The sequence below is a fragment of the Anoplopoma fimbria genome, chromosome 24 (assembly GCF_027596085.1).
Source record: "Anoplopoma fimbria isolate UVic2021 breed Golden Eagle Sablefish chromosome 24, Afim_UVic_2022, whole genome shotgun sequence".
NCBI lineage: Eukaryota > Metazoa > Chordata > Actinopteri > Perciformes > Anoplopomatidae > Anoplopoma > Anoplopoma fimbria.
Window position 1 is genome coordinate 11,411,422 of NC_072472.1, and position 144,179 is coordinate 11,555,600.

General features: G+C 40.0%; 4 protein-coding genes and 1 long non-coding RNA gene across 7 annotated transcripts in view; 3 read left to right on the forward strand and 2 right to left on the reverse strand.

Moving 5' to 3' along the window:
• Positions 1-13,876: 13,876 nt before the first annotated feature.
• Positions 13,877-61,644, forward strand: nrg2a (neuregulin 2a). The gene is made up of 10 exons (XM_054625372.1): positions 13,877-14,012; positions 23,447-23,615; positions 24,749-24,867; positions 44,023-44,143; positions 47,429-47,505; positions 53,085-53,187; positions 53,478-53,601; positions 53,743-53,870; positions 54,137-54,358; positions 58,515-61,644. The coding sequence occupies exons 1-10, from the start codon at positions 13,925-13,927 to the stop codon at positions 59,167-59,169; spliced, it is 1,806 nt and encodes a 601-aa protein (XP_054481347.1). The 5' UTR covers positions 13,877-13,924; the 3' UTR covers positions 59,170-61,644.
• Positions 61,645-63,535: 1,891 nt separating this feature from the next.
• On the reverse strand, positions 63,536-68,704 carry slc22a6l (solute carrier family 22 member 6, like). Of its 2 annotated transcripts, none has more exons than XM_054625373.1 (11): positions 68,284-68,704; positions 67,676-68,195; positions 67,487-67,590; positions 67,009-67,163; positions 66,701-66,869; positions 66,432-66,555; positions 66,213-66,328; positions 65,889-66,103; positions 65,696-65,804; positions 64,397-64,600; positions 63,536-64,190 (listed from the first exon to the last, which is right to left on the reverse strand). In XM_054625373.1, the coding sequence occupies exons 2-11, from the start codon at positions 68,078-68,080 to the stop codon at positions 64,103-64,105; spliced, it is 1,689 nt and encodes a 562-aa protein (XP_054481348.1). In that variant the 5' UTR covers positions 68,081-68,195; positions 68,284-68,704; the 3' UTR covers positions 63,536-64,102. The 2 variants fall into 2 exon arrangements, with proteins under 2 accessions (XP_054481348.1, XP_054481349.1); XM_054625374.1 differs by having other exon boundaries at positions 63,542-64,190; positions 67,676-68,158.
• A 2,315-nt stretch (positions 68,705-71,019) lies between these two features.
• Positions 71,020-77,307, forward strand: LOC129113394 (uncharacterized). The gene is made up of 6 exons (XR_008532391.1): positions 71,020-71,230; positions 71,313-71,368; positions 73,873-73,961; positions 75,569-76,230; positions 76,898-76,980; positions 77,219-77,307. It is a non-coding gene; the product is annotated as an uncharacterized LOC129113394 (long non-coding RNA).
• pygma (phosphorylase, glycogen, muscle A) lies at positions 71,776-82,783 on the reverse strand. Of its 2 annotated transcripts, XM_054625653.1 has the most exons (20): positions 82,541-82,783; positions 80,590-80,691; positions 80,401-80,479; positions 80,169-80,272; positions 79,823-79,954; positions 79,607-79,718; positions 79,431-79,513; positions 77,211-77,354; positions 76,915-77,007; positions 76,107-76,253; positions 75,102-75,265; positions 74,799-74,913; positions 74,608-74,709; positions 74,241-74,388; positions 74,055-74,113; positions 73,807-73,948; positions 73,424-73,631; positions 72,840-72,974; positions 72,543-72,609; positions 71,776-72,369 (listed from the first exon to the last, which is right to left on the reverse strand). In XM_054625653.1, exons 1-20 carry the CDS (start codon positions 82,781-82,783, stop codon positions 72,220-72,222), a joined length of 2,529 nt encoding a protein of 842 aa, XP_054481628.1. In that variant the 3' UTR covers positions 71,776-72,219. The 2 variants fall into 2 exon arrangements, with proteins under 2 accessions (XP_054481628.1, XP_054481630.1); XM_054625655.1 differs by lacking the exon at positions 80,590-80,691.
• A 29,372-nt stretch (positions 82,784-112,155) lies between these two features.
• The window catches only part of nrxn2a (neurexin 2a), an 88,279-nt gene continuing 56,255 nt past the window's right edge, over positions 112,156-144,179 (forward strand). The window contains exons 1-12 of the mRNA XM_054625187.1: positions 112,156-112,858; positions 113,680-113,700; positions 118,714-118,743; positions 118,983-118,994; positions 125,155-125,456; positions 129,250-129,411; positions 133,706-134,135; positions 134,790-135,173; positions 136,120-136,323; positions 139,049-139,075; positions 143,081-143,200; positions 143,284-143,665. Of these exons, the coding sequence (XP_054481162.1) occupies positions 112,156-112,858; positions 113,680-113,700; positions 118,714-118,743; positions 118,983-118,994; positions 125,155-125,456; positions 129,250-129,411; positions 133,706-134,135; positions 134,790-135,173; positions 136,120-136,323; positions 139,049-139,075; positions 143,081-143,200; positions 143,284-143,665 (2,777 nt within the window). The remainder of the gene's footprint in view (positions 112,859-113,679; positions 113,701-118,713; positions 118,744-118,982; positions 118,995-125,154; positions 125,457-129,249; positions 129,412-133,705; positions 134,136-134,789; positions 135,174-136,119; positions 136,324-139,048; positions 139,076-143,080; positions 143,201-143,283; positions 143,666-144,179) is intronic.

A 144,179-nucleotide genomic window follows, 5' to 3' on the forward strand; every position in this document is an offset into this window, starting at 1 on the left:
CATGGAGAATAATGGGATTACTCTAAATTCAGCCGGATAAGAACAATGAGAACAAATCCACAATGCTATGTCAGTTGGAGGCGTGTCATTTTAAATCAAATTCCAATCAATCTTTTAAAGAATTTAGAATATTTGTCAGATCTTGGGGACTGGTGAATTAACAGCCTGCAAAGGGTCATGTCAGTGAAAAGGGGGCAGATAGTGTGATTGTTTTTTTGGGGGTAAAAAAAAAAAAATGGCTCAATTTGCATTGTGCATTTTAAAACCTGTTTTATCACCTTACAGTGATCACATTTTGTATTAATAATCAATAATACTATTTGTCTTATCTAGTCAGGTTAGTAATATCAAGTTTTGTTAAATATTAAGGTCATTTTGTAGGTACAATAACTAGAGCAAACAGGGAAATATATTTGATTATGAATGTAGTTGATATTTTCTCAGTTCATCTGCTTGTTCCACTTCACGAGATTCAGACTCTTACTTACTGCTAACTTTTATTAACCAAGGCTGCATGCATTCAAATTACAAGAAAGTTGACAAGTAAGTCATCATTTTCTGTGTTTGATAACTGAAACACTGTTTATTTTTTATATATAACATTATCATTGGTATCGTCTATGGTACTGCTGCAACACTGCAGCTTGCAAACAGCTGGCTGGAATCAGACAGAGGAGCAGGATTGGGTCGGCTGCTGGCGGTGAGAATGCAGATTAGTTTTACAGCTAGTACGTAATGTCACAACCAATAATCTCCATTAATCTCTGGCTAAAATTCATAAAATGGGATGAAAGCTGCTTCTGGAGCAGCAAAACAGATTTCTTTTACTATTTTAAGAGGGGACACACATTTAGTATGTCTTACGGCTTTGGTGATAAAAACTGCATTTGGATTTGTCTAATACTATCAGTTTTATTCCATGAGATCATTTGGTATTTGTGTGTGATTCCAGATCTACATCCACAAGGCCTGAATGAAGTATATACCTTGTATCAAAGTAATGATGGCTTTTTTTATGTAGACTTTGAGGTCACTATAGGAAGATGAAGATAGCTCATGTAAACATCTTAAGCAATTGGTCTACCATGTTTCTAAGATCTTATCTATTTGTGAAAGAAATGTTGTGGTGTTAAAACTTCCAAAAAAGAGGGTTGTTTGGACATCTGATTACTGCTACGAGTATGCCTTTAAATCACAGATGTCACAGATTCAATCATCTGCTAAATAACTTGAGGTTAATATGTTATTTGTAGAATATCTAGAGCATCAAGCTGTATTTACATCTAGCCTTCACTCCCTAAATCTCAACCTTAGATACACTGTTGAACAGGAAACACAGTCCCTTGCATTGAAGTTGCAAGCATAATGAAAAAACACTGTACAAATGCATAGATATTTTGTTAGTTGCAGAACTAAAATTGTAGAAAAAATTCCCAAAAGTTTATATAGTTTAGCTATTTGGACTTTGTCCCTACTTTTACCGCCCAGCAGCAAGCAGCTGTTTGTTCAGTAACAACCAAACCTCCATTTACTTATTATAACTTTAATCTGAGATGACAAAAATAAATGAACACTAAATATCAGACTAAACAGAACAGCAGTCTAACAAAAAACATTACTGTATTTGGCTTTAGCCCCCTTGATCACAGTTTACACACTGTCTCTCTGCTTTTTCAACAATTGGGACTCCATTTTTCAACCCACTGAAGAATGTTGCCTTCACCACAATGAGGCAGTATATGATCAGGATCAGGAAGCAGGAGAAACACCGAAAAGTTGAAAGGGATGAGTCCGTTGGGAATGTCACAGCAGTTGTTAGACTCCCTGCCCTTGCGGCTGGAGCTGTGTCAAAAACACTGAAAAGCCCACAGTCACGGCACGGCCTGTGAGATATGCACAGGATAACAACTGTGAAAGCCTCTGCCATTTGGATTGAATTTTTGTTCACAAAAGGAAGCCATCTTTCTTGTGTTACTGCTGTGCTTTAAATACTGCAGTCGGCTGTAAGCTGGTGTGTTATTTGACTAAACTAACCCTAATGGTGTCCCTCAGGGAGAAGCCATCATCTACAGCGTTGGGCTGAGGTCAAAAAGATGTCCAGTAATAAATCAGAGCTGTTGTGTAGATATAAAATAAATCCTAGGCTGCCTCCAGTGATGGATATTCACCAAAAGACAAAGGATCAGTAACTTTTAAATACAACTGTATTAGATAAGAAGGATACCTTACAAAAATAGTATCCTGAATACAGTTTTCTTTCTTTTTTTAATCACAAATATCATTGAAAAAAATAAGGCAAGTACCACCATTAGAATATCATTGTAAATTAATCACAAAAAACGTAAACTAACGTAAACACAAACCTAATATGGCCTTTTTTCATCTTCCCCACTTGATACAACTGTTTAATGGGTTTATATCGGCCTGCTCTTCATGGCTTGTATCCTTCTCCTTCGTGAAGGCAGTTTAAGTTTACCCTGCCTTTTAAATCATTCAGTAATTTGCAGCTATCTTGGGCTGCAATACTCTTCCTTTACAGGCTGCAGCCAGTGCATGTAATTAAATATTTAAAACTTTTTTTTTCTGTACGCAGCATGAAAAGGTTGTTGACAAAATTAACCCCTTAAAGTCACAAATAGCAAGAGAATTAAACAAGAAATCCGGGACTAAAGTTAGAAATAGGGAAATGTACATTTAGTTGTACAGAAAAAAGGCCTCTTTGTCTTTTACTGTAGTTTAGCCTGACCGTCAATTTGTCGTTTTGCAACCAAAAAAACAAAAACAAATCAATCATCCACCTCCATTTATAAAACTTTATTTTCCCTCTGTTTCACCATGGAGTCTGGAATGTGTTTTATTCAGAAAATAAAGTTTTTTTACTCTTTAAATCTGTACTACACATATGTGACAGACAGATTTACTATTATTTGCTTTAAAACGCTGCCAATCATTTCTTTCAGGGCTATTAACATTTTTTCATATGCATTTGGCTTTGTTTACATCTATTGACTGCTTTATTATTAACCCCGTTCAGTCCGGTTAATCCAGCTCTGGATCCATGCATGTAAATAGCATAACTCTGAAAAAACCCGATCTGAAACCTGATTAAGCCGCTTTGCTCCCTCTCATATTAAACTGGTTACTGTGGCATGTGAAATCGTTCTCTACCCACTGGTGGTGCTTGTTATCTCTGCACATACTCATACTGATGCAGGGTTAGATTCACAGTTGATGGATACTTTTTATGAAGAGCATAATTGCTCATAACACCAGGCTTGTTGTTAGGACTGTCATGATCACACAAATTACTGTTGAGATCAACATTGTTTTGGCATGTTGTGTAAAAGTAACCTGCTATTGCTCCGTCCAAGAAGGGAGGGTGAAGCTGGCGGGCACAAATTTTCATGTTCTTTCTCTTGTAGATATTTTCTAACTGTGGGCGTAGCGCCGCAGAAAACACATTCCATAATATTCCATAAACTGGTTTATAGATGTCAACAGTGCTCCTCAAACGCAGGGTATCAAAGGTTTGTGTAAACAGCTTAGCGTCGTCAATGACAACCTCAGCTTTCGTATATTTATAGTGCAATGTCACACAAAATCTTAAAGAATAAGTGCATTGTCTTGTTGCCAATGTCAATGAAGGACACAAGTTAAAACTTGAGCAATGTTGCATATTTGGTCTGCTATGTGTGTTTGTGCATCGTACTGTGTTTGGTGAGAGTTGCTTTGGTGATTCTGTTTAAAAGTGTATGCAAGTCAGCGCTGTTTAGAACATGGAGCTTGCGGAATTGATTTATATAAGCAGTTTGTGCATGAAACCTGCTCATCAGTTATTCATTTGGGCTTCCTCATTGCAGCGGCTCCTCACCGAGGTGTCAGGTAGATTCACAGGAAGCAGCGTGACACTGAAGGACAGTGCAGGAGATAGCCTTTCACTGCAGACTCATTCTCTGGCATTCATTTACCATAAGCCCCCCAGGCCATCTCTTCACTCTCACCAGGCACCAGCTTCTGTGTCAACTCCTGGTTTTATTTGTATATTTTACAAGGTTATGTTAACGTCATTATAAGATTATCATTAAAGGAAGTCTTTGGGCTATTTTTTTTCGGTGATGTTATGGTTACGGTTGTTCCAATACAGGAAACTGAGAATTTACTGGGACTTGCATGCTACTCTTATTCCCTTACAAAACTATGTTTACCTACATATTCTACCTTTAAAACCTTTTTTAAAACTAAAACTAGTCTCTTCCAATTCTATTTGTCTGCATCAAGTTTAGCTTCAGAGAGTCTCAAAAGGTATGCACATAGTATGAGAACATTTCTTCCCAGGTCTGTGTAGATGCTTGCCAGTGCTTGGGTGTGTTTTTCTTTGGGTAATTGTCTAAATTTGAGTGCATTTGCTATAATTCTGGGTCGGCAAGCATATGCATGTTTTTCCTGCGTCAGTTGTGAGATGGCTAGTTTGTCTGCATTTGCGCAGTGATTCAAACATGATTAACACCATGTAGTCCTGAAAAAAATTGAATACGTGGAAGTGAGTGTTTGTCCAAACGTATAATATAACTGTCTTTTATAAATGTCCAGAGAAAGCTGACAGTGTCCATGAAAGGATCTACGACAAAACCAAAAGGAACAAAAGGACCATGGGAAGGGCAACTGTGTTTGTGTGCAGCGTGCTGAAGTGTTGAAAAGAGGGGCTGCCGGCACTCCTGCTGGGCGCCTCCCGGTGTGTTTAAGGGACGTGTCCGGCCATGTTCACCCCACACACACAGCACATATCCTGAGAGAAGGTTTGTTTCCTCAGGTATGTTGTAGGTGTGGATTGATGTGTGTCTTAACATGAAAAGACTTTAAACAGAATGGAATGGCTTGTTAGCAGTGTTTGGAAGTGGACCAATAGAAAATCATGTATCCCTCAACAGTGTAGGGGTCTCCTGCTTTGAGCCAGAGCTTAGTTTCAGCAGACCTAAGAGAAAACATGCTTTCATAGTGGAGCAGAGATGAATTGCCTAATTCTGTGGTCCGCGATTGAGGGTTACCTTCCTGGACATAACGCAGAGGAGGAGCTGATAAAAGATTATGAATCTGCTGACTCACAGAATAACTTGTAAACAACTTGACGCACACATTCCTGGATATTTACAGTATGTGTGTGGATATTTAGACGCATTTTTGATTCACTGTCATCAAACAGGATGACCAGATACTTGAACCCCACGGCGACCCATGAGTGCTGTCAATGTTCCTAAAAAGCTGTGACGCCATCAAGTTGTTATAACCTGGAAGTCTTCCAGAGTGAATGATTTGGGAATAATCAACAAAAATCCCCACAAAAGTCCCCACAGGGGGATTCATCTGTACTCATAAGAGACATAGTTTAACTTCACAAAGAACACACTTGATGGTTACATTCACATGCAAAGAACAAGGGACACACAGTATTAAGTTCCGATAAATAAAGATAAAAGCATGCGTGTCTGTCCGTGATTACTCCGGCATGTATGTGTGCGGGGGTGTGTGTTTTGCTAGTAGGGCTGTTACTCTATCCTTTACCCTTTCTTTCTTCTGACCTTCCACCAGTGCTTCTGCTCATTATTGTGTTGCTCTAATCTGGAGGGGACAGGACTGGGTGCAGAAGTGTATTTATCTTCCTGCACAAATAGGACCTCTTTCCGTCTGGTCCCTGCTCAGCTTGTTGTTGAAAGATAGTGAGCAGCGTAGAGCGAGCTTCAGTATGTGCGTGTGTTTGTGTGTGGGGGTGCGTGTGAGTGTGTGTGTGTGTGTGTGTGTGTGTGTGTGTGTGTGTGTGTGTGTGTGTGTGTGTGTGTGTGTGTGCGCGCACGGGTGAACTGAGATGTGTCCCAGCTGGCCCACAGACCAGCACACCAACCATCACCTCACTGCAGCAAATGCAGACAAAAGAGGAATATATCTCATTTGCGATATTGATAGCCCTTAACTCCGGGGGTTTTATCCAAAATGAGAAAGCAACATTCCTCACAGAGGTCTGTTGTACTTGTAAAAGACCGTAAGATCCGTGTTACAGAAAGTCCCTGTAGTGTGAGCCCTGTAGCCCCGTTTCCGCTTTGCCTCCATCACATCTGTTGGGATGTGTACTTTTGCTACGCATTGTCTAGGCATGTTCCTTTTCATTCCCTTGTTGTCTCCATGATATTAGGATTGCAAGCAGACAGTTATCATACAGCCAATGGCCGAGGGCCAATAAACCGCTGTAAGCAAGCCAGCATTGCAAAACAACACAAGAAGTAGCATGAAAAAATAATGCAAAAGGTAGTCGCTCCTTTTATCCCGTGAAAAGTCTGTAATGCCATGCTGCTAAAACTATTGGTCAACAGTTTGAGTTCATTTATTTGCGGTCAACAAGTTGAAACTGACCTGCGCTCCCCTCTTTCTACAAATATGGTTTTAGTATTCATTACTGTATGCCATTTGAGCAACAATTAATACTCTATTGGCCAAAACTCAACTATTAGATTTTAGGCTAAAGCTTTTGCACTGCTCCTCCTTCGCTAAGCTGCTCAAACTGGCCGTGGCTTGCCTATTTAGAACAATTAAAGCTTTAGCTAGCTTTGACCTCCTTCTTAGTATCGGGGTTGTCAGTCGCTGGTGCGCTTGGAGATGAATTTGAACTGCTTCTGGATGGGTGGCGAGGGTTTTGTGGGCCGGTGCAGTCATCCTGTCGTTCTGAGATGACCCAACCACGGGTTCTGGCTTCCTGTCAGTCATGCCTGACTTGCCAGAGCACAGTGTGAGGCCATCCTGGCAGCGTCCACCGGGGCCACTCTCTTGCCCACTTATCAAGCTCGCTCAGTTTGAGACCGCCTTGATCTGGGCTTATGCCTCCAAAGCGTGATCTAAGCTCACACATGCGTAGTGGCCTGTTTTCCAGGAAAAAGCCATTGGTGAAAAAACAAACAAAGAGATAAGACAGACTTTTGATAAGTCCAAGCTCAGCCATGAGAGGAAAAAAAAAAAAAAAAAAAAGCAGAAATGCAAATGATTTGACCAAGAAGCTGTTTTCACTCTGTGTGAAACTCCTCGCAGTGTCCCCATCATGACATGTTTGTGCTGCTCTAAAAGCACATTCTGGAGATAAAGGACAAGTGCAGAGCACAAAAGGAATTTGATTTGATGTGAAGAATGCAAAGCAGAGAGAGCGGATGCACGCATGTTTTTGAAGGGGGGGGGGGTTGCTGATAAGGGCACAACCTTCCCTTGTTTTCCCTCGTAGTAATTTACACTTCTGCAGTTTAAAGTGGGTTTTAGACATGTTTGAAAGGTTGGTGGATGATTGAAGTGGCATTCATCATGAACTTATTTCACTCCTCGGGTTAAATGTTTATTTACTATTGTAGCCATGGGCTTGCTCAAACAAATTTGTGAAGGTTGGGGAATCGTTTCGCTGAGATTAAGTCTTTGTATTGTGAATAATACGAAGCATAATAGGAGACAAAAGTGAGCGTGTACAGACAGTAAAAATGATAACATTTATGCCTATACTAAACATTGAAAATTGTATTTTAAGACTCAGTAGCGTCAAGGCTTTTTATTCACGTATTTTTTTTCACACTTGATATGCAATGACGACATGTAAGACGTAGAAAAAGTTTAGTCAGTTGTTAGTTTATTGACAAATGTGTGCGCAATGGAAAAAAACCACACACGTAACAAGCCTGGTGTTATGCCGTGATTCAGATGTGGTGTCTTAAAAAGTCTGTTTTGTAATTGAGATACGGGGGAATGGTTTGTATTAAGCCCATCAGGAGTGGGAAAACAGGTCCATTTCGAACGCATCACCGACCCATGTGCTTCTTTTATTTACACGTGGATGCACCTGTGTGTTTGTATGCGTATGCGTATGTGCGTGTTTGAGGGGGTATGTTTGTGTTTGAGTGTGACAGTGTATACTCTGTCGGCCCGAGGACACTTAGATTGAGTGTGTGTTGTCCTCTCTCCGGTGAGAGCGCACATATGTGTTTGCATGAAGACCTGGTTCTATGTGGGTGTGTGTTTGATAAACTGTGAGAGCATGTGGGAGACTGTTTGTCTATTCATCTGGGTAAGAGCAGGAGAGAAAGAGCAGAATGAGGAGGTGGAAGAGATCTGCTTCCAGCCTCTATCTTCAAGTCAATCTGCAGTCACACAAACCTCTTTATCTCTCCCTTAGACTGAAGGGAGGGGGACATACAGAGAGAGAGAGAGAGAGAGAGAGAGAGAGGAAGAAAATAAATATTTTTTAAAAGAGGAAAAATACAGAGTGGAAAGAGAGATTTGATCAGGCGGCCTTAAGAAGATAGAGCAGATTTTTTTTTGTTTAAGAGGATCATCAAAGCCATGCTCAGACAGCATCTGTCAGTGAAGATCGTTTCGTGCTATTTCGGTATCACACTAAAAAGCTATTATTGTCCAATTGAGAGGCTCTTTGTTATCAACGCAGACAGATATAAATGAGGATGTAGCATGTCAACTTTGATACAAAGTTTTATCACCAATGGTATCAGCAGGCAGAAATAATTTTGCAGAGTTTGCTACCTTAGCCACAGTAGAAGTTGAGTGGCAATTGACATCCTCTACTATCCTACTACCACACACACACACACACACACACACACACACACACACTCTCTCTCTCTCTCTCTCTCACACACACATCATCACTCAACCATGACTGATTCCAAAAAGAGGCGTCAATTTTCAGTTATAAAATCTGAAAAGCACTCAATTGTGTCTCAGCATGGGTGTGTCTGTCCGTCTGCCTGCAGAACAAGAAAGAGCAAAAAAAAATAAATCAACATGAGCTTAATTGCAGGTCTCACACAAATGTATGGCTGTCATTTGTGATGCAGCTCTGGCAGCTGTCCAGATAAGGAAGACGATAGAGTAAGAGTTTGGAGGCACAGAGATGTGTGTGCGTGTGTGCGTGTGTGTGTGTGTGTGTGTGTGTGTGTGTGTGTGTGTGTGTGTGTGTGTGTGTGTGTGTGTGTGTGTGTGTGTGTGTGTGTGTGTGTGTGTGTGAGAGAGAGAGGCTGCTGTGCTGCTGGCCTGTTATTGCAGTATCATGCCCCATTGGCTGATGAGTTGCTATGCTCATCTCTTGTTCCTCTCGGCCCCGATCAAACCTTTCACAATGTGAGTCAGCGTGGCCGTAAGTGGGAAAGATGCCTCTTACCATTACATCAATCAGTTATCTGACACATCAGTCACATTTTTTTTTTTTTTATCCACACATCTGAAGCAGGGAGAGGCTCCGGTGGTGTGATGTGCTCATGAATAGCTGGATAGTGACAGATGATAGGCTGGAATAGAGCTTGGAGAAGTGAAACAAACTGAGAGGCTAAAGAGCTGAAATCTCATTTTGTCAGTGGCCTTGAGAGTGGAGCATGCTCAGTGCTGATGTTTGTCATCTCTCCCTCTCCGAGATGCTACTGCAGTGTTTCCCAGCAGGCTTGGCACAGGCTTACTTGTGGACATCTCTCTTATGGAGCGATACAGTGGCCGGGCTGCAGCTGCTCACTGGATACCTCTCTCTCTCTCTCTCTCTCTCTCTCTCTCTCTCTCTCTCTCTCTGTTGCTTTTGTTTCGCTCTCTGTTTCACGTTCTTTTTTGCTCCGCACCTCCTCATCACCTTCCCGTGTTACCTTTCTTTTGTTTCTGCCACTCCCACTCTTCCTCCCCATTGTATTTCTTACACATTATCTTCTACTTTCTGGCTTGCATCTTTTTCTTGTCTCTCTCTCTCTCTCTCTCTCTCTCTCTCTCTCTCTCTCTCTCCCCCCCTGTCTCTCTCATCCTCACTCCGCCCTTCCACATCTCTCTCAAACACTCTAGTTGCTACCCTTAAGACTGTGGTTACCATGGTGACAGCAATGTGCTGCGGAAACGTCAAAGAGCTGTATCCACCCAGGATCACTTCCTTGTTTAACACTTAAATGCTTTCTTGCTGTTTGTCTCTTTGATTTCTAAACACCAAAACAGCCGTGCCTGATTTGAATTCACCCATCCGTTTGCTATTTTGTAAATGAGACAGTGGATGTGATATTTGGTCTCTTTTTGTGATCCTGATCTCAGCTGTTGCTGAGCAGAGTCATTAGTAACACTCAGATTTGGATTCTCAGTTGACCTTGGCACAGCCGACCTTGAGAATAAAAGCCCCTTCCTCGGGCCTCCAGATGTCACTGACATTGATTTGTGTTCGTGTCTGTCTGTAAGGCATTGCCCAGTGACATAAGTCCTCAGTGTCATTCATACAGAGAGCCGTTTGCACAGACTCTCAAAGTACACACATTTCAACAGAAAGCAGCAAGACATTGGCATTATCAAGCAGATTGTATTTATGTGTTTAACGCAATCTCCTGTCTGTACTGCAACAGATACCGCTGCTGGATGTGCAGGTTTTTATTTCAGTAAATCGGGCAGCCTGCATGTGTTTTCTCAACATCACACCTCAGTGCACTCTGAAGCAGATGCCTTGTTGAAAGGTGAATATTAGCAGGTGGGGCTGTTTTCTGTCATATGATGAAGAGGACATTATTTTCATTCTCAAATCACTTTTTTTTTCACTTTTTGCCCTCTGTTTTGTCCTCCCCTTTCCGTCCCCCCTCTCTCTTTTTTTTTCTTGTCCTCTCCATTTATTTCTCTTAGGGGTTGTGTGTGTGTGTGTGTGTGTGTTTGTCGTCGTCCCCCCCCCCCCCTAACCCCACCTCTGATAGTCAAGACTACAGACGTGTGTTAAAAGCAGGCACTATAAGCTCCTTTAAGCCCCCCCACACCCCCACCCCCACCCCCATATACACTTTGTTGGCAAAAAGGCTGACAGATGTAAACAACAAAAACCTAATGGCTGTTTAGCCATTATGTCTAAAAAGATAAACTCTGGGTGCCTGTGAAAGGGCAGGAGTGCTGTTGAGCGGTATCAATGTGATGATGTGCAGGTATGCTGTTGTTAGGAGGGAGCTGCTCCGCTCCATCATACAGGAGAGCTGTCTCCCCCTTTTCTAGGGGGGCAGCGAGGAGGGATTAGGAGGCAGGCAGAGATGGGGCCTGTGGAGCATTTATGAGTCGGGCACACAAAGGATCCATGTCAGAACTTTTAGGGCTTGGCCTTGTTTTTCTTTCTTTTTTTTGATTTTTTTTTTGGATGTGCTCCTCAGCTGATGCTCCTCCCACACTAGCCCTCTGTGCCCCTCCACCTCCAGACCCTGATCCAAGGACGGCCAACGGCTGTTGAAAAACAGCAGATGCTTTTGAGTAGACTAGAAAAAAAAGAGAAAGAGATTTAGACGCACATGTCCATGACCATATTTGTGTCCGGGTGTGAAAAATGGCGTTCATTTCACACTCGTGTTGTACTCCAAAAGCTCATATATGAAAGCTCAACCTCTTTTAAGGCTCTTCACAAAATCTTGAGGTCGTAAAACAAAAAATGTTACACTATAATTTTCTTATAGTGTGTAGGTTTCTAGGAACTCATTTCCTTCCCATTTCCTTGTGTATGTGCATCCACTTTTTGCATATCCATGTTTTATGTAACTCTTGCCAAGTGGGACACAGCTGTGGCGAGTATAGTGTTCAGAGAACTCACACATTTTCACATCCAACCTGCTACATGATGCAATTTTTTTGAATTTGCTCACAGTTCAGCAGCAGCTCGGGCAAGTTTGCGAAACACTTTGAGACAAGAGCTGCATATTGACGTCCAAAGTAACCCCGAGGTTAACCTGTTCCCAATTCTCCCACAACTATGTGCAGAACACGCTCATAACTCATGTCAGCCGATATTACATTTCACTAATTTGCATCTTGTGTGGCTCTGCTTTTAGACAAACGTGGGCTCTTGAAGGAGCAGGTTGAGAAATGCCGTGAGTGGTGCACAGACGGACTAAATCCACATCCCATCATCCTGAAAGTGCCATTTTCTTTCGTCCTGACGTCACAGATACTCACATTTCTGACACATACATAAACCACACGCCCACCCAGACACGCACACGGGCCCTGGGAACGAGTCTCGTCTTGTTGAATAGTGGAGGAGGAAGTGAGTGTTGAGGTTGGATGGGGGGGGGGATAGGGCAGCTCTCTGACACACCGTAGCCCCTGCCAGCCCTCAGTTACCTCTGCTGACAGATTAGATCATCGAGAACAGCCGTCGGGAGGAGAGGAGAGAGGAAAGAGCTATTTTCTTTCTGGAGTCGGAAATGTCGCCCATAGTGGACCTGATTGACGTGTCCAACCCCTGGCCTCGGTTTGACCCCTCCAGTTTTAGTCGCCCACAGATGAGGCTGATGCCATTGAGTGCGCTGACCTGTTAAGACATGACACTTCTGCTTGCCCCCTTTCCAATCCCCGCTGCCGCCGCCTCCTCCTCCCGAGTATCGGCAAGACTCCTCGGAGGGCTGAACTGAGACAAACCCTGGGAGGGCCCCGCAGATGACTCATCTACAGACTCTTTCACTCTGCTGTCGTTTCGATGCGTTTTTGATTTTGTTGCCACTTAGGACAGCGGAGTTCAGTAAACATAAATTAGAAAACACTTACTCTAATACAGCAGCTTAAAGAATACTGCCATCGTCATGTAGTCACAGTTTGTCAAATGAAGATAAACAGATGTTTGCATCATATATTGTCTTACGCAAACCTGAGTCAAACATCCTCCTGATGTATTACAATCAGGCAGGGAGTCGATCGCCACTCTTAGAAAGTTATGTTCTTAGATTACATTTTTTTTTCTGCAGCCACACATGTGCTTCTGCTCAGTTTTGCCCCTCCTTTATATGTGTCTCCCCTTGCCCCACTTTCCTCTGTGCTTTCAAACTGTCTTTTGACATACATAGAAAATACAGACGGTGATATGCCCACTCACCTTTTCAGAATATTATTTGCAGAAGGCTGGTATTACATGCATAAAGCAGAGTTTTAAAAGATTAAAGCTGGTTTTAATGGTGCTTAATCCTTGCTGCTGCGTGGACATTGATGACACCTGGCTAACAGCGACAGTGAAAGAGCGAGACAAGCTGCAACTCGCCTGTCGTACTGAGAGGGGGGCTGACAGACAAGAGAGGGTGAGGAAGGGGAGCAGAGTAGGGAAGACAGAGATGATTTGTGTACATTTTGCAAGGAGCAGTCTGTCGCAGATTGTGATCTGACATTTGGCACCTCACACACACACCACTCTCTTGCACATATCTGCAGAATCTGTGCTCTGCAAATCTGGACCAGATGTGAAGTGTTTTGGGACCCTCGACATCAACCTGGCAAGGGGCAGGTCTCCGCCTGAATTATCTGGGTGGGGTCAGCAGTGTAGAGGGGACAATTTAAGTGGTCTTGCTGTGGTTTTTTTGCATGGGGGTCATTAGAAAGGAGAAGATGCTCCCGAGGTAGGAACTAGAAACGGAGCTGGCTACAAGCAGTGGGGAGCTTGAATGGGTAGAGTTCAGATTTCTGTGTGGACCGGGTCTCTCTCGGTCCTCAGCTGTGGCTGCAGGGCCTGGAAGAGCCACTGCTTATCTCATAGATCCAATAAGGGAACAGTTGATTGCCTTTAAGCAATGGGAAATGCTTTCCTTGCTCCCTCCCTCTTTTCTCCCCTCCCTCCCTCTGTATTCTCTCCCTTTTTTTTTTCCTTGGAGTTTCTCGAGCACTGCCTCTCTACCTTTCTCTCCCTATTTTTTCTCCCCGCTCCCTCCCTCCCTTCCTCTCCCTCTCTCTCCCTCTCCCTCTGCCCTGCTGTGAGTAGGTGGTTCCTTGCTTTACTTGATTGGTGTGAGTCTATATAGAAGCAGAGACGCTCTTAACAGGCTCAGAGTCTGGTGGTGCCCACTTGCCACACGTTCCTAAAAGGACTACCTGGTTTTTTTTTTTCGGTGTCTTCTCCTGAGAGGATTTACTTTCTTCTGACAGCATGACGGAGAACAAGAGGAAAGATAAGAAAGGGAGAAAGAAGGGGGGTAAGAAAGGACAAAAGGAGAAAGAGGTTGATCCCACAGCAGGTAAAAAATAAATTAAAGGTGGTTTCTGTGTAACATTTTATGGATATACAAATACATATGTGTTTATGTACATTGCATTTATGTGTGTGTGTGAGAGAGAGTGAGTGAGTCTTGGAGAGAAAAGTGAGATAAAGTTTGTGCGTCTGTATCACGGAAGTTTCGGACAGAGTATCACCTTGGCTTGTCAAAGCTTGCTGCTAGGTTGTCACATGGATCGGTCTCCCGATGTGGACAGCGTGTAGAGGCACATCTGGTTTTGGCAGCACTTTGGAATTGTAGAAAAGTGAAATGATATGACTTGTTTACAAAATCAGCTAAAAACTGAAGTTTCAGCTAAACCAGCTCTGGAGCTTTCAGAGCCAACGCACAGTTGTATAATAATCTCTCTGAGGAAAAAAAAAGATTTCTGTTAATTCATGGCATAGTTTTCACAAATTTTCTGCCACATATCACAGGTTTGTCCTTAGAAGTGATATGATTCATATCACACTTTTTGACAGGGTTAACAGTTTCTCGAGTTACTTTGAACTTAATTATGAGTAAGTGGTGAGTCATCCAAAATGAAAGTCTGTTGGTATATTAGCTGGAAGCTACTTTGACATTGGATTGAAGCGCTGCTTGTCTTTCAGTGTCTTGAACGTAGCACTGTGCTTGCTCAGTGGTGGATCCTACAAGCTGAAGCATGTCACTGTAGTTTGACCTCAGGTCACGGGGAAGCCCAACCCCCGTTTCAGTGACACTTTAAGGACAATACCATGATTATCACTGCACCTACTGATACTGCTCATTCTTGGTGTGATCAGATACTGTATCTCAGTAAGCATCTCTTGATGTTGGTAGCCATTTTGTACCTGCTGATGTCACTACTGTCAGCTTCCAACAGATAACCTTCAAGACTAGGTTTAGCGTTTTTAATTAAAAAAAATTCCGCAGGCGTTCTAGATATTTAACTTGTGACGCTTTTCATCTTAAATGTGCTAATGTAGCTGTTTTTGGCATCTGTGGTTAATTTTTGTGTTTTATAACTCGTGAAAAGTTGAGTATAAATAATTGCTGTTCCTGGTTCCAAGTTAGATTATGATCTATAAACATGATCTATAAACAGCTCTCCCAACTACAAGGGACACAGAATGCTTGCAGAAATTTTTTGGCGTCTTTGCTAATCAATGAGCACAGCTGCCATAGACAGAGACGAGAGCCATGTGAAATGAACATAGTCAGGTTTATTTTCTCTTTTCACAAAATCTAAATAAACTGTACTTGTCTATTGTTGAATTTCACCGAAACGCATTTAACATTGTAACTGCTGTTGTTCATCGGTCAGATGACACTTTTCTTGTCAGTTTTAAAAAGCTTTGAGAGCTTTTCTCATTTTTTGTTTTCTCAGAGTAGTTGTATTAACAGTCAGGCCCCAGGGCTTTTTCCAGATATATTTAAAGACAAGACAGGAATAGAGTAACTATGAGCATTGTGAATGGCAACTGTAAAATACCACAATGTCGATCTAAATCAGCTTTCTCCATAAAGAGCTGTCAAATCATTACCAACTGACATCCAATTCATTCCAGATATACTACAAAGGTTATGTGCTGGCTAACAGCAAACCAGAGCTGTACACCTTTTTAGCTAATTGTACTGTAAATTCAAAAGGTATATTGTGGTTTTATGATATGAATATTTTAATTACACTGAACAATTAAAAGGCGACCTATGGACAAGAGTTGAAAATTAGCAATAGCTATAAACTCTCTTTGCAGCACACTTCTTTGTAGAACAATGTTGTATTGCATTGTCCCTATCAAACAAAATACATTCAAATTAAAATATATCCAGAGAATGATAGTCTGATCATGAATCATCTGATCATTTGTCATCATCGTGGGTAATTGGGAAACCTGCGTGAAATTACATGCTTGCTACCGTTTGTAAAATGGAGCTTTCAAAGTAGGCCATGATGACAACATGCTGTTGGGTGATCCCTGTTGTGTCGGCACTGGTGGTTCTTCATGGGTGGAGTGAAACCACATCAGGTGTTCTGGGCGTAATGCTCCCAAAATGGGTCATCCAAAATACAAAGACAGGAACCAAACACCACTTTTAACAAATGGATCCTCTACCAACTACTTCAGTCTGATCTGCATCTTTAATAAATGTTGCCAGCCTGTTATTATCCATACGTGATCTCTGTATTAATTAAAAGAGTTGACATGTATACTGCAGCAGAACAGTATGCCAGCTTCCTGTATACTTTGTTGTCGGCTCTGTTCAAAACATATTCAAAGATCCTTTAGCTAGATAGCTTGCTTCACTGGTGTTCTGACGCAGTGCCCGTTTTGAATGTTGTGTGGTTTTGCATGGACAGTGCGCGCATCCACCAAAATATGGATATATGATAGTTTAGTTTGGACAATTTCCCCATGTGTCACTCAAGAGTGCTACCTGACAGTTGTATTAAAGGATCTGAAGATAAATAAGTGAAAGGACATTTAGAAAGACTTTAAGATCAGATGTTTGTGTTTTTGCTTCCAGACATGAGATAGCTGGTTCTTTCCTGATTAATCATTGCAGTCAAGTTGTTAAACACTCATTCTCCCTTTTTTGTTTTGTAGTTGTGGCTGCTAAAATGATTGTCATATGCTTTTCATTTTTTAATTTGTTAAAACTCTTGACTTGATATTAATCTCAACTACTTCAAGATGTTATTGAAGTACATTATGTTGCATTGTGGAAAATATGGTTTACAACAATTGTGTTAGCGTGCATGTGTACATGTTCTCGTGTGGAGATGTGTCAAAGTATAATTGTAGGTAATCTAGCCCATGAACTCTTCGCTGAGGGTGTCAGGCTGTCAGTCAACCCTCACCGACGTCGCAGGAACAAGACAGTATTGTCTCGTGTACTGTACCATACTTTTCCAGAGAACTTAGTTCCATACCTTTAATAAAGGAGATTACACAGCAGGTAGTTCTCAGCTATAATTGCTCTCTCACTGGATATGAAGTCACCAGGATTTGGACCAGAAAGTATTTCAAAAAGTGTTGATTTATGGAATTCTGCTGCCTCAATCAGGTCTCTCGTTTTTTTTAAAAGCCTGTGTATTGTGGCTGAAAGTTGACACTCTTTAAATAATGTTGAAGGACTTTTCTAATGAAGCAGGCCGAGGGTTGGAAAGGGAAAACTTCTGCAGACCCTAACAAAGACATTTGTGCCAAAAATGTGTGTCCTTATTGGAAAGAAAAGACCCCTGAGGGATGGAAAAAAACTTTGTTATAAATAAGACAAGGAAAGCAAAATGGCATTTCAGCAAATCTCTCATTAATACAATGTAACATTAGAGTATAGCTCTCTTTTATCAAATAGCAGTTAGAAACCCCTGTACAGTCTGCCTGACCTAAATAAACATCCTTGTGTTGGTGATAGTGTCGTAATCCATTCACTTCTACCATCCATCTTATACTCAAGACAAAACTCAACAAGTTCTTTTCAGACTGGGTTTGCGTGCGTAATAAGGTTGGTCATAATTAGTTGTGGAAGTGGAGAGTTGGCTCCTTCATTCTGTGCCAGATCTTTATCATGCACCTACCACACCTTTATTATTGAAATAGAAATGGAAATAGAGCCACTCAAATTATTCAGTAACAAAATGTTTTAAGTCGGGACCATCAATCAGAGGAGGATGTGTGTCCTCAGACAAGCAAAGCTTACGATTCAGGTATGATCTTGCTTTTTATAATTGCTCTTACAACATTAGCTCTTAGTGTGCTGGCACAAAAAACAACTAGAAAACAAATCAGATATCCAGTTTATACAACTCCAACTGGCCTGTTCATTCAGAATTATAGTGCCTATAAAACACCTGGAAATCCGTTCATGGATAATGTTTATCTTAAGTTCGCCGTCATAGTCTCAATATAGCTAATCAAAAACACAAATTGGTAAGAAAATAGAAGTCTCTTGAAGGGTGGTTCTTAAAGAAAATGTCTACAGACAAATGAAAAGGTTTTAATATGAAGCCATATTACAAATTAAACTTTTAAAATTGCTGGTTTACCAAAGAGCTTCCATGTAATATTGTGAGTGCAAGTAATACACATTAGTTTGCAGTTCTGTTAGTGTTGACCATTTTCACTGATTACTTTGCAAGTGGCCTTCACTTCACTTTACCAACAGATAATAAGTTAGTATTCCATCAGTATTCCATCTGGTTTGATCCTCCAACTCACGAGAAACATATCTCTTTGGCTTTCTTCACCAGCCTGTAGTTAACATTGTCTTGTCTAATGCTTATTGAAATTGGCCATATCACTTGAGTAACTTGATCATTTTTATTTACATCACATGCCTGCCACTGAGAGGTAAATGTCAAGGAAGTGATCATTCTTATACAATAAATGCATTCAGCTTTTTACAGCACAGCTAGGACATTCAACAATGACTACAGTGTACAAAAATGCTATGAACATTTCCTGATCATGAAAGTCATTTACTAAGCAGTAAGATCAGGACACAGCAGGAGCTGGTTTAAATATGGTGTTTTATTTTATTCTAGTAATGCGCTGTTCTTCATAATAAGTCACAACAATCATTAGAGCAGAAGAGCATGAAAGATAATGTACACTGAGACCATTAAAGGCTAGGACTTATACATGAGTTTCTACTTAAGTTGTGCAAAAATATTGTTATTTTAGTCTTTTGACAGTTTGCAATGAAAACTCATTTTAGTTTGTGTTGAGCTGAAATAACCTCAGTTTAACAAATGGTATCTTTGGGTTTTCCATGTTGGTGGTTTTAGAACTAGAAGATGTGGTTGTCATAGAGCTGACTGTACGCAATTATGTTCTCCCTTTGTTAATAGGGTAACTTGTTGTCATTTAGTTGTTGCACTCAGGCCTCTCACAATAGCACATTTTGTTGAAAGATATATTGTCTCAGGAATAGTTGGGATAAACAATATAATTGTCATTTTATGATAGTGATATAATGATAATATAATATTTCAAGTAAACCCCTTTAAAGTGCAGTCTACTTTTCATTCCTACATTAGAATTGGAAAGTTAAAACAATATTAAAATAGACAAAATAAATATAACATAAATAGAACTGTTGAAACAGTTCTGTAATTCCTCAGTGTGAAGGCATACCTTTTCTTTGGTAGGGATGGACAGTAACACGGGGATCGTGGTTGATCAGTAAAATGTTTGTTTCAACATGTTCAGGGCACCAAACTGATCAGTTCTGCTGCTTGTAAGCAAATGTAAATTATTTGGCCACTTTTGATTCTAATTCAGCCACATCTGGATCTGGACATAAAAGCAGTCCATGCATAGTGTTAACTAACTACTTTTGTGCCACTGTATGAAGACTTGATGTTTGCACAAACCCTATTTAAACATTGAGCATTGACCAAATCAGAATAGCAGAAATCATTGAAGTGTGACATGCATTGTTGGTATTTTTTCTTGTGTCTTACTGTCACAGAGAAACACAAGGCATATGCTATTCATTTCAGTAAAATAAACCCTGTTAGTTGCATGTCTGCAGAGTTAAGTAGTGAGAGATAAGTAAAGTATTTTGAGTCACATATAAACAATGTAGCAGATCATTATTTGGGGAAAGTGTATTAATTGTAGTGGGAGGCTGTTGAAATGATCTCTTTGAACAGATGTTGTGTTACAGTGACTAGTGTGCAGTGTCTGAAGACCATTCCCACATGCAGAACCCATTTCTCTTGCTGTCTCGCCATGCAATTTGTCTTTTGACATCGTGCAGTGAAGTGACATAACGGCGGAGTAATCAGGGATACTTTGTCTAGAAGGGGAAATACAAAGGCATGCCTCAGATTCCTTTTCTAAGCTCCTGGAAGTAAAACAGAAATGTTAACTCAATAATACGAGCAATCCATTGTTAATTCATCAAGTGACTTTGTTTTTGAACTTCTCTCTGGGCTGAGGTTTCCAACTGTTACCCAAGGCAAGAGCTGTTGACACGCCGGTTAGGCTTCTATTCTCAAATTTGGTTTTTATAGTCCATGTCTGCAGCTGCCCCTCTGCTTCAAAAAGAGAGAATCAGTCTGTTGTTGAGGCGGGGGTTTATCGTTGCTGCCTGACACTTTTTCCACTGGTGTAATGGAAAATGAGATAACCATTTGTCTCAGAGATTTATTCTATTTCCAATGATAATGACTCTTTTTTATGGTGCTGGAAAACGTTAAGTGGAATTTGTTAAATTAAGATGCTTTATCTCGGTGGACTTGATTGTGTTGTACTTAAGTTTTGTCCATCAAAGTATCAACTTTATGATACTCTGTTTTTCACATCTTTCATTCCAAACATGACAAACTACTGTATATCACTGACCAAGCTGTCACAGTACATTATTTTATGATTTTTACAAGTTAATGGACAGTTTGGATGCATTCGTTTTTATTCATTTATTTTGTGTTAGGCAGATTAAGGAGCTGGAAATACTTGGCATGGCCCCGAAGAGTAATCTGGATGCAGTATAATGTTAAACATCTGTATCTGAAAGCTGGAGTGTCTGATGGACTCCCTTGTCTTCATTAGAGCTGCATCCTGTAGATGGAGCAGACCCTCTTACACATCTGGCTCAGTGCGCTGATGAGAAGTGCAGTCCTGTGTTTCTGTAACTATTCCAGACAAAGTTTGTTTAATTTGCTTGGCAAGGACAAAACTGTGTCCAGGCGTAGTATAAAATATTATTCCTTTATGGTGCAAACTCATTCCTGCCGTTCTCTGACTATGACTGACGCAGCGTTGCTCGGGCATTGTGCTGGGTTTAGTCTGGCACAGTTTAGTGTGTATAGAAGTCATGTACAGATTCAGACATGAGAGCATGAACGTCTCATAAATCATTACATACAGCAGTATACAACATTTTTTTAAATAATTAGATTCAAATTACACTTTTTTTGCTAAATTTAATTTTGAAACCTTAGCACAGCTGTTGAAAATGTGTGATGGAACTGCGTATCAAACATCTGTGTCATTACGTACAGTACAACTGATTCGGTTTCCATTCGCCAGCCTAATGTGAAAATTAGGAAGATCAGCAGACCATAGAGCATTTTCCTGTCTGATCTTTATTTAACATCAAGTCCCATATAGTATGTTGCATTTGTTAAATATCAGAAAATGTGTAATGTAGAACATCTGGAGTATTAGGAGTCTCATGTTCAGAACATGTTCTTGCTTGGTAAAACCCTCTCTACGCAGAGTTGATTTGAAATGCCGATACACGGTATGTGTGCTGCCTATATAATGTTATCATATCAACCTCTTATTAAGAATGTTTATTGTCTCAAACCCTTTTGGGACAGTGAAATCTCGAACTAACAGCTGGAGCAATCGCAGCACAAAGATCCATCCTGATAATAAGCTCATTAAGGTTACTAAGTGCCTCGACACAAAAGCACGTCTGTGTTAGAATCTTTGTCTTTATTTTCCAAATGCCATGAATATCATCAGTCACATTTTCCAACAGGAAGCTGCTCACAGATAAAAAAAAATAAACACTGTCTTACCAGCTACAGAATAATTTTAGTAACAAATAGATGCTATTGATCTAAGAATAGTTGTTTTTCTGTTGATCTGAGCTGTTTTTGAGCTATTTTAAATTTGACATCTTTGACTATCTGTGATTCCAGAGGAAATGAGCACAAAGTGTACGTCAGACAGACAGCTCTTTCAGAGTATGTGGTGTTCAGTGTTGTGCATTTGTCATGGAAGATCCAAATGTCAGTAAGCAACAAAAGTCGTCAGCGTTGTCAAGGAACACTCCACGATTAGGCTGTTGTACAAATTAAGCTAATTCCATTTATAGCATATATATTTCTTAAATAAACCAGGCAAACATCTCCTTTTGTTCCGCATCAACTGAGAAGTTGTTCAGTGTCAAAGCTGGAGCTGAGAGCTGTAACCTCTGGCTCTGGAGTTTAAGTGCCAGGCGACCAGAGGTGGCTGGTCTTACAACGCACAGCACTTCATTTCTGTAGACCGAGCTCTTAAATATACACATATGTGCCAGACAAAGCTGTTTGCATGTGATCACTTGTGTAATTGGTTTATACGATGAGCTGAGTTAGGATCAATATTAAACAACAGAATGCAGAATCATGACATTGACTATTTCGCAATAGCTAACGTATTTGCTTTGTTGGCACAGTGCCATGGCAAATGGGAAGTGTGAAAATGCTATTTTAGATCCAGCTGTACCCCCAAAAAATAGCTTTATACTTAAAACCATAAAGAAAAAAAAAAGGCAGCATCATTAATACGTTTTTTCTTTCCGTGCAGACTTGTCGCCATTACCAGGTCAGTGAAGTAGGACAGTCTCTCATACAGGAGGACGACAGGGGATTATTTTAGTGCCCCTCTATTTCAATGTTTAATTGAAGTCATTACCTGTGTAAACTCTTCACTTTGCTTGTCATGCTTTGTTTTTTCGCCATTATCCTTTGGTGATGATGCACAGCAAGCAGCTGGGGTTTGTAGGATTGCGCAGTTTAGCATATGCATGAAATTGTATATGTTATACATAAAGAGAGAGAGAGTGTTTGTGTGTGAGAGAGATGGGGGGGGGGGGGGCATCTTGGCCAGCCCCTGGTTGACCTCTGTTCACCCCTTCTCCCTCGCTCCGCCCTGGATGAGTCGTCTCCTAAACATGTGTGCAGCTGTCAGCTGGCAAGTGTTGGTGTGTTGTTGTGTGTGCATGTATGTGTGCGTTTAGACAAAGATAATTTTCATATTTCAATTTCATATTTTCTTGTTGGGACAAAAATTACGGAAATTACGGAATATACCTTTTTTTTCTTTTTTTTTCTCAAACATTACATATAATAAACAGTACAGTTTAAAATATGACCAAACTCAAGACAATATGAAAGTGGTAAAAGGTGACTGAATCTTCAAACTGTGTGATAGAGCCGGTTTTTCAGTTTTGCAAAGAACTGCAGAAGATGAAAGAGTTGTGATAAAAGATGTTTCTTTTTGATGTTGTCATCACAACAAACTAGTTATTATAGCGTAAATTATTTATTAGCTTTTCATGCTTACCTCTCTTTACTTATTGTGTCAGTTTGTGGTTGCAAATGTTCCTCATGAGCGAGTGGATGTTTGCTAAATATTGCTTCAGGTGTTTTCATAGCAGCAAAGACGGAGGGAAATTCAGCCTGTTTATTAGTCTGAGGCAAAGTTGATAATGTCTCTAGTGACAACATCTGGTGGTCACATGAGAGAGTTGTTGGCTCGGTCCGTAGAGATGATCATTGGCGCCTCTGCTCGATCCTTCTTTGTCTCGCTGTTTCTCCTAAAACACCAACAAACACAAGCCTAAATGAACTGTGCAAACCAAACTATAATCAAGTTTGTGTCTTCAGCGGTTAACAACATTGACTATTCCTCTTTCTCTCCTTTTAGCTGCCGCTCCAAAGTTAAAACCGATGAAGAATCCAATAATAGTGGAAGAGGGAAGCAAGCTCATAGTAAAGTGTGAGACCAACACAGCGAACCCTCCCCCCACCTACAGATGGTTCAAAGATGGCAACGAGCTGAAGAAAAGCAAAAAAATCCGAATACGGAACAGCCTGTGAGTACAAGTCACCCATGTCGTGTAAACCTTACACAAACAGTGTAAGATGAAAAGAGACTGAGGCACTCACAAAGTTGAAACAAGGTTGCTATTTTCAGCTTCAGATACTAAATCAAGCCAATGTATCAGCTCCACTTATGCCCATGGGTCTTTCTCATACAAATAAAAAAGCAACATTTAGAGGAAATAAAGCACATCCATCCTCAATTCAGTTAATTCACAAAGTAGAATAATCACGTTTTGCTAGATGGAGTCAAACCTCTGGCTAATCCTTGCTATCCTCAGCTAGACATTGGCGGGGATATGACTGACCTTACAGGGTTTATATTACATTTTAGCCTGTCGCAGTTAAACATTTCAGTGAATCCCAATAGGAGTAAAACCAGACCAAAACCCACTGTACCGTGCATACATTTTGTTTCCTTTTATGGTCCTGGTCCATGAATGTATTAAAAAACACTGGATACAAGAATCAGATATGGTGATCTCAGCCCATAGACTTTACATCATACAAATAAATGACTTTTCCACTTTATTAATTCATAAAATAAAGAGACATAATTGACCTTGTTTGCAGTTTGAGGTCTTCTGACAAAACTTTTACAGATGTCTCTTTCATGATAGCGGCCCATTTAGAAAAATGCTTTTTGGGCTGCAGAGGATTTATTTTGTTGCAGTTCTACAGTCGACCACTGGGTAAACTTAGCAGCACTGGCAACAACATAGTCAGCTCTCTTAATACATCCATGTGAGAATATATCTGAAAGTTTTTTTAGGAGAAAATACCCAGCAGCAAAAAAAGAGCTGAAGTAGACAGAACTATAGTAAAACCTCCTACTGATGTAAGGCTATTGACTTGGGCTGTAAAACCAAAAGCCCCTTTTATAACACAGAACACTAGATAACACTTGGTGCTATGATTTCTTATTGTAAGCATTTTTTTACCCCCAAATTTGGCCCCAGAGAAAGAGATTATGTGTACCTATCAAATCATCGACTTGTTGCCATGCTGCTGTGTGCCCTGTTGTCTGCCTCTCCGTCCCCCATGTTTCCACTTGTTGCGTTTCCATGCTATTTCCTCCCTGCCCTGATTCCCCTGACTCAGCTGTGCAAGTGTTTGTCTCCCACAGGAAAAACTCCAAAGTCCAGATCAGCAGAGCAAAACTGGAGGATTCTGGGAATTATACGTGTGTGGTGGAGAACGTGCATGGAAAGGACAACTCCACTGGCACTGTCAACGTCCAAAGCAGTGAGTACTGACTCCTAAGCGACACGTAAAGAGGCACAGATGTACATAGTTGATGTTCTTATGTCTGCTCTCTCGCCAAATGAGAGATGTAAAGGAGCCATCGCAAACAGGCATGTAACAATGGTAACATGCATGAAGAACAACTGTCCACACATGTGGCTGTGGCCCATTAATCACTGGAACAGTACATCGTACTTGGAGATGAGTGGAATGTAAATGCAATGTGTGGTTTGATCTCTAGGTTTTTCTTTCACTGCAGTCTGCTGGCAACGTGAAATCCCACATAACTGTACTGCACAGTGCCTTTGACCATCACTAGCACACAACAAAAGCAGTAGACTGTAAAATGTAAAAATATAGCTCGACAGAATATGAAAGTATATGAAAGTTGTAAAAAAAAAAAAAAAAAAAAAAAAAAAAAAGGGTCTCCAGAGTGTGTGATAGAATCTAACAGGCTCGTTCAGCAGTGTGTGTGTGTGTGTGTGTGTGTGTGCATTGCTGAGTTTTGCAAAGTACTGTAACAGATGAGAGAGTTTTGATAACAGCTGCTTCCATTTGGTGGGGTGTTGAGTTTGTGTTTGTTCCAAGCAGTGCGGGTAGTGAGTGTGTTTCTGCTGGGGGTGGCTAGTTGTCTGAGCGGATGGAGCCAGTATGTAAAAAAAATATTTATATTTATATATAAAGAGCAGATTCATGTGGCTTTGCTTCTGCCTGGATCAAGGGAGGTCTTGATGTTATCTGGTTCAGGACTGTCAAATAACTACACGGCAGATTGTCTGGCACGCATGAGTCAGAATGCGGATGTTCACCTGGAAGACCTGAAGAATGCTACGTCATTTCTCAAGACTTTGATGCTGTGCAGACAAAGGGCTGTAATGTTGAGCAGAGTTAGTGCAGATAGCGTGTCTTTTTTTATCATACTGTACGTGCATGACGACATATTGGTGAACCATGTCCAAGTCGATTCATATATCCGCTAAGTACACTGCTTATGGAGAAAATAAAGTGGCACTAGAGAGGAGATGCACAACTTCTCATAGCTGACTTCCTACACTGGCGTGAGAGGTATAGCTGGTAAGGAAAAAAGGATGGTGCTGGAATTTAGCCATCACTCAGTGTCCTTGTATTCACATTCAGGCACAATAATCACCCCCCCCCTTCATCTTTTTTACTTGTCAAGGCCAGCCTTTAGCGTTTTGTTTACGGTTAGCAGACTTAAGCCGAGCTGCATTATCAGAGTAGCAACTCTTTTCAGATAAAGAAAAGGCCCACTGTTTGAAAACACAGAGATTCTCAGCATCCAAGTTTGATTTCCAGCAAACAATAAGAAAAAAAGAAAGAAGTCATCCATCTTGTATTTAAATAGGGCCTCACATCGCCCCTTTTTTTATTTCCCGACATCTAAAAAAGCTTCAGTTGAGCTTTATAGCTGGATAGTGTGACATACAGTATACTGTACGCTTGTTACGACACTTGGCTTCATTCCAGTGCAGTGATATATATTTCTTTTTTCTCATGACCGTGCAATATTCAAAGGGTCAGTGACGCACGATTCAAAGCCATGCCGGCGCTAACATTTATGAAAAATTCAACGGTAATCACTGAGTCATGTTTAAAGGCAATTAAATAAAAATAGGTTAATTGGTGCTGTACATCCTGCAAAGGTCGGGGGAATCCCTGGTGGTAGCACCTGTCTGCCTGAGTGTTTAATGAAGGCTTATGAACATGTGACTGGTGGCCCATGAAACTCTATATGATGATCTTAGCAGGCGAAAGGGCTCGTAATTCAACGATATAAAAGAAAATATAATATTACAAAGCAGTGAACAAGTGGGACGAGGCGTACAGTAGCCACAATGGATAAAACATGACTGAGCAATTATACGGTACACTGGACACCGTTTTCACTTACAGCACACATTCTTTAACACATGATATCCCTAACTTCAGGTGCAATATATTCATTGATGTGAAAACCGTGTGTTATTGTGCCACACATTTTAGTGTGTTGGCATGCATGTTTGTTTGCGTGGCCGTCCATCAGCACTGACATTTCCTTCAGTCACTCCTGGAATATTCAAACAAAGGCATCAGTGTATGTCCTATCATGTGCCGTGATCATCAGATGTCTGTCTCTGAGGAGGTGTTTTTGTTTGTGTATGTGCGAAAGTGCCTGTTCTCTGCTCAATAAAGAAAGAAAGCCACATTGTGTTACAGCAGCACGCCTAGTTCCGTCATGCTTCAGGGAAGAAGGCAAGACGGGGCGAAGCAGGGGTGGTATGTCCATAGGCAGGGGGAGGGCTTCACTGAAACTGCATACAGTACGTCAATAAAAAGAAATGGCTGCAAACTGCATGTTGCTGTGATTGTCATATGCTGATGAAAGGCTGAAATCAGCAGATGTTGAGTAAAAAAAAAAAAAAAAAAAAAAGACATGACGTTTGCAGAGAATGCTTGTAACAATAATGGGCTCTCTCTGCCTATTAAACAGGTTGGATTTGAAAACATCTGTTTGAGCCAAATGTGCTATTTGCTTGATTTCGATGCAGAGGACACATAATTCAATTCCACCAAGAGCTGCTTTTTCATCCTAAGGTCATAAGATGTATGACTATTGTGTGAAAGGTTCTGCAGAGGAGTAAGCTTGCCTGCTGCAGTGTGTTGCCGAAGCAGCATGTAACCGCAGTATTATCTGTGTATGTGTGCCTTTTAGGGAGGGAGACCAAGGGGAGGGGTGCAGATGTAGATGGACAGAGAGAGCAAAAAGAAGAAGAGAGCGTGAATAAAGGCAGGAGGAGGGGGGGGGTACAAAACGAGGGAATGCATGACAGGAAGCAGACAAAGACATTACGGTACAGAACAAGAGGGGGATACAGCAAGAGGAAAGAGAGAGAGAGAGAGAGACAGTGAGGGGACACAGGGAGAAAAGTATGGAGAGGAGGAAGACAAGAGCCCGCTGTGTTGCAGAGGAGACCATCACACCCATTTTAGAATGCAGTTATTGCTTGCTACCTACTGTATCTGCTATGCCTACAGTCAGCTACTAGAGCACAGGCTTTTTTTTTCTACCTGTGTTGTGCAAAGCATGCTAACACGGCTTGAACCGGCTTCATCAGTGTGAAGTCCCTGAGGAAAAATGCAATCATTAGGAATAAAACGGCTTTCCCGCTGACTGGCTTCTCCCGCAAGACAGAAAGTGAAAGCTGTCAATCGTAGATAATAAAGTCAAACAGGAGCGTCATCCTAACCCGCAGACAGTGAGAGGGAACGCAGCACATGGCTGTGGCTGCCTCGCTGTCTGTTCTGGTGAAGGCAGACTTTGGGAAACCATCACTCAGCTCCACCACATGGTGAATACAGGCCACCACAAGCTCAGCGGCTCACACAGACTCCCGCCCCGTACCAGTCACAGTTTGGAGACGTTGATGTGTTTGTGTAAGGTGGAGTGTGAGATTAACTCCTGATTCATATTCAGGGTTAATTTCCCCTTAATTTAGGGGGCAGGGGATATTTCTTCATTTTCTTTTTTTTTCCCATTAAATAGTCGGCTAAATGTCAGCTGTACAAAACACAGGAAAGATATTTTATCAACGAGTTTGAACATAGTCACTTTGAGTCAATATGCAAAGCTTCAATTACGCAAGGAGTGCCAGACAAACCTGACTTGTAGCCCTGAGGTGTGATTAAATAGGAGTTGCCTAAACATACCTTAAATAAAAAAAGAAATAGCTCCACATAGTGCAAAATGTGTCCTGTAGAGGAGTATGTGGAGGGCAAGAATCACTGCCACTTGCCATGAAAAGCAAAAAAACCCCCATATAAACCCTCTATATTGATACTACACATAACAGCTGGTCATTACTCAGCCCGGCCAACAATATTTGCGTAGCAAGACAAATGCGACACCTTTGGAACTCCGAGTCGAGACGTGGAGCATGGGTTTTGCAAATTGCCTTGGGCGGGAAAAATAACTAGAGTGTTCAAGGCTGAACCTAAACTCAAAGTGAACCCCTCATGCATTTTAATGCACGCAGTACATTTTGGCTTCATGCCAACCATGCAGTTTGCCAATAACGTTGAATGATTGGACCTGTTTGGGTATTTTACTCATGTCTTTGTTGCTTGACCAGTGGGAGAGAAACACACTCTGTCAGCTGGGCAGTGCCAGTTACTGTGCAATTATTCAGCCCAGATGGTTGGACGTTCTGCTGAGTTGGACATTTTAAGTTGCTTGTTATCAATGTTTCAGCCTTAAGATCGTTTTAATACTTTATCCTTTTGCTGTGGCTGCACTTTAGCTGCTTCTGCAACTTGATATCAATGAAGTGGAGACATTTTTTACATTCTTTTCTGAATCCACAAGACTTTCCTCCCTAAAATATTGTTTGTTTTTTGCCAACCTCAGGCATTGTGATGGAATGCATACGAGTGTACAGCACGTGTGTGAGTGTTTGGAATATCATATTCCTTTTAAGTAGTTTCTGGAACAATTGCTGCCTTTTCCAGCCTTATACCCAACCCCCAGTGTAGAGGACCAGGGACCATTTGTTGTCCATTTGGTCTGACCTCTACCCTGTAATCAGTCCGGTATGGTAAGACCTGCTGGCCTTCTGCAGAACGGTGTAGTATATCATCGACCGTTTTCTATAAGGCCAGTGTGAAGGAGCAACACGAGTCAAAGTTTGCTTGGCTCCACGTGGCTTCAGATTAAGGCCTCCCATTATCCTACAGGCTGCTGTGTTGTGATAAGCGCTTGTGAGGCAGCCATGTGTCTGCAGGCTGCAGGTCACATCCTTGGGGGGTGCTGTGTGCAGCTCCATTGAGAGAGTGTGTGAGCGTCCAGGAATGTGTTGATGGAAATCACAGCTGAACATATGATTGCTCCAACCTCAGCAGTCATGCTGGGGCCCACCAGCAACAATTTCGTGCATGCACGCACGCAGGCCCACACACACACACACACACACACACACACACACACACACACACACACACACATACATAAACACACACGGACACATGTGCACACACCTTTACATGTATGTTTTCACTCACCATCCTGAAGCCAAACACACACACACACACACACACACACACACACACACACACACACACACACACACACACACACACACACACACACACACACACACACACCCCATCAAAAAACGAATGCTTAACTAACTCAAAATGACTTTTATAACCAAGTGGACAGAACAACACTTCTCAGCAACAACGTGGAATGCTCAATTAGTTGAGACTTCACAAGGTGTTGCATCTTGGTCACACATAGCATGGTTCGAGCTTTGCTTCAAGTGGTTGTTCTCTTCCATCCCATATGCTGAATTTGACTTCAGGCCACTGCGGGAAGCTGAATTTTACATGCACAATGTTTCAGCTACAGAAAGTCTACTTATCACAATTTAGAGTTTTCTCTTGATGCAAACCTTTAAAGAACAAAGCTATGGTGCTGATTGGTGGTGATTTGGCACTACAGTGTCGCACCATCGAGCGTATGTCAGAAAACCAGACCAACAACAAAACATCTGAACATGATAAAGAATCAGTCTTCAAATAAGCAGTAAATTCACCAATTGACCATTATCATAAAATAGTGCTTCACGTACTCTATTTGCCTTCAGAGGACACGGCTACAAAGAGTCTATAACCATAAATTTCAAATTAAGCTCAGTTGTTAGAGCCGGTGTATTACACTCCAGACATCCTTGAAGTAAAAGATGGATTTTGTTGTTAATAATTTGAACCAGTCAGCGTCTACTCTACAATTATTTTTAGTATAGTTTTAATCTTTTAGAGAACTTATTGTCATGACATATTTACCTATAGACAGATAAAATAATATTTATTGGCCTGTGGTCAGGTTCATTCCCCATCCTTGTTGAAGATAGTCAGTGACACAAAGGAGAAAAAGTTTATGCTGATGTGATGACACAACTCATGATTTGTAGAGCATGATTCAGTAAAAGATTAGTCTTGGAATGGAAAGACATTCTTTTTGTAAATTTGTATTTAATGTTACAGAGGACATGATCCAACACAAATAAACACCTGACAAGAAACACCCACAGCCTTTTCTGTTTTCCTCAAGTAATTCGTCATATCAGTTCTACGTAAGTGAAACATTACAGTAAGTGCTACTTTGAACAAGATAAACAACAACTTCCTTCGCTCCTTCTATGTCTCCATTTAGTCTTCGTAGTAAAAACAAAACTCAGTGACTCTTACTACGCAAGGGACAAGATAAACTCATCTCTAATGACGCTAAAGGATGTTAGTTGTGGTTGTGGCTGAATGTGGAGTATCTGTATGCCAATCAATTCTATCGATTGGTGTGGGTAAGCAGTAGCAGCAGCAGCAGCCATGAGAGGAACAGACCTCTCACATCTGCCAAGCGTTCTGTATTTACAGGCCACTGGAGAACAGCTTGTCTCCGTTCTGTGGATCAAGCCGCTGTGCTATTAGTCATGCCCACTTTTTCAAAATTATCTTCAGTCCTGGGGTCTGGACAGGCGTTCCTCCAAGGTGGCCCTCTGATTGCACTAGAATCTCAGGTCTTGACAGTTGGCAGGTTTTACCACAAAATCAGGATCCAATTTATGCTCTGTGGAACAAGTAGGATGTTGAAATCTAAAGACACGCATAGCACTGAAACAAGTTGGAGTTAGCATAGGCATTGAGGTTTTAAAATGCTGCTGAGTGTGCGCTTTTTCAATGAAAAATGATGCAAGTTATTGATCCTGACTTTAGCCTTTGGATGCAAAACAACAAAGTATCTTAACAAGTTGCAGTAACCTTCATTCTTACAGTCTTCAATTCTGTATGGTTTTCATAACAGCCTGCAGGTAAACCTGAAAATATGTAATCCCAGAGATACATATTAAAAAGATGTATCTGAATTTATGTTGCTCTGGTTTGCAAGTGTTGAAAAAATACTGTGGATGTTTACAGCAGCTGACCAAAGAAAAAAACAAGAAAATGAAGAAGTTGAAAATTAACTCAACATAAAGGTCTTAATTGAATATTTGAGCCAATGCAAAACAATAACTACGCAAAACTAACAGTTTAAAATCCAATCAATTAGTTTCACATCCCGATCTAAAATGTCATGAACTGAGATGACACTGTTTGTTATCATCACTTCTTGCCTCACGACAGCTGGAGCGTGTCAGAGTTCAGACCTTGTTTGGATTTTCATCCGCAACGATGTTTAGTTCTCGAGGTGGTCACAAAATCGTCACTTCGCCCACGCTGCCTCTTTGTTTTTGTTTATCGTCAGTGCCTTTCTGTATTAGCGGGCAGCATCCGGTGCAGCGGGAAGATCCAGAGTAGATGAAAGAGTTTATGTCATGAGCGGATGAACACCCACAGCATCGTAAGCACGCATCCTCACTGAGCCATCGGGGCACGAAAGAGGGTTCAGTGTTTAGATACAGCGCAGGACTGAGAATGATTTAATCACTACACCTTAAATATCATCCAAAGGAATGATATATTAATGGGAAATACTAATTCATGATGAATAGAAACCAACTTGATAGGACAAGGTTATTGCATGCTTGTTTTACCTGTAAGAAACAAAACTACTCCTTGTTTTGGCAAGTTTTTTTGGCATCTAGGTATTTTTATTTTTTATTGGGCTCATTTGCTATAAATCCAAAACCATATTTGGTTACATATTGTATATCACATTTCGTGAATCCTTCTCAGCTCAGCTCAGTTTTCAGGCGTATATATGTCAACTCTATCAACCTCAATTTATTGTGGTAGAAGATAAATTATGTTAGGTGGTTGACTCATGCCACATAAATCAGCCCCTAATCTGTCAGTAGGATTTTCAGTTTTTGACAAATGCTATGCATGATATGAGTTATGAGCTTTGTGCAACTATCCCAATATGTTTGAGAAGAGGCAGCTGCTGAATGCTATCATTGTCAGAATCAGAGAAAAATAAAATAGTAAAGTAAAAGATTTTAGATAGAAATTGTTGCTCAAAGCGTCATTACGTTTATCTCTCTCTCTCTCTTAATTCACTTTAATCCCGTCGATCCGTCGCGATAAGTGAGCGCTCCTCAATCAGATCTTTGCAAAAACAAGTAAGTCATTGAAAATCAGAACGCATCTCACTTTGTAGGATATCCAGTAATCTGGCGGTGTTATGTGGGACAGTTAAGCCCTCGGTGTGAATGAGTGAGGATATTGGCTATGTGTGTGTGGAAGGAAGCAGCTGTTACACTTGAAAAGCTGAGTGATGTGAGCAGGAGGTGACATGAGGTATTACTGTGTGCAGGGCTTTGTTAACTCTTCCATGGCCCGGGGACTCAACTTATCTGAGACTTCATTTAATAGCATTATAAAAGATTCCCTTTTAGCCCCCCCCAGCTGTCCTGGTGGTCTTTCCCCGATGCTGACCCCAACTGTTGATGACTGTGCAGGATTCTGTTTCAACTTGCCAAACAACTTATAAGCAACGCTTTGTTTGCTAATACTTTGAAAGGGGCAAAATTATGGCCGAAAACTGATTCAATGCGTCATAAAGGCTTGCTTGTACTGGGGTCGGTGAGTAATAATTAGCGGTTTCTTGGAGATCCAGTAAAGAAAAAGCCAGCTCACTGAGAACTATTGTTCACCAACATCAAACAAAATCCCCACACCTCCTATTACTTTACATTTTTCAGAAGTTAACATGAGCAATCCTGTGTTTTTTTTCAAAGTTTGCTTTGAGCACAGGGGGGAACGTATACTTACCATTCCATTGCTTAAAGCTCACAAGTGTAGTACTGTAGTTTGGTCGCCACAGCTGTCTCTCATCCTAAACCTCCCATTACTCCATCACGCTGCTTCCTTTGTTGGTGATCTTTTTAACTGTACTCGTCACATCACTTCTGTTGAGGTGTGTAAGTCCTTTCCAGTGGATTTTGCATGATGTACGTCAGCAGAGCTCAGAGGCCATTTCCTCCTGAGTGTGTAAGTGTGAACTGTGGATGGAATAGGCCTCACTTTAATCACAGATACACTCACAGTGAAGTCATCCTTTAGTATACAGAGGGCAGCAGCCTGACAAAACAGCTGGGCTACGTTGCCCGTTTTTCGGGACGTATAGCGAGTGTGGGTGGTGTTTGTGTGTATGCGAGTGAAGGAGGGCTGCGGCACACACATACGAGCAGACGGTGTGCTCTCTGGCTTTTTGGGAAATAGCAGGGGGAAAACCTTTAGTCCTAGCAGCTGGCCACAACTGTAGCTGTGAGCACAAGACCCAAATATGGAGCTGTGGTATATGTCTTCTGTATCTGGTACAAGGTTGCAAAGTCTGCCTTTCCTCAGAAATTAGGGCCAGCTGTTGAGGATGAAGGGCAAAGGAGAGCTGTGGATGCTTCAGGTTTTTCTCCTTTAAAAGTGATGAAATATGCAGAATAGTTCAAGGAAACTTATATACTTTTTTTCATTTTAGATAATATATGGTAATTTCTGTAGGTGACTTCTTTGTTCGTCCTGCTCACTAAATCTACTAAAGATTCCTTCTTTCCTTTCTCAACAAGATAGTGTCCTATCTTTTGTTTCCTGTGGACAAATCAGAGTTGTAGGTGGAAGAAGACATCACTGCAGTGGCACCTAATTTATAAACCTGCATATAACGCTGTAATGTTTATGAAGGATCTCGTTTTTTAAGTGCCTTTCCCCAGAAATCCATCCAGGAGTTTCTTTAGCTTTTACTGTTTATACGTAGAAAATATAAACATGAAATGCCAATGAGACAGTGGCGGAAGAAATACTCAGATCTTTTACTTAAGTTAAAGTAGCAATACCACGGTTTGGAAATACTCTGTTAGAATAAAAGTCCTTATTTATAAAGTATTAGCATAAAAATATACTTAATTTACCCAAAGTAAAAGTACTCATTATGTAGAATAATTTCAGAATAATGTACATTATATAATTGGACTATACATTTTAATCCATTATGTGTAAGCATCACTTTAAAGTTGCACCTGGCAATGGTGGGACTTTAAAATAATTGATATACTGTTGGGTAACATAATCCATAATAATACATCCCAATGTATTATTTGGTTATATTATTTAATAATAAGCTTGTCCTGCAAAGTAATTAGTAATCATAGACTGTAGATAAGAAGTCGAACCTATTCAATCATTGGTTTGTGGACTGACGTTTTTGATGCCTCTTATTCGGCCTTTTGGCAGTCGCCATCTTGGCTTTTTCCAACCAGAAGTGACACGAGAGGGGAGAGCTAAGTATTTACAAACGCTAAAATAAGGCATTTTCATGAACTGAAAACATACTATGAAAGGGTTAAAGTTCTAAGACAAAAACACTGAAAACGATGCGGTAGTGACCTGTCAATAACAAAGGAGCCACGCCCAAAAGCATTATGGTCTATTTTTCACATAATTGGATCATTCTTTACAAAATGAACATCACGCTGTATTGGAGAATTAGTTCACAATGTTTACTGATGTAATAAATCAAGTAAGAAGAAGGGTCATTTTCTTATAGACTTTTATACAATCAGACATCTTTTTGCAACCACAGGACGCGCCCCCTGATGGGGGGTGTTTGCTGCATATATGCTGGTGCCTCAAGAGGAGAAAATAAAACTGTGCAATAGGGACCTCTCTTTTCATTTTTACGATTTTCCTAGAATCCTTTGGAGAGCGTGGAAAGACAGGCATGTTTATGAAGGTTTCCAGTCACTTTAGCATTGGCTTCACTTTTCAGAACCACAGGCTGTCTGCAGTAAGTAATGTCACTCAAACATTTTATGGAGTAATAGTATAAAGGAGCATAACATGGAAATACTCAAATAAAGTACAAGAACCTCAAAATTGCACTTAAGTATATGTACTCGGTTACATCCAACACTGCATTTAAATAAAGGATTTGAACGACAAAACTTTAAACTTTTCAGTGAAATTTAGCCCAGTTCACAGTTAAATCAGGCTGGCTCCATGAAAATAAATCACTTTGTCATCTGATCTTAAATCAGTCAAACTAGACTTTAGTCACTTTATGAAATGTGTACATCCCCCATGATAAATCTATATGCCCTAAACATTACATTTACTCCAGATTAAAAAGTGGTAGACATCTCCTGCTTCAGTTTAGCAACATCATGCTACAGTATATATAACTTCAACAGCAGATGCTTGCAGAGTAAAATAGTCTGTTTTCACAGATTATCCTTTTATTCTATTTGTCTATAGTTTATGTATTTTATACAAAAGTCTGCACTAGGTTCAGTTGCTCTATATTGGATGACCATATGTACCGTTAACATGTGGTGATTTCTTTCATTCACCGGAGTGATTCTGTGATTTGAATCTTTGGTAACTGCGTGTTGTTCGTGATTCATTTCGAAGAGTATGCTCCTGCCTGAAGGTGCCATTGAAAGTTTTCTGCAGAGTTGTCATCTTGCTCCTCCTCACCTTGTGCTGCTCATCTGTGACTGCAGTGGCCAGACAAAGACGCAAAGATGCACGCAGTAGGATGCAGTAAAGACTAGTTTCTCAGGTCAGAGTGGGAAAATGAAATCAACAGGCATCCTCAGACTAAAAAACAAGGAAGCGTAATAACACCACGCTGAGCCCGAGCTCAGCTGCTTTTGAAAAGGACAGAGCTTGGAGCAGCCCTGTCTGGAACTGTCTGGAACTGTGCCGCGGAAAACACCATGTGTCACTTTGTTGCCAACTGCACACATCGTGGTGCCCGCCACACCAGCGGCCATACCAGCACCCGTTTGTGCAACCGCACCATACCCTGCCCTTCCTAAGTGCACTTTGCTTCTTTGCAGTGCATGAGCAGCTGTTGTGCAATCACACACTGGGCTGCTCTTTGATTTCACTTCAGTGCTGAGACGATTGAGGCAGGCAAGACCAGGCATATCAGCTATGTGACTGAAAAATGGAAATAGGAGACAAGAATATAAAAGAAGACTCACTGGTTGTGGCGGTGGCAGTCTTGATGAAGAGTGGGTGGTAGATTAATGTTCGTGGCAGGCTCCATTTTGTTCATTTCTAAACATTCCTGTTTCACATTGAAGGTGTTTGAATTGTGGATAATTTTCTATTGAAAAAAAAGCTTTAAGTGCGCTCTTATTCATAATGGGTTCTTTCGTGAGTCCTACCTACAGTAAATAGTAATTTAATTCCTCTTTGGGTATTTGTATGAAATCTCTCTTGCTCATTCTGAACTCTGAACAATATGCTGGAAGACACAGATGCTGGATGTTGCCATTGATTGGGTGTGCCGACAGCACGGTGTATGTGTGGAAGTGGGTGCGTGCGTGTTTTTTGTTGGCTTTGGCAGCTGAAATATTTTCCAACTTAAGATCCTGTCGACAAACCTTCTTTCCAACCCTCCTCTTCCCTTCATTACTCCTGTATCCATCTCATTTCTTTCTGTTTTTTCTTCCATTGCTGCTACATTTGTCTGGACTGTTGCCATTCTAAATCTGGTAATGAAAACATGTTTTGTTTGCCATTTATTATTTAATTATGAACAGTCAAATAAAGTATCAATCTTTCATGAATAGAAACACATTTTTTTTAACTTGCAGCAGACCCTCCATGTAGAACATGCAATGTCTGCAAACAAGGTCCAGGCATTTATGTTCTTTGTTATGGAGCAATTTTCTCCGGCTCCTCTTTCCATAGAACTATAATACCACCATTCAATACCACTGCTCTTAACATATAAATAGCTAAAAAACACTCTCTTTTATTCAAGCATCATCTTAACCCTCACTACACACCCTCTTTTACCACATCAGACCAGCTGTCAACAACTTCATATTGAACAAAAACCACACAGATTCGGTCTTTTGTGCTCATTTATCCATTTATCCATTCCATCCTGGATAAACAGTCTTGTCATATTGGAGACATGACCATAATGCAGTCCAAGTAAGAATGCATGCAATATGAATTAGCCTCAAGAATAGAGATAAAAGATCTTGGTCCCAGCTGTAACAGGAGACATGTCAGACATTCCCTGCCAAGTGTCGGGAGGTGAGGGGAGGGGAGGGGCGCTCCCAACTTTTCTTCTGGTACATAAAACTGACTTGTATCTGTAATGGCTCTGCATGTCTGGGTGGCAGAACCATTACAGATACCGCCCTCTTTATGGGTCTCCTGAAGGGTCTGTACTCAAGTCATTTATCACTTTCCCATCTGACAGATTTTCTATGGCTTGAGTTAAATTTTTCTTCTTGTTTGAATTGTGTTGATGTTCATTATACGATGAAAGAAAGAGTAAAAGGCCCTGTGTGCTTTTGCTGTATGTCCGCCATCTTTCGACACACTACTGCAAAGCTATCACTTTATTTAGTTTATTTATAAAAAAGAAAAACAGTTGGCAAGAACCTAATGTTAGATAAGCATTTTTGTTTTTGGACCTTCGTGTCCCTTAATCTTCCTTGTCTCACTGCAGAAAGGTAGTCCTGCCAGAGACAGACGCTGTCTGCACAGTGTTCTCGCTCACTGACAAAACTCCCAAATAGGCTACATAATTTATATTTTTTATCCTGATAACATTGCTTTTGAGAGTGAAAACACAAAGCCAGATGGAAGCGATCCACCATTGGTGGAATAACTGCCTTGGCTTTCTTCCTGCGCAGAATCAGATTCTGTTTCATGTTTTGGGATGTCTTTCTGTTCAATTGCAGCGCAGAAGTGGAAGAGATTAAGCCAACCAGAGGTGAATTATCAACATTTGTCATAAATTAGGCGGACATGTGTATAACTCTGCACCCAAGACGGGGCAAATGAAAATGTATTTCATTACACTACTCAGCATTTGGGGCTGGGTCGTGAGGTGCAGCGCGGGGATAGGATTCAATGTTTGCTGCATATATGCTGGTGCCTCGAGGAGAAAAAAAAACTGTGCAATAGGGACCTCTCTTTTCATTTTTACGATTTTCCTAGAATCCTTTGGAGAGCGTGGAAAGACAGGCATGTTTATGAAGGTTTCCAGATGGTCCTGCCTGCACCCCCAGCTTTTCTTTTCAGTTCTTGGGCCATGAAGGATTAATCAAAGTCAGTGGCAAGGGCTGATGGCTAAACACTGTGGTTCTCTCTAACCAAGAGGAAACCCCTCTTCTGCTCCAACTCAGATTCAGCCCTTGGGCTATAGGGCCGAGGAAAGTTGAAACCCAAGGTTAACAAAAACCAAGAAAACTTAACTAATCCCTCGCCACATAAGTGCAAATAAACGAACTCTGTTTAGCAGAGCCGCTGATCTCCTCCATGGGTTAAAGGAATTTGTGTCCGACATCCAGCCAGGAAAGCAGAGTCAACTTTGATGGAAATACCTTAAGTCTTGTCCCCTTTGTGATGTAGGGGATTGTGCTGCATGATATTTATGGATTCTCTGTTACATGTAAAGACTTAAATGGAGTTTGATGTCATTCTGGCCATGACTCAAACCCTTTTGCAGGGATTGAATGCATTTGCTCTGCAATGCAAGACCAGTATTAAACACAGCGATTTGCTATGATCAGGCTAAGGTTCTCTCTTTAATCAACCATTTTTAGCCTCACCATTAACGTCTCGCCTCTTGGGGATTGCAGATAAAAGTGCTCTCTGTGGAAAGAGGATGAAACCAGTATATATTACTGATGCATGACGGTGCAATGTACTGTCTTTGTTGGACACATGCAGGAATCACTGCCACATTAACCCGGCTGAACAGCTGCTCTACATGGCAATGATTCACTACACATGTTATTGTACCAACTGTCAACAGGAATTGCTGTGGTCTGTTCACAGCAGCCTCACTATATGACCACAAATGAGTCCAAGGCTGTTCACATACAATAACTTGCTTGGGATAAAACCAAACAACACAGACCACATATAGTCAAACACAGATTGAGATACGACATAAACTGTGAGTCTTTCATAGGTTGAAGTCAGTGATTATGTTATGTATATCTAACCCTCAGAAACAACAAATTTGTCCTACAGTGGTCCAAACAACGCAATATATTTAAAACAAAAAGGCCAGCTATTGTCCGTGATAACAGTTGTTTCAGTACCTAACATTGTTTTAAAATTGCACATATGTTAGATTCAGTTGGAGTTTCATTTATTGAGGAAATGTATTCCCACAAAGTCTTGCCAAAAGTTATATTGTGAGCCACACTGTACAATAACTTAAATTGTATTTTTCTTTCACACCATACACCGCTACATGAGATGCTCCTCTGTTGTTTGTATTTGTATCTCTGAGCCTGATAATAAATTTGTAGGCCTTGTCATTAGTTTTAATCTGGAGTAAACATGTGGTGCAGCCTAAGTAAACACCGTGTTCGCTGAGCCAGATCACCTCAGAAAACATTGATGTTGTTTCATCACTGGGTACAGGGTCTGCATGTACCTCTCCTTGTATGGGTTTTCTAATAAGTGACTACCCGCGATTGATGTGGTGGTTTTGTGATTCTTCTAATGTTCTGGTTTGTCACGTTAAAGTGTAATCAGACTCAAGTCAAGGGAACAAAACAAACTCTTTGGGTCACTACAACTCTTGCTGTTTGTTCATCCTTAGATTGTGGACGGCCTTTTTACGTCAAAATATCAAAGGGGGAAGAGAGAATGAGGCAGAATTTAAAGTTTTTAACTCTACATAAAATGCACAAATTTCAGTATGTTTCCAGTCGGTAGTTGGCCTTCCAATTTATGCACAATAATATTGTTTCCAATAAGGAGTTTGAAACAGAATGTTGTTCTTAGTTGTACCTTCAACTCAGAAACCTAAGATTTGGCATCCTGAGTCCCTAATGTTAAGTTTAGGACAATAAAAACACTTTGGTAACATTTAGGGAAAGCTTCTGAATTTGGTTAAAACAATAAACACGTCACCCGCAGGTCTTTAAATAAAAATGTTCCTTTCTTATTTTTATTTAACCCAGATCACAATTTTTCCCTAACCTTAACCAAAGATTATTAGCTAAACATAACCATTAATGTAATGCTTTAGTTGCTTTGAGTGGATATTGTAGGGGGAAAAAATCCAGTAGTTAATGTTTCCTCATTTTGCTCAATGAAAACATATTCCAGGCAACATAGTGCTTATTTAAAAATATATATGGTGTTGTAAATTATTACTGTAGTATATAATATAATATCTAGGAGACAGGTACATTAGTGACTTAAAAAAACATATTTATCTAATGACGGAAACCAACTGGTTGGTCCTGCTACATCTCATGGAAACACATTTATATGTTTTTTTTAAACTACCTGCTGACACAGATACTTAAGATTCATCTAGACCTTTGGGTTGTTGATGAAAAAAGATTTAAAAAAGTGACAGTAATTGCTATGAAGACATACAGACACTGGCTTCAGTAACAGACTCTCATACAGAAAGCCCATGGCATCTCAGGGTCGTCAACATTTTACTGCTGCTCAGCAGGTTTTTACATACTATTGTTAAGTTTTACAGGTTTATTATAAAACCTGAAGAGGGTGCACCATGTGATTTATCGATGCTCGGTGCATTAGTTCCCTTGCTTTGGCCTCCAGCTGTTTGAATCAAAGGATCCAAACTTTACCCTTTAAACATTACATTATAATCGGAATTGTTTCAGCTCTACTTGTTGATAGTTTCTGTTGCCTTCAAGTTTTCAGTGATTTTATCCTCATAGACGTACTGAAACCAGAACTTTTCCTCACTCCTCTGTGCTACAACAGGGTGTCTGCTATGGGGGAGTAATTAGAGGACACAAAGGAAAGAAGGGAGGATGGCAGAGAAAAGGAGGATAGAAGAAAAAAATGTGGACACTTTTTGTGTTGTGTAAAATATTGGATGTCAGTTGATGACTGCAGGCAAATATATTGTTTTTATTGGGTTACGTGCCAACTAACTTGAATGTTTCGAAACTGAATGTTTCGAAATTGTGGACATCCTTTTCCATTTATGAAGCAGATTGATACCTTTGTCATTTATATGATGTTGTACATTCCAAGGTTATTCTGATATTCTTTTATATATATATTGATTTGCAGACCAACATGTCATCATCCAAATACGACACAAGTCTTTCTTTACAGTGTTGGAGAGTGATAAGATACATTTGCAATATTAAGTTGAGAAAATGTCATCACAAATGCTTTACCAATGTCTTTCTCAGGACACTGAATTATCTGAAAGCATGCTGATTGTTCACAAAATAATAACATGAAATATGTTAAATCTCTCACTGAAAGTATTGTACCTTAATGTGGTTCTGGATCAATATAATCCCTAAATTTCATACATGGGTGGCCCGCTGAATAAAGAGATCAATGCCCAACTGTTGTTTTAAAAGGAATCTTTGACCTTAAAACGGACACAAGTAGGTTGCAGTTAATAAGAATATTTTTGCAGTTTAAAGAACAAAAGCATAAGTCATGTAGCAAAGTAGTCAAAGTATCATTATGAGGTTTTGAAATAAGCTATTTTGGGGCAACAATCACCTAAACTAAAATGCATTCTCAAAAAAGAACCAGATTAAAGAAATTATCTAAATTGACTAAAATGATGAGAACCAGTAAAACAGTGAGTGCAGTGAAACAGATTTGGTGTGACCAGTAGCCAAATAAACTTGTCCAGGGTTCAAACATCAGCCTTGATCCTTTCTGTGTGAAGTTTACATGCTCTCCACCTCCCTGTGTGGGTTTTCTCCGGGTCGTCTGTTTTCCACCCGCAGTCCACCCACATGTAAGCCAGGTGGACTGGAGATGATGTGTGAGCATGATTGTCTACGTGTTCGCCCGCCCCTGCAGAGGACTGATGATCTGTCCAGGACGTTCCCCTCCCTTCCACCGGTGCAATCTGGGACGGGCTGCTGCCCCAGATAGAGATCCACGCAGCTCGTTTCGCTGCCTTTTGTGTTGCATGTTTTACAGTTGAAGACCCCTCAAGGCTTCTATTTTGAGCGTAGGAGGGTTTTTTTTACAATGTTTTCAGGTTCCTTCCTCCCAACAGCTTTGTCTGATCTTTTTTACGAGGCGTTTTACACACCAGCACTCCAAGTGAGAGGTCAGGTGTGACGATGAGGCAGTTCTGATTAACTGGTAGACTTGGAAATGTTTTTGGAAACAAAATTCTTGAGGTGACATTGGATGAGTGCTGTGTTATGTTGAAAACATTAAAACATCTTTGGGGAATTTTAGCACAAGAATAGCATGACAGCTTATGACTTACTTAATTTAACTCCAATAACAAAAAGGTGTCATCTGTTTGCTTTGTTATGCGAGCTAGCATGGGAATTAACCTCTGTTGTTTTAGCTAAACAAGGAGTTGGCTTTTGAGCAAGGCAGAATGCACTTCTCCAACCGGAGGAGAGAGTCAAACCGACTTCTTCAAGCGTGTAACAAATTGTGAAATCTATTCAGAGCCAATGGTCCAGCTGAGTGAAATCCTACTGCAAATTACTTGTCACATTATGCATGACATGAGGATCAAGCTGATGAAACTGCTGAAGCTGCTAAAGCTGATGTAGTTGTAAAGGTGTTACAATGGGATGAAGTCCTACCAACACATCCTGCTAAGGCGCTAATAGCACACACAGTTGCAATCATGTGTCGACATCCGACATACAGAGCACACTCCTCCCTCCTCAAGCCCAATCCTGCCGCTGGGCACCTCTCTCAGCACTCCCGTTCCGTCAGATGTCCCTGCTTTGGTCCCGATAAGCAGACTTCATCCCAAACATATTATATCTATTCAGGCGGGGGGATTAAGCGCAAGATACATGACATTCAGGGCCATTCCAAGGACTTGAGTCAACGTGTAAACAACTCCTACGCCATGTCAGGGAAATATTTATCTTTCCTCATAGAACTTCTTGAGATAGTGTCAACACTTCTTAGAGGCACAATTACATTTGTGGATGGAAAACTAAGAGATCTCGTGGAAATACAAGTGTATAATATGAGTAAAGATGAGATTACTTGTCGAGATGCAAGACTATCATACTGATAAAAATAACAAGCAAGATCATATTAAATGAAAAGTCCTGTGTGTGGTCATCTATTATGATGCTTCCGTTTTTTTTTCTCATAAATCATCATCAAGAGAGTAAAAATGACAAAACAAAGATGAATTCATGTGTTTTTTTCTGTGTTTTTTCTCAGTTACCACAACGCCATCTCCAGGCTCAGGCCACGCCAGAAGATGCAACGACACAGAGAAGGCCTACTGTGTGAATGGCGGCGACTGTTACTTCATACATGGTATAAATCAGCTCTCCTGCAAGTAAGTTACCTCCTTTTATTTTTTGTATTCACATCAATATTTTTAATATTTTTAATATTTCTAATATTTTTTCTTCCTTTGTGTCACAGTCTTAATTACAACTCTTTCCATGACGTTGTTTTACTCTAGTAATATTCCCACCTACACATTCATTTTATCCTGCTGTTTATTTTCCTGATAGCACTTGATTTCCGTTCTTCTTTCTTTTCAGCAGCAGCAGCAACACATCACAGGAAAATGCTGCGAGTCTGCCTAACTACCCACCTGTTGTGTATTTTAACACTAATAATGGAGCGAGGCGGTGGTGTGCTCATCCTTTTAAGTCATGTTTAGTGTACAGGAGGGCTGCACATTAAAAGCCTTTTCAAAATGTCATGAGTCACTGGTTTAGTAGAGAGCAAATATTTATGCCTGTTAGAGGCCCCCAGTGAGGTAAATAGAATCATTGCTTACATTTGAGGTCCTTGTGAGAAGGGATCAAGACCTGTGCGTAAAGTGCACTGAAGCAACCTTGTATCTCTGCTTTCAAGTTGACATTATCGCTTTTTTATCTTCATTTCAGTTTGCATTAGACTCGTGGGGAAGAAACATTATTTGGAACAATCTTCCGGAGGAGTTCAAAATCAACAGTTGTCTTTCTGTTTTTCAGAAAACTGACTGATTTTTAGAGTAAAGTGTGTAGAGATGCGTTGAATAAATCCGTATTCATCTCTCAAATCATCATTTAAGACATTTCAAAATAAAAGCACCAAACGTTGACTGGTTCCGAGTTCTCAAATGTTAATCTTTCCTCAGTCTGCTATCATATTAGACTGAAAACCTTTGGGTTTTGGACTATAGGTCGAACAAAACAATCAAATTGAATATGTCAACGTGTGCTTTTGTTTATTGTGAAGCACATTTTTTGATATTTTCTGACATTTTATAAACCAAAAGATATCAATTAATCCCGACAATAATTGTCAGATGAATTGTAAATGAAAATGATTTACCCTTACCGAGGTAATAGTATACTTATAACATGAAATATGTACATTATCTCTCGTCACGGTTTTCAGAGATTATGTTGCATGTTCTGCTCCACCATATGTCATGATAGCATAAATCCTCTGGCTGGTTTGATATAGAACTGAAACATTGGCGAGGCGTCTGTGCCCAGTTGGCCCAAGGAAGAATGCTCGACAAGCAATGAGGACATGGCTGCAACAGCCGTTCAATTCGCTGTGTACAAATTGGAGGCAGCAATAACTCAATTGCTGCAGCTAATTCACTCACGGCCGGGGCATGGGTCCAGAAAAGTTGGATAATGCAGTGAAGGCCTGCAGGGATTTGTTGCCCCACAGCCATCTCATTCAATATAGGCCAGGCTTCAGTGGGTATTACTCACCGGCTAAACAAGTCCCGCAGACAGCTAGCCCTACTTTAATGCCCTGCTCCTTCACTTTGAAGTATAAATTTTGTTTGAGGGAGATGTAAGGTTAATACATGACCTTAAGTAAGTAACTCACTAACTCTGATGATTTCCTTCCCCTTAATGACTTGTAAAAAAGGAATTTAGCCTCATTTGAACATATCAATCAAAAAAATAAAAGTAATTGTCATTTTCACAAAAAAGCATTAAAATAAGAATGTCTTTTAGTGTGTTAACATTAAGTTGGATCTTTTTTTATCGTATAAATAACATATTATCTATAGGGGTCTGTATGGTGTGATAAAAAATAAGGGGAGTCATTTTTGATTTCAAAGATAAACAAGTTTAGTTTTTTCTAATAAAAGGAATTTGTTCAGAAAAACAGAACGAAAGCATAATTATCAACAAGGTGCATTGGGAACTTTTTAACAAATTACCTCTCTGTGGGACTTGAGAGAGCAACGGGTTGTGTAAATCTGCTGTATATACAGTAGAGTATAGGTATAGGTCCTGCTTCACGTCTCCTAACACATGGAAAAACTTTCAGGTTTTTCCTCCTATATGTTTATTTTCTGATCGAAGAATAATAAATAATGACACTGATTTATTAGCAACCAAAGATAAAAGAGTGCTAATAGAGTTTGCAGCTGCACCACCGCGGACATTTACACGCTCATCTGATTTTTAAATGATGCAGTGACAGTTCATTTCTTTCATCTTTCAGCCAAGCTTCCTTGGTCTAGGTGGTGCTATCCCCACAGTTAAACACCATCACTCAGGATGAGTAATTTAATGCTGAATGTTATGGTGCTCCTGGGAGGCGTTGTGTGAAACCAGTAAATCACAAGCAATGACCTTTGTTGGACCGGTGGTCTAGTTGTGAATGTGAGTGGAATGTCGGTGCCCCTAAAAGACCAACTGCTCATCCTAATGGGATTATAATGAGGAAATATGATTTGGCCCAACACGCTTGATGTTGATGATACAGTAGTCTGTATGTAGTTCCAACAATACATACAAACTACATGTCAGAACATTTTTCTTTAGTCTGATTTATATCTCAAACCAGATTTATGGAGAGTTGTCCAGTCATGTTTTCCCTTTAAAGAGATCTCCATAGGGACATTGCTGTTTTAAAACAGGAAATTCAGGATTTTATTTCTTCTTGATCTGACCACTTTACCTCCCTTTCCTTCGGTATTGTACATTTGTCACATTTCGAGGTTATGAACACATACCAGGCTCTCGACAGGCACCAGCAGAAGAAAGCATATAACCCCCTTTTTCTTTTTCCTAGGATTGACTTATTAATCATAAAGCAGTGTTTTGTTTATGTACAGAAACCTTCAACTTATTTCTTCATATATACTAATGATTGTTTCTCTCATCTCCCCAATTACAGACTGGGCTCTATATATATTACTTTTTATATGATTTAAAACCTGTTTTTGTACACATGCCTATTTTACCTATCATTTTTTCTATTTTTTTTATTATTATATTTTGTAGACTTCCTATGGGTCACTTTGAGTAGCAATTTTGTTTCTATTGTTTTTCTTTTACCTTTTTTTTTTTTTTTAAAAGTGAAAAAGTTAATTGGCTGTAAAGTGTCTTACCTTAGATTCATTAAGTTGCCATCTAAGTCAATTATTGTTGTTAATTATTCATTTATTTCAAATGGAAAAAGGATCGTGTGTCCACATTCATCACCAAAGTTGGACCATCTTTGGAAGTGGCAAAGTTTCTCACTGTAACCATTTGGCTTCACTGTGACCTTCAACAATATGTTTGAAAGGATTTAAACCCATAATATTTACAGTGCACATCACTTCCTGTGTTTTTCCTTTTCATAACACTTGTCTGCTCCTTCCCAGATGTCCGGATGGATACTTCGGCCCACGATGCTTACAGACTGAGCCGCTGCGGTTGTACATGCCCAATCCTTTCAAAAGTATGTCCACTTGATATGAGCAGCTGAGAACAGGGACACAGTTGTCACTGGATTACCTCTGTGGACTCCTGCTGCCTCCCCCCCACACTCCCCCACGGTTCTCTTCCTCTTTCTCCTCCTTTTTTCTCCTTCTCAGGTCAACACGCAATGAGCTGTGCACTACACCATGTACACGGTGGTGTCATCCATGGGATCACTCTGCTTCTGCTGTCTGTAGTGGTGCTGTTGTTCTAACTCTCTCTCTCTCTCTCCCTCCCTCCCTCCCTCCCTTCCCTCCCTTCCCTCTTTACTTTTTCTTACGCAAACTCTCCTTTTCACTCCACCCTTGCCTTCTCTCTCTCTCTCTCTTTCTGTTTTCTTTCTCTTTCTCACTCACCCACCACCCTCCTCCTCCTCCCTCTCTTGTTGTGGCTTTTGTTTCTTTCCATCAGGTGTCCAAATGACTTTACTGGTGATCGCTGTCAAACCTACGTTATGGCCAGTTTCTACCGTATGTCAATTTCCTCTTCTGCCACTCTGTCGGACTGTCTTCGTGTCATGCGTGCATGCTGCGTGTAGAGAGATTGCATTCATTTCCTGTTATTACCTAATAGTGTAGTTGCGTCTGTGCCTCCTCCAATGACTCATTCACAAGTTGGCATCGTTTAGTAGAGTCTGTTATTGTGTTTGGTCTGCATGTGATATTGAGTGCCCTTTAACTCGCAGTGTGTTGCATGCACGTTTTCAGAATACGAGCTGATAGTTAGTTTGATAGCAACAAGTAGGCGGCTGAATTTAGGTGCTTTGAGGAAGTTGATTTACACAAAGTCAGTTGCATGTAACAACACAGTCAAATGGCAAAAACAAATACTAAAACCCTAACTTAAGCTCACTCACTAATGATGCTTGTTCATGCAATCAGCTGCAAACTCAAGCATGTGCAATCCTATTGGAGCTGATAGAGACATAGGTCTGAACAATTAGCATTAAGTAATAGGCATGACAAATGGCCGAATGACTAAAGCTGTGCACTGATAAAGAACTGTTTATTGGGGGCCAACAAGATAAGTCATGTAGGATTCCTTCATAAATATAGTAGTATGAAAATGTGACGCCTTTTAATACGTATCCGTGAGTATGTAGGTCATACATGACCCAGCATGACAGAATTCCAATCATTCTTGACTAATTTGAGTTTATCTTAAACATCAAAGTCAAATTCAGTGGATCACAGTTACTTTCAGTAGAAAATACATGCACACACAGGCACGCAGACATTTTTTGTTCGCTTTCTAATCAGTCGCAAAATGGTGCTCTCACAGCAGATGTCCTCAGCAGAGAGTTCATGTGCTGCACTAGAGTGCCATATCAAAGAGCTTCGGCTGGGGTGTAAGAGAAGCCAACCCTGCACCCATTCGCACGGCAACATCAGAAAACACATCCATCAACTGTAAAATGATACCACGATTAGATGAAGCTTCATGGAGAACTAAGGCTTGATAGGTCTTTCCTTGAATGGTTTCCGTTTTGAAAACCATCCACTGTTACCTGTTGGCTGATTAAGTATTTCAAGTGATATTGAAAGCAGTGACCTGACATGAATGAAAATCAACAGCCGAGATCTCACGTAGCTTGGGCGTCTGAAGGAAGCATATACAGCGCAAGGTTAAAGATAGTGTATAGTAATAATATAAAATGATATACAAAGCCTACAATTCATGTCAGATAATAGCAAATAATCTCCTCTAATCAACCTCACTGCATATTTGTCAGCGTCATGTCTTTGCAAGCCCATGTGGTTGCGATTCAATGTAACATTACAGTTGCATAACTAAGTGCATCTGCTCTTGGAGTTGCCTGATGTTGCTTACGGAGTCTCATCCCTGTAGTCTGACTTGTGGAGCTCAAACATATTGTTTGTTGTATGTTGGCTCAGATTACAATGCGAAAACCCCCTTCTTAACTGCAAGTAATTTCATCTCACATTAAGTCGTATACTGTGCAGAAATTACTTGTTTCTTTGGCAGAGCAGACAGTGGTGTGTGGGAGCTGCACAGTTTTCTGCATTCTGTCTAACTTCAGTGCAGCTGTGCGACGGCATCAAGGACATTTATTTCCAGTTCTCATCCAGCCACATGAACACAGAGTAGGCTTTCATTACTTGGTTTACATGTGTATATGTTCAAATCACTGACATGACTATCCGTAGGCTTAAATGGAATATAATATTAATGAGTATGCTTTTTTTGTTGTGTAGAATCACCTGAAAAAAAACATATCTTTTTTTTTTTGTCACTTTAGAATGAGCACTGTTTCTACGGTAGCCCGGAAGGGACAAACCACTGGCTCTAGATTAGGCCATTTGAGTTTTCATTTCTCTGCATCATAAACTGAATTGAATCAGCCACCGTAGTTCTCCTACACGATTGGCACACGGGACACGTTTCTGTTGGTTGCAATTTGCAAAGTTTTGACCGGTCAAAGTCAAATATCGACGCTTAGTCAGTGGCCCTAAGCTTCAAAATACGACGCTCCACTTTCTTTGGATTTGGATGTGTCAGGGATGGCGTGTCAATATACACTCGTTACATGCGTGGTGTATTTTCTAAATAAACTTCACAGGAAGTTAGGTTTAGTCAACAAAAACGCAAAGTTAGGTTTTAGGAAAAAAGTGTAGTTGATGTTAACGACTCACTTAACAAAATGTCAACTTTTCTATACGTTTTTTACACGAACAGCGATCTCCTGCCGCCAAATTCTACATACTGCTCCTTTAAAAACAAGATTTGACAGAACAGAGTAAAAACAGTCAGATGTAATGTTCTCTGTCCATGAAAAAAACTATAATTTATCAAGAAATGGCATGTTATGTTGTATTTTAGGCATCACCTCTAAAATTAAAGGCTGTAATTTGAAATAGAAAAGCCTCCACTAAGTCCAAGTGTATGATTTAATATCATCCCATAGGTTCAAAAATGCACATCCACATTAGAAATCAGGTTTATGAAAGCCACATTCAGACACGTTAGATGTGATGGATGTCGGCTTTAAAATGAGCTTTACTTTTTGGAAAACTACATTGCAGTCGTTAATGGCCTCTTACATATTTCACATTTTCTACTCAGTTAAGAAGAATAAATCACACGTTCTCTCAAAGAGCAGGCACACATGCACACACATCCATATACATAAAGACCTGCCTCCTGGAGGGGAGCCTCCCATCCCCAGGAGATACCAGAGAGAAGGAGGATGGCTTCTGCTCCTCATGGCTTTACGAGAGCATGTTGTCATAAGAACAGCTGGGACTTACTTCAACTCAAGTAAAGCGAGTGAGCTCCCAGAGATATGGACTCAGCTGGTTGGTGCAGCCTCCCTTCGGCCTCGCTCTGCCATATAATATAAAGTCCAACTATAATTCTTCTTATTCAGGGTGATTATAGCGATACTGTTCAAATACACTCCTTTTTTTAACTTGCCTGTTCATGTGATGGGTGTGTTTGAGAACTGACAGTGTAGCGTTTTTGGAAAGCGGAAAACTAAAATCACAGGTAATCTCAGCAGATATATTTTCCCCATACATAATGATAGCGGCTCTGCTCCTAATATGTCCAATTCCCATTAGGAGATTTAGTTTGTTTATCTGATGAAAAAGCACTTTCTGAAAACCTGAAACCTCTATCAAAAATCACTTGTAAAATAAAGCAACAATACCAAGAGACTGTGTTGAGACATACGGGAACGTACAGAGACAAACTCAAGTAACGTAGTAATCATTTATAATATATTCATAATTTATATTTTGTGTTGTGCAGCCATGTAGTTTTGTGTAGTGTGGTGTGAATTGTGTGTTGCATGCTGTAAGTTTGTTCTCGTCTTTGACGTTACTGACAATAACTGACAAGTGTTTGTTGTCTCAGTTGCCGTAATGCCTATTTTTGTTCACTCGACTCTCTGTAAGAAGGTGCCACTCTCTTAACCTGGTCTTTTGTTTCTTTTTTGTTTTCCTTCCAACTGTCAACCCTCTGCAATGGCAGAGCATCTTGGGATTGAATTTATGGGTATGGAACAATCCATTTTGCCTCTCAGTCCTAGCATAGCTACTAAATAGATGTCGTTCGTTTTGACTTGCTCCCGTTCCGTCTGTGGTGTGAAGTGTTAATCATATCGTCCATCGATTAACCAATCAATCTCTCAGCCGATCATACCATAACTCATTATAATGACAAACCCTCAGCCGATGCAACCGATCCTCATCAGTCATCATTAACATGGATGTCGTCACCTGCACCTTTCATACATGTGCAATGGAAAACTAGAACTATTAACAGAGTTTCCCCTCTCACTCACAGTAGAATACTTTCCGTTTTGGACTGATATTTTAGTTCCTCATCCCGTCTGTAACAAGCATGATGTATCATGTTTGTTGCTACCTCATGTCTTTTCTCAAACCTCATCTCTATCCGATCCTTTTTGTCTCATGCCTAGTAGTCTTTTCCCTTGATATGCCATCTCTTTACTTTTTATTTATGTGTGATTTTGTTTCTTGCATCACCCCGTCGTTAGCATAGTGAAATATAACTTTGAATTGTGAAATATAATACCTATGTTACTGTGATTGAATAATCCTTTAAGGAGTAGATGCTGTGATGTGAGCATGCAAAGCTATATTTAGAACCTAAAGTCATGTTGTCTTCTATCTGCCGCTATTTCCATCCTCCTTCATTGTTAGCTCTTGTTTTCTGCTACCTTTTCCAGAAAAAAGCTTGAGTGGTTGAGAGTTTAGAATGATTGCTAAAGTTGTAGCAATTGTGTTGTCATACCAGCAGTAATAGACAGTAACAATAATGTCAGAAACTTGACAGGAATTGGTATGCCGATGTAAGATGGCTGCTTCAGATGGAAAGAGTTGTACAAATTCAATTCATTTTTATGACAATATCTATCAGGGGACCACACTGCCTCTTGGCTCAATCTTTTTCTGCCTCAACCTCACAAAAGCTGTTCTCTGGTAAAGGAAAAAAGCAGATTTCATATTTAATTATATTTTATGAAAAAAATCACTTAAATTACTATAACATAAGATCTAATTATTGTGCTTACTGAATGCCTGAGCAGATGAAGACTTCTATAAATTAATGAGAATCAAGATAATATCAAACATAGCACATCTCCTTATCGCATGTGCATTGGTGCTATACTGCACAATTTGCAGGGTATACTGGTCATCCATTAGGAGCCCAGAAGTTTTATAGTATCGTATAGAATTTGTAATTAATTCATTTTTTAGAGTATACAGCTGCTTAATAGATCAGTCAAACTCGTACTGAGCCCCTGCCCCCAGCAGGCCGCAACAGTATCTGTTCTATTTCTGGTTATTTGCCAGGAAAGGTTTGACTGTGAAGAGAGTTGTCAGAGAAGGGACGATGAAGCTTCATACTGCTCCGGGTTATTCAAAAAAAAGATGTAGATTTACAGTAATAAAATGCACCTTTAAGAAACTAATTTTTTTCCCCATGTTTTCTCTCACTGTGTGCTTGTGGTGTGTGTGTGTGTGTGTGTGTGTGGATGCGTGTGTGTATTTGTGGGTGTGATGTTGACAGAGGCAGAGGAACTCTACCAGAAAAGAGTCCTGACAATCACGGGTATTTGTGTGGCTCTGTTGGTGGTGGGCATCGTCTGTGTGGTTGCCTACTGTAAAACCAAGTAAGTCCTGCTGATAAATGGGTCAGCTCTTGTCGCATTTCCTTTCAGATTTCTATCATCACCTGCATTTTATTAAGAAAAAACTGTATACTCAAGCTGCTGACACGTTTTGCAGTGCCTGTAATACGTAGCAATACTAGATTACTGTGTTAACTCTTTTAAAATCCATCCTTTTTATACAGTTATATATATTTTTTATAAAGTTTTTGATAGTTAATCTAGTTATTTCATGCTTAAAGCATCTTGACAAAAAAAAGAGCGAGAGAGAATGACCGAGATTTGCTCGACAGGAAACAAAGAAAGAAGATGCACAATCATCTGCGACAAAACATGTGTCCAGAACATCCCAATCGTAACCTTGCTAACGGACCCAATCACCCAGGACCAGGCCCAGAGGATATCCCTATGGTAGATGTGAGTTTCTGAAGAGATTCCTAACGTTATTAAAGTAAACGCACACAGATGTACTCCAAATGGTTTCATGCTCAGTTATATAATCAAAGCCTTTTTTTTCACATTTTTTCACATCTGCTAAATCCATTTTTCCTGACACAGTACATATCAAAGAATGTCCCTGCAACTGAACGAGTCATACGGCATGCAACAGAGGGATCGTTCCCTGGCAGCCATGCCTCTTCCAGATCTCACAACTCTTCCACACGAGCCCATTCATCAACTCACAGGTAAGCTTGAACCATACAGTCCTTGTGTTTGTCCTCATGCCTACCTCACATTCAGCACTATACCTTTATATGGATAAAGAATCTCACACAAAGCCAATGATTGATTCGGTTAGTTAGGTAAATAAATGTGCTGCCTGTGGAAACAGGTATCAAAAGATGTACTTCATTTAGATTTTTTTTTTTTTTTTTTTATGCAAAACAAAAATGATCACACTGGGACACGCTGGGGTGTGGGCGTCTTAACACCTTTTTTTTTTATTTGACAGACACGAGGAACGGACATGGAGCCTGGAACATTCGGACAGCATCCTCTCTGACTCGCCAGGAATGATGTCATCATCCGTGGGGACCAGTAAATGCAGCAGTCCTGCGTGCATGGAGGCACGGGCCCGGCGCGCTGCACACTGTGGCTACTCTGACCCCCATCGGCCGGGCCTGCCGTACAGAGACTCCTTTGACTCGCTGGGAGACTCTCCGCACAGCGACAGGTGGGAAACAGGCCTGTGAGGCCGATATGGCACTAGGTTTGTCGTAAACGTTTTGAGAAGTGTCCTCTCTCTGCTGGTTCTCTCTCGGTCAGGGCAATCTGAGAAAATCAGTGTTAACTGACACACAGCAGGCATGATGATGAAATACGCTATAATAGGCAAGGGTGAAAGACAGTGCTTATTTCAATGGGAACTCTTACAGCTACTATAACATTATCCCATGGCCATTTTCTGATTGGCCGGCGTTCCCTTTAATTTTCCTGAAGTAATAACGTGACATTTTTGGAAATGTACTTATTTTCCATGAGACAATTTTATCTCTGCATCACAGAAAAAGGTCCAGGATGAGTTTAGCCCAGCTTCACACAAAGAGTAGAAGCAGGAAGAAGCAGCTAGTTAGTCTGTCAGAAGAGAGGAAATATGCTTTTCAGCAACTCTATATTTATCCTGCACCCATTTCCATACTGAAGCCACAGAGATATCAATCTTTTCATCTGGGCAAGATCGCAAAAAAAGAGCATTTCCCCAAGAGTTTGGAATGCTCCTTCAACACAAACCAGAACATGGCAGCTTAAACACAATTGATTCACTCCAGATAATGTGCTTTCAGGTCTTCAGGCTCTCTACTTTAGTAGTACCTAATGACACATATGGCCTGAATTTGAACTTGCTTTTTAAGTACATAAGATACACCCCCTGATTTTTGTTATAGCGCCCAATAGGGATCATCCAAATCCCAAAATGCTCTCCCAACTCACTGCTGATGTGTTGAATTCCAACACCTTTCACAGCAAAGCATCCATCACTCAAAAATCCTTCATTAACATTGACCTGGGGGGAAAATTGGGGATATGGGAGCACAATAGGGATCTATACTAAAATGATGGAGTGTACATTTAAGCATCAACACAACACCCATAAAACAGGTATTTTTGCTCAAGGTACACATATTTTTTGAGGGGAGGGGATGATGGTACAGTTAGGTAGAGGAAGTCTGTCTTTGGTGACCCTGTAATTGAAGACCCTGTGATTAAGGTGTGAAAAAACATGCTGACGGTTGCTATACATGAGGCCGCCCTGCCCTTTCATCTCATATAGCTTATACACAGGCCCGCTTTCACCTTTGTTTAAAGTCTTTGGCATGTCTACTACCCTTAATGTCTTCTTAATGGGAACCTCAATTATCTTCATCATCAGCCAATCCATTTCAGATCGGTCACCATTAAAAAAAGTACCTCGCAATGAAGCTGAACAACTAGAAGAACTAGTGGCCACAAAGCAGACATCATTTATGAGATTACCTTTTAACAAACAAAGAAGTGGTCACATTCTCAGACGAGTGGGAAGTCTGAGGTATTTAAACCCTCCCGCAAGTTTGTCATACATAAAAAACAATTGATTGTGCAAATGCAAAAATGTGTCAAAGGTGTGCTGGTTGCAGGTATGAAGCTGCCTTTCCTTCTCACAAACAAAAAGCGGTAATGAAAACAAATCTAGGTCAAAAGCATAAAACGTCATCAAACAGGCCCTATTATGCTATTTTCCAGGTGCATATTTGTATCTCAAGTTACAGTTACAACATGTTTAATGCGTTAATGCTCATAATCCGAAGAGGGAAAAAGTGGAAAAGCATAATAGGGCCACTTTAAGAAAAAGGTGTGCAGTTTAATAGCTTCCACTGGATCAGTGTACATAGTGATCTCAGATCATCTGCAGCAAAGGTGCGACTGGATGAGCCAACTGGCTCCTTAACAAGGTTCCATTAGCTATACAGTTGTAGGTACAAAACATTCAGGCCAGCCAGAATCACACTTGGGACCAGATGTAGACCTCACACACCTAACACATTAACCAATGCTGCAAAATACTTACTTGTTGAATATGCAAATCAGCACAAGACAGATTTCAACCATGCTTTAACCACTGAGCAAAACTGAAAGTAATGGAGCAAGGAGGTCCAAGAAGGTTTAAATACTGACTATATGACTGACAGTGTCCGACAGAAAAAGTGTATATAAGATATAAATAACAGGAACTTGAGAAATAAATAAGACTATGCAGTGCTGGCAAATAAAGCAAATAAATAGTGCATTAAAGAGTGTAAAAAACTAACCAGACAAGATCTTGCAAATTTCCCCGCTGCAGGACTAATAAAGGATTATCTTATCTTATCTTATCTTATCTTGTGTCTTGCCATGTATGTGCTTGAAAGCAACCGTGTATGCACAAATAGAGCCTTGGCCAATGAGTTGTTATGCAGAGCCATATTGCATAACCAACATCCCCTTAGAGTCATTCCAGGTAACAAACTCCTCTTCCATCATGGCAACAGCTTTTGCCTCAGCTGAATCAGCAGTGCTGTGGGGATGTTTCAGGCTTGTGTCTCAACGAACAGTCGATACAAACATTGTCATCCACAGAATCATGAGTTGCTTTTCACATGTATCAACATTCATTTTAAGTTGGTAATGATAAAGATATTAGTACTTTAGGAAACCAAACTATTGACACCTATATGTTTCTGATGTTTTGACAATCCAGACAATCCAAATCTGGGCAATTTGGGTTTAAGACAAGATAAAATAAGATAAGATAAAATAAGATAATCCTTTATTAGCCCCGCAGCGGATAGGGGAGGGATTGAGAAGTTGTAAGCATGACAAATGAGTATGAGTCAGACGCCCTGTCAGTCTAGTAATTAAGTAGTAAATCAATAATTAATTAATATAAATTTATATTTATGTATATATTTATTACATTTAGTTTTATAAGGTTAGGAAACAATGTTTAAGTCAAGCCTGATGTTCCCAGTCACTTCCACACCATGTGGATTCCAGCTTTTTAATAATATACTGTTATCGGATTGGTACTCTGTATCAGCCGGTACGTAAAACCCTAGTAACGGTATCGGGACTAAAAACATTGGATCGGTGCATCTCTAGTTTTTAAAGCTAGAGTCCAAGAGTCATTAGGGGTTCTGCATCTTCAAGAAATTCTACACTGACTTAAGCATTCAGCTATAATGTCCACATGGTCATGGGAATGGTTTGACCAAAGCTTCTTAAGATGACAACCACAGTAACAATGAGTTCATTTCAAAACGATACAGATGATTCAGGAGGATGCCCCATAATATATTTAATAGCTGTCTGCTTATTGTGCAGATTTAAGGAGCTGGTTGAGGTATTGGATTGGATTTGGAATAGTATGGTCTGCATGATAATCAAACGTTACACTAACATGCTAAAAAACACACAGTGGATAAAGTGCTGCTTCAAAGTATGCTTAGTATAAATAAAAGACCAGGGAAGTAAAGTGTAAATCTGTTTTCCAAGTAAAAGCCAGACTTGAAAGGTGTTGTAAGGCAGGACACTGGGTTGGCTTGGCTGTCTTGTTGGGCAGGTTGGTAAAGAGCCTAGGGGTGCCGAGGAAGACAGTTCAGTCACTGTCAGTCTTCAGTATAGACTTAAGGCTGCCGAAACAGTTGCTCCTCAGGCTGGGCTTTGACTTAAACTGATTGAGAGGCTCAGAGATAGACAAGTGATCATTAAAGAGCTGCTGCAAAATGTTGTTTACCATTCAAAACCTTTTATTCATTCATTTAAGATGTGTCTGTTATGTCCAATTCAAGTCTGAATTCTGAATCACTTTTGCAAATCATCACCTTCAACCAGTAGACACCTATGTTTCATAAAACTCAAGGATATTGACAATAGGGGTGGATCCAGAATAGATCCCTGGGGGATATCACATTACGGAGATTTCAGTTCTGCAGACAGGAAGAAATCAATCTTGAGCAGTACTAGCACACCTTTTCCACAGTATTTTTTACCTTTCCGCCTATGAAAGAACTTCTCAAAATAGAATTTTCTATATTATCATTTCAATTGAAAGTATCTGAATGGTTAGGACATATTTTTAAAAGTAGCACAACTATGCCCAGTGTGAAAAGTTCCTTACACCAGTTCAGCTAAAGAGCAAATCCAAGTTAAATCTATTTATGGAAAATCATTTTTTTCCCATTACATATTTTAGTGCACATTTACAGCTTTACTAGTAGCTTGGCACTTAAGGTGCAATGTTCATTCAGTCTTTCTCACGTTTGTTCTTTCCTTTTCTCTGTGTAACTATTTAATCTCCTCTGTATTTACTGCAGATACGTGTCGGCCCTGACGACACCAGCCCGCCTCTCCCCAGTGGATTTCCATTACTCATTGCCCTCGCAGGTGCCTACCTTCCAGATCACATCCCCCAATGCCGGCCATGCCATGTCTCTCCCTCCCGCTGTCCACAACCCTTACCCTCTGGAGGATGACCAGCCTCTGCTGCGCCGCTACCAGGTGCCCCTACACGATGCCCAATGCCAGGAGCCCTACCGGCAGCAGCGTCGCACCTATCTAAATGACAGCAGGGGCAGCCTGCCCTCCAGCCCCTACCGGCTGGCTAAAGAAGAAGACTATGAGACCACCCAGGAGTATCTCTCCTCTCGGGAGCAACCAAAGAGAAGTGGGTCCAGTGGAACTGGTAGCCGGCGCTGGCGGAGATCCAGACTGAATGGCCACGTGGCCCCGCGTGGATATGAGGCATCTCGGGACTATGGGTCTCGAAGCTGCCTAACAGATAGTGAGTCAGAGGAGGACGGTGAGAGCACGCCCTTCCTCAGTATGCAGAACATGAATGCCGAGCCCTCCACCATCTACAGGCCGGTGGACAGTCGGACTTCTCACTCATCGGGGCGGCACAGTGGGCATGGAAACATGCATACGAGACTTACACACTCACGCCCCAAACCAGACAATACACCCCATTAAAGAGTGAAAATGAACCAACAAAAATCAATATAGTATAGACCTGCATCTATAAGAAATATTTTTATTTTATATAACTGACAGATATTCTAAACAAATGAAATATTTATTTTCATTTTAGCAAAAGTTGTCTACTAGTTAACAGCAAAGACTTTTTTATAGGGAAAACTCTATTTATATGTACATTTTGATTTACAGCATAAAAAGATGTGCCAGTTTTTTCACAACGTAAAAAAAAAAATAGAGTAATATTGTGGTGCCTTTTGCTGTATGCCGATGCCAGAGGGCCAGTGGAGGTTTTTGTAGCCTTTCTTATATGGACGCCTCATTTTTTATACACGTTTATGTTTTTTTTCCTCTCTGGTTTCCTGTTTTACTTTCTTTCCAAGTTGCATTCTTTGAGGAGTCTAGCCCCACTGGAACATAACCCCTTCCATGTCACGCAATATAAACCACTTCAACATAAAGTGTATGTTTACATTAATATGATTTTGCCTGTAGGGTTTATGATTTGGGATCTGATAGAACGCCTGATAAATACAATGTAGATCCTTTTTGCCCTCTGATTAATGTCTACAGAGAGAAAGAGAGAGAGAGAGAGAGTGTATGGTTGTGTATGTGTGTTTAAATGCCTGTGTGTGTGTGTGTATGTCAGTTTGCTTGCATGTATTTGTGATCGTTAGTTGAATTTCATTGTTTGTTGTGGTGACATCAAGCGTGTGGGTCTACTGGTTGACAGAAGAGCGTGACAGAAGTTCACTGAATAGTGCTTTATCAGAACAATGGCCCCAGTGTAGGAGGACAGATAAGGCTGCTGTAGGGTTGTGTGTTATGCAGCTCATTGCTGGATGTGTTTACAGCTATTTCGCCCGTTCCCCAGACCAGTTAAGTCCCCCCGTTATTTCCCAGCAGGTTTTTCCTCATGTTAGTCTGTTATGAGGCCAACAAACACTGAGCCGCCTGGCACAGGGTGACCTCTGCCATCAGAGGTGATGGCAAAACAAAAAGATTGCATCTGTTTTCACTCAACTCAGCCCCTAGTCCCATGCCTCATCATCCTACTGTGTCCATTCTGTTTTTGTGGCCTGTGTTGAAGGCCACACAGTGTCTCAGGATTTCCACACGGCCCCCATACACCCCCCTCAACCCCCTCCACCTTAAACCCCGTAACTTAAGGTCAACCCACGACTGAGGTTCTCAGTTAAAAAAGGCCTACATGTTAACGTACAGCCTACCAGTTCCCCGAACACTCCCATGCAGAGAGAAGGAAAGCCAAGCGGAAGCAGCTCAGTGGAGAACAGTGCAGAACATACTAGACAATATAAACGAAATAGCTGTGAAACTTTAGAGGATCATACAATGCAAAAATATGCAAACTTTCTATTTTGCTGTTTGATTACATCATTTTCTAAGAGGTGACTGTAGTGTGTTGTGTGAAAAAAAAACTATGTGATGCCTATAGTGTAGAATGAAATAACATGATATAAATGCATATTTACATTAGTTAGTTTTTAAAGCCATTATGCAGCCATCTTTAAAGTTGTCAGCCTTTCTTGTTCACATACTCACGCCCACTGAATGACTGCGTCCATGAATTGTTTCAGCACTTGGTTTAGACCGCTTCACTTTACACGCACACTTCCAAGTATATCAAATAGAATCCAGATAGTGTCTCCTCCAATAGTACTACGTTGTCTTGTTCACAGATCTAGTCATTTCAAATTTACTCTGTGAACGATAATAATTTGAATTTGAGAAGTAAACATTTAAGTCCCCTGTCCTCCACTGAAGGAAAAGCAAATATTTCAAAGGAAATCAAAGGAATGTCAAAACCATTAGAAGTAAGAGAGAACAGTAGATGCTTCATCACTGTTGTATGTGTCTACCTTGTTAACTATGCTGAATTATCATATTTTCATTGGTTTAAAAACTCTCAAAAAGATAGATCTGCAATTCTAACTGCTATGTGGTAAATGCACAGTGGTATTGTTATAGAAAGGTCTTTGGTCACACCTCACTTGCAGATATTTCATTGAGTTTCTCACCTCTTGGTCTAATTTTGTATGTCTGAAAAATGCAAAAGAAGACAGTGCTCCTCTGGTTTAAATGTGATACTCCCTTCACTTTGCCAGTCCTCTCACCGAAATGAGATGCTACCGGGCACGTCCTGCCAGTCTGTTTAATTTTATGACCCCACCCCCTCACCTGACCCCACCCTCGCTTGAAATGTTTGAACACCTCTCCTCTGCATGTCCTTGTGGTCACGGTTTGATGGGTGCATGGTAAAAAAAAAAAAAAAGCAGCAGACAATTCCTTTTTCCAGTCAGTGAAAGTGTATTTCATTTAACATTCAGCAATAAAAAAGACCCTTTCCCACATGTCATTCCTGAAATATGCTAGAAAAAAAGAAAAAAATGCGAGATTGTCATAGATTGTAAAATAAAATGAAAAATGAATCCACCTGTTCATATGAGAAAATAAATCTTTATTCATATCATTTTACGATGTAGTTATTTCTGTAGAAAGCTTTGCTCTGCATTTTGATCCATCTCTTATATTGACTATATCTTTGACTTTTCTGGTGTAATGCATACGATACACAGTGTGTCTCAGGACTACACTGGTAAAATCTGACATATGTTTCATATAGTGATTAGGAGGTAAGTGATTGATTATGTCAAAACTGTTTCACATGGTCGTCGTGATCTCTAAAGCAGTAACTCATTGAGTGAGCACATACAAAGAGATGAGCATTGTGACTTTGAATAACTTTTTTAAAGATCAGTTTAAATTGTGATTGTTTCTACAGCATTAATGCGCCTCCTCAGATGAATGTAAATATTCAGAACAATCTCTTAACAACCAGTGTTTATTAAAGACCAACGTTTATTTGTAAGCTATGGATATTTGAAAAATTATCTTGGATGACCAATTGACAAATGGCCAACGGATCAAAAAAGAAGCCCCAATATATTGAAACATTTAAGAAAAAGCACATTTATGATGTAAGAACTACAGGCGGAGATTTAATGTTACATATTAGCATTAACATTTATTCAATATAGATTCGTCCTTAATTCTGTGTAATTTCAATTGATTGCGCAGTAGCATAGATTCTCCACTAGATGGTGCCATAACAGCAAGATTTATAACTCACACGCCAGATGACTTGCCGTTTTGCAGGGGTGAGTATTCTTTATTGTCCATTCATATATTCCTTATTTAATAGAAACACACTTTATAGATAATAACAGTGGCTTTTATGGGAATGAGTTGTCAGATCTGGAGGAACATGTACTTCACTTGTGGGTTAGGGTTAGGGTTAGCCCTAACCCTAACCCTATCCCTATCCAATGCCATCTTTTTTATGCCATCTTAGCACTTACCAAAGGAAGAATGAAGTTAAAAACCGAAACTCCTTCCTTGTATTCTTTCATTGAATTTTTCCCACATGTTCTCCTGCAGAGATGATCTTTACTGTCTGTGAGACTCAAAAGTTAATATATAAAGAATTGGCAAAATGTGGTTGTCACGTTGAAGTTTAACCGTAAAGGTTAACTTAGTAGACTTATGATGTCTGTATGATGGTAATACTTTATCCTCTAAATGCTTTCTGTGGAAAAAACATTGATTATTAATTGATTTCTCAGAATCAGGCAGGGAAGCTGTTGTATTTATGTTTGCCATTGGGTGGCGCTGTTTGATCTGTATTTAGGTTTAAGTTGTCAACTTCTTGTTCAGGTCAAGCAGGTTCATCTTTGACTTGCAATAATAATAATAAATCTTGCTGAGTATTTGGGATCAACAACCACAAGAACAGAAAATACAGGCGGGACATAAATAAACCTGTGTTGAACACTCTCAGCAACTAAGCCATTTGTTTTCCAATTTTGGTTGCATGGTTTCATTAGTAATAATTCATGTAGAACTTTAATCATATTTGTACATCTTACTTTTCAGGACAAATTGGGCTATTAAAATATGTACGCTTACATAGTTATACGACCATAAATACAAACATAAAACAACAATGGAAATATGTTTACTCTCTTTTTCAAATCAAACTCAATAGTAAACAAAACTTTTGGCTTATAATCCACAGGTCCTTTGTCCATGCAAGACCCTAACTATTCATTCAAGAAGCCATATCAATGTATTTTTATATTTTCATAAGCTTTATAAGCTCTTTAAAACATTACAAAATAAAAAAAGAAGCCAAATAAAATGTGTGAAAACAGAATAACAACGATATATTAATGTGTGTGTTTATATATATACATATATATATATACATTATAGCTAACGACGGCCAACAATGTATTTGCTTTGAACACAGATACCTGGATAAATAACCGCACAAGACATTCATTGTTGTATTTTTTAGTTTAATTAAAGTCTCTATAAAAATACTGTTGTTGCAGGTTTGATCACAAAGCTCCTTAAAGGGTCACTATGGCAACACAGCCCTTGCCGGAAACATAAAGCTACATTTGTGAAGGTGAGTCACTGAACTTCAGTCTTCCAGAGATATTCTAAAAGGCAGTAACTAAAATATTTTTTAATGTTGCAGAGGACATCATGGAACTCTTCATGAAAATACATTTTCTTTACAAACACAGGCTAAAAATACCAGTGAAGGCATAGCATAGTGTGTGACCTGAAGAAGGCTTTATATATAAACACAGATATTAAAAGTCTGTCCATGTCCAGAATAAAGCCCTCGAAGTTACTGTATAACAAATAAACAAAGGTCTGATTGTTTGCAGCTTTTCATTTCACTGTATTGACCTGTCCAAAAAATAACATTGTAACTACAATTGTCCAGCAGTCAAACCACACAATAAACGTATTATGCTAATCAAATAGCAAAAAGCAGTACCCACTCAACTTTCTTTAACGTGTCAGCAAAAACATCAACAGTACAATACAGATGCCCTCAGGCAGCCTGCTTAAGGAGATTCGCCTCGGTGTCTTGCAGGATTATTGTTTCCTTTGGTGGCATTTTGGAGCCTCTCCCAGATCCCCTGTGTTTAAGATAGAAAAATGCAAATATGGATAAATCAGTTTCTCTCTCTTCAACCATCTGGGCTTTTTCTAGAGTAAACAATTTACTGTGAATGCTTGAGCTAGAGCCGTCCTATGTCCTGTCTGGCAAAGTTATGTTTTGATTTTGGAACATGCAGAGATTTAAGACAATTAACCCATCCTGTCTTCTGTAACTGGATATTACCTGTCCTCCACGTCTTGTATTGTGTCAGGAAGGGGTGAGCCAAGTGTTTCTGGAAGAAATATTGCAGCTACTCCGCTGAGAATCGGAGCTCCCCCGTAGATTAACCCTGGAAGCCAAGGTACGTAGTCGGCCGTCAGAAGCACCATGGGGGCCACCATGGCTCCTATTCGGGCCATCATGGATACCCAGCCCATGCCATTCTGACTGAGAGAGAAAAAAACTTTACGACACTTCCTTTGAATCAGTGTTTGAGGTGCTGCTGATAAAGTAAATATAAAGTCAAAAAATAAAGTAAAGAAAATCCAATGTTCAAGTGCAGCTGCAATTCAATATTAAAGAACTTTCGATAGGGAGACGGGGTTTTAAGTTACTGTTTAATTGAACTGGAAAAGTTACAAGAACCTGCTTTGTTTGTTGGTTTCACATCTCACATTTTAAGTCACCGTTTAACTGAACTGTAAATGATGGATGAACGTGAATTGTTTGTTGCTGTCACTGCCCCAGAAAAAGCTGCCTTCTATAGATGTTCCTGTACTATGGTGCCTGGAGTTTTCAGAGATTAGTATGATGAGCAAAGACACGCCGTCAGCAGCACTTTTGCCAGGACATATTTTCGTCAACAAGAGAAGGCAGCAAATAATGACAGAACACATTTTATCAGGACATGATGAGCCTTTGCTGATAGTAAAGTCAAGATAAATCCAGGAACATGCACCAAAAGCCCTCAAATTTTTCCAATAAAAGTTGAATCCATAGTTTGAAGAATGTTTTGAAGGCAAAATGTATCTACGTGTTACGAATCAAGCATACGTAATGAAGCTGTCATTGAGTTTCTACTGATCCTTCTCTGTTTAACTCTCAGAAGGTAAAAAGTGACTCTGCCCATCTGACCCCGTGACCTTCTATTTGCTCTGCTGTATGCATGAACTGCAGGTCAACAAAATACACACTTTTATTTGGGTGAATTTAACTATTTGCTACAAGTTATTTGTCAATGCATTGATGTATTTGTTGCAGCCTGATTTTTATACTTATTCTATCTTCTGAATAAAACTTACATATGAGTGATCTGCAGACCGCTATAAGTATTGTCCACATTTCTAATTTGTTCGGTTAAAAGCAATTCAGTCAATCCAGTAGAGAAACTCATTTTTAAATAGAGATCTGATTTCCTCAAAAAACTAAATAAACTGAACAAAATTCCTAAGCAAAAAATAGATTAAATTGAATAATAACATAAGATAAATTCCCTTAAAAACATGAACTAATTGACCTGTATCTTTGCCAAATAAGACGTACCGAATGATGGTTGGGTAGAGTTCTCCAGAGTAAAGGTAGCAGCAGTTGAAGGAGGCAGCAAGGCAACCTTTACCCATTACAGCCAGACAGGTGCGTGCCATCTGTTTATCTGCACATGAGTGAAACATGCATGAGATCACTCAGTTGTTTCTGCAGTATAATATTTAACTCCTATGCACGTCTTCAAACACACCATAAGGTACCAGCAAGTTGATCAGAATCATGATTCCAGCAATGATTAGAGCGCCACTTTGTGATGGTCGCCGTCCAATAAAACTCATGGACACAGTTACGACCACTTTAGCAGGGATGTCAACAGCTCCAAAGATTACTTGGATTAAGTAGATGTCCACCCCGAACTTTTGCAGATCCATAGCAAGACCGTAGTAGGCAAAGCTGGTTGATAACCTAAGTTAGTAAAATAACAGAAAAAGAATAAGCATGCACGCTGTAATTGCAATTTTATAGAAGTGTATAGAAGAGTTGAGTTTTTCTTTAACAAGTGCAGGACACTTACCAGACAGCACTGAGGCAGATTGTCATGGACCTCATTGTGGGGGTGCGGAACAGATCCAGAACAGAGTAGGAGCCCTGCACACAGGACATCTCTTTCTTCATGGACTCCTGCAGCATCTATGCATGAAGATGAGGGTTTCTTTCAGTTCAAATACATTTTATTCACAATTAGAAACACAGATATGTTGTGCAGTCACACAAACACACCACGCTTCCTTACCTTGACGGTGATTTTTTCTCCCTCTTCGTGCAGTCCGTTAAATCTTGCCACACTTTTGAGGTTCTTGACGGCTGCTTCGGGCTTATTGCTCAGCGCTAACCATCTTGAAGATTCATGAAACCACCTGTGTTTAGACATTTGTTTAGTTTATACATCATCATGCAATAAATATATCTCAGATCACTACATCTTTAGAACTTTTTAACATTAATCAGTAACTCTGCTTGCAACCTTAGGTATTTCGAGCATGTCAGTACTTGGCCTCTCACCATGCAATGAGGAAGAAGACGTAGAAGGGCAAAGACACAGCCAGGGTTAACCACCTCCAGTCCCGGATGAAGTAGGCTATGAGTGCCAGGAGCAACTGCCCCACTGTGTAACTGTAACCTGTTATTGTCCCCATCACAGTTCGCACTCTAGTCGGAATCCACTCCACAACTTGAAATGAAGAAATCACAGAACAAGAGATATTTTGTAGAACTTAGTACAATTTGTACTCCATCATCAGCGTGCATGTTGCCTGCGTCCAGTTAAGTCATTCTGCACTGATTTTCCTCTATCCAGCTAGGTGTCTTACTGAGCGAGAAGGTGTTGAGCCCCAACCCAGACAGAGCCATGCCACAACCAAAGCGGAACAGGCAGAAGAGGGAGAAGGAGGTAGAGAAAGCAGTACATGTTCCCGCCACTGCCATCAGCAGGTTTGAGATGAGCAGGAGGATGCGTCGACCGTATCTGGGAGTCAGGTGGATTTGCAAAGAGTCAGGTCAGAATATATCACATTATATGACTTGAATAAAATACTTTTTTTAGGCAAATTGTCTTAAGCGGTATTCACAGAATATATCAGATGCTTCATGTCTTCTAATAAACAACATGTCAGTTATCTAAGCAGTGTGTGCTGCAGCCCACTAACACATGTTCTCTAACCGCATTATAAAACATTCTTCAATATTTCAAAGTCATATTTCAAAGTCACATATATGATTGATTGTGCCGAGATTTACTTCCTAATTTCTATAACTGCAAAAAATCAGTGGTGATAAAATGAATGTTACCTGTCTGACAGACTTCCAAAGACTGCAGCTCCCAAAAGCACGCCTCCCATGTAGACTGTTTGTCCCATTTGCTTCAGAGAGCGTTGATCACACACCAAATGCCACTGGCAAAAATGTAACACAATTTAACACGCATGACAAGAAAACATTTAACACATGGGAAAAGAAAGAATAAATATGTAGTCCTACGTCAGATATGATGGTTGATCTCATCACAGTCATGTTATAGGACCATCCGTCTGTGCATCCCTGCAGGTCGACCTCCGAAACATCCTTAGTGTCGCCCTCCTGCCCTGAGCTGGAAGTCCCATTCTTATTCAGAATGTACCACTGTGGAGCAACGTAACGCATGCATCTCTCGGGGTTCCCTTTGTGGTCCAGCGGCACTGTAACCAGCAGTGTTTCCTCTGGGCTCAGCTGGGACTGAGAGAGGTTTTTCTGTGCGCTGCAGAAGTGAGGAGGCACCGCGGCCACAAAGTTCTGCAGCAGGTTGTGACTGGCCATCATCAGGACAGGCATGCAGAGAAGGATCATATGCACGATCTGGAACCGTCCTGTGCCCCCCACCTGCTCTAGGAGGTCACCAAACCCCATATTTGTGCAACCAGAACTCCACAAGGTGACTTGATTTTAATGGCAGTAGATCCCTTTGTTGGTAGTTTTCCTTAAGAACTGGATGTGCAAAAAAAACAGTAACTTGTTCTAGCACCTGTGAAAATATGGAAGAAAACATCAGTAGCCAGTATCTTTTGCATTTAAAGATGTTACATTAATAATACCACATTTCATAGACTTACCTGCAGGGTTAGTCTTCTCTTGTTACATAAAATATCAACTAAATACAATAAAAAATACTGTCTCACAAAGTGTAGGTCTTCATTAAAACAACACAAAATTCAAATAAAAGTTTTCCAGAAAGGAATCCTTTAAAAAAAAAAGATGTTAAAGTGGTCTCATTGCTGCAGTGGGGTAAAGTGGGTAATCGGCTCTCAAATTCCATCAGCTTTTCAGAACTCTGGATTATTAGGAGTGCAATTTAACCTCTTGAGGCATTTGCAGCTCGTTGACTGAACACTGAGGTGGAATGCTGAGTCCTTGCTGTGCCGGAGCAATGACGGAGCAAGTGTTTCAGTGATAGTGAGCTCCAGCATTAAGAGTGGTCACATAACTATGCTGGGTTCTTTTCCCATTTGGCACCGAGACACACTCCTTCCTGTTTATTGGTTACCTAACAAAAAGGACAAGTGATAGAGGTTCTGTCTGTCTATCTGTCTGTCTGTCTGTCTGTGTGTGTGTGTGCACCCTGTGCATACACACAAACTCATTTTCACAAGAGTTCATTTGTGTCAGTCAGTTTATTTGATGTTTTCTGTAATTGTTTGCTTGTTTGAGCAGATTGATTTGTCTGTCGGATTAAATGTAAACAAAAGATGTTAAACCAAATACAAAAAAGGAAAAACAATAAGTAAGTGTTTCACATAAGTTCAAAAGATTCTGATAAATATTCAACTGTTCAAATGTGCTGCAACACCTTGACCTTTTGACACCATCAGTCCCGTCTTGTTATGAAACAGTTTGCAGTCAATAAGTGACAGTTCAGTCAACTATAGTGTAGGTGTTCTGAAAAATAGTCACGTTATGCTGACGTAGTTCTGAAACAGAACCACGATTAAAAAGTAAAAGAACTACAGTAATGCACTCTAATATACACATGTATATATATATATATATATATATTTATATATTTGTATATGTATTGTATTGTGTTCACAGAGTACATGTAGTTTGCATTTTCTGCCTGGTTATGTGTCCCAATGATTAGTGGTGAGGAATGTGCGCTTATGTAATGATCAGCATGAGATGTCAGGCAGAATGAATCTGCAGGTGCACCAAGGCAAAACAATATTTTTTTTGTTTTTTCAGCTGCCAGAGATTTTTCCTTTTTAAATTCTTCCTTCTTCAACGTGTTTTGTTTTTTGAGCCCCAAAAGTATGGGTATTCAACAGAATATATGAAAGACACAAGAAAAATGAAAAAATACTAAGTCACACACAGACTTCCAGGGGCTTTTTTTTTTTTTTTTTTTTTTTTTTTTTTTTTTACAAATTTGGACAACAAAGAAGCAGTGAATTGAGGGTTAGTGTTGAAACCATCAGTCTTATAGGTCTGAGAGTGAAACATTTTAATGTTTTACAAAGAAGGAAAGGACTAGGACAGCACTCTGAAACCAGAAAATATTTGTTCAATCTTGGTTTAATGATAAATAGTAAAATGGCCTAAAGTGGGCCACTGAGCTGCAGAGAAACCGAAGCAGCCACAACATTTCAATTTACAAAGAAGGTCCTGTCACCTCCATCTCTCTCTTCTCTATGGGGCGCCCAACACATTGGGGCCCTGAACCTGGGCCCCTAGAAGCCCGAGTGTTAAGTGGCTGTCAGGAATATTTTAGAGGGGTGAACTTTATTTTCTTGGTATACCGGGGCCCAATTTTAACACCTTCAATCCATCCATCCATTTTCCGTAACCTGTTTATCCAGTTAAGGGTCGCAGGGGTGCTGGAGCCGATCTCAGCTGTCAATGGGCGAAGGCAGGGTACATCCTGGACAGGTCGCCAGCCTATCACAGGGCTGACATATAGAGACAAACAACCACTCACACTCACATCCACACCTACAGGCAATTTAGAGTCTTCAATGCACCTAAGCTGCATGTCTTTGGACTGTGGGAGGAAGCCGGAGAACCCGGAGAGAACCCACGCTGACACGGGGAGAACATGCAAACTCCACACAGAAGGTTGTCTAGCCCGGGAATTGAACCCAGACCCCTCTTGCTGTGAGGTGACAGTGCTAATCACTACACCACCGTGCAGCCCTACCTTCAATCCTTAACATACTAAACATTTTATGATAATGGATGAAAATAGAAGAGAAGAGGGGGATTATTTTCTGCAAGAGTAAATAATCCCTTTTACTGTCTTGCGAATAATCTACAGTGTCGGAATAAAACAATTAGCCTAAAGGCTATGGTTACTTTTACTTCTGCAGTTATCTAAAGCTGTAAATTGTTTGATGGGGGTTTGGACTTTAAACTCATTAAACTCAAACCTTATCTTACAATTTATTACGCCAGTAAATTCTCTCTAGGTAAACACTGCAATCACGTTGACAACAATGACACATTCCGTCCTTATTCTTTGTGCCTCTTCCTCGGTTAATAGTTACAAACCGACACAAGTGAACACAGAACACTTTGACCTTACATCTGCAAAACCAAGTAAAATGTATCAAGGTTTAGGGAGCAGGGCAGGTCTGAGTTAACCACCAACTGTTTTTGTATTTATCCAAATCCTATACATTCAAAAAATATGCTACTGAAAACTTTCAATTGGAATAGTCTGGTTCAAATGGAGTCAAAATAAATCTGTCATTTATTTCTTTGTTCTTGCAATGATTTACTTTGGTAAATGTTATATTTGATGAAGCAGTGTTAGTTCAACCATTGCAGAATAAAATGTAGTCAAAGTCGTAAAGAGTGGGATTGCAGAACAGAGAACCGTCTGTCTCACCAGGTCCAGTTAGTTTTGTTCCGTCCTCTCAACTGCCACCTGGCAGCAACAGCTCTCCCATCAGGCGATTCAGAGATTTATCACTCAAGCAGCTTTTTTTTTTTCTTTCTGCAGCACCAATTGGGGACCTTTTCTAGTGGTTTCAGTCACTTGAGAGATTCAGGATCCCCCGTATGCAGGTTCGTGTTTAAATGTGCACGTCGAATTGCAAACTAATGTGCAAGATCAGCAGCAGCAGTAAATCTTTTTTCACCTTTACAGATCTCCATCATCTGAATGCAGAGTGAACTGCAACCCATACATCAAAACATGTAGAGGTGCGTATTTGCCGTCACTGTTTTTCCTTTAAGTTCTTCGAATAAGACTGGTGGAGGATTGAGTGTATTATAGTATCTAATTACACTTTTGACAAAGTATTTCCCCTTTTGTGTTTTTCCACCCAGTTGTTGGAATATGGACTCACTTGAAAAAAAAAAAAAAAACAAGATTAGAGGTAAAGACTTCAGATTACAGTTACAGTTACGTTAATATATATATTTAATTCAGTAAACGTGGATTTTTTCCCCTGCAGATCATGTGTAGTGTACTTCAAGACAGTATTTATGTGACATAACTAAAGTATCTGTACCTTATGCTTTTTGGTTTTAGAGTAAGGGTGTTTTGCTAGTTTTTCAGCTGATACACTCTTTCTCAAATCGGATTCTAGGATGTGGTACTCTGCAGAGACACAGAACTGAAATACTTGACCCTTAAATAAATTACCAGGAAATATCAGATTTTCCCAGAAATAGAATGGGAACAGCTGAAAGAAGTCACCCAGGCTGTCGTAGCATTTAAGATAGATTTTATTCAGTGTGGAAATACAAGAGTTTGTATTTTTTCAATAAAAAATATCACCAATATATTCACAAAGCCCACCACAAAGCTTTTGTATCTGCTGTAACATGGTTATACTGAATCTGCTGGTGTGAAGAATGTAAACTTAGCCAGAGCCAAGAGATTGTGTAAGACACAATGCAGTAATGCAGGAAGCATTGGATGCTAAATCCCTTTTGGACGCAGGTTTGTGGTGGCTTTTTACCAGACGCACAGGATCCACCATGCTAAGGTGTCCGTGTTGTGATACAAGTGGAGAAAGTTGGGGGTGTGGTGCCGTCATGTAGACAGTTTACAGCTTGTCGTCAGGTGGGGGGAGACTCTCAAGTGTGGGCTCCATGCCCCAGATCTCACGAGCGTACTGGGTGATGGTGCGATCGCTGGAGAACTTGCCACATCCTGCAATGTTGTAGATCACCTTCTTGGTCCATTCCTTGGGGTTCTGATGCGAGGATGAGAATGATTGATTAAGTTATCAATAATTTACTAATTATATGATCAGTAACCCTTCCATGGTTATGCTCATAATATACCCATACTAATTAAAATCCTACTATGAATGCATAACAGAGCTTTAGGAACCGTGTGGCTTATGTAGCTTTTTGAGGAACATACCTTGTAAAGAGCATTGACTTCCTCCTGGCATTTTATATAGTCTTCATAATCAGCAAAGACCTTGAATCTGTGCAGAAACAAAATGCAATTAACTCACATGTACAGTGCAATGTGAATGCATATGGTGTTTATGTGTGTACTGTTACGTCTACTGAACGCTGGTGTGCATGCAAGAGACTGTGAGCCGTTTTCACTCTTTCCTTTTTATTTTCCAGCGTGCAAGTTTATACACGTTCTTATTTGTATGTGTGTACGCGTGTGTGCGCCTCAGGCTGGTAATGTTAGATGTGTCTTTACCTGTCATGATGCATCAGCATGTTGACAATTTCCTTAAACAGGTCAGGCTGCTTTGGGCTAAAGAAGCCTCCAGCAATCTGGTCAATGGCCTGTTTCAATTCAGGCAGGCGGTTGTAGTACTCTTGAGCGTGGTATCTAAGAGGGACCGAAAGTAAACAATACGCACATTCAGAAAAACAGAAGCACCAGCTTGTTGCTGTAGCAAGCGGCTTATTAAATAAGGTGTAATAGTCGGTGACTATACAGAGGTATCAGCAGGTTCCCCAAGGCCAGTTAATGTTGACAATATCAGCTTTGGGTGGAGAAAAAACACTTGAGTCTGGAGAAAGTGAAAACCTCTGTGAGAGAGCCCAAAGCTTGTGAGAGCTCATGAAGCTCACTGCATTGAGGTCTTCACTGTTGAAATACAGGTGAAGACTGATAAGACTTATGAAGACTTAAAAGCACTCAAGCATGAAACATGTGTAGTGGAGATGTAATATCACACTGTGGACTGATTTTATGAGCTACAGAACAAAATATTTTGGAGGTACACGTGGAGAATGTAGATACAAAGTTTGGACTGATGATGGTTCATTCCTTACCCTTTCTTGTCAAGTTCATCAACATCGTCCACCCTCATGCCGAAGATGAAAAGGTTGCCATCACCGGCCTCCTCGGCCATCTCAACATTTGCTCCGTCCATTGTACCAATGGTCAGAGCGCCGTTCAACATGAACTTCATGTTGCCGGTGCCAGAGGCCTCAGTGCCAGCTGTGGATATCTGCTCTGACAGGTCAGATGCAGGGATAACTGAAAGACAGAAGTAGTGAGGTTAATGACTCTAATAAGCATTTTTGGTGTTTTATGCTGCGTATAAAAATTGATTGGGGTAATTTGCGAAGAAAGAGAAGAACAGGATGACAAGTCTGAGAGCAGATAGACAGAGTAAAAAAACATGGGAATAGGGCAGTAGTTTGGGAACTACCTCTCTCTGCCAGTGTGACTCTGTAGTTCTCCAAAAAGATGACTTTGAGACGATCTCCAACCACAGGATCGTTGTTGACCACCTCACCAATAGCTGTGATCAGACGGATGATCATCTTGGCAGTGTGGTATCCAGGAGCGGCCTGCATAAAGAAGGTTAGATGAATTTTACTTTTTCATTTATTTTTTTGAGTTGTGAGGTTATTTCCTTTTTTAAAGCCCAGTTGCATTCTGTTCATTTATACAAACCTTTCCTCCAATCATGACAGTTCTTGGAGTCCACTGCTTGTTAGGCTCCTTCTTTATGCCTGGCGGAGATATAAAGAGATTACAGGACTTGGGTCTGTGTGTTTTTGTCCTAAAAACCATCTCAAAACTCATAGTATTTGAATCAGAGAAAATGTGTCAGGCAGCAGATTTTGAATGTGCACTTACGGTTGTAGTAGGTGATGATGTGCAGACAGTTGAGCAGCTGTCTCTTGTACTCGTGGATTCTCTTGACTTGAAGGTCGAACATGGAGTTGGGGTTGATCTTCACCTTGTAGTGCTCCTCCAAGTGGACAGCAAACTTCAACTTGTTTTCCTACGTTATCCAAACATTGACTTCATTATATAAAGGATGACAAATTCAACATCCTGTATTAAACACACAACAACATTAAAAAAGGAAACTGTGCATGTTATTATTAAAATACAATGATTACCTGATGATTTGTGTAATAAAGCGTGATCATCTATTCACAAGTATCTCCAAACTGACACATAACTGTTACTGCAAACTAAGAATAAAATATTACTTCACCTGCTTCACTTTGGCAACATCACGAATGAAAGCCTCGTCGTTCACGAATTTGAGGAGACCCTTCAGCTGGTCCAGGTCACGAATGAAGTCCTCACCAATTCTCTATTGACCACAAAGGAGAATAAGTAAATCAAAGCTATTTAGCCAACCATGTTGTTTGTGTGACATGTGCACTTTAAAACACAGCTGACCTCGGCGATGACCTCAGCCAGCCCAGGGTTGCACATGACCAGCCAGCGGCGAGGAGTGATGCCGTTGGTCTTGTTTTGGAACTTATCTGGCTCCATTTCATAGAAGTCCTTGAAACTGCATGCAGAGGGAAGCATCACATAAATCAGAACACACACACGATGCAGAAGCCCATGAAAGCACAGAGGCTGGGGATTTATGAAACAGATACTACTACATATACTACACGTATACTGTATGTACTGTATTTTGGTGATTTACCACCTCAGAGTATAAAAGGTAAAATGTTTATTTAGCGGACGCACACAGTAGCTTTGAGGATGTCAGAGTGTATACGGGCCACTCCGTTGACAGCATGGGAGCCCACTATGCACAAATGGGCCATGTTGATCCTCTTCTGTCCGCCTTCCTCGATGAGGGACATGCGGCTCATACGATCATTATCACCGGGGAACTTGGCAGCAACTCTCTGCAAAGTTCAAAAGAACATGAGGCAAAAAAATAACTCATAGGTTGTATTTTTTTTGTTTTTGCATGCTGAATTGTAGATTTATATTGTCATATATGTATATTAAATTAAATCAACATGGCTATTCTAAAATAATACTAATGAGCAGCAACAGGACCATTTTCATCGGTATGTAGTAAATAATTGTTGAGCTGCATCTCATAATGTATTCTTCCATTCTAGAACGTTGGACTTTTGTTCTTTGACCTCCAACATCTAGGTCCTCATGCTGATCTTTAAAGTTGATCATTATCTATTTCACAGTGGCAAGAATAATACGCAGAGAAAACATATAGAGACAAACAACCATTCACACTCACATCCACACCTACGGGCAATTTAGAGTCTTCAATGCACCTAAGCTGCATGTCTTTGGACTGTGGGAGGAAGCCGGAGAACCCGGAGAGAACCCACGCTGACACGGGGAGAACATGCAAACTCCACACAGAAGGTTGAAAACATCTTATAACTGAATTTGAATTAATGTGCTTCTTTTTTTCTGCCTTCCAAATCTCAATTTTTTTTTTAAATTTTACTCTGCAAAAGTCCCCCTTTAAATGTTATCCTCACCCAAATGTTTTGACTGCACCGAGCTTTAACATTATCCCACTTCCTTAACTTGTACCTTGTGTTAAACCACACTGATGAAAGTACAGACATTTTATCATTGCAAGACTTTATAATTATGGCACTTAACCAGAGAGAACACTAACAGAGTGTGAACCCTCTGCTGCCATAAATATATACATGTTATGCAGTGCATTATGGAAATGTTTGACATGTTGCAATGTGCAGTACTCACCTCCAGGTGGCGACGGTTGATCTCATAGACAATTTCCAGGTGGCGAGGCAGCAGATGAGCAAACAGGTCGACAGGCCAGCGCTCCAGAGCTTCAGGAAGGACGGTGTGATTGGTGTAGGCACAGGTGCGCACACAGATGTCCCAAGCCTGAACACCAGCAAGAGGAAACACACAGCCTACATGTCAATATTTTTATTCAGTCATCACACACAATACAATATATACAGCCTATATATAATATAGTATACAATATAACTGAAAAGGCATAGGCAGAAGCATTAAGCTTAGATATGCCTGTCCTACTTTCCCAACAATAAAGCCACTCTCAAGAAAACAAGATATATAAAAAAATAAAATAAAAATATATTTCATTCAGACTTGTAACCCTCAAAAATAGTTTTATAAACAGTCCTTTTGAAAACCAAAAAGTGTTACACATTCTTACATTTATATTAGAATTGTTCGTAACTTTAACCCCAACAATAGAAATTCATTTTCTTTTAATCCCCTTTTTAGCTTTTTGAACGGTAAACTTACAAACATCTCTTAAATCATATTTACACCCTTGTATTGAAAAAACCTTTGTATTTCAGTATTATATACCATTATTTTTTACTAATGGTGGTGGTAATTGTTTCTGAAATTCACCAAAATAGTGATGTCTCAATTAAAAACACTGCAACATGAAGCAGATCAAGAGAAGGGTCATGGTTTTAAACACTAAAATAAGTTCTACATTTGAAAAAATAAAGCTATGAAGCTATTAAACATGAAGCTCTGTTGTTACACAGGTGTTGCTCTTCCTCACCAAGTCCCATTGAAGTTTTTCCTCATCAACCAGAACCCTCATCAGCTCAGGAATAGCCATGGCTGGGTGAGTGTCATTCAGCTGGATGGCGACCTGATAATGCAGAACATTATTAAATGTCAACACAGAATTAGAATATTACATGTAGCTGTTCATTTCAATAAGATACAATTAAACCCACCTACAACCTGTTTAACTCACTGTCAGAGGCAATTTAAGAAAAGCACAGAGAGAACATCAGAGAAGAATCTTTTTCATTTTTGACAGAAAGTAGTTTGTTGAGTTTTTCACCTCACCTTGTCAGGCAGTTTGCTGAAGTCTGTGCGAACGATCTCCCTGGAGCCAAACTTAGAGACCTTGAAACGGCGGATGATGTCTTGCAGGGTGGCAGACACCACAAAGTATTCCTGCTTCAGACGGAGCTCCTTTCCTTCAAAGAACTGAGGACAAAGACACACATTTTTCTGTTTCTGTTCTGTAGGCAAACGTGAATATATTTTTTTATTCATTAAACATAGCATTTTGCATATTCTTGACTGGTATTCATGTATGGACATTTATATCTTTCCATATTGATGAAATACTTACCCAAACCAAAGGTAACAAGAAAGTAGTATCACAGCAGTGGCTCTGTATCTAATATGTATTGTTTTTATCATGCAATTGTAATCACTTTTGCATAACATCAAACACCCATGTTATACGGTTGTATGTGTTTTGTGTAAATGTAGAGCTGCATCCATCATTTGTTTTTAGATATTTGTGAAAGCTGAATTCAGTCATCAGTGTTTGAACCAGTGTCCTTAAAAGTTCATATTTTTCTTTTTCTCATTTTGTTTATTTTCACATTTATCAAGCCACTGAAGAAGAGGTGACCACTGAAGTGTGAAGACAATGTTTATTTTATGTTTTCTTTATGTATTCTTTATCAATAATGAATATATAAGTGATAAGAAAATTAAAAAAACAACTAAACTATCACCTTGCCCCACCTGCTGGCAACAGAAAAAAGTGTGATTATAGTGATGCTGGGATTTACAAATTCATTTATTTCTGGATTAATGCATGACATAAAAACCCTTTGTTGATGTCATTTTCTCATAATTTACAATTAATGGTCAGTGTTCGCATATAGTATAGCCTAGTATGGTTTTAAAGGGGTGTTTAAATTGCGTTTGGCTCGAGAACGATGCCGCTATTTGGGGATAGCCTCACGCTCGCACGCTCACCGATATGTCAAGCCCAGAGTGTTGGAAAACATCAATGCGCATGCACAAAGCCTTAACGTGCGATTATTGTGGACGGCACCGGAAGGCACCATAGAGAAGATAAAGATGGAACAGGCCTGCTGCACTTTGATTGGCTGTTTTCCAAGTAGCCCACTGTTGATGTCATTTTGCTTGTAGTTGGCAGAAGTTTGAAGAAGAAAGTGACTGTGGTTAATATGAACAATGTGGATGAAAAGTCTGCTTCTTGAAGACAAATTTGTGATTAAACTCCTCAGTGACGATCAGCTGAAATACATTGTTGTAAACCAAACCGCTTTTAAATATAATCAGATTAAACGTGGCGTGGTTCCCCAGGAAAATATGGCTAACTGCTTGCTTGGCAGAGAAGAGGCTTTTTTTGCAAGCCGTGTGTTTTATTAAACATGCAGGTAGCGAGAGAGAACGGTTATCACCTGTGTGAAAGTGTGGGAATTGTGAAATAGTGCATTTGTCAAATCGTAAAATTATGTTATTTTCTGGTTTTTAATATATGCAAAGTGGTAACTGCCCCATCATAGTCTCATAATTAATTGAATATATTAGTTATTCTAAAGCATTAATTGGTCTGTTAAAATAAAATGACTAAGCTGTTATGTTGCCAACCCTGATGTGAAGTATTCAATGATATGCATGTGAAATTGGGGAAAGTGGAACCTTTCTGATTTTCAATGAGGGAGATTGTTGTTATTGTTGATGATGTTGAACAGCTGAAAATGTTTCATTTTGATGAACGACTCAGTGAATCCACTAATTGATTCAGGGTTTTATAATACAATGTTAAAATACACAATATGATAGAACAGCAGTGTAACTCTGGCTGGACTGAATTCAATCAAAGCTGTGATATCAGGTCCTCCACTGTTTCTGCTCTTACTTGCACCGACATAAATTACCAGACCTGACATGAGTTGTAGCTGCAGCTAGATGGTTATCTCCCAAATCCTCCTTCATGAGCCTTCAGGGACTCAGCACATGGTGGGCAGCTCTTATGCCTACTATAAAAGACAGCTTCAGAGGAAGCTGAAAAAGCACATGGTGGCTCTAGCTGAAGATAAAGGATACTAGTCGGGGTCCAAATTATGGAAATCCATCTGAGTTAAGATGAGCCATGCAGTCATACAGGAGCCATACGGTCGACAGCTCCTATAACATTTCTCATTTCTTCTTATTTCCTCTAATCCAGGTTTGCATGGCCATCCCTTGTGCAGTTCTGATGGATTAAAAGGTAAAATAGACATATTTTCTTACATTGTCGTTGGGATACAGCACACGGGAGATGTTCTCAGCCAAGTTTCTGTCCAAAACAGCCTGAATGTAGCCACCAACATTGACTGTAAGGGGAAAAAGACATAAACTCCTTTCATTCAAGCTCATTTGAAATCTGTTGCATGACTCAAAACGTTTGATCACTGGCAGACACGTACAGTCTTTAAGGTTAAAGTCGCAAGGAGCCTTCGCTGACCACAGCCTCATGGTGTTGACGACGTTGTTTCTGTATCCAGGGACAGGGGTGTCATATGGCAAAGCCAGCACTACCTGTCGATACCGACACAGGGAAAAGACATGAACAAATAAATCACCTCACCTCAGAAAACTTCCATTACAATTCATGTATATTTTTCTTTAAATTATATTTTCACCTGAGTGTCAACCCATTTGACACCGTCGGGGTGATGCTCGGTCCTGCCATAGAACTGAATAGGACGCATGTACTCAGGGCGTGCTTTCTCCCAGGGGTTGCCATAGCGCAGCCAATCATCAGCCTCCTCAACCTGGATAATGACATTTATATTAAGAGGGAAAAACACTCATTAGTGGCTTTTGAGCTGAGCCAGACAGATAATAATTATAATGAACACAAGGTCATGATAATGACGAAGGAAACAAATCCAGCAGGTGATTTAAGGTGAAAAAGAAAAAGAAGCATCTGTTCTTGCTCACAGCCTCAAACAAGACCACAAAGTCTTACATCCGTTTCTTTTTTACCTGCCAGCCGTTGACAATTTTTTGATTGAAGATACCAAATTCATAGCGAATACCGTAACCATAGGCAGCCAGACCCAGTGAAGCCATGGAGTCCAGGAAACAGGCTGAAAACCAGAGACAGCGCGTGAAAAAAAAATGAATCAACATCTGACTTATGCATTATTTAAATCAGTCGGCAGGGGTAAAACCTTCTTTGAACTCATCAAATATTACGTGTGAAAAAGATGCTCACCAGCCAGACGTCCCAGGCCACCATTTCCTAAACCAGCGTCTTCCTCCATGTCTTCCAGTTCCTCCATGTCCAGACCCAACTATAAGACAACAGACACAACATGGACCAATGAGATGATGCTCCTTTTGCAAGAGTTGTACAAATATAATCTCACAGTTGTAAGGGGAATAGATATAGTGTTATTCTCACCTGGTACATGGCCTCATCACAGGCGTTCTCCAGCGCGAGGTTCACCATGGTGTTTTGGAGGGTGCGGCCCATGTAGAACTCAAGGGAGATGTAGTACACACGCTACAGTTTTGTGAGAAGGGGAGAAATAAACAAACTAAATGATATTTGGGTGTCATTGTATGATTAGGATTACAGAAAGGTCTCCACGGTAGCATGATTGGTTTGAATCTGTGAAATCATCTGCCAAAGATCCCAATAACATCTGCCCCAGACTATGAAAGGAATCTTCAAGTTTAATTATTTAGTTTTAATGGTCGGGAGTGCACGAAATATGCCACCTGAGCCTGTGTTTAGCCTTTGCCATTTAGTTTTTTTTTTTTTCCTCCACTGACATGGAGGGGGCGGGCACTGGCTGAGGAGGGGAGTTAGAGGAGGGGAGAGAGGAGAAGGGACTCGGGGACAGATTGCTCTTGGTGTTACATAACACCAACATTTTGGCCCGGGCAAAAAATAGCTCCTGTAGAGGTCGCTGCAAAGGTCAGGCTGAGCCTGATACTCTTTAATCATGGAGTTCAAGTGAGGAGTGAAGTGGTACAGATAGATGTGCAGAATAATAATGAATACAACTGACAGAGCCATAACACTGAGTAGCTACCTCTATCTCTTGATTTATATATGTATATATATATATATTTGTTACACATTGTATTGGACTTTTGTTGATTAGCTGTTTTTTTAGCCCCAAATATGCATGGATTAGCATTGTGAACAATAAATCCTGTTGCTATAACAGTGACTTTGCAGAACGCAATTTTACATGCAACACAAACCTCACGCCTAAACTTAGATTTCCTCCCTTCTCAAGGTTTCTGTTTAGACCTTTAAGGGATTCACCTTTGTCCTTTCAGTCTAGAGCACCAGAACAAGTGATACAGCTGGGAGGTTGGAGGTTTTTTTTAGTTAGAGGTTGCAGCCAACTAACATCTAATTAGACAGTGTCTGAAAACTAGCTTAATGTGAGAAGCAAATGTCTCCCTGCTGATATCAATACTTAAGGGCTTTTGTACTTAAACTACAGAACAGTCCTCTAAGCCGAGAGGAGTGGGGACATTTTCTCCCCATGTTAAGAAAAGAAAAATCATCCTCTTTATTCACTAGAGTATATTAATGATCTTGCGAAGAACATTTTTTCCCGCTAAGTAAATACAATTTTCACTCTGCCTCTTAAAAACCTCAATTGTGATAACACAGTTTTGTGGTTTGCAATTTTTTTAGCTGCTTTATTCTAGTGATGAAAGCTTTCCATTGTTGTACTAAGGTTCTTTCTGTAGCTGGTCTTTAAAAACACTGCAGTGGCTAGGACATAGCTTCTCTGATAGACTCTCTGTGACGGCTTATATGTGAACTCAAAGGCATGTGCTCATATGACACAAGTAAGGGAGATGTGCTTTATGGTAAGACAGGATGGGAACAGAAGGTCACAGAGAGGTTTAACATTACAACACACTTTAAGAACGATGGCATACCAGCAGAGCGCTAAGAAGTCCTGATGAAGTTTAAATGTCATGACCTTACACTGACTTCAGGCTGCTCGAAGTACAGTGGAAGAATATAAATCCCTGGCTCTTATGAGAATGATTCATGGCCTTTTGTTTAATATGTGGTAAATGGGTAAAAGTTATTTCATGACATGGTATAAGATTCAAGTTGTGGCTCAGAATGAGCTCTGTTTACTGAGCAGGCAATGAGTGCACAATGAAACAGACTTTCTTACATGTCCTGAAGGTGTGAACCAGTTCTTAGATGAGCTATAGTTGACTGTTTCCCCATTTACTGTGTGTGTGTGTGGGGGGGCAAAATGTACTTAATGTGGTATTGTAGTTTTCCTTATCACAAATACAAGATGTGTTTTAGGTAAATTATTAAATTGATATGCTCTATATAAAATCTTGGTGCTGTTATGACTTACTTTGGGATCTTTCTCATAGTAGTGCTGCTGGGTTCTGATCCACCTGCCAATCAAGTGCTCCCGCACAGTGTGGGCAAGAGCAAAGTAGTAATCCCTTCTGGTGGCCACATTTCTGTCCTTGACCAGCGTAAAGTGGAGATGTCTGTTGAAGTCTTGCTTCAATGCTGAGATGTTTTCAACACCGGCGAGGCCACGAACCGAAATCTGTTTCCTTCTATCATGGTCCGACAAGGGTTTAGACATGGTGGCACGAGTTGTAGCAGCTCAGCGGCTCTTGACTCTGGCGGAAGGTAAACAGTAACACAGCAGTCACACGCCACCAGGCCCAGACACAGCAAGAGAGGAGCCACACCACAGGGTCAGGTTCACCATTTTAAAGGCCCAGCTATGAATATTAAGGAGAGGGTGGAGCAGATTGTATATATTTGGTAAAGGGTGGGGCATATGTTGAGGATAGAGGTTGTAACTTTTGAATCATGTGACACATGCTTAACTAAGTGGCCCATCTTGGATAAAAAATATGCACTACATGGCATCTTAAAGAATAATGGCTTTTAAATCTTTTAAAGTACATCTTTATCTTTTCAGCTGTTCTTTTCTGATCAAAGCAGTATAATCAATCTCAATCTTCCTATTTATTATAATTGGTCATCCTTGTATTTCACTATTACTAACTTCATGTGACACAATTCATTTTCATCATTAAAAAAACAACATGACTTCAAATCTGATTATTATCTTTCTCTAGTCATATTTTTTAACATGTAATCACTCCACTGCCCATGTGTGTAAAGCATTGTCTGCTATTGTAGAAAGGCACATGTGCTGGTGACAAAGTTTGGCAGTTACAGTGGCTAACCTATTTTTCTCCCAGTAGTTGGCAGGGGAGCCTTGGTCAGCAGATGGTTACGATACATTAGATGTATTTTGTTGCAACTAAAAAGCAAAGCACTGCAGCAATCAGCTAATTCATATATTGTAGGATGAAGTATATTTATAAGTTTCTGCATGAAAGTGAAGTTAGAGGGCTTATTTTGTTTTAGCAATCCGCACTGGATATGGGCTCACATAGCCTGCTCTGAAACACCAACAGCAGTATTGCAACGTTTAACATTTCCATGCTACTGTATCACTTCATAAGTACTGTAAGTAGCGGTACTAGTTATAAACCAGTGATCCAGAGTCTATGTAGATCACATCTGTTCAAGAGCCTGGAGCAATAACCGACACAAAAGCAGCTGCAGCATAGCTACTAAAACTGGCTCTATTCTCAGTTATCACTCTTGCAAGCCAAACTATCATGATGTCTTGACCTTCTATAAATAGTAACTCTGACCCAGTCCCAAAGGCCATGATATTTGAAAGGCATATCTTGTTAATGTCAGCCAGAGCCGGCAGACAACACTAGTATATTACTATGGGTGGGACCACAGCAGAAGGAGGAAGGCACTATTCGCTGAGTTGTTCTCAGTGGGATGCAGTACACGCTTATCATTATCTTGTTAAAGGGGGGGGTCTGCCTTTGGAATGAAATTGGTTAAAAGCTGGATGAAAGGGTGACTATTACTTTAATGTCCAGATGTACTCGATTGCAATGCATTTTGAATAAATGTTGACAGGAAAAGTACTGGGAGTAACATCAAAACATTTTTCTAGCCATTTGCCACTCTGGTGCATGATTAGAAAAGATGCAAAAAAGAAAGAATAATAAAAGATGCTACTGTCAAACACCACAACAGCTTAATAGAAATCAAATTGCCTGTGGTGGTTGGCAGTGCTTAATGGACCTTTCTGCATCATTTGAAGAATTTTTAGAACTTACGCATTACATAAATGCTGCCTACACCATTTCCTGTTATGTTGCTTTTAATATTCCTGCATGCCAAATGACCCCCAGAACAGAGAAACCATCACACAACAGATGACGGAGATTGAAGCTGGCTTGGCCCCGATTTGTCCATTATGATGAGCAAATTATGTTCTTACATGTCTACTGGCTGTTCTGTCAAATGGTACATCAAGCATTTCTAGACCACACAGAGTGAATGCACTGCCTGATGGAAACTGTGAAAAAAACAACAATATTCTTGATGTGAAGGCAAGTTTTCAACAACAAATGGAGTTGTTAGGACAGCCTAGTCACTGAACCACATCCACGTGCCAGCACAATGTGACCATTTGTTTTTTTTTCTAACCTCTTTATTGTCCATCTACAGTATCTGTCTTTCCAGTTGACAGTTATTCATGATCTATTCATCATGTAATCAGGAAGACGCATGGAAATGTAATTAATTTTGATTTTAAATTTACTCCTTAGAGAATATGAAGTCAATTAACTATGATGTTAATCAATGCTCTGATTGCCCAACAGTAACCACAGTTATTAAGGCGCCTGTGTTGTCAGGCAGACATAAGAAAAGTGTGTAGAGAGCGACTGATTGACAGTGGCTTATCGGAGGGTGGTGCAAACTGGGAAAATTGTCTCACTTTTTCTTGCCCTAAACATGCATGTTGAATTTTGATCACTCTGTTTGTTAACACGGGCTGCACGGTGGTGTAGTGGTTAGCACTGTCGCCTCACAGCAAGAGGGTTCAATTCCCGGGCTAGACAACCTTCTGTGTGGAGTTTGCATGTTCTCCCCGTGTCAGCGTGGGTTCTCTCCGGGTTCTCCGGCTTCCTCCCACAGTCCAAAGACATGCAGCTTAGGTTCATTGAAGACTCTAAATTGCCCGTAGGTGTGGATGTGAGTGTGAATGGCTGTCTGTCTATATATGTCTGCCCTGTGATAGGCTGGCGACCTGTCCAGGGTGAACCCTGCCTTCGCCCACTGACAGCTGAGATCGGCTCCAGCACCCCTGCGACCCTTAACTGGATAAGCAGGTTACGGAAAATGAATGAAAAATGAATGAATGAATGTTTGTTAACACACCATAAATATATGCAGACATTTTACAGGATGTGCAGGCATAGCAGAGAGGAAAATGGGTGACGAAAAAGGAAAAAGCTGTTGCTAACACGACGTTGACATTTTAGATTTGGTGTGGATATATATATAATAATAATAATATATAATCATTTTCACAGCTGGAATCATTTAGCTCTGATTCGCCCCTAACGTCATTGCTAATCTGAGTGTGGTGAACATATTGTTGCTTATAATTACATTCAAAATGTTGCGACCAAACATCCTGTAAAATTATCTGGATCTTTTATTAATATTAGGCATATATGTAGTTTTAAAAACACATTTTAAAATATTTTGGGGTACCTTATCTATTGATCGGGTCTGTTTCAGGCTCTGAACAACAAAGCCTGGGGAGATTTTGTTTTTTTTCAATACTGTTCTCTTCAAAATATGAAGCTGACAGTACAGCAAAAACCTCCCTTCACACAGTCGTAAATGTATCTGAAAGCTGTCACACAGAATAATGTGTTACATTTGCAGGTGCAATCTACGTCTGGCACCTCCATGTCCAACATCATGTTGCACTGTATCCTTTTCATAAGCATTTGATTTTTTTATTGATCCCTTTTTCCTTTCTTTTCTTCTTTTTTTCCCTCAATGTCTTAGTATTTTTGCATTCGGCCAGCTGGTAAATTCAGCTCTTTATAGGTAAAGAAAGGAATACATTTTTCATCACCACAACATCCGGATAGTCATATGGTTGGCTCCAGAGGAACCAAAGCCTAAAAAAATATATATAAGCCCTGTCAGATTGATGTAAAAATAGTAAGTAAAAAGTAAAAATAGGTAGCATAGGGCTTGTGGTTCAGCGTGCCAACACAGTTTGAACAAGGTCAGATAGATATTCAGACTGTGTGCCAGTTAAATGTCCTTTAAATGTTTTTGTTTTAATGTTTTTTCCACATCTCTACATTCAACAAAAACACACTGTCGCTGTCCAAACATACACCGTGCCGCAGCTAAGCAGCCGGATAATTGCATCTCAAGTTGATCTGGCTGTAATTCTCTCTTGCCTCATTCACACATTGACTCCCAGACATGCTCATTGTTACATTCAGCCTGTTGGTGGGAAAGCTGTTTCTTCTTCTCTGCCTGAAGGAAATGAGCATCTTTGTTTACATCTCACCAAAAATTATGGACTTAAGGTTTTACACCTACTACTTGGCACACGTTCATCCCTACACATGGGGCTGCAACAATCTATTGTTACTAGGCCTCCGTGTTTTCTTATTATGATGTATTGCATTTAATTAAGTTACATAGTTAAAAAATAAGTATGTCAAATCAGAAATTGCTCGATTAAATTTCGTGCACTGTGAAATTGTTTATCTGCAGTTTCCCTGCAATGATTTCTAATAGTGACAGACAAGATAAGAAATGTTGTTTTTTATCTCTGATGGTGGGAAAAGTCATTTAATTGCATCCTCACTGAATATTTCTGTTGTATAGAGTTTAAAGGGTGTTGTGTTTGGTGAATACCAATCGCCTGATTTGCATCATATCGCCTGATGGTGATGAATCACAGCTGGTTCACAGGAACGTTGTTAAGTTGCAGTGTTTTACTCAGGTCAAATGCTATATTGTGTCTCTCTGTTAACCTGACAACAAGAGGCCCACACAGGAGGAATACTGTCACCTTGTGGTAAATCTGGCAACGTCACATTGGAAACCAGCAGCTTTGTTGTGTATTAAAGGGATACTACACATGTTTTTTTAAGCTGTTAACTAAACGATATGACTGCAACATATCAATGCTGGTGTTAATATTGACATTTCCTACCAAATTTACAAAACTCTGTATTTCATGGGTGTAAAATGGCTATTTTGTGACTATAAAACAAACATGGAATAAAATATGAATAATTTATGTAATTGATTACTACACCATATTAAAAGATACAAATAGTATAAATTATACTGCTCATTAGTATTACTTAAAATTGATCTGCGACACAAATACGACATTAACATAAATAACTTATCAATATTTCATCCATGAATCAATATTGCCCGCTATTGCAAAGCAATTTCTATAAACACAGATTTACTTTTAGTCAGTCGGGTACTCTGAGACTTACTATGAGACCTTGTTTACTTGCACAGCACTTTTGCTGACTCTATGCTATCTGTTTTTCATGAATTTCAAATATACCTAATTATACCGAGCAAACGGCTTGAACTACTCAACAGAGTGTATCACAAGAACGTCAGAAGCCACAGCAATGTTGTGATCTGGTGGACGGGTTGTTTTTCAGACACATAAAGAATACCTTGCAGTTTGCTGCTGAATCCCAAGAGCATGTTCAACAATATGCATGATTTAATCAAGTCCTGAGGGCTTTCTTATAATACGAAGCTTGCTTAATATCTTAATGCAACTGTGGATATATATTTCTTTGCACAACAGAGGAGCACCTCTATTTCCTCATGTAGGTCGCCGAGCTTCACTCTGCCTTAGACCAGAACAAAAATCAATAACTGCCTCAGACAGGTCACTAAAACACACACATACAACTGTTTGGTAAGGTGTTTTTGGGGCACAAATACCACTGATGTTGACAATAAAAGCATGTATTGGACAATGTATGATTGTGTCCCAACGGGTGGGATCAAAAGATAACATCTGGGTCACTAAACATAATTAAGATTTAGTACATTAAATTAAAACACACTTTTCTGTTCTACTTTTATTCTCTTTTTGATTTGTTGATGCTTTGTGCACAGAAGTTATGCTTTGCAGGTTTTCTTTAAAAATACAACATCACCAATATGCCTGATATGAAACAATAAGAGTAAGGGCTCAATCTTACACCCTGCACACCTGTTCAGCCTGGTATAATGTTCTGATCATCTGAGTTTAGCATTTTAGCATGCTAACATTTGATATTTAGATACAGGGTATAGCTGAAGCTGACAGAAAGGGCACTTGTTTTCCAGCTTTTTAAGTCTAAAACTATTAGTATTCGGCAAACTAAAATGTTTAACTGATGGTAAAAAAAACGAAGAAAGGCTCAAATTCAAAGCAATCCATCCAGCTGTTTAAATATTTCACTCTAAACCAAAAAAGTAATCCTGATGGTGGCACTAAAGGAAAATGAACGTGATCCGTGAAGTCAGTGGGATTCATCCTCTGAGGACTTAGAATGTCTCACAAACTTTCAACCCATCGAATAATTGCTGAGATATTTCAGTCTTGACTAAAGTGGGGGACCAGCCGATCGCCAGACTGTCATACTGATATTTTCATCCATAGAGCTGCTAGCGTGGCTAAAAACGAGGGGACTGAAACTGCCTCACTTTTAAATCAAGAGAAGTTTTATTTAGCCATTACTGTGCATTGTTCTTAATAACAACTTAATATCAGAAAAAAAAAAATCAGAGTCGGTGTGTGTATGATTTATGCAAAGTCACACGTGTTTCTGAAATTCACACACAAGAACACACACATTAACGCAGGATGTCAGCTTTTTGTGTTTAACACAATCTTGATTATGATCTTGTTGCAACAAGTTTTTTGGCAGCTTAACAGGGTTCAGAAGCCTTAGTGTCAGAAGTGTGAAATTGAATTCCCTTTCAGACTTTTAACAATCAGTTGTGAAAAAAACATTCAAAATGGTAACCCAACTCAAACTAACAGTTCATAGAATAAAATGTAGAGTAACTGAATAACATATTTCTGTTAGTCAAACCATGCCAAGTTGTAATACGGCGCCAATAGTCACAGCTGAATCATCATACAGATATTGAAATGCAAGAGAGGCTGCAGGTTTAAGATGACCACTATGAAGACAGGAAATTCATAAGCACTCGACCTCTGCTAAGTAGAAGCAGCAAAACCATCCATGGACATTTAACCTCTAAAATGTATATTGACTTTACTCTTCAGTGGAGGGTTTGAAACAATCAGCCCTCTGATGAGGACATCGTTTGGTTTTCACTCCACCATCTCTGTTATGTGACTGGCAGGCAGATGTGTTGTGAACATGCTTTTAGTCCAGAAAATGGCTTGGGTTGATTAGCTGAATGTCTTTATTTATAGATTTTGTTTTTATGATCGTTAAAATTTCTGTTTTTAACACAACTTATACACTTGCGCCACTGAATATTGTTTAAATATTTCTATATATGCAAAAATTCACACAATGTGCTCTCAAATATACTTTTGGAATGAAAACACAGTACTAAATTTCTACCATTGTTAAATGTAAACTGGTACAGTTGATTTTTTACCAGTGAGGCTTTTGAAATATAGCTGTAAAAGTATTCAACCCCAATTGCTCGCTCCGGGTGAGTCGCTTTGCAGGAAAACACATTTCAGAACATTAATATTTCATACCTCATCCTCAGATTCAAGATGGCTTTGATTTTATCTCTCTCTCTCTCGCAAGGGGGCTTAAACCCTTACCAGTTCACCTTAACAGGCTTTTAGGGGGGGTTGTACTGTATGGGTGAGTCAAGTCAAATATTCTTCACTGACTTCACAGCATATCCAACGCACCAACATCTTTTTATGCTAAGACATTGTGTGGAGGAGTGACTCAAAAGATGCTACGTTTCAGGTCATCTGGTAGACGTCTGTTAACTGTTCTCAGAGTCCAAACTAAACATATAAGGCAGCTCAGATATTGAACTGGGACGGTCATCCAAAACATATATATTTCCCCCATTATGACCTAGATTAAAAGGGTTATGTTCACAAGCATCAGACTTTTATTTGACTTGAGCTTCTGTCCTGAACTCCTTTTTATTTCTGCATTTCCATCAAGCAAATTTATTTAAAAAAAATTGTGTGTATCCTTCCATCAACTCATTTTGACTTGATTTTGTGAATGAAATGTGCAGTAAATAACCTTCTTGCTTCATGAATAATTTAGATTGAAGCATTATTAACAAGACACTACTATTCCAACCATATTTGGTTTTAAAATATTTCCATTTCCCATTTCACAGCTCCGTTAAAGAAACCCCTTTCTGTATAATTTCAGAAATCCAAAACATACATTATACTACTGTTTTAATTGCTACACATCCTAATCACAGCATCCCCTTGCCCCCTCTTCTCTGACATCATTGTGATAGGGGCGACCCCGGGTTGGCAGTAGCACTTCCTGCATTAGTAACTCTATAGGGAAGGTTTCAAATAGCTGACCTCACAATTACATTTTATGTGTACTCTAGCTCTACCAAATACCAACTCACTTACATCACTAGGCTACCTGCTAGGTCTACTGCATGCTGGCAGCTTTCGAATATTTATGTCATTCATTGAATTTTGCAGAATGGTCTTATAAACTCAAAAAAATTAATAAATAATAGTCTCCATGAAAATGATGTGATTTTGTTGAACAGCTCTCCATCATGGAGACACTACTTTGGAGACAGGTTAAAATTAGCCTACAGTTCACTGTACAACGGGGCAGGCAAGGATGAGTCATTGGAGAAAATGGACTTGTCTTTAAATCCGCGGGGAGGTTTTTGGAGAGCCCAGCAGCCGGTGCGCCTTGCTCGAGGGCACTTCGGCAACACGAGGAGAGGGCAGGGCGGGGTTAAGGGACCCGTGTCTCTCTCAGTAGGATCTCCCCATCCTTTAAATAAGATGGCACTCCTATGTTGATAAGCTGTTTTTTCCAATATGATACACCTGCTTTGACAGCCAAAGGTTGCGCTTAAACGCCGGCTCATCCTCCATGGCAACGTGGCTGTTAGTTTGATGGAGAGCAGGATTGGTCAACAGCTGCTGACCGCGCCCTCAACCCATATAAGCTACCTACCAAACTATTACCATCAAGTGTCGGGGGAATGACGGCTCTGCTGCTGCTGCTGCTGCTGCTCTCGGTGCGGCGGAGGAGAGAAAGCATCTTTGTCTGCGCGGAGACGCTCTGGGCTTCCCTCCATCGACACAGCACCATCTAACACAGCAGAAGAGGACTCCTTTCTGGAGACAGAGGTCGCATATTCATCTGCCGCATTCATCTCTGCTCAATTTAGGATTTTCCTTCTCTCCTCCTCCTCCTCCCACCACCACCCCCCCTCAACGTTTTCCTCTTTTGTGCTTGCGTCCGCCTGGCTGGAATAATCAACCCCCCTCGCGCTGCATCCCATGTGTCGGATCGCTGGGTGATGCACAGGTAAATGACACCTCACACCTCCTACACAGAAACGACCTTATGGATATGGTGATTATCTGTGAAGCGTGCTGCAGTGGAAAAAAGATACAAGATAAGCCGTGTGTGTGTGTGTGTGTGTGTGTGTGTGTGTGTGTGTGTGTGTGTGTTTTTTTTTTCTTTTTCAATGTCAGTGGTCCGGGATTGTTTGTATTCCATATTCAGGAGGGGGGGTGATGTTGGAGCTGCTGCTCACCAATTATTGACACTTGTCTCGTGGTGTCTTTAGGAGATTTCACTTCAAGCAGCCAGAGATAATCAGCTTTTTTTTTTTTTTAACCCCCAACCATCTTTGTTATCAGTGTTTACAGTCAGTTGCGGTGGGTGGAGGAGAGAGGCAGGGTTTTCAAATTCAACACGGTTGCGGATGAGGTCGCTTAATTGCGTGCCGGAAAGACATGAGCTGTGGTTGGGCTTTAGATCACCTACAGTGGTGGCTCTGCCTTTTCAATAAAGGCTGCATCATATGGAAACGAGCCACACAACCTATTGTTTGATTTGTGCCAGGTGCCACATGCCCGGTTGGCTATAGGTGTTCCTTTATTGTACATAAAAGTGAAGTTAAGGTGGTGTTTGGGTCACACAGCATGCAGGGCCCTTGTCTCTGCAATGCTTGAGGTAGCCTATTTATTATTGAGAGGGATTTCATGTTCCGTGCCAAAGGATTGTGCAGTTTAAAGATAGGAAGCAGCGAGACAGACACACAGTGAAACAGTAGTTGAGTCAAGCAGCTGCCACATCTTCATCTGCAACAAAGGAGTCTCCCTCGTCTATATGTTATCCTTACAATCAGGGGGGGGGGGGAGTTGTGAGCTGGTAAGAAAAGGTTTCCTACCTGTGTGATAACATAATGTTTCTTAAAACCTGCAGCCCAGAATGCTCGCCCCCGTAGGAAGCTGCTGCCTCCATACAGCAGATTATCTGGCACCGGTTCAGCAGGGTTGACCACTGAGGGGGTGGTGTGGTTCAAATTAAAGCTCCAAAATATAATATGTTTTTAAAAAGACACAAATGTCAGTCAGTTCCACACACTCTTTTATAACACTGCATATTCTAAGTGGATGAATTGGAACGGACAGAGAAAGACAATTTTATCATTCTCTGTTGTTCCCTGTATGCATAACATTGACTTTTCATTTTTATAATATTATTCAAGGATGTTTTATTTTTTCACTATCCCGTTGTCTTGTTGCTTGAAATGGTAATGAGTCTATGGGGGGGAGGTGCCCAAGACTGTGAGCTACACCCCTGCACATCTCACAAACGTACTGCTGCACCTCCAGTAAACCATATTTGCTTTGCAAATTCTACTCCATCAGTAACACGGCGCATTTGGTTGCTGACTTCTCTCAGTGGGGGGGGGGAACGGAAACCACTGTGTTCACAGAACAGGCAAAAGGACTACTAGCTCGGATTTCCGATTCACCAGAATTAGGTGACCACCTCTGCTTGGCTACTGTTACTCGCTATCTTTCAGCCCCTCACTTGTGGCGAGCACGGAAGTGTTATGTCTCAGATCCGTTGCATGTCCTCTCATTACCACTTGCCATTTATCTGCACTCTTAAATCCCTGCTGGTTTAGCTGACGGTCTCATTTAAATGCTGTTGTATTCTTTAGTAAGCGACTTGGTTACCTAAATGAGAAGCACGTTGACAGCTAGGAAGTCCTTCTAAAAACAAGAGCGATATACTTATGCAATTAATTCTGAACATTACTTTTGTGCATATAGTGAGATTGTGGTGATATTTTTCTGGGCAGCGATATAACAGCAGGGTGTGTCACAATCTTGGCTTTTCTGTTGTCTTTTTGCTATACTGCATTTTTATTTCCCCTCGGTCATGCTTCATTTATGTTTGAAGCTTTACGTGTTTATTTTTATTTCTCATCTGCTCTATTTTGACACAGGATACGCCACTGCCAAGATTTTACTCACCGCTCAGTATTTTTGGTGCCTTCAGTGCCATCTTTACCACACTCCTGTTGCTATGGTCTGACTCACAAGACATCTGTCTCCATCACTGCTTCCAATGAGATTTAAGGGTTTGGGTAGAGTTAGCATTTTTTTTTTTTTACAGCTGCTACAACAACAACTAACACAATAGTGATAGTAAAAATATTGCAAATTATTTTATAGCTCTTAATAGAATTAAGCTTGTACATCATTGCACATCATGTTACTTTACGTACAGCTTAGTGATTGAAATTCTTTAAGCCATTATCTCGTAAAGCTGCTCTCGTGTGACTTTTAGCTTGGCAGCTGCTGAGTATGAAAAGGAAATAATGTTTGGAATTAAGATATCTGGTACAAAGCACCAGCCAATATGCAAAGAGAGATGAATGATTGGATGACATAAAGGCTGAGACGTAATGTTTGAAATAATGACAGGGCAGAGTTGACGTGTGTGTATGTGTCACAGCTCAATAGCCTCAGCGTGCATACTGGGGAAGTAGAAGGTTACAGATATTGTGTGGCATTGCGAATCGTTTCGCTTCCTCTCTATCATACCCCATCAAGGTCATATCCACAGACTGAAAGTGGTGGCCCTGGCCTTTTCCACTCCTGGCTCTGGCAGAGGAAGGGGGCCCGCGGACCACTGCTGCTTCTAATCAGGGCCGACGCGTGACTCAGTTGCATGCCAGCTGCACAGCCAAACCGGGATTATGTCCCTGGATGGTGAAGACAAAAAAAAAAAAAAAAAAGGTCACTGTTGAGATCTTTGTCTCTCTACACCTTTGGCGAGTTGGCTTTATTTAATTATTTGTGCAATATTTCGAATGGAAACAAAATACTTAAATCACTGAAATCCTGCACACAATATCAGTCATGTAGCTGGGAGCCTTATAGTCAGCGTTGTGACACCAGCAGCACACTGTTGCTTATGTTTTAATGTGGGTCATTGTGCCATTTTTGTTTAAGAGCAGAAAGAAGGATGTAAAACAGTATTAAAGTCCAGATATGGACACCGAAATTGTTTCATTGATGCAAAGCGGCTCAACTTTAAATATTATTAATGTCATTTCATTGGACCAGGACAGTTCAGGAAGCACAATGAGGAAAAGTCAAACCTGTTTTTAATAGTTATGTGGTCAAGATGTGGCTCACAAATGATAACTCAGGGAGCAGTCTTTCTTTCAGGAACTACTTAAAGTTATTTATCTTGCTGTCAGACAGCCCTTTCTGACAGTGAACTGAAGTTGTTATCAATACTCTTTTCAAAGCCACAAGACCTCTTTGACAAAATCTGTCTTTTTACCTCGCAGAGCAAGGAAGGTGCTGGTCTACCTGCCTAGACTTTGGTGTTTTAAAGGGTTAGTTCGGTTGCACCGAATAAACTAACTAAATGAGGCAGCGGTAGACCAGCTACTTCTGTGTTCTGTACTGTAAGGTAGGTAACACACTGTCTATAGAAAAAAAAAAAACACTTCAAAAAAATCCCTCTAAGTGACAAATGTGATAAAAGCTCCTTAATCAAGTTTTGATTAAGAGGATATTGTAATAGCAAAGAAAAAGGAATAAATGTAAGTGTTCATAATCACATGATTGCACTGTTGTAATTTTACCTACATATCGTACAGAATAATCAGTGTTTATAGATAAAAGCCTCCAAAGGTGAATACGCATTCACTATTAAACCTTAAATATGTGACCCAGCAGTTACAGAAAGCAGGGGTGTCTTTCTGTTCCATACAGGTGTCTTTTGCACATTCAGAAGTGTTGCATTACATTGCAAACGTAAGTATTTCAGCTCATCCATTGTTGTTACTGTGTGACAGCAGGAGGAAAAAGGAAGCTGAAACCGCACTGTTAACCAAAATATGCCCAGGAAGCATAATCAGTGCCCTTAGAGATATAAAACACAATATCACCCTGTCAGGGTATACATTATGCAGTTACAGTGCTCAGAAGATGGCAATGCAACAAGGCCCAAATCTTACTACACAGCACTGATGGGGAAAATCTGTACTACTCTGTATGCTCTAGCTACTGTATCGTTTGGAATCTGCCTTTTTACTTCAACAAGTAGAGCTGGGTGGTGTGATTTGGACTTTATTGACTGGGATTTCAGGTAGTCTCCCAGTAACTTTGTGTGTATTTTCCTCATCCCAAAGGCTAGATTACAGCTAAATGGCCCAAATTGGGGAGCTTAATTGACTGTGAAAGAACCGGTCTTTCTTAAAATACCATCACATTACTGTATATTGATATACTTTGCAACAGTATTAAAGTATTTGACCCAGAATCCTGTGATATTTGGGTTTTTCAAGTTTCATATCCGGTTTTACCATCCCTAAATGAAAATTATGCTTTTGTAATGAATGTCAATGAAAAACAAGTCCAATAACAGACTGGATCAATACTGCAATATTTATGATAGAACAGCCGAAAGCTTCTTCTACGGTGAAACGGTGTCATTTAAAAAAGAAAAGTGTGCACAGGACAATTTTTTTTTTTACTAAAACACCATTAACAACAAGAAGGTCAAACATTCACCTTGACTGACTGTCAGCCTAATAATACCCTTTATCTAAATCACCTCAGCAGCCGCTAACTTGGCCAGTTGAAACGTTTTGATTGAACTTGCATCAGATCTGTTGCCAGGGACTTCTGATGGTTTTGCCAAAGTCTTACACTATCTTAGTTGCAGATCGCTCAATGAATCTTTCTCTTTCATTCCAGACGTTACTCTCACCAGCACAGGCATTCATCTTTTCGGGGTAATATCCACGGGACTCAGTTCACGATGAAAGGTAGCTTCTGTGTGGGGGGAAAAACCTGGTCGGTCGTTGTAAATTGCTGTAATAGTTGAGGTTAAAGGAGCACAGTCCTGCATGCTTTTCCTTTCTCCTTCCTTATCGTGTCACATTAAGGCGGTTGGCAGATTTACGTGGATGCAATTGATCAGTGAGTGGCATATCAGGCTGGGCCCGGATCAAGAGATTTTTAGCAGCTGCCTGGCTGTCCATCCATCACGCTGATCTCTGCTGTGCCTGAACCAGCCCTGTCACACTTAGATGGCCAACTGACTGCAGCATTGGGGGGGGGATGGTGTGGTAAACACACTGGGACAGTCATTTATTTCAATTCACTCTGTGTCTGCAGGCGTCCCTCATGGGGAACAGATTCATGCTAATTCGTTATAGTATGCAACGGAAATCTCATCTAATACTGCATTGCAAAATCAATCTTATCCTTGCCCGAGGCGGCTTCATCTATAAAGGCGTTTGTCTTGTGTGTCCTACCTGTGTGAGGAGGCCCCCATGCCGTATCAATGTCTCATTGGGTCTTAGTTGAGCTCTCTGATCCCGGCAAAGGAGCTGTTACCCAAGATTAACCCAGGCTGTTCTGTTGCATAGCGGCTGAAGCGGGCTGTGTGTGTGTGTGTGTGTGTGTGTGTGTGTGTGTGTGTGTGTGTGTTTGTGTGTGTGGCTTTGTGTATGAAAAGAAGAGAATCAGAGAGTAGGATGCCTGCTTGCTCCCACTCTCCATTTTGTCTGGTGGCATCCTCCTCAGGATGAGATGTGACAGCACTGGATGATCTAATCATGGATGTCATAGCATAGCTGCTTATTAACTGAGATTTCAAGGGCAAACATTTCCATCATGAGTAATATACAGTGTAGTTCGGAGTGATGGCTCTTGGTAATGTCACTGAAGCTCAGGAGGGACTAGTTGTCTCATTGGATTTTTTGCATGTTTAGCAAATTTATAGAAAACGCATTGATACGTAATGTACGAGAGGACGAAATCTCTGCTGCAATTTAAGTATTCTTTGAGAGTTGAAGGGGGGGAGGAAATATCATTCATAGTAAAGATCAGTTGCTTTCATGATGGTCTTGTTTTAGAATATTTGCATATTCAGAGTCCTAAAGAGGCAGTGTGAAAGATGTGCAGATTTATGAAGTGTCACAGTAACAGAGGGACTTCATTGATCTATGATGTGTGTACTGTTAATGTTAACTCCCCTACTGTGTGCGTCCTCTAGATTGCTTTTGGATCAGCGTATGTTTTGACATTCTGAATGAAATATATTTGTATTTAAATAAACACACAAATCACGTACGGCTTGTTTTGGGGTGTGTATGTGTGTGTGTGTTTGTTTGTGTAGTTGACTGAGTTAATCTTTTAAAGCTCCAGGTATTTCTCTTTGAGGTGTTTTATCACATTACCTGTCTGTGAGCTGCGGCACACTGGTCTGAACAGACTGAATAAGCCTAATAACTGCTCTCAATATTATTATTTTTTTATTTTTTTACACAATTTAACTGATAAGGTTGAGCATTATTTAAAAGTTATCTAATATATTTTATGAAATAGTGTTTTGATGATAGAAATTCACCATGCTGCCCTTTTTCATCCATGCTGGTATTTTGGCTTTTTAGAAAATACAGTCTGTTGTTCAAACACTTTAGTCCAATGAAAAATATTAAATTATAGCTGCAATGTGTGGTTAATGAATCAATAAAAGAAAAGAAAGAAAGAAAAGCAATTGGTTACTATTTTGATGATCTGAAATAGTAATTGATTGTTGCAGATGTGCCAAACATTCGATAGTTGCAGGTAGGGCTGCACCAATACCACATTTTGACAGACAAAGTAATTACATTTGGGTACTTGCCCAAACAGAGTTGGGTACTTGTTAACATTGATCTTGAGAACATGTTTTATTTTCATCAGATGTTCCTCACTTTCTGACTGTAACAAAATTATGTTGCTGACATTTTAAAATTCAACTTTGTGTTTTTCTAAAGCATAGTTGCATTAAGGATGTTCATAAAAAAAGGTTAACCGACAATAAAAATGTTACAGATTAAAGCTATCAGTAAAAGAGTTTCAAGAAATATTTTTAATTAAAAAAAAGTGGCTTGCAATACACCGGTGGAAACCCTGACAGAGTATGCCAGGCCGACGCACAACTGACAACCTCGCAGCTAAAGTAATTGATGTGATAGAGAGTTACTGGGAAAGCGGCTGCATGTGTCCACGGAAATGCACACAGTGTTACCAGTTGTAGTTTTTTCGGAGTAGTTTTATGATTACGAGTACATGAGCACAGTATCAGACCAATATCCTATACTGGTATCAGTATATCCCTAGTTTCAGAATCCTTACATTTACACTCCAGGTACATTGTAGTAAGTTAATATTAGGTTTTGGACTGTTGGTCAGGAAAAACAAGACATTTGAAGAAGTCTCCTTGACCTCTAGGATATTGAGATAAAAATTTGTCCAAGACAAAACTACGAATGAAAATAATCATTATCTGAAGCTCTTATTTCTGGTGGATTACTTTGTAGCGTGAACGCTTTTTAAATGGCAACTTGAGATAAAACAATTTCCTCTGGGATAAGTTGTAAAAATTGTGTCTCAGTATTACAAACCACTGTGCAGTGTTTAGGCATCTGAGAAGCCTGAAGAATCTCAGATCTGTGACTCAAACATTTCTTTATTGTATTTGATATCTTATGTCATGGACCTGAAAAACGCCCCCTCCAGTGCAGCCCCTTGCGTTGATTTAACTCAGGGCTGCTTTTGGTCTGAACCCCCTGTTCGGCCAGTAAAGCTATTTCCTGAAATATCAGCTCACTGTATCATCAGAGAGAATATCAAATGCATCTCTGAGGGTAAAAGATTTTCCCACTCATTCCTGCTTTGGCTTACCTGCGTCAGATTGACAGCGTCTGACTAAATTGCGCTCCACGCCGTCCTCTGCTCGTCCACACACATCACTCATGTCATTATGTGCTGAAACAGAGAAGAGTGGGTGGCGAGCGGTCTTTAAAAAAATATAGACAAATTGTCCTGCAGTGAAGATCATGTTCTGTGTGGAATGAAACACTGACAAATAACTGACTAAAGACAATGTTGACAGATATACCAGGGCTGAGCTCTGTCTAATGATGATGATGATGAGCCCCTCATAGCCACCACAGACCTCCACCCCTGATTGTGATAAGGGTGGTGCTGTGATCCTGCTAGACCGGGCAGATACTGTGATCACAGCAGGTTTATTTTGCAGTGCTCAATCCATATTAACCGGATGCTGCCTGCTGTCTTTTTATTTAAATCACATTTTGCTGCAACCCGACCAAAATTGCATCTATAAAGAAAAGCATTTCAAATGGTATTACAGCTATAGCAAACAGATGTGCATGCATTTCATCCTTTACTACGCCTACAGTGCATTTACATTTACTTAATGAGGGTACTGTGTGCACAGTACCATGTTTATGCTTGTAGCTAGCGTTATGCCGCTACCTAATTACCTGGCTTGCTGGTTTGTGAAAATGTCAGCTGTTTGTCAGTGTCACTGAGAAAATTAAACTCTTGTTCTGTTAATATGCACTCACTGTATAATATAGTATAGTATAGTATAGTATAGTATAGTATAGTATAGTATAGTATAGTATAATATAGTATAGTATAGTATAGTATAGTATAGTATAGTATAGTATAATATAGTATAGTATAGTATAGTATAGTATATAGATATAGTATAGTATAGTATAGTATAGTATAGTATAGTATAATATAGTATAGTATAGTATAGTATAATATAATATAGTATAGTATAGTATAGTATAGTATAGTATAGTATAATATAGTATAGTATAGATACTTTAAATCAGTTGTTCTGTTCTGTTCATATTTATCACACTTAAATCTACAGGTGCAGTAAATACACATTTTTTTCTCTGTATGTCTATATTTGTGAGCTCTCCCAGCAACATAAATTGACAGTTTGTGTAGGAACATAAAAGGCACAGACACAAATCAACAGCACTACCATGACCACAGATGCTGCAAAAACATTTTACACGATTGTTGTTGTTGAGTATTTACAATTCAGATCCCTATTTTTTAAATGGCTACTTTCTTGTCACTGATAAAAGAAAAAAATTGTGCAGCACACAGTGTGAAGAGAGAGTGTGTACAAACATCCCATTTTCAGCACTACATATATTGGAAGGGTTATACATCTCTCTAAATTATACAACCCATAAATCATCACGATAACAGCTGATGCAGAGATATGAGTTAACGGTCAAGAAGAGGATCAAGTGGAGGATGATGATGAGGATAATGGCGGCTATGTTGTTGATGAAGAGAACAGGCCTGATGGCAGGGGTGATGATGCTGCTGATGCTGATGTTGATGAGGCCGGTGATTATGTATCTTAAGCTTGCAGCTGAGGTAAAAAGCATTCCACAGATGCAAAACATCTGTGAGAATTATATGCAGAGAAAATCTCGTCTGAAAGCATATGTTTATAGCCTGGTTTGACATTTTTCATTGCTGGTGCTGCTGCAGTTTGATGCCTAATTGGTACCAATACTAATGTCTCTTCCCATATTGGCTTAGTGATTTCATGTCCTTTTTAAAGCTAGACAAGATTAGATATTCTGTCAGAGCTAATTCTGATAAATTATTTTATAAGTGGCAATCTTTTAACGTTCTTCGACTCACTGCAATATCTGTTCCCTGACTGAGGGACTGATGGTTTGTCGCTAGCTTTGCTTTGTTTTTTTTTGTGGCAATAAACTTTGAATAGTATGATAACATCTTTAAAATTTAAATGGCTTGTTTTTCTTCATATCTATTAATGCAAAGTACTTTGATTATATTATTACTTGTGTTTCTACTTTTTGGTTGTGAATGTCATTGTTAAACTAACATTGTTTTGTCTTTGTGCATCATATTTATTTCTATATACTACATGCTGTAGCTTTCCTTCAATAGAATACCCTCTACAATTGCAAAAGCAAGCAAAACCTCCTGAATAGATAAGGAAGTATCTGATCAACCACCTTTTAATAGTCTTAATATTTCATGCTTCAAACATATTTTAGTCAACCCTCAAAATGGTTGAGTTTTAATATCAAGCCCACTATCAAATATTCTCAATAATATTAGACCATGTTGTTCATGTGAAAATTGATTCATCTCTTATTAAACAGGTATAGAAAAAGGTGCAAGATCCCACCAGTGTAGCATCAAATATTAGATTTTCTATGAAACAATGACAATGGCCAGCTGCAAAAACTTAAGCCAAACGCACAAAATAACCTATCCTCATTCCCTGATGGAACAACTCGTCCAGCTCCCCCATACCTACTAAAGAAGAAACATTCTCAACAAAAAAAGTAAATGTCATCTATTAGTAATTAAAGTTTCAAGTCTCACACCAGCCACATAGAGGAGTGCATGCCCATCATAAAAGATTAAGTTATTCCAATGAAGTTGCCTCCAAAAAAAGACTGAAGACTGAGGAATAAGTAGAAGGAATAAAATGTAAGATTCATAAAGCTGGGAGAAGAGAGTGTTGTTTGCAACATGACATACATTTGAAGTTGGGGCACTGTGATGCACTGTGGAAAAATATCTCACAACTAGCACTTAAGAGCCGGAAACTTCAGCTCAGATGGAATCATGACGCAAGATCAGTATCATCTAATTACGACCCCCGTCATTTTATGTGTTAATCACAGTGCGAGCTGTGTGACAAAAGGTGACACGTGAAGAGGAATAGCAACACCATAGTGTTTCATGTGCACGCTCCTGGAAGGAAAACTGGATCTGATAATTGGAACCATACTAAAAGCTGGGAGAGTTTACACTTGTGTTGCAGTTAATAGATGTGAAATGTATAAAACACTGATTAGCTTCTCTGTTGGTAGTTATGTGAGAAGATACAACACTCATGTTTGTATTAACTATGAAGCTACAGCCAGGAGTCAGTTAGCTTAGCTTATCTTAAAGACTAGAAACCATGGGGAATCGGGAATCTTGCTCTGTCATATGGTAAAAATTTAAAATAAGAAAATCTGCCATCAAGCTACGACTATACAAATAGTGTCACGTAATAACCTCTTACTCTGGAGGATGGAAATGGTAAAGACAATAGACAATGGAACTACAAAACCACAAAGCCAAACCAATTTCATATTACATTTAATTGCACCTTACTTACTAGGATTTAAGCAATGCTTATGCTAACAAACTGGTGAATGATCATACAAATACATTCAGACAGCTTGACTTTTACTGTTCAATGATGTATAAAACGAAACAAGTCAACAAACAACATCTTATCAAATTAATGCTTGTCACAAATCACCAATAACCCAGACTGACAGTTGTAAAGTAAACAATGTCTGCAAATTACTTCGAACTGGCCTCTGAAAGGAAATAAATCTGAAAGGAAATTTTGAACAATTACTCATGGTCCACAGAGGATGATTCTTACTGACTTTAGAGAGCCCCTCGCCTTTCCTGTTGTGTTTTTTTGAGTGAATTCTCTCAGCTAGTGCATGGATTGCCATGGAATTTGGTTCAAACAGTTATGTCCCCTAGGAATGAATTTCAATAGCTTTGGTAAGCCCTTAACATTAAGTAGTAGATCCTTTTCAGGTACATTTTTTTTTTGGTTTTTCATCCCCATTAAAGTACCATCAGCCTCAGCTATTAAATGTTAGTTAATGCTAACGCAGTAAAACTAAGATGTTGAACATGGGAAGCATAAGACCTGTTTACCATCAGCATGTTAGCATTGTTATTGTGAGCTTGTTCGCATGCTTGCATTAGCATTTAGCTCAAATAACTTTGTGTCCAGCCGTTGTGTCAGCCAGCGTGCATCAGAATAGGTTTTTTGTTTGGTCTTTGTTTTCTGTTAGTTAAGTTGTTTAAAGAAATGATTACTGACATCAGGGAGATTGTGTAATGGCAGATTATGCTATGACATGCATCCTATGCTGATGCACTCACATTCAACAATATTGAAATCTATGGATCAGCCAAAAAAAAAGCAAATACATTATCATATCTAATGACGTTGCAAATATGATGGATGGCCTCAATTCTTCAAGTCTTCTAAATGCAGATATCACAGAGCAGGGTGCCGTGCTAACCATACATTATCCAAACAGCTTATTTTGGATTCTGATCATTCTTTAAAACTTTACCTTCGTGCTGTTAACAGCTGAATTTTTAGATGGAAGCTTCATGACTTCTCCCTTTCTTCTCTTTTCTATTCTTTCTCACTTTTAATACTAACATGTTTGATTTTTCCTATCACGCAAGGAAAAAAATGTAACAAAATTATGCAGAGTAACTTGTTGAGTCCTCCATATTTAAAAGTTAAAAGCCTTAAGGCGTTATTTGGAGAATTATTTGGAATTAGACGGCCTGGTTGATCTATTATGACGTTTTCAGCCTTGAAATGTGGACTTCAAAAAGAACTAGATCCTGAGACGGGACACAGCTTGTAATATTATACAAACAGCTCATTCAAATTACTTTTATTGGTATTGTGCTGATGAGATTATGAAATTTAATTAAAACAAAACAAATGAAAGCTTCTTGCACTTGTGCAAACAGAACTGGCCAAACATAAAAAGCATCATCTTACATCATATTTCAGTGGAATCTAAGTAACTCGATTTGATCATATATATAATGATTTCACAAAAATGTATCATATAAAACAACGACTACAAGCAAACTTATTAAAAACTAACAACAAAAATGTATGATTATATTAAAAAAAAAAAAAAAATCTATATTGTGATAAAGATTTTAGCCAGATCTCTCAGCCCAATGTTCCTAGCATAACTTCAGTAGTATTTCAGCATATTCAGCATATTCTGGGTACATTTGCTGCCTTTGTATAGTATATTCTAAGTTCATTCTAAATGGAGGAGGGGAAATAAGAGGCTGAATGTCCAACAATTCAAGTCCTGAGATAGAATAAAGTTAAAGGAGACTCCTCTGTGGGGTTGAATTCACTAAGGAGTCTCTGGCACGGAGAACACAGACAGAATTTATTCCAACCTAAAACCCAGCAACAACAGCTCACTGAGGCTGCTTTTATAGGCGCCTAGTAAACAGTGTAAGAAGCTTCAGCTGGGCCCGACTGAGGTAGCAGCTTGTTAGAGTGATCCCACACAGCTGAGCAGCCTTCTGTGGCTCCGTCCTTGGTGCTGCAGGGTGGAGGGCGGGTGCTGTCCTTGTAACGTTGCTGTAGGTCCCCGGGCTGCATCAGTGCCTGAATGACAACCCCAGACTGCCTTTCGTTTGCTTATATTAGCATGCATATCCTATTTATATACCCTACTTTTAATGCAGCAGAATTCATACTTAAACTGTGTTTCTTTTTTCAACTAACCAGAACCTCCTGGAGCTTATTATACGTGAAATAATTGAGATTTATATGTATGTATTATTTATATTGTTAGTGCTCTCAGACAATTTTTTTATTTATATTGTACATGTACGGTATTAATTATTGTTTATCCTCATAAAAATGCATTAATGTACGCCCATGAAAGTAAAAATAAATGTGAAACATGCTTTCACTTTCGTGCATACATATACATATGAAATCCTAAAAGATGTGAGTGTGTATATATGTATGTATATATATAAAATATATAATTTATTATATGTTATAATAATACTATTTAAATAAAAATGGTTATAATCATCAAGTTATCTGCTGTTTATTTTCATGATTGATTGTTTTGTCAGAATTGTCCAAAACCCAAAGACATTCAGTTGAATATCATACAACTTGCTTGAAAAATGACCTGAACAAATAGTTGTTTAAAATTATTATTTACTTCTACCAAAATTGATTAATGGACTAATAGTTGCAGTTCTAGCCAGGGAGGACATATTTTGCAGACACTGCCTGTCTGACTGTCTGTCTGAAAGGTTACTGTGTTACTTTGAAAGGCAGTTGGAAAGATTATTAGCATTCTCGCTGTACTTCTTTGCAATTTCTGCAAAGTCCAAAAAATGCAATACAATTTTTGAAAGCCAAACTGCTGACATGCTGTGGACTTAAGGTTTGGTGGAGCCTTGAAAATCTCCTGGTCACTGTCTTTGTCTGCTATGCATCAGTACTTCTCAGTGTGCTGGCCAAGGGTCTTCAGGAGTTGAATGCAGTTACTCATCTTCATTCAAGATGACTATCATTAAGTCTGTTATTTTAAAGATTCATGATAGTCTTTGTACTCAATGTTTGTTCATAGAGGAGGAAAATGTGAATGTAATTAGGGGAACTGAGATGTACCCTACTGTCTCCTGGGGAGCATAGATTAAATATGAAGAAGTAAATACATTCTACATTGATTTGGAGGCCGGGCGATGTTTTAATAGCCATCCTCCATTCTTTACTATCAGCAGGAATCTTAACTCTTGCATTCCCTCTTCACTCTGAAAATAAAAAAAATGCATGTATGTATGTCTTTGGGTTATTTGAAGAAATCAATTCCCAGTAATGCACTGTAATTAGTTAAACATGCAACTAGACGGATGCATAAATTATTCATTATGATCCCGCAAACACAGCAAATATGTTTTTTTTTTTACTTAGTCAGCTCCACCATTAATGAAAGCATCGTATAAAAAAATGTTTAAGCACTAAATTAATTATTTAAAATAATTGAAATAAAAAAATACATTTGAGCTTGAAGATAAAGTCAGCAACCCTTATGTATGATGTCTTTAATCTCTAATCCAATGTCTCCATCAAAGAGAATGTCTCAGTGTATGTAGGGCAGGCCCATCTTTGTTCCATACCAGGCCAAATTAGATTGAACTTTTAATTGGTTAATTTAAAGTGTATATCATTATTGCAGTCATTGTTTCTGTCCATGATTAATAGTAATAAGTTATTTTCTTGTTTGACATGAAATTCTTTTCAATGATTCAACTGACTGTACCATTTGTCTCTGTTGTCTCACTCGTCTCACTCAGAAGATACTTCTGCTCTGTTAATCGTACAAAGTGCTGTAAACTTGAGAAGCATAGAACAAACACACAGTTATGTGACAGCATATCTCTAAAAAGGCTTAAAGTTAATAGGAAAGTACACAAATAGGAATAGAAAAGTAAGTTCATATGGCAAAATGAAGGAGACTGGATTGTTAACAACAAAATGGGATATGTAGTTATTTGAGAGTTAATCAGCTATGCCTCACCGCATCAGAGGTTATTTCTGTATAATATCATAGATATATCATAAGGGATGACAGTACCTCACCTTGGCAACTAACATGCCCTGTCTTTCAGACTATGAGCACAAAGGTTGAAGGGATAAAGGATCACAGAGGTGTGGAACAACTTTTACTTAATGCACAGACCCATGCCTCAAGTAGATTAGGCATGCGTATTGAACGCGGCTTTCCTCACGTGAACTCCTAAAGGCCTTATTAGAATCCCTATTTAGGTCTTGCAGGCTCCATTTAGAGAATGATGATGCATTCAACCTCCACTTGGCCTCTAATAGGAAAACTGATGAGTGGAAACTTGAGCTGAACAGCTGGTGAACAGTAACCATTTGGTACATTGGGTACCAATGCTGCATTCTTCTACAATGTAAGCCTAGGAACCGCTTGGGTAAACTGTAGACTGTTGCAAAACAAGAGGACCTTGAGCTCTGTCTCCTCTACATACTCAAACAGCATTCTGTTAAGTCCCTCTGCAAATAAAAATGATTACTTCATATAAGTGTATGGTTAATACAACAGTTTTTTAATCAGTGTTTTAAGTACATAACTCCCACAGTAGCACATGGAACAATTGTCACATAATCCTTCATGAACAGTCTATTATAACAGTTTGTTATTGCAGTATCCGTCAGATTTGTCAAGTGTTCTTGCGGCAGGTGAATGAGTTTCCCATTTGGTCCACTGTCCACTTCCTGTTCTGCTCTCTCACCTGTTTATTCACTTGATTTTGCAGAGCAATGCTTTAAGATCACTCACTGTGTTCACTGAAACGTTACTGAGTATCACACCAAGATCCCTGTTGTTTGATGTCATGCCATGGATCCAAGTAAAAGCTGTTTACTTCAATTTCCTGCGGCGTTGAGTCACAGCCAGTAACTGTTGAACCTCCAGCCCCTCTCTGTGCCCCTCTGTCCTCTCCCAGGATAGCAGGTTGACTCTCATTCGTGCTGAATCACTTCGGCACATAGATCCTGAGAATGTTCCATTTAAGTGAATATATTGATTGAGCGGAGAAAGTTGAGCGGTTGAAATGGTATTAGGATGACAGCCCTCCACTCTCACTTTGTCAGCAGCCAATCAAAAAGGTTCCCTATATTCAACTGTAAGGGTTTTGACTCCCTTTCGGCACACAGCACTTATCAGGAGACCCTGCTCCTTTCACCGGCTACAAAGTAAGGATCACACAATAAAAGTGTTGAATATTAATGTGTGGGGCTTACTGTAATATATAATATTATATTTTGTAAATATAATATAACAACAAAATGTAACTCCGAGGCACACAGGCTAAGTAAAGTGGCGTGCACACTAAATGTGATTTGATATCATATCTAATGTACTTCCTGACTTCTCATTAAGTTTTACCCCCCTGAGCTCTATTATGGTCAGAATCTGCCGGGGCGACACAAGGGGTGGCCAATTAATCTAATTTCATTGGTGGGCCTGTTCCAACGCCGCCAGTTTTGCAGTGATGTTGGTAACTGCATCAGGGGTGTAAAGTGTCATTGTTCATGGTACAATAACAATGAACTACCATAAGGGCATGTCAGATGTTAGATTTTTGTCCATGGGTGCACCTGTTTACAGTCATGATACAATCTGAATTCTTGCATTGTGGGAAGTCATACCAATACAACTTGCTGTACACAGCAGATAAAGCAGTAAAATATGGGGCAGGTGAAAAATCACCCACTGTTTCCTGCAGAGTTAACTAACAAGGCCAACAGACCTGCTTAAATTCATGATATCAGGTATTTTTCAATGGCGGAGGATGCACAGAAGCGTGCATCGGGGGGGCTGGCGACGTTGGAACAGGCCCCCAATGAAATGAGATTAATTGCCCCCCCCTGGTGTCGCCCCCCCAGATTCTGACCATGATGGGTAATTGGCCTGTTGTTTTTAATGAAGAAACAACATGTTACCCAGTGAGAAAAGCCATTAAATGTAGAGGAGACAATGTTACCTCCTTAAGCGTTACCGTAAAAACCTTACTTACAAGTCGATACCTTATTATTGTGATCAATAGTGAGTCCTATGTGGAGAGGGGAGCAGCTGACCCCTAATTTGAGCTCTCTCCCATATATTTCATTGGATGTTATTACTTTTTTGAAAGAGTCAGTATTATACCAGTGCCAGTGATTCAAAGGCTGAACAGTCCTTATAAAGCAAGAAACATCTGAAGCGTTATAGAAAGTGCAACATTTTATATTTCCCCTTCTGTAGTGGTGCATTTTTGGAGAATTTGTGAGCAACAAATGTAAAACCTAGATTTCCCTTTAAAACTCAGTTAGTAAGGGTTTAACATCAACATATGCTTCCTGACTCCCATGCCAGGACCTACTTAAGCTTAAAATGTGTGCTTACTAAGTTTAAAGGTTCATTACATGTGCAGAGGAATGACATTGCAAGTCTAGCATCACAAAGCCCTTTTGGGAGACAGGGGTTTATATGTAACATCTGCCCTATGTGTGTCAGTGTAATAGTCCCTGAGATATTCTGAGTACTGGTGAAATTGTTGTAGGAAGCAACAACAACAACAACAATAAAAAAACGTATATGGTGAGGCTGGATTGCAAAGATTAAAACAAAGATACAGAAGAACAAAGGACACAAACCAAATACTAGAGCTTTCAGTGTATTTAATCAGTAAGTGTTGCCCCATGGTCATCTACGCTTTTTCTTGTTTGGTAATTAAATCTTATTTATTTCAGCTTTTAAACAAATCCCAGTGGCAGGCTCTGCTACATCTCGTATGTGTTAAAATCTAGGTTTTCTGACTTTGCATTTCATTTGGCTACGTATACATGACTGTTTGTATCGAATATTTCACAATTTGAAATGGGCCCCATTTTATATTGGCCAAATCGGTTATTCGTTATATGCTGTTTGTTTAAGTTTTCTTGGCAAATTATTAACATTTATTAATTAAGTATTTATTAATTATTTATCATCATCATCACCCATGTGGTTATATCTGCTCCCACATCATGGTGTAAGTTTCTCTTAATGAGTCTCTTAATGGGAGTTGCTGCAAAACAGTTATCATGTGGTGAGGCCCTGAAGCTGAAAGCACCGCATGACTTCTTGTCTTTTTACATACAATGATGCTAATGTGTTGTTTGTCTGACTCAAAGCAAGCTGAAGTCGACCTCATATATTCAGCTGCGACAGGTTCTGAGCATCATTTCACACACCGTACCTGACCCTGGCAAATTGCAATTCATCCCGTGAAGCGGGTGTCAGTTTTCTTATGACCTTCCAGGATACAGCTATTCCCATGATAAACCCGTCTATCAGAAGGGTTTTCTCCCAGCCTGGAGCTCTCTGATACTTTGAGGAGAAACTTTGATGTATTTGCTGTGATGCACTCTTTCTTGCGACATCTACCTTTAGCGAATAAACCCAACTGTGGCAGTCCCTCATCAGCAGGAGGCCCAATAGAGGCGGTAATTCCCTGTAGACTCCTTCACATATTATATTTATCTCTTTGGCAGAAATTAAATTGGGCCAAACTTGCATGAAATACCTCTGCTCCTAGTTGAGAAAAGCCTATAAATAAGAGTGTAGTCAGTGTAACATAACATAAAGATTATTTCTTGCTTGTGGACAAATTAGCTCTTTTCTTTGTGGGTCCTTGCAAACCCCAGAGCTTTAACTTGACATATTATTTACAGTAGTTTGTATTTATTTTGGACTGATTGATTGAATCTGAGTAGATCAATACCTTGTATATAAACTGCTACAGTGTCTGGATTTATTTCTCTGTCTGAGGAGACAGGGTGACTTTGGTACTTTTTGTGAATGTTAAGAGATCAACATTTATTGTATATGCTGCGTTTTAAATCAAACGGATGGCGAGTTTGTTCAGATGTGTGATGTATGGCGTCATGCAGTTATATAGGCATTCTAGGGATTGACAGTGTTGTTCCACTCCTTTTGTGCAAATTGGTTGAAATAGATTACAGATGCAGATTTTGTTTTTGATCACTTAATTGGATTGCACAACGGTAAAGCTCTTTTATGTGTTTTTAATAGGTTTTGGACGGCACTGGAGTTCACTGGCACAGAGGCACAAGCTATAACAGGCTGTGACTACACAGACAGCACTTGTCTGTACAATGAACTCATTATTAGCTTTGCACTCTGTGGGGAAATTGTTAATAATGAAAAGATAAATAAACGGCACCGTCACCCTTTGAATACAAATGTCATCTCTTAGAATATGTGTAGTTTCTCTGGACATAAATCAACACTATGACTGGTCACCAGTTGCAGTTTTTAGCCTTTGTGAATGGTCATAATAAACAGGGCAGGTTCCAATTTCAGCCAAAGACTGATGCATAACTTTGTTTGTGTCCTTAGGCCTGGGAGGTGCACCCTTTTTTGTTTTAACAAAGTATTGAATTTTTTCAATACTTTGTTTGTTTGTTTCTAACACAGACCTTCCTTTTCATCAGTCCCAGCCTCTGGCCTGCATGTGTTGTTTAGCTGTAATGTCTTAGCTTGATCCCATGGAGCACAGAGGGCTTAAGGGGCTCAACACCACTGAAGTTAGTGAGGCCATGGATTGTACCAAAACATCTGTGGGGGTGCTTATGAAACAGACTGTTTTTCCACCAGCTTTTGGAAAGCAGCTCAGGTCTCAGCAAACCAGTGGGATTCCCTCTCTGTGATTCCCTCTCCGCCTGGATGCTAAAACATGACATGGGGTGCCAGGATTGAGATGCTACTTGGCTAAAGCGTTGTGTTGATGGCCTGCTGCTGGAATATTTAGGCTTTGTAGCCATGATCTTAATGGAAAAAAACAAAACAATGGCTCACAAAAATGTGAAGCATTGCCAAATGCTGAATTCTTGCTAACAATTAAACCCCTCTATCACTCATATTTTCATATTCCTATATCACTATATATCTCATATTTTGTTAGATTTTGTAACTAATTGTCCATGTCATTCGTAATGACTGCAGATCATTATTTGTACAATCAATTGTTTGTAATCTTTTCCGCTATTCATTACCAATTCTTCTCTTATGTTTTAGGATGATTGGGGCGGCTGAGGAGAATGGAGGCTGTACTTAAGCTGTGTGCCTAGCTAACCAATGGAGAACTGACAGGAACAGTGCTGGATGGAGGCCAAGACACTGGATGGCGAAGACGAGGAAGCACACAGTATTTTGGATCACTTGTGTTGTTTGTTCCCTTTCTCAGCCGATCCAAAGTAGATGCAAAGTGTTCTGCAATGTGTCTCATTTGTTCACTCTGTCACGTGTCGCCCATGGAGAGATGGCAAAAAGAATCAGGATAGACCGTCAAGTCTAAAAAAAAATCATTTTTGCAGTCTTATTTCTGCTAATTTTACTGTGATAACAAAAGAAGGGTAGACACTAGATAACATTTCCTCCTCGCAACTTTGTTGGATTCATATGAATTAGAGACCACAAGGAAGCTAGTAGTTGTAGATAGTAACCATCATGGGCAGGTGTAAAGGCAAGGCTTCCTGGTTACTGTTGTTAGCTGGGCTGCTGCTGTCAGCAATGGCTTTGGAATATGAGGGGGTCCCTGGTCAGTGGACACGCTATGGCCAGTGGGACGCCAAAGCAACAGGTGAGCTCAGCTTTATTCTGAAAACCAACATCAGTAAAGCCCTGGTGCTCTATTTGGATGACGGAGGGAACTGCGACTTCCTGGAGCTTCTGATTGCAGACGGGAGGCTCCACATGCGCTTCACCATCCATTGTGCCGAACCAGCCTCCCTCCACACAGAGACGCGGATCAATGACCTGCGCTGGCACAGAGTCCTTCTCTCTCGCGATCACAGAGAGACTAGGCTGGTGGTGGACAATGAGGAGAAAGTGGCTGAGGTGAAGTCTAAGAGGAAAGAGATGGTCGTGGCCAGCGACCTCTACATAGGGGGAATCTCACCAGATGTGCGTCTCTCTGCCCTGACGTCCAGCACTGTTAAATACGAGCCGCCATTCCGAGGCCTAATAGCCAATTTGAAACTGGGGGAGGCACTGCCATTACTGTTGGATGGCCAAGCTGTTCATAGTGATTTGGAATACATATGTGCCTCACACTCTCCGTGCGGCAACAAAGGCTTGTGCTCGGTCAGCCAAGGAGAAGTCCTCTGTGACTGTATCAATACCAGCTACAGGGGAAGGTACTGCCATGAAGGTGAGGAAATGATCATTCTTTTTGTTGCAAAATGTATTTTTAGCATTAGTATTTTATTATTTTTTTGCTGTATGATTTGGGGACATTATTCTAGTAGTTAAATGTGTTTCTTTCTATGAATATAATGAACCACCTAATTATCCTACATTTTGTTTTGGTCACACTGGTGCACATTGTACATAATTGCATTTTTTAATGCTAATGTACTTTGGCTATACTGAAAATGTTTGCTGGCCTTATGATTAGAATTAGCTTACAAATGGTTAAAAAAATCCTTATTAATATCCCATCCTAAGTAAGGTTTATGGTCCAAACCTCATTAGGCTCTAGAAAATAATCAATAAAGCCCACTTTAGACGATCCAGGTCAAAGTATACCTCAGTAGTACTAAGAGGCTGCTTTGGTGTGAGAGCCCAGCTCTCTCAGCAATTATCTTCACAAGTCAAAGAGGATAACGGCTTCCTAATGTGACAGATGTCTGCACATTGTTCAACCCAGAGACAATTAACACGCTACCAAATGGGTGTCATTTTTTTTGAAGTCTAAAAAACATCAAGGACAGAACTTGGCATTTTAAAGTGAGCTTTAAAACTGCTTGTTATGTGTAGACAAGAAACATGAAAATAAGTCATTAAAGATGTTGCCGACCGACATCAGGTTTTCTCTAAAATAATACATGTTTGGCTTGGGAGGTCTCCTGCTTTCTTCCACTGGGGTCTGGCTGATAAATGTGTCAACAGTCACTGAGCATGTTCTGGCATGGAAGGAAGCAGCAACATACAGCAACATATTAACATCTCTTTTCCTTTATTCTCCTGCAGCTGTCCAGAAAGAAGTAGCAGGTAAGACAATGCTTAATGAAATGAGCATAATGATGAGCATAATTTGTGATGCTCTTATTTGCAAAGGTTATTACCACAGCATCAGTGTGTGAGAGTTTGTTTGGTTATTATGAGGTTGTTATTGTCGGTTTGGACTGCAGTTCTGACATCCAACAAATTAAGCTGAATAGGCGATATATACTATCACTGGTCACAAGGTCACTATGGAAATGCGCTTTATGTGCTGAATACTCATTGTTTATAAAATCAGTGTGCTGAAGGTGACTGGAGGGGTCTGAAAAGTATGTGGGTGTTGTACAATACTGGGAGCATTCACACTACATCACAGAAAAAAACGACTGTACAGACATGCTTTGTTTTATTATTTATAACTTCTGTATTTTTCCTCTCTCTGAAGTTCAAAATTTCTTCATCTCAACTGGGCTACTGTGTAATGTTAAGGTTTACTTAGTCATCATGCCATTATATGCCATTATGTTCTCAGTTAAATATGGGGATTTCACTAAAAAAGCATGACATGGCTGATTACTGAGTCTTTGGAATGTATTAAATTGTATTATTATTTGCACAATTAAGTATTCTTTTCATAGATGCATTTTAATTTTTTTTTCTTAGGAGGAACAAATCTCCTTTGGCAGGAAAATAAATATTTATCTTATTATTGGCGGCATTTTAACCGACCATGATTCAAAGGGATTGGTTTCTAATGAGGTGCACATACTGAACTTGAAATGAAGATTGAAAGTGAGGAGGGAGATTTGTTTATTCGGCGTCGGAGCGAGACATCCATCTCCCCAGTAAGGACTGCTGGTTCTGGTGAAAGGGCAGCCAACAGGCTCAGGAGACCAGCGCAATGTGCACTGATCCACTGCACATTATAAATCACTGTTACTGACTCAAAATGCACCGACCCATGCGCACCTGCTCTCCGAAATCCTGCTCCTGACACTTATGTTTGGCGTACTACAGCAAAATTGGCAGAAGATTGTGAAATGTTAATGTCTTCATGTACAGTGGCTGAGTGTAGAATGTATTTTATGACAAAAAATCATTACATTGCTATACATAAAATTAAATGATACATATTTTAGTTTAGATTCTTTATTTTAAACAGCACATAAGGTGGTTTATGGTTTATGGCTGTAAGCTTCAGTAACAGTTAATAGGTTTCCTCTCGCCACTATTTCCAAAAACAACCATTTATCAATTTTAATAAGAGCAAAGATGGTGCGGCTCTGCTCACAGCAAAAAAGCAGTCACTATTAGATGACATTCTGCAAAGAGAGCACATCAGAATGTTTATTGGATTAAAGCTTGACATGGAGACAATCCCCAATGCAGAATGCATGAAAACAACAATGACAACAGTAAAATCACTCTCACCAGATGCCTTTTTTTTCTCTATCCTTCATACAACTCCATGTGCTATTCGGCAGCAAGTCTTTGATGTCCTTGCAGCGACGGAAATAGAAGTATCTATGTGTTAGCTCCTCTCCCCAGAGATGGCAAAGATGGTAACCCATATGCTATATTTGGTTTTGGCTGTGGGTTTTAAGTGGTGCAGGAATTATCGTTATTTGTCCGAGGAACTGCTTTAAGGCAGTAAACCTTGGGAACAGCAGGTGAGTCTTCTGAATTGTGGGGACAAAGGCCATGGCGGGACATGCTCTAATGCCCAAAGAGTGCAGCATCCTCTGATGTCCTATGTGCAAAAATAAAAAAAAAAGGTCTGTGAAAGAGAGATAAGGACAGCCACCTCAGATACAGAAGAGAGAGAAACATATAGGAAAACCTTACACAACAATCAAGTGCAAACACATTGCCATTGTTGTTGTTTTTGTCCTTTAGATTGTCATGTGCAGGCACACAGTGATGACATATCAATAATTACAGGGATGGCAAAGCAAGTATAGAACTCTTCTAAAGAGAGGACGCAGCCGGTCCTGGTGGGCTTGCATCTTTCAGCAGCATTGACCTTGGTCTAATCCCTCATTACAACAGGCTCCATAATACTGTACTTTTCAAGGAAAAACAAATTTGGCAAATCCTAATCCTCGTGCAATGGCTCTTTCTTCTTAGACGCTCGCTAATTAATGTCACATTAGTGACGGAGAGGTCCGTCAACATCTGCATTAGTTTTTTTCACTATTTGTTTATTTAAAGTTACTTAGATAGCAGTGTTTTTCTGGTTTGAAGTGTTCCAAAAATTCATACTGCCACAAGCACTAACCAAAAGTAAAATCAAGATGCATTTAGTTGTATTTAGTAGCACCACTGAAATAAATAATCTAGCCAACATTATACCCTACAATATATAAAAATATGATTTTTTTATTCTTTCAGTGACTATACTGTGAAAAAAATTCTAGATAATTGTAAAAGCTAAGGTTATAATAAAATAGATGAAAAAAGGGCAATAGGAGACCATTTTAATTGTTAACTGGCTAGAATAGTGGATTGTTTTTATTTATTTCAAAAATGAATTGTTGTTAACTGAGGCCATACCAAAAGGATCCTAAAAGCAACATACTATCATCTTCAATAAAATGAGCTTTCATCAACTGGTAATAGATTTTTGTTTGCATCTTATCTGAAAATAGAATTCTGGTAGATTACTGGTAGGAAAAGCGGTTTATTTTCATACAGGCTTTCCCCCCTGATGGGACTCTACATGTATAGCCAGTTATCTCTGCATTTCCACACACTGAGATTTAGATATAAGGCTCAGCCAACTAAGATGAGTATTTTCAATGGGTGGCTGCCTTATACAAGGGCAGCAACAACACCACTCCTCCTCCACTTTCCCTCAACTCCTAGGATGGCAACTACATAGTCAAAGATGACTTTGTTGGCAGAGGCACTTGTTAAGTGCTGCCTGCCCTTTTGGTCACCAGCATCAGTCTCCATAAGTCAGGGATGCAGGTCTGTTTTCCTCGCCTCAGTGCCCGACAAAAAAATCACATTTTGTCATCGTAGCTTCGAATCCTTTGGGTCAAAGCTCCTTTCTCCACCTCCAAAGAAAACATAAGAGAGAACTGTTAGACTTGGCACTCTCCACTTGACAAAGCGATGGCTTTGTGAATGCTTCTTCTTATTTGTTGGATAATAAGAAACCTACACCTCCCTACATGGAGACAAAGACGCAGAAATTTAAATAGATTTTCCTCCCACTGTCTCAGCTGCTGGGTGTGTCTTTGTCACTGTTAATGATAAGTAAGCTCCTCTTTAAGACCCTTGTTGTTACTGCAATATCTTGGTTCTGCTGAGTGACCAGCAGAAGATGAGTTCAGGTCCGGTCAAATTTTAGTACGTCTGGTGAGAATGAAACCATGACGTAGCCCTCTCTATGCCTTGTTCAAACATACCTTGGCTTGTCATGTAGAGTGCAGAGCCACAGTGGGGGTGGACACGGCAGCTCTTTGTCTGCTGCACAGACAGGGATGTGGCTGAATCTTGTCAAAGGAGAGGCTCAGTCACTGGTTTTGCAATGAGACACTGTATCAAAAGCCTACGCGTTGGCAGGCAAGGACCCTCCCAGGGGTAATCATGTCCATTCCACAGCAAGAGCTGCAGCATGAACAGCCTTGTCCAGTGGAACGTGTGGAGGAGATTTGTGCCGGCCTGCCCCCTGGTGAGATTTCACGTAATGCCTGAACGGGGGACTTGAACTGTGAGTGAGTGACTTGCTGTATGAGTCTGTATGCTGATGCACTGATGAGAGCTGTTTGTGTTGGCTGGCACAGTGGGACTCAGCAGAAGTGTTGCATTGTGTCATCCCCATCTCCCTTTTTGGCAGGAGGAGCATGTGAGGTATGCCATGTAATTTCTGGCTGGAATATTGAGATATTTGTCTCTGTTTCTTAGGGCAGGACATAAAAGGGAGAGACTCAGAGGTGGTGGAAACGACAACTGAATCAAATTTGGCTTTGATTGCCGCAGTGTGGGCAGGCCTACCAGCTGGACTTTTATACACCGTCACCTGCAACTGCTCAGCAATATAATGTGATTGATGGGCTGCAGTGCATTTTCAGTTTGCTTCCATAGATCTAGTTTTTCTATAGCTTTTTCTTTTTGTTCCAGGTAGAAGTATTGCAATGCCGAAGTACACTGTCTGTTGCACCATAAAGTGCTGCATATGTTATCCAATGCAGGTATCCCCGATGTCTAATTCAACACCCACAGCAGCATCTTCTAATTGACAGAATATGGAGGAGGGATGAGGCATTTTTGTCTTGGCTGGCTGCACTATTATAGTTTATAGTCAGTGAGTTGAAGCACAGTGCAGCATCAAGTCACAGCTCCATTATGCTTTTTTCAGAATTAAAAGGTTAGATGGGGCAGATCATTAGTGGCTGACCTGTTACATGATGGTTGTTATGTTATTTTATGAGTGTTCCACCACCTAAGCCTAGTGAGCGCCATTAGATGGTAAATCCTCTGTGAAATAGAGCGATGGTCTGTAAAGATTTATTGGATAAGGAATGGTGTCACTTCTGCCCTTTTACAAAACACTGCCAAATTGAATGTTAAATAGGCTCAAGTGGATTTTCGGACCTTTTACATGCAGATATCAGCGTAGAGAAGCGAGTGGCTGAGCCTATTGAGCCCTGCTGGAGGTTGTAGAACTAGTGTTAACAAGTGTAACATATTTTTTACAATATTACATAAAATAGGATTTATGTATATCTGGTACATCTCGAACGCTGTCTGCATCAAATAAACATACAGTATGTGTTCCATTTAGAAAAAAGCATCTGTGCGAGCAACTACCTATAAGGGTTGCACCAATCAAGATGTTTTTTTCTCTCCTTGCCTTCCCTCTCCTCCTTTGAGATGTTTGTCTGTTTTTAGTTTGATTTCCCCTTTATATTTTAGTTTGAACTTTGACATCCGTACCTACCCCAGGATGTCTGTCACAAACTGCAGTCCAACATTGTGACAATGCTTTTGTTCTCCCAAACCTCTTTATGAACTTCCTGTTTTCGTATCCTTTTTTCTGTTCTTTCCCTCAAGGTCTGGCGCACCTGATGTTAAACCGCCAAGGTATGGGGTCTATTGGTTTGCTTTTCCTTCCCAGCCACCTGATCACAACATTTCCCCTCCCCTGAAATCATTTCAGTTAACTGTGCTGCACTAATATTTCCTCTCCTCTTTTTCCATATACTTGCCTATTCGTTTTTGCTTCCTGTCATGTTATACTCACTACTCACTCAATCTTTGTCCGTCAAACCCTTGTCCTGACCACTGACTGAGCTACTGGACCTCACCTTTGACCTCTGCAGTTTTTCGCCAAGGTAATGCATCTCAATGCTCATAGCATCTCTTCGGTTTGGTTTCATGGTGTTTTCAAGGGAAACAAACAGGTGTCAAAGGTAAAGAACAAAGGTATTTCATGCCTCAGGTCCACACAAAAATCAGATAATTGCAGCCCATTTTTTTTTTGGGGGGGGAATATTTTGTTTCTAGAAACCACAGATACAATATCAAGTATTTTTTTTTGCATTTGGTCAAAGCAAGTGATGTTCAACATCGAGTGCCTTTTTAAAATGTATGTGCAAAACTAACAAATATAAGAAGGTAGTGACATAACGTTGCGTTTGTTACATAGTATTATCTCAGAAATTCTGCTAAGGGCAGTGGTTATTTATTTACGATAGTTACGTTGTTAAGCTTGTTACCTTTATGTTATTATTAAACACAAACAATGAGGTTCTCTAACCTTAACCAATTAGTTTGTTACGTTAACTAACAATCATCAACAATCATGTCAACCATACGGCATTGTGCGTTTCTGCAAGCATGATGCAACGCTGATCAAAAATATATTTATGAAATATATTTTTGATTCAGAGTATCAACATATAGCAATCAACATATCCCATGGTTTGCACACAATGCCCACATATTGTTTGGTTAACTGCGTTGAAAATTGTTGAAATAATCAGAAGTATAAAATTATTTTGCAATTTTTTATATTCAAGATCTGTTCAATACAGAATTTAGATTTTCAAAAGTAGTACTGATTTCTCACATATGCGATCATAATTTTTAATAATAATTGATCAGTGGGTCGCAAATAACATTCCCTTCAAATGATTTCTTCACTGCAGTAGTGTTTATGTGTTGCATATTCATAAAAGCAAGGATTTCAATGTACTGAAGAGATAATACAGTAGAAGGCTTTTGCCACTAAACAATTAAAGTCAGGAAGAGAAATCACTTTGATGTCCTGTTCTTGTTCATAAAAAAGGTACATAATTTCTCTCACTCTAAACTGTTTTAACTGAAGTACTGGATAAAATATGTGGTCTAGCTGAGGTACTGTCTGTGATTTAAAACCTTGGAAGAAAAACATTAATTCAATTTTATAAAGGTGAAATACTTTGACATAAGAAAAAAGTTGAATTTATCTGAATAGTCTTGGTGGCACTGGCCGGAATCTGCTGTATTCATGCTTCGTGTTTCCTGCCATGTATTGTGAGATCAACAAAAGTCTCCATCCTGTCTCCATGGCGATCAGTGTTGTCTCTGAACACAGAGACGTTGATGACCCACTCTGCCAGTAAATCTACTCAACTGCTAATCTCTCATAAAGTTCTAATTTTCCTCATCAGCAAAATGTTACTTAGACTATTATCTAGAGATGAAATATTTTCTTGGTTGAATTTTGACAAAATAAACACTTAATAAGATTTGTTCTAATGAAATGACTGAGCATATTTGATTATCGTCACAGCTCCTTTTAACAGGTTCATAGAAGCCATGTTCATTCATTAGGAGATTCTGTTTTTATTTTCAACCTACTCAGTGCTGAAAAGTATGTGCAATTATGATAAGATATCATTATGAATACCCTGCAGATGTTAGCTGAAACAGTTTTGTATGTCATCTTTGGATTACATTGTTTCCACTCTCACGGGACACAAATTGGAGAAGATGAGAAGAGTGTGTGGCGGTACCCTGGGTGTTCTCATACACATGTTCTGGTGTAGAACTGATAACACTAATATGGAGGTCATTTAAAGTAGATGAAAAGGCTTAAGCGAATACTTCACAGTATGATTACACCAGTTTTTCACCCTCTATAAATGGTGCAGCTTGAGGCTATACGTCACTGTGACATTATAGATTAAGGTCTGGATTCTTTGGTTTCTCGCTTTGAGACAAACTTGTTCATGTACAGACCTAGTAATCAGTCTTTACAAGGCCAAAAGATAATTTTAATTTAAGCTACTACTTTAATTGATGTGTATGCTGACAGAACAATGAAATTGGATATAGTGTATGCTGCTACTGCTTTATACAATGATTCACATGTACTGCTGTCTTAGAATAACGCTGCTATATCAAATATTTAGTAACTCATACAGCAACTGTGTCCCAAAGGCCGAACACAATGTGATCTGTCATGAAATTAGGCTAAACGTAATTGCTCCATTTCATGCATCAATAAGAGGCAGTTGGTAATTGATTATTGAATGAAGATTTATAGAAATGTGCCCCCGAGAAACACTGGGGCGTAGCACAGCAACAATTAGTAACAAAGTAAAATGTGTCTGGCTTCATGGGATATACATGAGGCATCAAAGTTTTATTCAACCAATTAATGTTAGGACAAACATTTTTTAATAACTTTGACAATGTCCCAGATTTAGCCTGAGGGGACACTCAAGGGAGTAGTTTGATTTGATCTGAATTCATTTGGTCACAAATAATTTCCAATCAAATGTACACCACAGTTGTCCCCTCACAGCTCTTGAATGAATTAAAAGATTACTGTAGACTTCAGGGAAATTCAGGAGTGTTTCTGCTTGGACTTCAGCCCAGTAAGTACTTGCTAGTGTGTACACACAGATGTACTGTAAATAATGAGAATATTCAGGCACAGGTGTAGCTTACTGACCACCTAGGGTGCTTATGCACGTCCCTGCCACCAGAAGAACGGTAAACTGCTGCCCCGCTATCCACATGCCCACATTAACTGACTCCTCCGCCCCTGAGCAGATCAGCAACTGCCATCTGCGCCCCGGGCTTTTGGAGCACTTTGAAATTAATCAGATGTAAAGCTTGATATTAATGAGCAATACACATGTTGGCATTTTCATGCAGTGCAGCCACTGCAGAATGGTGTAATTGCAACAGAGACTGGAACAGGTGGGCTAATAGGAAGTAGTAACAGATCATTTTCTTCCCTCCTGATGGCAAGACCCTCTTCCTCTACAGTGTTTGATGTACATCAGGCTGTGACAGTTAGCCACTAATGTATAGCTCTGGGCAGTACCTTTACAGATAATCCTGTTTGGACATGGGCATGGGGGCAACACCAGCTGCTATTATCTATTTTAAAGTGAACTTGTCCAAATGTTCAAGTGGCACCCGGGATGCTGCAGCTCCCTCCATATTTTGTAGCTGTGCTCTTCATTGGATTGCCGTGAGCAGCGCCCCAAGGACTCACCCAATCTCACATTAGCATCCTAAATTTAGAGGAATGGGGTGCAAGTAGATAGTAGATGGGAGACGGAGAAAGGCAGGGGCTGCATAAAGCAGCAAGATGTGAGAATGAGAAGAGAAGCAGGAGAGACATGTAGAGATGGTTGGCGCTGCCATTATATTCTGCTGAGCCTTGTTTTTCCTGCCTATATGGACATGCATTTGCGCAATCGTCTTACAGCAGCCAAGGTAGAAGGTTGACAGCTCTGCCCCCAGTCAGCTGCAACAGGCAAAAAGTGTTAAACAGCTCCAGCAGCCTCCTTTAGCGGTCGTAGTGACTGCAGCCAGTGTAACTGATGGCATATCCCCTGAGTTAGAGCAAAAGTCTATCTGGTGTCAGAGCAAACACAGCCAGTATTAACTTTTTTCACAAGCTGGTAAACATTGTTGCTGCAGACACTTCTCAGGAAAGCAGAGATATGGCCGGCTGCCTTTCTAACCACCCACATACTTCCACAAACCATGGAATTACAAGAAGATGGTTGCATAGGATATGATGCAAATCTTCTTAGATTGACTGTATGGATGCATATTAGATTAAATGGTAGCTGTGCCTGAGGTGTTATTAACTGCATCGTCGCATAACAGCGAGAGGGGCCCGGGTTCGATCCATGGGCTAGATGGGCCTTCTCTCTGGAGTCGGCATATTCTCCCAGTTTAAGCGCTGTTTCCTCCGGGTTCTTCAGCTTCCTCCCACGGTCCAAAGACATGCAGCTTAGGTCAATTGATTACTTTAAATTGCCCGTAGGTGTTAATGCGAACGTGAATGGTTGTCTGTCTATATATGTCGGCCCTGCGATAGTCTGGCGACCTGTCCAGGGTGAATCCTTCACCCGCAACCCTGAACAGGATAAGCGGTTAAAGATAATGGATGGATAGATGGATGTACAGTAAGCACTTTGCTAAATTAGGCCACAATACTTCTGGTGTCCCATAATAATTTTTCTCAACCACTATAAGTTGCTTTCAGTGTTCACTGCACTGACTCTGCACCTGTACTTGGTGGTTTACATTTTACCCACAACATCAGTCAAATGCCGTACTTCACATTTAAGCTCAACAACAATAGCCTAGCAAGTTGCTGTCTGCTCAGTAGTTGAGTAAGTACACTGCTCAAACAATAGAGACTAATGGGACTGCTGATCCTGTTGGCTTAAATTGGCCCCGGAGTTCAGAAGCCGATATATACTGTACAAACAAACATAGGCTTGGGGGACAGCTTGAAACGGCTTGTTCAGTAGCTTCGAAGCTGTATCTAATGAACAACAAAGGAAGGGATGTCTGTACCGGCTTGAAACAGCCCATTCATGAGTTCAAGAAATGTATTATACAATAGTTCACATCATGTATTTCTGTGGTTCAATGTCAAAAAGAACAACCCTGGAAAAGTTTACTGTGGATTTCAATATTATTATGATATTATTGTCGAAATACATAAGTCACTAAGGCCTTGCACACAGACTGAGTGATTTACGAAGCAGAATTGATACAGTCTGTTTTGTCATTCAGTATACAATACGACCGAGACAAATCCCACAGGACGAGTTTGCAAAAAATCACAAAACAGCATTTGACGCAAAGCTGTATGACCTCTTGCCCCTCTGGTGTAGAGTTCATATTTCAGTTCAGTTTGCTTCACAGTCTCAAAATTTAAAACTTGCTCCGGAATAGTTTTCCTTTACCAAAATCATATTATATTTTATATTGTACACATGTTTTCTTGTGAGAAAGACTTCTATGTGCAATCATATCTCTGTATATATCTGTCTATCTATCTATCTATCTGCAATATATCTTTTTTCATTTATTCAAAATCTTGTCGTTTTGTTAGTCATTCAGCTTATGTTGGCAATAACTGTCAAAAACTCAAACAAATCAAAAAGCTCATTAAAGCATCACTGTTGAATGAGCTGTAATATCAAGAACGATTTTGTGTCTCATGTGTAAAGATGTTTGACACCAGAGGCACATTGATAGGGTAATTTGTGCAGCTTGTGAAAAGTTATGTTGCTAATATGTTTAATTCAAAGAAATTATGATAAGACAAAATCTCTCTTCTGCTCTGGTTAAACCTGAAAACTGTATTTATTGGAGCAGTCAAGGAAATAGTTTCAGCCATCAGATTTTTATGTACATTTAAAATCCTCACGAGAAATTATTTGAACTGCAGCTGTGAACTACAGGTTTACCCAAGGCTGACACATTTATATTATTATTTTTTTTAAACACTGTTGCATAAAGGTTAAGCAATTATCCTATATAACTATATTACACCAAAACAAACAATACTTTCCAACTTCCCTATCCTGTATAGGCCTTTTCTTTCCTTCTGAATATGTAAATCTTTAAAAACTGATTCCGAATGTATAATTTTAGCCAGGCATTGTAGTTTTTATCAAACTTTACTGAAATGGGAGCATTTTTGAGGGGCTAATTTCAGCTGCAGATTTTGCTTGCTAGTGTGTATTTACAGCACTGCAGTAAACTACAGTTCCCATGTTCATATGGAACATGTCACCCAGTTTACACAGTGGCTCCCTTGTGTCTTTATAGAGGTCTGCAGCATAAAGGAATTAGCTACATAAGGATTTGCCTACACAGTAGGATCAGCTTAGTGTCGATTCTGGTAATTTCATGGGATTTGTTAGCAATGAGAAAAAAATAGAATATCACTGGACTATCCTTGTCCATCAGAATGTATAGTGACTTTTTTTTAGCACATGTGAATAACTCCACAACTGCATACGGTACAGTTCATGGTTGGTTCAAGTTAGTTTTATTGTTAGTGAAATGGAATTATTGAATTATACTGCACTGTGTATTTTCTACTCATTTTGTTCTCCTGACCAAAGCCTTACCTAATGCAACATGGTACTGAATTAGGGAATATACTGAAGTAGGTAAGTCAAACGTAAGTCTGGTGACTTGAGACAACTATCTAAGATGTTTCTCATCCACTCTCAGGGCAGGAGGAGTCAGTAGCCACCTTCAAAGGCAATGAGTTCTTCAGCTACAACCTGTCCCAGACTCCCATTCAGAGCAGCTTGGATGAGATCACGCTGTCCTTCCGAACCCTGCAGAGGAATGGCCTGCTGCTTCACACAGGGAGGTCAGCTGACTATGTCAACCTGTCCCTGAGGAACGGAGCTCTGTGGTTGGTCATCAACCTGGGCTCTGGTGCCTTCGAGGCCCTGGTGGAACCCGCCGAAGGGAAGTTCAACGACAATGCCTGGCATGATGTTCATGTGACGCGCAACCTCCGCCAGGTTGGTATACATCTAGTCGCCTGTGACTTGCTTGCACCTTTCTTGTATCTTCCAGGTACACTCATACACAATACATACTTATCTTTAATATTTGGATCTGATTCTTATCAGGTCAAAGTAACACCAGTGTTATATGAACAGGATTTATAGTCCACTATCATTGTAAACACTAACAATAACTGTGTCGGCTTCTTTTGAATGCTTAATATTTCTGCACTGCTGGACTCCTTATCTCCCATTCTCCACGTTCTGACACTGTAGATATTACAAGCTCATATTAGGTCATTGACCTCTTTCTCATGAAATAGATTGCTTCTGCGGAAATCACAGAGTCCTTTTATAATCAGGCTTTTCTTTTTGCACTGACAAGACAGCTGTAAAGGTCTTTTTACCCTTATTGAAAGAAAGACCCAACACATCCAACGCATTCATGTATCCTGCAGCAGCGGTGAAATCTCTGCAGCCTGGGCTTTTTTCAACCTTTACAGAACAATAATTGTCCTACAGATTTTCAGATTGACACCCCACTTTAACGACGAAAACAAATGTGAATGCACTCTTGCCGCAGTATCAGAGAGATCATGCAGGAAAGAATGGAGCTTTATATAATGAAGACAGTCATTGCATGTGTCCAATATAATGCTGCTGTACTTACTGCACTGTACTCCAGCCAAGTACAACTCGGCCCTAAGGTTTCATATTCATTAATGTTTTCCACTGGACAAAGCACAGTGCTAAATTCCCGAATTAATTTAAAGCCTGCCAGGACGTGTCTGTGTTAAATTAGATGTTACCCTGCTGGCACTCTTCTTTGACTGTAGTTACTCTACAATTAGTTCCCAAATTCAGTACGTTGAAGCCCTACTAAACAATGTTTTTGGTATTAATGCAGAATGAATTTGCAATGTGAAAGGGGAAACGCACCTTGTGTTCACCTGCAAGTCGTAAATGGTGTCTGTCTCCTGTTTGGTGCAGGGTTGGTAGTTTACAGTGGTTTTGGACCTTTTTAGCTTAAAACAGCAATCAACGTTTTGGGCCCGGATATCAGAGATATTTAATAATTACATTTAGGTCCATAGACCTTCATCAGGTTACGATGTAAGTAACGGAGAGCAAGTGGTGAGGACAGTGTGCATTCAGAGGTCTATATTGTCGATCATAGGAATTTCCCTAAGCACCTGTTAGATCTACAGGTGTGCAAAAGTTTGCTTTTTTAGGTACTTAATATCACAAAGTGGCACAGACTGGGAACTGTGTATGATATGTTCAGGCAAACAAATTAACAACTCATGCTGATATCCTTTTAGCCGAGGTGCAAAGTAATAGTTAGGAGTGCATTTAAAAAACATACAGGACAATAGCACGATATTGAAACATTAGGGAAATTAGGCTTCTGAAAGCAAAAGGGGTCCTAGCATTTTATTGCTGAGTAAAGTGACCTCTTAGTAAGTCTACCAGAACCATAGCTAAACTAAATACATTCCGTTTGCAATGAGCTTTGCCATGCTTAATGCATTTGAATGTTTGATTTTTTTTTTGCTAAAGAACGACTCATTTTGTATCTAGCTCTCTCATCATCACCAATATACTCTGAACCTGTCACATTAGGCTGCATATAAAGCTGCATCCTCCTCCACATCTATTTCCAAAAGAGCAGCAATCCAATGCTCACAACGTCACTTATGCTTTCAGCCATGCATTTGATCCCTGTGTAAATTGCTTTCCCTTCAGATAAGTTACCCCACTGACATGGAGATAGGGGGAACTGTAACTCCCAAGAGAGTGCTGGTGGAAACATTTTATTAGATCCGGTGGTGCTCTTTTTCGGCTAGAATTCCTCCTATTACTGGCTTCCCCTCCATTCATCTTTTCTTTAACTGTTGTGGGGAAACATATTGGCGCTCATTCTATCTCCTTTTTCTGACCCTTATTAGACATGCATTTACCTATTTATGGGCCTGAACTGTACGCATTCACCAGCAACACTGACATGTACACATATTCCCCTTAAATACTGCACTCAATTCTCACTGTCACTCTTCAGCTCCACTAACAATCATAAATACATGTTTCCCTTTAATGAGCGTTGTGGAACGCCGACAGTGTAGAAATCCAGCAGACATTATGGTAGAGGTCATTCTCAAAGTGAGAACCAGCCAAGACTGAAACCTGAACATTATCTCGCTGTGTGCTTCTAATTAATGATGGTTTTGCCTAATCCAATAATTACTGTACCATCACCCCTGAGCCTGAAATGCCAGTATAGTAACTATCTCCGGTGTCAGGATGTGGTGTAATACTCATTATTAGAAAGTGGTTGTGCTTTGCTAGACGTTGCGGGATGAAGAAGAAGCATCAGTTTCCAGCTTTGAGAGCACTTTGATTTTCTGAATTTTCCTGACGTGCAGTATCATCAACCCACCGTTAAGCCCCTGCCATTGTCCACTGTCCTAGCCAAAGATACTGAGGGCCTCACCACTAGATAGACAGGAATCAATACCTGCCAGTACCAGTGAATGGAGAGGCAGGACCTCGTTTCAGAGACCTGACACCTGAACATACCCTGTCAGGTCGTTCTTTGTCTCTTATCCTCTTGCTTTCATCATACCATACCAATAGACACCAAAGATTCGACAAAGTTAAGCTCCTGAGATTTAGACTTGAGCAGACCACAGGTCCCACATTTTTTAAATACGTGTTTTTTTTGTATGCTTACTGAAAACTGAGAATCAGGCAACACCACTACTATGTGTATCTATTAAAGTCAAGGTCTATTGGATCTGGTGGTGGTAGTGTCGTTTTTATCCATACTGTCTAGAATGCCTATGATCCCTAACCATGTTATATTGCACATTCTTAAATGCTCACGTTTCTCTATGGAATTTCCCAATCAAAATTAAAATGAAACTAATCATTAAAAATGTATACAATATAATACTAAATTGTGAAATGGAGGTGCAGGGGCTGTGTTCTTGCTAACTGAGATTTAGCAGTTGCCTTTCCTTTACGAATTAATTGGTCTCTGACATTTACAAACTAATTGGCCTGAATTTGAAATGATTGTATGTATGACATTTTTCCACTCAAGCCTTGCATTTATAAAATCATTTTGATTGGTCTGAAACTTTAGAACAATTAGTTGACATGTCCCCTGACTCTTTGGAGTGCTTATTTTTTCATTTAGACTTGTTTCTCACAGGAAGTACGGTTTATTAAATAGCTATTCCCTGTTGATTTTCCTCAAAATTAAAAGATTTCTAGTCACAAAGAAATCATTAGTGTTTTCACTTATTACCCCAAAGTGGGAGCTGTTACCTATGTGTGGGAATATGTTAACTGTAGGCTCATTGTCCTGGCAACAAGCATATCATGTCTTTTCCTATAGCCCTATTCAGTCATTAATTTCCTTTGTCTCTGTGTACTGATAAGACTGATATGGGAATCATCTGTTTTTTTGCTGCCAACACACAAGCAAAGCTTTCCCTCTCGATATATTTAGTCTCAAATTAATTGAGAACACTGTAGCATTCATATAGCTTTTGAGCCAAAATATCAGTTGAAGGGATATTTATGGTATATTGACTGCACCGCAATCCTGCTAATATATCAGAAACAGGGATCAGCTGAGATTAGTGAACCCTTCAAAGCTGTTCTTGTAATTGCCTTCCAGATCCAACGGTAAAGCAAGCTCAACTAAATCAAGAAATGAGGCATGAAATAATTAGGAAAGGTCTTTTTCTTACTTCCTCAAAATCTCTCCATGTCTTAATTTTTTCATCATACCCTCGTTTAGGTAACGATCATTGTGGATGACATCCTCACCACCACCGGCTACACTCAGGAGGACTACACCATGCTGGGCTCTGATGATCTCTTCTACATAGGGGGCAGCCTAAACACAGCTGACCTGCCAGGTTCCCCGGTCAGCAACAACTTCCTGGGCTGTCTGAAAGATGTGAGTACAGCTTGACCTCGGTCCCAGCAGAGGTCTGGAAATACTATCCTACCCTCCTTAGATAGATAGCACTACCCCTTCCTACAAGCAGAGCATGTTCTGCATATAGAAAATCACCACTCACATTCGTATTGATTCTCCCGTTGTAGGTTGTTTGAAGGAGAAACAATCAGCTGCATATGCGCTGTGCAGAGCATATGCATTTATAGATTCCTGAGGGAATCCCTTTGAGAACTAAGCACTAATACACATCAAAACAAGATGCATCCGCTTCATTCCTCAAACACGGTCTGAACTTTTCATCACTATTTTAAACATTTTTTAAGCTTTTTAACTCTGGCCTGTACCTGTCAAATTGATTATCTTGAGCAAGCAAGTAAAGATGATGTACTCAGCATTTGAATTAATATAGACAAAGCAGTGAATAATGGATTAATGCCCAATTTCAGCCTGGCCTCACAAATTTTTAATGAAGTGAGCAATCTCATGAAAAGCAAATGACATCTAGTGTAAGTGCATAAAAAAAGTGAGTAAAATGCTTTCCCTTGGATGGATTAGGAAGAGACATAACCTAAAACAGGCAGTAGTTTGAATTAAAACTGTCAGAGTGTCCGATTGGTGTATATATAGTTTCTCTGGGTCAATATTCGGCGCAAACAAATTAGTTTTCTCCTGGCAGAGATAATTATGTCAAAGGATATAAGACCATTTATTCCATAAATGCTTCTAAACTGTTATAAGGCTCCGCTCTTGATCCCCATTAAATCCAGCTGCATGGGATTCAGCAGGGAGTACAATGCACCAAGGACAGAACAGACACATCACTTAGAGGATGCACAAGGCAAATAGAGTAGAAATAGCCTGACTGCAGCAACAGTTGCAGCAAGTTGGAGCAAATTAAAACAAGCAGCAGCTTCTTTAAAGTTTAGAGTATGTGTGAAAGTGAGAGATTGGCAGATAATAAAGAATGTCATATAGTCTGCTTAAAGGTACATTGACAACCTATTTGAATAAGGATGAGACTTTGTGCTTGACTTCAGTGCTCTGCCAGAACTACCATAAAAATATTTATTTTTCAGTTTCAGATTTTCTTACTGGAACCCAATCACAAAGGCACTTTCACTTGTCAAGATCAAACCACAAAGCATCTAGTTTGTGCAGTCACAAAATGTATTTATGGTGGAGAACTGAAATCTTCAGACAGCTGCACTTGTGTCTAGAATAAGGAATCTGTGTTTCAACGTCCTACCACAACAAATAAAAAGAGAAGTTACGGACAAATTCTTAACAACATTTGCTTAGCTCAGTGGGCAAGAGGGATGACAATGGTCTGTTAGCTACCACTTTGGTTCAGATTGAAATATATCAGCAACAATTGGAATGATTGCCTTGGAATTTGGAAAGAAATTTGTGGTTCCCCAAAGGAGAAAATCATATAGACTTTGATCCCCTGACGTTTGATATATGGGATTTTATATGTGGTTTTTATTGAAATGTCTCAGAAACTATCACATGAAATTGCCTTCAAATTTGCTAAAATCTATAACTGACCAGTCCTTTGGTTTCTGTATGCCAAAATACCTGCAAAACCAACGATCAGCTTTAGGTGTATCTTCTGTTTAGGTCTTAAAACAAATATGAGCAAGCTAACAGGCTAAGCTAAGACATAGAACCTGGCAAATATTACATTCTAAACATCAGCAGGTTAGCATTCATATGTTAGCATTTTGCTCAAAGCATAGCGTGCCGAAGTACAGCCTCAGAGAGCTGCCAGCATGTTGTTAAAATATGTTTTGGGCTTTTACATTTCATTGTGAAACTCATTGTCTACATATAATCCATAATGTACATAAACTCAATAATGTATTTGCTTTTGTATATGTGTATTTATTTAAGTATTAATAAAGAACCTTTTTATCAACATTTTAAAACACTAAAGCGTCAACTAAATGATTTTTAAACGGAGTGTATGTATAAATACCCTGCAGTGTGAATACACTGAATGAAAATTAGATGTTATTTATGGACAGGTTATTGTCCCAGTACCCTGCCAATGCTGCAACCCCCGCTCTGTGGGCGGTGCGGCTGGTGGTGGTGTTTAGACCCACTACTGCTGTGCATAGTCACACAGATGCACTGTAGGCATGCAGGCAGGGTATGACGGGATAAAGAGTCGAAGGGATGACAAACCCGCAAAAGTCGCAGTAATGAGGGCGAGCGTTGGCAGAGACAGAGCTGATCAAATGGGATCAGCTCTGCCTAGAGATCCAGGAGGCAAGTTCAGACAGGGGTCAGTCAAAGCCAGAGCTCTGAGTTTGGTGATGAAGTAGAGGAACAAACCTCGGCTGTGAATGTAGAGAATTCCACCATACATCTTAATCCATGCAGTAAAGAAAAGTGACTAGAAAATTTATTGCATAAGCAGTGCATCTATTTAGAGGTATATCTGTCTTATTTTATTGATTGTTGAGAGTTTGGGCCATGACTAATCTCTCGAGACGTTACATGTTAATAGATTCAAGTGCTGCCGGGTTGAGGCCATCAGGTTCATCAGGTACAGGAAAATAATGGCCACTTACAGACCACTGCCACGACTACAACAACTAGCAGGGAGAGATCCATTTGTCTTTGAAGTCACCAGGTTATTGGTCTGTAGTACGTGTGCCCACAGGATACCACACACTGCATCATTAGGTCCGTCTGCTTTAATGCTTCAAAGATTGTACCCAATTTGGTTATGAAGAATGTGCTCTCATGGCTGTTAGCAGCAGAGAAGGTCTTCATTCTCACTGCTGTTATTCTTCACCACTTGAGCATAAAAGACACAAGGGTTTTGTCAATCGACGCTGGAGGAGCTTTATCCTTGCGTTTCGGGATACTCTGTAATCCTTGTCACATACAACAGGCGTCTGAATTGGTGAAATAGGATTCCACATCCTGTATTGTCCTCTGGCTTATGTAATAGCCCTGCAGAGGTCACAGTGTGCCTTTTCGGAGCTAGCTGTGTATTTCTGTTAGATGTGGTGTTCTTAGTTGTAAAACAAAATCTGCATGTTACTGCTAACACACTGTTCCACTTTGTTTAAGTGTCTTGATTGACTGTCTTCCCATTTAAAAATTGCCTGTTACTCATTTCTCGATGGTCAGTTTCACCATCTGATTTCACTGCTTAATTAGTCACACTGGGGCAGTGTGAAGTGTGATATTGGCTTAAATTGCCTCTGAGCTCTGCTGTTAGTCCTCTGTGCAGTGTGGTGTGTCACCTCAGGCAGTGGATGGTCGCAGAGTGATGTGGCAGATAACAGTGGGCTCGGTGTGACTTACAGCTGATACAAAATGAGACAAGGATTACTGTCTCCTGCTGTGCATATTGATGAACCCAGAATAATACAATAACGGCACAGAGAAGCCCGCACAGGCATTATTCTGAAGTGTGCTTTCAGTATAAACAGGTAGGTTTGTATGTAGTGTAAGTAGTTTTCCTGTGATTGATCTTAATTTTTAAATAAATAGCCAGGCATTGTCAAAGACAGCAGGTTTGTTGTGTGTTCACCTCACTTGAGTGTATTATCAGATTTTTTTACCACTGTTTACCATCTGTATCTGTGAGCTGAGCAGTGTTTGTTGAGTTTGTGCCCTTTTACATCTACAAATTTACCTATTTAAATACTGAATTGTGTGTTGTGCCTTTTTCCCACCCACCATCTCTGCTTGGACTTCATCTCTCCCAGTTTTACTTAGTATAAGCACATATAATTATTTGCCATTGTGTAGGTGCTATGACTGTGATTCCTCCTCTTCGAATTTAAGATTAAATGTCAGACCCATTGTACGCTTCGTAGTGACTCAGCTAAATGTCTAAAATTTCAATGTTTGCATTTGCATCCAAATCTAAATGCCTTTCCCGGTATCAAAAGAATTTCAGCTCTTTCTGCCTTTTTGTTTTTGTTTGAGTGGCTGTAAAATATAATGCGTTCAGTTCAACATGCTTTCACAATCTCGGACACACAGCACGAGTCAGGAACGATCTCAGTGAGATGTGATTATTTTTCCAAGTGACTCTTTGTTTAATTAAAGGTACCAGTTTATTGGACACAACTCTGGAAATGAAATCGTCAGGACATTTTATATCTGCGTTCAGGGATGATTCACCGTTTTTCTGCTGCATGTCCTTGTTAATGCTGCTTTGTTATATTGATTCCAATAGGTATTGACGAATAAAATTCCACCTTTGCACTAAATTCATTGCTCTCTCCAACTGCCATCTCACGGTGACATCTCTCTCAATCATTAGGTGGTCTACAAGAATAATGAGTTTAGACTGGGTCTGTCACAACTGGCTGAACAGCGAGACCCAAAGATCAGTATCCATGGTGACCTGAAATTCAGCTGCGAGAAGGTGGAAGCCCTGGAGCCGGTCACCTTCGACACGCCGTCTGCCTACTTGACATTGCCCAGGTGGAACACAAAGAAGACGGGCGCCATATCTTTTGACTTCCGCACCACAGAGCCCATCGGCCTGCTGCTGTTCAGCCATGGCAGTCTGCAGGGCGCGCAGCCCGACAAGAAGCCCAGGGCCGACTTCTTCGCCATAGAGCTGCTGGACGGATTCCTTTACCTGGTCATGGATATGGGCTCTGGCAGCATCAAGATGAAGGCCAGTAACAAGAGGCTCGATGATGGCGAGTGGTGCCATGTGGACTTCCAGAGGCGAGGGCGAAATGGTAAGAAAATAATGTCTATTTGTGAAGGCAGGGGAAGCCTTCTGTCTGCTTCTGTTGCTGTGTTTCTCCAGTTTTAGCTCTGGAGCAGAGCTGTGAATCCGCCATATGCCAGCATGGATTCAGTCACATCCGCACTCTCTTGCTTTTTATTCACCACACTAACACATGCATGCATATTAGATTTTTAATTACAATGATATTTTCAGTTGCTATAATCTATGTATGACATTTTGAAATCTGTGTTAACCTATTTCACAAGTGGCCAATTATTCAGTCACCTACTTCAAATTCAGGCCTTATTAGTACAATCCAAATGTCTGCCTTAATACACACAGTTCCTTCTATTTCTTCCTCCACATTTCTATAAATATATTCCTTCTTAAGCAGGGTTAATATGACAATGCAGATTTCTTCACATTTACCAGAGCAGGTTTTAGTTTCAGCTCCTGCTTATGCTCATAAAATCAACTCCCAAGGGCTTGCAGTACAGTTTCTTAATCCACACTCTTTAAAACAAGCAGGGACTTATGCCCACTACCTCAATCTCACAGTTTGTTCTCACTTCTCACTTAGCACAACCCACACACACCTGTCTTCATTTTCTGCAACAAAAACACTGTATAAGTACAAATTGACTCACTGCCCGCCCCGCAGGCTTCATCTCTGTGAACAGCAAGAGCGTCCCCTTCTCTGCTAATGAAGGCAGTGAGATCCTTGACCTAGATGGGGACATGTATCTCGGAGGTTTACCTGAGGATCGCCAAGCACTCATGCTCCCCCCTGAGGTGTGGACCGCCTCCCTCAGCGTTGGTTACGTTGGCTGTGTGAGGTACCTCTTTATCGACGGACAGAGCCGTAACCTGTGGAAGCTGGCAGAGGTTCAGAGCGCCACAGGTGTCAGCAGCTTCTGCACCAGAGAGACTCATGTACGGTGTGCCAGAGACACTTGTGCCAACGGTGGACACTGCAGAGAGGGCTGGAACCGCCACATTTGTGACTGCAATGGTACCGGCTACCTAGGTCCCAGCTGTGAGAAGGGTAAGAGTTTCTGAGAAAGATGTTGGTGGATGGGGAGGATGAGTGATTTCAAAATGCTGCTGCAAAGCTTTTAACACTCTCTGGCCAGTAATTTATTTATTAACGTAGCTGTGTAGAGGCTGGAAAGTGCCTTAATGCTCAGGCCACCCAAACAATAATAATTTCATTTGCAACTGGAGTGTGATCATCTACATACTGTATAATGACATACCTATTCAAATAAGAGTTGAGTGCACTCAACTCAAAGTAGCCATCCACAAAGCTGTCTAGGTGCAATATATATATTTATATATAAATGAATGGGTATGAATTATTAGATAGTTCTGATGGGCAGAGGCACCTTGCATGGTAGCCCGTGCCATCAGTGTATGAATGGGTGTGAATGGGTGAATGATGTAGTGTTAAAGCGCTTTCATTAAATGGTCGGAAGCGCTTTACAATTACAGTCCATTTACCATATGTCTGTATATATATGTATAATGATTCATTAATTAATAATCAGTATCATGTGGTTGCCAGTGCTATGAGTGTTTCATTAGAAATGCAGTGCTGCCTCGACAGAGGCATTCGGCCTGAATCACTCTGCATTTACCATGCAGATGGTTTTCTCACAGAGGTTCCAAATTACGCGGATCCATTGGCTAACAGTAACAGCTAATAGAATGAGGGATGTATGAAAATCCCTTTTGTATTGCACTATGATGGGTATAAATCCTTCAGAAATTTGATTGCTGCTGTAATCTCGCCGCTGTCTCCACATGCTCCAGGCTTTTTCTGCCATCTGGTGCGACTGATGAAAACTGCAATCTAAAATGATATGCCAAACCGGAGATAAGCTCAAATTCAGGTTTCATTCCGTAAATGCCACTTTGTGTTTTTAATGTCGTGTTGTGATTCCCTCTGGGGTTCAATGTCTGCTCACACTTCCTCTCCCTGAAATCCGTAGAGGCCACCATGGTGAGCTACGACGGCAGCATGTATCTGAAGGTGGTGATGCCAAGGACACTACACACAGAGGCGGAAGATGTGTCCCTCCGCTTCATGTCCCAGAGGGCCTTTGGCTTGTTGATGGCCAGCACCTCTCAGCAGTCAGCGGACACCTTGCGTCTGGAGCTGGACGGAGGCAGAGTGAAACTCACTGTGAACCTGGGTAATGCGGCTGCGGCAAATACGGGCAAATAATAAAATAATAATAATAATAAATAAAATAAATTACCTTCAAGGGTGTGTCTCCAAGCTATAGTTCTCATGATATTAGTTTTGTCTCTGACTCTCCATATTCATCTTGATACACAATAACTACAGTTGCTTAAAAAGATCAGCGCATCCTTTGAACCTTTTGCATGTTACTTAACTTTATTTGTAATTTATTCAGTGCATTTCTATTTAACCAGAAATATTGAATAATCAATGGTCAGTTTCAAATCAAGGTGATAACTTAAAACATAAAAACAAACAAATATAACAAAGTGATTACATAAGGAAATATGGACATACGGAATGGTTTGGGATTTCCTTATACCAGGAAGTGATAAAGTGGTCAATCTATGGATGGAATTTAAATAGATAGTTTGACCTTTTAGGAAGTGCACTTTTTCACTTCCTGGGGGAAAGTTAGATGAGAAGGTTGACTCTACTCCCAAGCTCCCAGATAACCCATGTAGAAAAAAACAATTACCTGTTTTATAGGGGTTTATGTGTCAGACAATTTTTCTCCCATGTACAGTAACTTCCTGGAGTCTTTGCTGTTGCCTGGCACCCACTCAGAGCCAAAAAGCGGTCCAATACATAACCCCCTGTAAAACGGCATGTTAGTTTTAGCTGCAACAATGTGTGATCCTCTCCACCAGAAAGAGAATAAGGGTGTTTCATAAAACTTTAAGTCATCCAGGGTTTACTGCTAACTTTGTGTTTTTAGTAGCCTTTGGATCTTAACCACTAGACCACCAGGAAACCAAGACAGCACGCTTGTGAATTATTTACCTTCCGGGATGCCAAAAAATATATATTTCTATACAGTAAGAGAATTATCACCATATCGTATCAACATAGGAGTAAAAATTGAACAACTGATGAAGAATGCTATATCTAAAATAAATCTTTAAACATTTTAAATAAGTCATTTTTCAATACAAATAGCTATGAAACTCAAGAGGTTCAATGTCTTTTTAAACAACTGTAGGTGTGTATGCATATTCTGCCTCTCTCTTCTCTCTCTCTCTCTCTCTCTCTCTCTCTCTCTCTCTCTCTCTCTGTCTCTCTCTATGTCACTCTCTCTCTCTCAGTTCATCCAGTGGTCAGGACTCATCTGACCGTCTCGGCTCTTTCAGCCCTTCAATGGCCTGTCTGCAGTTCAAGGAGAAGGCAGTCAGAGACCAGATCCGCCATTACTCTGAGATATTACCGCTTAGACCGCTCACACCAGAGATGGGACCGTAGTAGTTCCCTCCCCTCACATTTACTGGCCTGTCCAGTTTAGAGTCACTTCACTGAACAGAGGGTGCCAGTGATGGATACACACTTTCTCTCTCTCACACACACACGTACACCCTCACACACATACACACACGTACACTCACACCTGCTGCTGAAAGTCACTCTGGTCTCTGGTTGTCTGTATCCACTGCTCTGTGATGGTTGACAGCTCGAGAGCACGCCTCAGCCACATGACTTACACCATATATATTCATGTGCAGCTGGATAAATAGGTTTCATTATTCAGAACATGGATATGATGAGTGGGGGAATCAACTTTGAGGACAAAGATTTGAAAATTGCAGATGTATTCAGAAGATATTAGTTGTAGTAGACATGAGTAAATGCTAACAAAGCATCATATTTGGGCTGGTGTAATTATTTTCATGGTGTAATGTTAATTGTGGCTGCAGGTTGTGCAAATCGCCCTTTTCCTCTGTGTTTAACTTGATAAATATATTACCAACAAACCTGCAGAAAAAGCAGGAGACTCATTTCAGTAATCAGCACTTTGAGTTTAAGAGTGAAGACAGATCAAGGTTTTGGCTTTTCAGTAGAGGTACATTGGTGGAAGAGTACATACCCCTTAAGACACATCTTCTCAGTAGTATCAGTGAAATGACTCAATCACATTAATGTCTGCATCACTTACAGTTTGAATGCATGTAGGTTGATCTACAACAAATATTGTACAAGAGATGATACTGTACATCTCAAAAACTGAGATGATTAGATCTCACAGGAAACTATATTTATGCAAATTCTACATTATCCCAGTAATTGCTCCTATTTGAGTATTGTTTTGTAGCCACTCTCACCTGTTTTTTGAAGTAAATTCATTATGCTCCTTTGGGTGATATGCTTTTAGATGCTTTATTCAGTTTTCAAAATCCAAACCAAAATACCAAAATCCAGCACAGGTTCCATTTTTTATCTGCTTCAGACAATTTTCCTCACAGCAGTGCATGTTTGCTGTATCACCCCAAAGCTTCTGTCTGTAATCAGTCGCAATATCTGAAACAGTCAAATTCATTTGCAGAAGCCTGAATGTAAGCAGCCGTATCCGAGCCGATACCGACACTAAAAATAACACTGGTGCACCTCCACTTTACGGTCAATAAAACTCTTATTGATCCCAACTTTGATCTGGTCTGTTGTTCTCCCAGCAGTGCCAGACACATGCTGACGATTTCCTTTCACTCGCTATTCCTTTTTCTAATGTTATGCACACTACAGGGAGGAAAGTGGCGGTTTAGACTCTCGAGCCTGTCCCCGGATGGTGGGCTCTGAAAAGCACTGAACTTTCTGCAGAATGTACCTTGAAGGATGTGAAATATTCTCCTCTTTTGTGCTGTTCTTTTTTTCTTTTAACCTCACCATCTCACTCTCTCTCTCACCAGATTGTATCAGGATAGACTGTAATCTCAGTAAGTGTCTCCTATGATTATTAACTGTACCATGATTTAGAGAACATGCACTGTGGTTTAATCATATGCCTCTTGCTCTATTCCCTCATGAAACAGAACATAATTCATTTCTTCTGCCCCACAATTCCCCTTGTTTACTGGTGCTGTTGTGCTACTCACAAGTATCATTACAAAGATAAGAAGTCTCATTCACTGTGCGGTTAAATATAATTGTCATTTGTTGGCTCTTCATTCATGAACTCCACATTTTATTAGCAATTTAAATGACACATTTTCTCATTATTACATTATACTCTTGTAATCAAATGTAGATAGATTTGACATACAGTAGCCTGCTATTGTGCTGCCAATGAGTCATTCATTTGCTTGTGACTAATTTGCTCTCATAGCTGATAATTGGGCACAGTTCAACTACAATCAGCAAATATCTGCAGCACTCAGTCTCAGTTTAAAAACAATTATTTTGTAACTGATTATGATATTACTAATCACACTGTAGTAGCAGTGCTGATATTCCTTTAAAGGTCAGCCTGATATCTGATCAATAGATGAGTGTAAAGCATGACTGTCCAAAAAAAAGGGTTTTGCTTAAATGTTAAAACATGTTAGAGCGAGTACAGTTTGCTGCAGCCTTTTCCACTTTAGGAGAGTGCATGCTGTGGAACATAATAATTTTATGTCAATTAAATCACCAGATATAGTAGTTTTGTCTCGGCAACATTTGAATACAATATGTGTCTGAGTCTAACTTTTCATCATACATAAACAGAACCCAAAGATAATTGTAAAAGTCGTCCTTGACCATATGTGCTATAAATTGCAGGATGAACAACCAGGGTACAGTAAATGTACAGTATAAAATGTATTAAATCATTCAACATGCAGACTGACTTAATATAAAAACTAGTGAGAAATATGACAGTGAATCATCATATACGTTGTCATGAGCCATAGGGTATTTAAATGAGCAAACATAATTCCATTGATTAAAAAGCAGGTAAAGGCCAAAGGCAGATTTTCCTCTGAATCAACAGAATTCTCTCACCTGATAGTGACAGACAGGCAATTTAAGTTTTGGATCAGACTACAGCAGAGGAATAAAAGCTATTGGCAGTGGAGAGGTGAACGGCTCTCCGATATAGATCATCCATTACAGAGGAGGCTTATGAATACTTATAAAAGTTATCATTATAATTGTGTGCCGGCTAAAAGCTTGTTTCCACCCCTCATGTATGAATAATTCCTGGATTCTCTGAAAATGTTCAATTTGTAAATGATTTGCAGCCTGAATATTTGTCACTATATAGTATTATATTGTAGGTACTCCAACATATTTTTACATTTAAGCATGTACAATAGGAAAATGAATTACCTGCAGTCTGTGCTGTAATTATGTATAATTCTAATCTATTGACCTGAAACGCTGATTTAATAGCTATACATCAAAAGGTGACACTTTAACTGTTAACAGATTTACGGCATGAACAGTATGTGAGCCTATAAGCAACAGTCCATTATATAAGATGGATTTCATTGTTTTTCTCTGATCGAGGTGAGTAGTGTGTGTGTGTGTGCATTCATGGGTGAATGTGGATGGTTGGACAGCAGTGAGGTGAGCATGTACTGTCTCAATAAACCAGTTTAATGACCCACCTGCAGGAGAGTAATTTATGCCATTTTTTCAAATGGTTCGTTGCACTTAATAGAATATAAAATATGCTTGAAAATAATAGAGAATATGTTGAATGTGGATTATTAAAAGAGGCTATATATACTTTATCCCCTTAGCTATCTGCCTAATAAATTGCCCTCTCTACCAGCAGATGGCAATGTACCATCATGCACTGTCCACAGTTTATATGTACTGTATGTGCATCTCTTTGTGTGCAAAATGAACCATCTCCCTGATCAATTATGTTGTAAGTATGCTACACCAGTGACCTCTGGAGATCTGATTATGGATGGCTTGTTAATGGATTTTATGGTTGATAAGAGAAAATGGAGCCAAATTTTAAATTGCGGAATTATCTGCCTAAATGATTTGAATGATTATCATTTCATTGAACGCTATCATTGAGGAGAATCACAGTTTCCACCATGAACTCCATGTGAATTTTAAATATTGTTGCTTTGACTACCTTTAAGGATTATCTCACAACTTGATTTACATTTCTCAGGTGATGGATTTTGCGAGTGTAGCTTCAAAGAGACTGCCCATCTCCAGCAGCTGCTTGTGAGCTGTCAGTGGGAGGGATATTGTTGTAAGAACAAATGTTGCTGCAATGCTCTTGATTAATCTTCCAGAATATGGGGAATAATGGTGCACAACACACTTTTGAAAAGCGGCATTTGTCCTACAAAATTACAGAATTACCATAACATGCTTTGATTAACATGCACATCCTGCGTTCAAAGTCTCGGCTCACTCACAATGCTGACCTGTATAACTGCACCATGCCTTTGAAGTTATCCTTGTTTGAAAATATGAATCAAATTCAATTTTAACTGAGGATCAAACTGGACGAAATAGACCCTTTACATGTGTGGCTTGCTCTCGAGCCTCGGGAAGCTGAGCTCGTGAAGCGAAGGCGCTTTGATAGGGGCCCACATTTCAAAGGGTTTACAGTCAGACGTCTGTGTGAAAACATATTATATTCCTGTAATTTTACTCCCCACTGCGGTGTTAGAGATAGATCACTACCACTGATATGAAGCACAAGCTGGGCAGTTTTACTAGGAGTGATTCATTTTTATTTACTGAGACAAAATTCTTTATGACCCCACTTTCAAATTAAACTACACCAACAAATAATACTGTACAAATGATAGTAAATGTTTAATGCTGCATTCATTTAGAAGCGCTGCAGCCGAGCCATCGATATCTTGTTTTTCATTCCACACATTTTCCTTCCCTCAAAACTTGGCACCCACATGCAACTTGACCAGTTTGGTTGACAGATTGGTTGGTTTGTTATGCGAGTAGCCTCAAGCCACTAAACTCAAGCCGCCGGCCATAAAGGTTCGGTCACTTTGTCCCAACTATCCAGCTTTCCACTATCCTTTTTCCTAACAGACAACCTGGTTTGCATTTCTGTTTTCATGATGGAGATTTACAAGATAAAGATTTCTGTTTTTGTGTTTGACATTATTCCAGCAAGGGGTTTGTTTTTCAGTGTCGAAGTAAATCCATCAAATATAGAGGGAGCAGGATTTGATGCGATTGATCCGTCTGGTGCGCGTAGTCGATATTCAGCAGGTGGATGCTGGTATCATGCGGTGTGCTTTAAAGACACTTGATATGCAGCCTTGGACAAAGTCTCCAGTGGCAGTTTTATTTCCCCGAGGATGAAACAGTGCAGTGTTCGGAAAACCAGTTGATGTTTTCCATTTATTGCCCTCTGTACGTCCCCTGTAATTCTCCTACACCCTGAGCTCAATTAGACAGACAAACCCCTAAAGGCGCAGTCAGCTTAGGCATGGCCAATTAGTTTCCCAAGCGATGTCAGAACTCCTTTGAACTGCCGTGTCGGCCTGTTGCATAGGCACTGATTCGTGATGACGGTGCTGCGGTGGCAAGCTTCTGCACTGTGACCTATTTTGAAACCAGCGAGAAAGGCGGAGGATAGCATAGAAATTTTAAAACTTAAAGCTATATGTTTGGTCTCTAGATGATACCATTTATCCCCAGATGACGTCAATCAAATCAATTTATAAAGACAAAGCATGCATCATACTAGTTCAGTATAGAAATCATTTTACACATGTTGGCTATTCAACCTGCAGAATAGGAGCTACTACTGCAGTTCCTTAGTTTAACACCTCCTTTTAGTGTGTATTAAGTAAGTTCAAAGTTTTGGTTGCAGCTGAACGTTGACGGCTGTGTGAGTGTGTGAGTGGTTCTGGAAGTGAATGAATGTATTGACCCTGAAGAGAGAGCTTCATGTGGAAAGGGTGTATACTGAGCTGATGTGGTATGATAGTCACTTGACGCTTTCCTCCTCTCAGGCAAGGGACCAGAGGTACTCCTGGTAGGCGATAAGCTGAATGACAATGAGTGGCACACAGTGAAGGTGGTGCGGCGTGGGAAGAATTTGCAACTCTCTGTGGACAATGTGACAGTGGAAGGTACAAGTAGGAGTAAAGGAGCTTGCAAAGGGTACAAATATTGAAAGGTATTTTAAATCTAAGCTGCATCTTTTGTTCCTTAGGCCACATGACGGGCGCCCACACCCGTCTGGAATTCAGTAACATTGAAACAGGGATCATGACGGAGCGCCGTTTCATCTCCGTGATGCCTTCCAACTTCATCGGCCATCTGCAAGCTCTCTCCTTCAATGGGATGCTCTATCTGGACCAGTGCAAGAACGGAGACATCTCCTACTGCGAGCTGAATGCTCGGTTTGGCATGAGGCACATTGTGGCTAATCCTGTAACTTTTCTAGTGCAAGCCAGCTACTTAGCCTTCTCCACTTTGCAGGCCTACGCCTCCATGCACCTTTTCTTCCAGTTCAAGACCACCAGTCCTGACGGGCTGATACTTTACAACTCTGGAGATGGTAGTGACTTCATCGTGGTGGAGCTGGTAAAAGGGTAAGTGCTGCTGTGTTTGGACTGAGCTGTAATCTCCATAAAGGGCTGGGCTGAGGAAAAGATAGAAAGGTCTATTTGGGACAGGAACTACCAATTTATAACTGCCTGCCTTATATCTGTACTTAACAATGTTTGATCAGCAAAGCTGTAAGCCTATAAAGAGGGCCTTTTTTACTTTTCTTCTTTCTTGGGCTCAGAATTACTTGATCATGATTAATATCTTGACAGTGAGACACAAAAATAGCTTTACAATCATTTGCTCATCCTAAATAATTTTGTTGAAGGGAAAGAAGCAGATAGAGGAAGCATGATCACTAAAACAGTAGCTTCCATTGCCACAGTACTGATGGTAATGGAAGATATCACCAGTGCTTCCATTACCACCATATTTGTTGCACATTTGTCGACAAATATGTTCCGAATGTTTTATTCATTGTAGATCATTTCTGTTCCAGAGAGACTAGGAAACGGAGCATTGAAGCAACAATGGTAGCTTCCCACTGTCAAACCTTGT

What these genes read in the sequence shown, in the direction of transcription:
- nrg2a (XM_054625372.1), top strand. Translation starts at nt 13,925, where the DNA reads ATGACGGAGAACAAGAGGAAAGATAAGAAAGGGAGAAAGAAGGGGGGT. An exon ending in AGAGGTTGATCCCACAGCAG is followed by an intron (nt 14,013 to 23,446) that starts GTAAAAAATAAA and finishes CTCTCCTTTTAG; the next exon opens with CTGCCGCTCCAAAGTTAAAA. An exon ending in GACTCTCCGCACAGCGACAG is followed by an intron (nt 54,359 to 58,514) that starts GTGGGAAACAGG and finishes TATTTACTGCAG; the next exon opens with ATACGTGTCGGCCCTGACGA.
- slc22a6l (XM_054625373.1), bottom strand. Translation starts at nt 68,080, where the DNA reads ATGGGGTTTGGTGACCTCCTAGAGCAGGTGGGGGGCACAGGACGGTTC. An exon ending in GTCTTCTTCCTCATTGCATG is followed by an intron (nt 66,556 to 66,700) that starts GTGAGAGGCCAA and finishes GTCTAAACACAG; the next exon opens with GTGGTTTCATGAATCTTCAA. An exon ending in CAACTTGCTGGTACCTTATG is followed by an intron (nt 65,805 to 65,888) that starts GTGTGTTTGAAG and finishes ACTCATGTGCAG; the next exon opens with ATAAACAGATGGCACGCACC.
- pygma (XM_054625653.1), bottom strand. Translation starts at nt 82,783, where the DNA reads ATGTCTAAACCCTTGTCGGACCATGATAGAAGGAAACAGATTTCGGTT. An exon ending in TCAGCAAACTGCCTGACAAG is followed by an intron (nt 77,008 to 77,210) that starts GTGAGGTGAAAA and finishes CTGCATTATCAG; the next exon opens with GTCGCCATCCAGCTGAATGA. An exon ending in GATGAACTTGACAAGAAAGG is followed by an intron (nt 72,975 to 73,423) that starts GTAAGGAATGAA and finishes GGTCCCTCTTAG; the next exon opens with ATACCACGCTCAAGAGTACT.